The 144179-nt window shown below is 40.5% G+C and overlaps 6 protein-coding genes and 1 long non-coding RNA gene across 9 annotated transcripts; 4 read left to right on the forward strand and 3 right to left on the reverse strand.

Moving 5' to 3' along the window:
• Window positions 1-11179: 11179 nt before the first annotated feature.
• On the reverse strand, window positions 11180-32034 carry ccdc85al (coiled-coil domain containing 85A, like). 3 transcript variants are annotated; one of them, XM_044190869.1, is made up of 4 exons: window positions 31243-32000; window positions 28874-29972; window positions 14472-14529; window positions 11180-12218 (listed from the first exon to the last, which is right to left on the reverse strand). In XM_044190869.1, exons 1-4 carry the CDS (start codon window positions 31486-31488, stop codon window positions 12200-12202), a joined length of 1422 nt encoding a protein of 473 aa, XP_044046804.1. In that variant the 5' UTR covers window positions 31489-32000; the 3' UTR covers window positions 11180-12199. The 3 variants fall into 3 exon arrangements, with proteins under 3 accessions (XP_044046804.1, XP_044046808.1, XP_044046807.1); XM_044190873.1 differs by lacking the exon at window positions 31243-32000 and adding an exon at window positions 31132-31238; XM_044190872.1 differs by lacking the exon at window positions 14472-14529 and having other exon boundaries at window positions 31243-32034.
• Window positions 32035-33525: 1491 nt separating this feature from the next.
• sec23b (SEC23 homolog B, coat complex II component) lies at window positions 33526-44030 on the forward strand. The gene is made up of 19 exons (XM_044190395.1): window positions 33526-33703; window positions 35183-35408; window positions 36239-36296; window positions 36449-36535; window positions 36785-37021; window positions 37322-37404; window positions 37547-37691; window positions 38915-39073; window positions 39260-39375; window positions 39471-39594; window positions 39756-39836; window positions 39952-40041; window positions 40310-40416; window positions 40810-40963; window positions 41122-41199; window positions 41405-41566; window positions 41707-41793; window positions 41993-42214; window positions 42985-44030. The coding sequence occupies exons 2-19, from the start codon at window positions 35188-35190 to the stop codon at window positions 43072-43074; spliced, it is 2301 nt and encodes a 766-aa protein (XP_044046330.1). The 5' UTR covers window positions 33526-33703; window positions 35183-35187; the 3' UTR covers window positions 43075-44030.
• Window positions 44031-50319: 6289 nt separating this feature from the next.
• Window positions 50320-56670, forward strand: LOC122873782 (germ cell-specific gene 1-like protein). The gene is made up of 5 exons (XM_044190933.1): window positions 50320-50897; window positions 52913-52960; window positions 54185-54337; window positions 54858-54969; window positions 55515-56670. Exons 1-5 carry the CDS (start codon window positions 50609-50611, stop codon window positions 55807-55809), a joined length of 897 nt encoding a protein of 298 aa, XP_044046868.1. The 5' UTR covers window positions 50320-50608; the 3' UTR covers window positions 55810-56670.
• A 3267-nt stretch (window positions 56671-59937) lies between these two features.
• On the reverse strand, window positions 59938-71654 carry tmc5 (transmembrane channel like 5). Its single transcript, XM_044189056.1, has 21 exons — window positions 71481-71654; window positions 70787-70972; window positions 69975-70204; window positions 69664-69741; window positions 68270-68386; window positions 68030-68132; window positions 67686-67767; window positions 67299-67559; window positions 66039-66181; window positions 65729-65873; window positions 65220-65372; window positions 64693-64859; window positions 64029-64104; window positions 63818-63915; window positions 63643-63738; window positions 63424-63499; window positions 62693-62826; window positions 62305-62478; window positions 61355-61433; window positions 61101-61193; window positions 59938-61011 (listed from the first exon to the last, which is right to left on the reverse strand). Exons 2-21 carry the CDS (start codon window positions 70858-70860, stop codon window positions 60433-60435), a joined length of 2958 nt encoding a protein of 985 aa, XP_044044991.1. The 5' UTR covers window positions 70861-70972; window positions 71481-71654; the 3' UTR covers window positions 59938-60432.
• A 712-nt stretch (window positions 71655-72366) lies between these two features.
• Window positions 72367-81103, forward strand: LOC122872930 (transmembrane channel-like protein 7). The gene is made up of 16 exons (XM_044189057.1): window positions 72367-72557; window positions 73886-74150; window positions 74289-74437; window positions 74622-74777; window positions 74856-74941; window positions 75031-75176; window positions 75263-75410; window positions 75799-75981; window positions 76272-76417; window positions 78295-78409; window positions 78782-78879; window positions 79201-79384; window positions 79489-79619; window positions 79886-80041; window positions 80146-80224; window positions 80390-81103. The coding sequence occupies exons 1-16, from the start codon at window positions 72368-72370 to the stop codon at window positions 80582-80584; spliced, it is 2427 nt and encodes an 808-aa protein (XP_044044992.1). The 5' UTR covers window position 72367; the 3' UTR covers window positions 80585-81103.
• An 846-nt stretch (window positions 81104-81949) lies between these two features.
• Window positions 81950-103372, forward strand: nomo (nodal modulator). Its single transcript, XM_044189055.1, has 31 exons — window positions 81950-82194; window positions 82824-82913; window positions 83000-83045; window positions 83215-83315; window positions 83707-83813; window positions 83929-84001; window positions 85176-85328; window positions 85546-85683; window positions 86619-86708; window positions 86839-86944; window positions 87110-87260; window positions 87444-87621; window positions 88161-88302; window positions 88446-88577; window positions 89275-89411; window positions 89491-89578; window positions 89772-89835; window positions 89936-90031; window positions 90137-90358; window positions 91401-91483; window positions 91737-91896; window positions 93643-93769; window positions 94619-94732; window positions 94919-95046; window positions 95243-95384; window positions 95650-95733; window positions 99040-99150; window positions 99305-99406; window positions 99588-99707; window positions 99956-100048; window positions 101275-103372. Exons 1-31 carry the CDS (start codon window positions 82039-82041, stop codon window positions 101404-101406), a joined length of 3666 nt encoding a protein of 1221 aa, XP_044044990.1. The 5' UTR covers window positions 81950-82038; the 3' UTR covers window positions 101407-103372.
• LOC122872931 lies at window positions 85694-88559 on the reverse strand. Its single transcript, XR_006377339.1, has 3 exons — window positions 88421-88559; window positions 86316-86390; window positions 85694-86209 (listed from the first exon to the last, which is right to left on the reverse strand). It is a non-coding gene; the product is annotated as an uncharacterized LOC122872931 (long non-coding RNA).
• Window positions 103373-144179: the final 40807 nt, after the last annotated feature.

The following is a 144179-nucleotide window of genomic DNA, read 5'->3' on the forward strand; positions in this document are numbered from 1 at the left end:
GGAGCATAAGGGTCTGGTCTCTTGTTCTCACCCTTGTCTCGATGAGTCAGGCCTGGGTCTCTCTCTGATTTCAGCTCCCACCTCTGCCTGCCTCCACTGCTGTCACTGCACATCAGCATTGTGTTAATGCTAACATCTCACTTCACCATTCATGACTCTGCTCACCCACTCAGGAGACAGGAAAAAAAAGATAGAAAGAAGCAAATAATGAAAAAAAGACAGCAAGAATGCAGAAACAATGCCAGAAATGCCGTCATGAGATAAGATATTTTTAAAAGCTGTTTCTGAGGTAAGACAATACATTATTATACATCTAGTCTTGTATAATATGCTAAAAGAAAATCTACGAAGGTTCATTCAATTTGCGATGGTCATCTAGTACTTTCTCCTGTGTGCACTGACGTAAAGACGAGCTACTGTAACAAAGAGTTTCCCTACGGGGATCAATAAAGTATTTCTGATTCTGATTCTGATTTTGTGTAGGAAATTATCCACCTCCAAAAAACAGGTACAGACTGTGCAGGTATATTGGTGTGAAAGAGAAAATTTAATTAACTTTTGTTTTACAACAAAATCTCACTGACAGCAGACAGTGTGAGCACATCACAAAACGTCTCCCAGGACATTGGAAGAAAGAAGCAGTTTTCACATCAATTCCAACACTGAACTGCACCTTTTAAGCTCTCCTTCACTTGCAGAATGCACTTAGAAAGCAGGCAGCACCAGTCGCTGATTGCATAATTAGCTGCTGCCTTTAGTAAATCAGATGCTAATTACACACAGATTGCAACTGCAAATAGAATGAATGCTTTCTGGCGCACATCCATCAATCAGCTCATCTATCCATCAGTCAGCATGATTGAGTCACCAAAGCCCATAACACAAGTTAGTGTCCTGCCTCGTTGCCTCAGTATGCTTTATTGGTTGGATAGTTTTATTGAACGTCAGACAAAATTGTTCTAGTAGTTATTCTTCTTGCAGCTTGGCACCCTGAAGCGCTGCCTAGAAGACAGTAGTTTGTACTGTAAGACATGTGGAAGGTCCAGGGCAGTGCAGTTTTTTTTCTCTTTACCCAGAAACTGGGTGCAGAACTTCATTACGGCTGTTGAAATGTGGTTTTTATGTACACTGCAAGCCAAATAAACCATACAGAGCCCCCAACTGCAGAATGCACTGCATGGTGGGGCAGAATATTATATATTTTTTAGTTTTTTAGTTTAGTTTGAACTTTTGAAATGTTTGTCCAAACTAGATTCAAAACCATGTAAATAACAAAACTGAAATACAAAATGTGTAATGAAAAACTACAAATTTACAAACAGAAGTTTACTAAAACCATTCTAAAACCCAATAATTATCAAGAACTATAAAAATGACTACTAATAAAAATTCAAAAACATAATAACAACCTGGAGCTGTTAAATACTGAACACCAAAATTAAGCCGATGGCACCATGTCTTCAGAGAAAAACCGGCCTCACCATGCATCTGGTGTGGTAACGTTCGCTGTGTTTTCACTGTATATGTAAACAAAGAACTAATTATAATCTACCATTATAATTTTATGTATATATTAAAACTTTGTTTTAGGTTCAACTGTATTTCCACATTTCTTCTTTAGCCTACATTCTTATCACAGTAAGGACATCATGTTCAGTAGTTAGTTTCTTTAATTAATAGGACAATTCAAAAACTACTTCACAGATGATATGATACTGTTGAAATGAAAGGATACTGTTTCAGTCCAGAGATTGTCACCACGTAGTCATTTATGAAGCATGTCAATATCATGACACATTGACATACAGGTATTTTCACCACTTTTACTCCAAATTTCATTCGATTTTCACCTAATTTAGTGCATAATATACATTTGGAATTACATAAACAAAAATTATTCAATTGTTTTGTGATATTCAGTGCAGTTTTCTTGTAATTTGTGCCATCGTTTTCTAGGTGGTACTTGACGTAAACTGCATAACTTGTTAATGCATTGTGCAGTTGCAACCAAATTAAGGTGACAGGTGAACACGCCCCAGCAGTCATGCTAAATATGTTTGCATTATACCTATACTGTAGATGGTGGTACAGCAACATGATAAATGTAATGGCCATAAGTGGTCATGACACAGGTTATACTTACTTGACATTTTGCACAATTCATCCTTGTACAAAGTGCTAATATTACCAGCTACAGTAGGTTTTAGATGTTCTTCAGAAAACCTCGCTGCCATCATTCTATGCAGCATGACTGTTTCTTACTATGTGTATTTGATGCTGATTTGAATCTAGATTCACATTAAACTTCTTAAACATGTTCTATTAATAAAATAACAAATTTAAAAGATTGGGAAATTTTGGCAATTCCAATTTTGGAGATATATGCATAAACAGTATGTGAATGCTTTCTGGTATGACAAATGCTGATGCTTTTCCCAAATGTGAAGTACTGTTTTGTTTCAACTGTGTGAATTATATATTTACAGATTACTACCTTGAATATGGATTAAAATAATTTGCTGACTTTCCATGACAATTGCTTGCCTCTGTTACCATGCAACCCCATTGCAGTTCTGGTCACATTATCAAAAAGTGAAATTACCTCACTAGTGAAATGTGTTTTTTAATGGCACCAACACTATATGACACATTTCAATACATTGGTATTTTTTTCTAGCAGGACTAGATTATATATGTTCCCCAGCAATGAAGTGCGCATGATTGTTTAATAAGTCCTCCATTCCAGCCAAGATATTGGAAGAGTGGTAATGAGAGATCTGTTATCTCTGTTGGCCATTAGCCTTAGTGTGTGAAGTCATTAGAGGATGTAATTAACTCCTATTGTACTAGAGATGGGTCATTATCAAACGAGTCTAAGACGCATGTAGCACTGTCGTGATTTTCCTGCTTATGATGGTGACCTACATGGCGGTGAGAAGTTTGACACACCTTGTCAAAAGACTGCGAGACTGTGTTGATGCTGTGTTTACAGCAGTTTTCACAAAGGAGTTATGTTTTTACGATCACCTACAGAATGCAGATGAAGCACATTGTTTCATCACTTCATATGCAGACGCAGCATTATGAAGACATTCATCACTTTATAAAAGTGTTTGTACTGAGAAAAATAGTCCCTTTGTGAGTCACAGATATGGAAAACAATAAAATGCCTGTCCAGATCTCATGCATGTGTGCATTTATTCAAATCAGTGTAGCTTAAGGATGCTCCTCATTTCTTTCTGTCTCCAGAGAACCAACAGTTAGAGTACAGGGAGAATATTGTAAGTCACAGGTGCTGTTCCTGTACTGGCCTGTCTGACGTGGCTTACATTTTACACCAGGAAGCTCACACCCAATTACATAAATAAACAAGATTCTTTCATGTGAGGGAAATTTGAGACATTGCTATGTTACAGTAAATCAAAGGGGGATCTATTTGTTTGTTTCCGTTGTATCAAGATGATAAATCATTGATAGCCCCATTGAAATCCTCCTGCTGCGAGAATGTAATAAAACCCTGAACATCCTGGCAGATGAGCTGAGGCTCAGTATTTATACAACAAGCCACTCCTTGTCAAACAGCTCCCTGAAGCCACATCGGGCAAGAGACATAGTCAGAAGGCAAGTCACAAACTGCATTTCCCAAGGTACTCTTTGTTTGATTTATGCCCAAATTCTCACACTCTTCAATAATAGCAAAAACTGAAGAAGTGGCAAATGCATGTGTTTGTGGTAGCAATTTTTTTGTTTTTGCTGGTTTTAATACAGGTATTTCATGAGGACGATGTGTGATAGGGGTATTAAATTGACTTCTGGGATTATGAACCTATTGACATAAACCCAGTCTCAGATTGAATTGTTTAGGTGGACAAAGTCAGAATTACCCCTTTCATTTAAAGGGACAATATGTAGATTTGGCCAGAATTTTATTTTAAAACATAAAAAAATGAACTAACCTAATGAACAGAATGCAAAGAATAACAGTTCTGACGTCAATGTATAATGTTGCAGAGATATCTACTGCAATTAGCATGCTAACCTGCTACCGGCCCATCCTAAAGTTGTAATATCACTTCTGCCTCGAGAGGCGATAGTCCGAGCTGAGTTGTTATGTTACACAAGTTCTCTTACCTTTTTTAGTCTGATAAATACACAAAATAAATTCACAAAATGTCAAGAAAGAAAATATTCTTACACCTTTTTACCATATCAAACAGAAAAATACAACCATACACACTTTATTCAAACTCGGCAGAAACAAAATAAAACTCACCATCTTGGTTAGTCTTCCCACTGTTCCAACAATCACCAACTCTGGTTTGGTTGAAATACATTAGATGTGAAAAATATTCTGGCTCTACACACTGTTGCTGCCTCTCTGATGCCCGACCTCCCTCTCACTCCGCTCCCGCTTGACGCCTCTCTTGTCCCCGCCTGAATGCCCTTCGTCGTCCCTGGAGTCAGAGTCCTGGTCGGAGCTGCTGTAAATCACCTCGGTACTGTATTCCCTGTCATCAAACTGGCCTCCGTCAGTCTCGGAGGCTATGTTCAGTCCCGGTCTTGCCATGCCTGGGAGGCTGCTGATCCCGGTTCTGTTGCCCGCGCGCCTGATGCCGGTTCTGCTACCCATTCCAAATTGTGTCAGCTAATAGGACCACTAAATTAGCTGCATGGCTAACTGAGCTAACTTGCTAACGGCAGCTAGCAGCAGTTATGACCGGATATGTGATATGCTGCCCCCTATTTTTTTGGAGTATGAATTTGACAGGTGGAGAGTTGTCTCAATTCTTACATATTGCCCCTTTTTAAAGAATAATTCAAGTTTATTACAATTTTTATCATAACATTTATTACAACTCAGGTCGTATTGTCGTACTTTTGGCCATTGTTCCTATCAGCAATAATAACGTTGTACTTACCAAGTTAATTGCTGAGATCTCTGAACACAGCAACTTTGCTAAAAAGAAGTCTGACAGGGCAAGAAACATGAGCAGACACATAATCATACAGATGTTATATAACCTCCAGGTTAGCCAAACCTATTTCAAGACTAAATTAAGGTGAATGGTAAAATGAGATGTAAGCATCCAGTTTACATCACAGTTTATATACTGACTTTACATTAGATAACCTAAATTTGCAATACCTGATGTTTTTGGCCACTTGGGGGCAGCGGAAACCAGTTGTGTACTCAACATTGCTAACACGACACCATCATCTTTTAAGTTGATATGATGAACTTGTTAGCAAACAGTTGCACATCCAGCAGTTATGGAGTAACATCATCTTTAAGTGTTTTTGGCCACCTAGTGAATGTAAGTCCAATATCCACTCTCTTTTAGCTCTGTTTTTGGTCTCTATCAACTCCTGACGCAAATATCTGGCTCTTTAGCTGCTTAATGCTCCACTATGCTTGCCAGATAGTCTAACTTTTTGGTGTTGAGCAGGTAGTGTACAGTGGGTTTAAGAGCTTTTTCACTGAAAACAGCTGCCTGCTGCAGCAGAAAACGACACTATGAGAGCGGTCCTGGTGAACCAAAACAGTAAAGTTCAGCGAAGCAATGGGCTGCAACTCACTATAAAGCTCTGTAAAGCTGAGTAGTTTATGGTGATAATCTCTGTAGGTTCATCACTACAACCGACCCCTTTCACATTATCACATTGATATCACATTGTGATTTGATACATCGTTGTAAAAATATCGATTATAGCTGCTTTGATTAATCTCCATTTTGTCGCCCCTGCATAATGACAAATAACTAGAAATGACAATTTCAGCCGGTTAGATGAGGCTGAATGTCCAAAATCTATGGAATTAGCTGCGTCAGTGTAAAGTTGGATGTCTTTGGGTTGAGCGATGTAGAAGAAGTATCGTAGAAAAGGTTTCAGTCATAGTCATCTGGACACTGTTTTCAGAATCAAGACGTTTCGGCTTTCTACAATAGAACACTCCTGGACGAATGAGGGACTACACCATCTGATGTAGAAGAAGGAAATTCCATTCCAAGAAGACGGGAAGTGTTGCCAAATACACATTTCGGTTTTGCATGCATAGTCCAGGATAAATCTGTCATGGAGAGAGTGGACAGCTGCTGCTTTGGTTAGAGGGTTGGACAGGAAGGGTTTCCCTTGAGGAATTATGTGTATGGCATAACTGAGATGGCCGAAAAGAGCTAGCATCTGGCGTTTCGTGCATCCGTCTGCTAGGAGATAGTTTGACAGAAGCAGAGTGATGCACTGCATTTTCTCTTGAAAGAAATGGAATCCAGAGTGAGCCCTAAAAACTATGGAGGTGCAAGGCCCAGAGGTTTATTCTTCGGAAAGAGGAACACCGAGTTCTGAGAAAGCTTTTGTGAGAGTGGTAAACCTGAGGTGTGGAGGAGTGAAGATGAGAAAATTGTTGAGAAGATGGAGAACATAAGGGAGTCTGTAGATGTTACTAAGGATCCAACATAGGGCTTCTGAAAAGGAGTCAGAAATCTTAGGACTGCCTCTGCAGCTGAAAGTGAGGCTTACAGCAAAACTCCAAAAATTCACAAGAAGTCTGAGTGAATGGACAAGACTTTGTAAACACTGGAAATGTCCAAGCTCCATGGCCTGTCAAAAAATCCGGACAAGGAATGACGTTGTTGATGCTTGGAATGTGCAAGCTGTGAGGGGAAGATAAGTCTATTGCCTCTATTTGCCTCTTTTTGCTGGAGTATTTCCAAGTGGCAACGCCTATTGGGCTGATGTGGAAGACTGGGAAAGATGGATTGTCAAATGGGCCTATCATGAATCCCTCTTGGACCTCTTTAGCCAAGGGTGTTGACAGTGTCAGGTGTTGTAGAGCAGAGATTAGGGCGTTTACCTTAACAAGTGTACCAAGGTGCTTTGCTAGTCAGTCTGTAGGTGTGGTTATGTTGTGAGGGCAGCTATTCCTTGCATGGGTATCTCCACAGAAGGTGCAAGGGAAAAGGATAAATTAGTGAGAAATGAAGGAGAAGGCTAAGAAGAGCCGACTTGGTTACCCTGTGGTTGGGACGTGCTGGGTGGGGCTCTTGGGTTGCCATGTTAGCTGTTAGAGAAATATTGAGAGGAGCAGAAGTATTGTGCTGTATTGCAGTGTACGGCTGAGGGAAGGGTAGAGGAAGGGATGGGGGGATGAAAGGATGTGTGTGCATGGGGATTTTGTGAATACAAGGATGAAAAGAATGATGAAATGAGCTGAGAAAGGTCAAACACAGAGGGAAATATGACCAGGCCCCCGCTAGGAGGGGCTGGTGATGGTGGCTGTGGTCCTGGAGGTACTGTAACATCACGTTTGAAAATCCTGGAGGTGGATGGCTCTGGCGAGGATGTTTGTTGTTGCTGGAGTATTGATGGAGGCTGAGTAAAGTTGAAACAACATGGCTTTATTGTCTCTGCAGTTGAAGGGAATGCCTTTCCCTTTTAGAATGTATTGTAGACGGGCCATGGTCCAGTCTCTAATGTTAGGTTCAGATTATGGATATGAAGACGGCCGATGTGAGGAGGAGGGCCCGCCATGAGTGTGCCGTGGTGGACTACCGGTAACTGAGGGAGGTGGCGGATGAGGAGAGGGTTGAAGCCAGCTTTCGCGGCTATGCCTATAGTGACTGCGATTCTTTGCCCTAGAGGAGAGGAAGTCTGAGCTCGATATTGAGAGATCTCATAAGGGGAGCTTGAGTGGAGGTGCCCAAGAGGCTGAGGTATGTGCACGACAGACACAAGCGGCTCTGCCAGGAAGTTTGGCTGTGGCCTGACTGCTGCAGGAGTATCATGGCTCGAGGAGAAACACTTTTAAACACATCATCGTCTGAAGACATGGTGATTTGATTCTTTGGTGCAATCGAAGGTAGCGTTAGTCTGACTTTTTAGATGGATGCCAGTGTGTGATTGAGCATGAAGCACGGTCTATAGTCGAGAAAACTGAAACAAACAGGGCAGGATGGGTTAAGCATCTATAAGTGGCACCTGCTCCTGAACCTAAGTTAACTAGTTAACTTCATAAGTTGTCTTGTTTCAACTTTGACCGACTGCACTTGCCGCAGTTGTATGCACGAGTTTCCAATGAGGGATTATTACTGACATTTCAGTTGCGCTCACTTTTAGTTTTACCTCCAAATGAAGTGTATTAAATAATCTGGCTAAACTGTTGGCTTCTATACAACCTGTTTGATTGCCTGACTGCTCATTTCTTGCACCCTCAGACTTCATTGTTGTGATGTGTTACCCAGATCTCAGTAATTACTTTGGTGAGTACAATATTATCATGACTGATAAACAAGATGGGCAAATCTGCAAATGCAACACACAAATTGTGACTGTATTATCCTTTAATACAGCGTACATTTTCTCTCTAATGAAATCATGCATTCATTTCCACCTTTTTCATAATGCATTTTGATGATTTTTTTTTAAAACAGGAACACCCTAGTGGCAATGCATCACTCTGGGAGCATTACTCATGTTTGTGTTTGACTAATACTCATTAGCAAAAGCCATGACTGAACCCTAATTCACCTGTGTTCTCTTGTCAGATAAGTACTGGTCACCTGATTATTCATACTAACACCACTATAGACTTTATCCTCAAAGACACCTTTTTGGGGTTTTCCTCCACACATTTTTGGGAATTCTCAGGCCTTCTATACTTTCTTACTGTACAATTACTTGTATCCATGGCAGCAGAAGGCCATATTTTATTTGGGTGATTCTGCCCTTAAACTTAGATTTGTCCTTTACAGTAATCTATCAAGGAGTGTGTGTCTGTTTACTGTACGCTCATGCATTTACCATCATTGTTGTGGTGTATGCGTTTTAAAAAAAATAGTGTTTATTTCCATATTCACTACATGTTATCTCACTCAGTAACATATGAAGCAATAATATCCTTGTTCATGATAAATAGGAAATTTTTTATCATAAAGCCATGGCTCCATATGCTTGTTGACGGCTCCCATAAAAGTCCTCATCTTACAGAGACTGACAGTAAATCCTCCAGACAAACAGCTCCCAAGTCAAAGTGTCACCATATCTGACTTCAGCATTTGCATGTAGAATGTGTGTGCTGCAGTAGTTCATCTTGTGTTGATAGGTTTTCCCGGTTGATCGACCGGTCATCTGGGTAGATTACATGTCTGATCTCCGCGTTGATAGATTATTGTGACCATGCAGCCTGAGCATGGTTATCTACTGGTGTCTCGTTGCTCTAACAGCCGACAGATTTGGTGTGGTGTTTATAGATTTACCCTTGCATCGGCTGGGTATGCAGATGGGGAGGATTGACCTACTGCGACCTTGGAGAAGTGCCCTGGCGGACGACGACCTCGGGATGGGCAGGACATGCTGCAATGCAGCAGAGCAGATCAGTGGCACTGCATGCTCTCTCACACACACACACACACACACACAAACACATAAACTGCAGCTCACCAACACACTTACAGTACATAAACGCCAATAAACAGCAAAACGTGCACAGATGCACATAAATCAATGTAAGCACACACACTCTCTTTGTCTTCCTGGATAAGCAGGCAAGGGTGTGTCTTAATCAACCTGCCGCCTGGCTGGCTGAAATGCACACACCACCCACATGGCTCTGCATATTGAACAGCACATAAACACGCACATGCTCACACACATTTACTTCCACACCAATTCATAAATGCAAACATGTACACTGAAGGAGAATGTTTGTAGATGTACACACAGACACACACACACGGACTACAGAGATGTGGAAGTAACACATACTGTAAGTACATGGAAAATCTATAAACTGTCAAAATTTACAGCTTAACACATCCTGACAATAATATATACACCCATTAGATTAAATGAATCACTCTATGCACACAGTTATACACACTAAAAATAATGTTTTTTTTTTCTTTGCACTGCAACAACAGTTACAGCTTTACAGATGAGGAAATCAAAACAGTCACTAGATCCCCCAGACGCCCCAGCAGGGCATCCCATAGGAGGACAATATGTAACAGCAGTGCCAAGACATCTGATTTAAGTACCAGCACAGCACAGACCCTCATTAAAGAGATTTTCTGGGGCAAATAAGTAAACCCTAATCACTCTGAGCAATCAGATCAAACCAGATCAGCCTCATATTGCTTTCACTTGTACTATGAGTGTATTGGTAATACTTCAACCCAGTGGACGACCTAATAGACATTGTAATTGTGATGACCTTGTACTGACTTTCATTCGTTTCCTGGGGGTGTACCCATACCTAACCTTAACCATAACAAATAGAGGCCTCACCTCAATGCTAATATTAAAGGAGAAGCCTAGTGATATTCTATAGTTTTCTCATTGTCAGCAAATCTCACGAAAAGGATGGGCACTGTAGTTTATTTTGAGTCGAACCTGAATACATTATTCAGCTGCTGTAAATTCTCACAAGTATGTGTATTAATCCACAGCTGAAAATAGTTCCTAACAAATGCACTATTTACTCCTGTCTGAGTAATGTTTGCTAAAGAACTACAGATCCCAGCTGTTTCAGGGAATTATTTAGTCTTTTTTGGGGGGGCAGACAGGGTCGCGAAGTGGGAACATATGAGATGGACTAAGAGATTGGTTTTGGTCTTTTTTTGTTGACGGTAACAAATAGAGAACATCGTCAGTTTTATCTTGTAACCAAATCATAAATACGCACACACAATGGGGTCGGAAATCCTTAGTAGTGTAGCAGATGTTACAGCACAACTGGAAAGAGCTTGTTGTTCAGGATGTGAGGGAAGGTGATGGGTGCATAGGAAGGGCAACTGGCTGTTACAGTTCCAGTGACTTAACAGGAAATTCTTTCCCTATTGTCTGCCAGCTTGCAGGATGAGACAGGTCAACATGTGATGGTGTCATGTTTGACATGTGGTGGTCAGGATGTGTTTTTGCAAGTGTTTGATTACTTCATCATAATCTCTCTTTCCTTTTTTATCACACTTAACAAAATTGGTTTATTCTTTGCCATGCATATTCAAACAACTGATACACTGATCCTTTTTTGCCACTGCTGCTGTATGTGACTTATAGACTTTTTCCTAACCATATAATCAGCTTCACAACATGTCCAATGTGACCTTTAACTGCAGGGTCAAAGGTCAGCACACTCATGTCCAAGTCATTTAAGCACACTGAAATGAAACCTGAACAAGTGATGCACTTTTACATAAAGAAGTATGTTTATTATTTGATATATATCATATGCATCTTCATATAATAGTTCTAATACCAGTAAGTCAAAAATAATAATCATATTATATTTATATATATATATAGATATATAGAAAACTAATCCAATAATCTACTTTTTACTTGGACTTTACTTCCTTGTAAAAAAACAACATGGAGAAACGTATAATTTTATCCCCAGCTTCAATATAGGTGCTTTAAGGGAGCAAAGAAGTTAATACAAAAAAGAAAAATTACACCTGAACATTGCATCTTATAGAACTAGAACATCTGTCAGCAGCTAGTAACGTTGACCATCTTGGTTTAAGACACAGGAAGAGGTTGTTTTTTTTTCTTTGCTAGAACATCTTTGACAAATATGTTTTTTGTTTTGTTTTTAAATTCATTTGAAATGGCTGAAAAAGTTGAAGACGATGTCAATCATGTGATCAGCTGGATTTGGAGACTGAGAGACAGAACATTAGATTACACCAGTCTCATTACACACTTTGAAGATGATGATATTGAAGATGGAGGAGTGGAGGGAGAGAGTGGAAAAACAGGGAGGGAAATAAGAGAAAGAGGGAAGAGTGTGGGAAATAATTAAGATTACAACAGCTGGGTGTAGAAAGTTTAATTGATGTGCTTCTCCACCAGTGATCTGCATTTGTAAACAGGGAGAGTCCTAAACATCTTCTCTCACCGATCCCCAGCGTCCCTCCCTTTCTCTGGGTGCTCTCCGGGAGGTAGCCGTGTCACAGTTGGCAGGGAGAAATATCCACTCTAATTCATTTAGCTGCAGCAGTCTTCACAAGTTTTACCAACCGTACACCCCCTCCCCCAAAACTCCGGATATGTAGAAATGAAAACATGGAGGCAGGTTGTTTCAGGGCTTTGGACACGGATGAGGCCATGGACGACAGACCATCCGGAGCCGTGGAGGGTGGGTCCAGGGGCCCTCGTGTCTATCAAGGCCAGAAAAGCAGGAGCCTAGCTGGTCAAGTTGGGGTCAAGAAGAGGCATCAAAGCTGTACAGGAATAGATGAAGAACAAGAAGAAGAGATCTTATTGTTACAGTATAACTTTTGTAGGGCATTATTGATCCTTGAATGATTTAATAAGCAGGAAAGACCAAGAGTCAAATGTACTTGAGCCACTGTATGCCTGTATGTTTAATTGGAAGTGTAGGTCGTGTTCAGTTTGGCCCCTGATTTTGATTTAGTTTTGGTCTTAATCTTTTGACGACAACGTATATTAGTTTGAGTCAAATCGTTGGTGTTACTAATAACATTAACAATGGCTCCGGTCTACTCAAGTGTCCCAGTAAGCCATGGCAGTGTGACAGTGAGCCAGCATGCACAATGCCAGGACCCTGAAACTGAAGCACCTGCCTCCCATACCAACACAAATACTGAATTTAACCTTGAAGGTAATCTTTGTGAGGGTTCTGACAATAATCCATCAAGTCTGCAGTTGTAAATGTTAATAAGTTGTTAATAAATGGCAACCCAAAAGATGTTTTTGGCTTGTTGAACTATTAAGCATTAGCAAATGATTTATTAAAGTAATAATCTTGAAGATTTTCATGTAAGTAAATATCTGTTAAGTCACTATCTATCGCCGAATGAGTTAACGCAATGGTGATTGAGCCTATGGCCCACTGATGAAATTATATTAAAGTCCTTGCATTTGCAGCATTAAGAACTAGATGTCTGTGGTGACATTACCGGGGGAAAAAAGCTGTATTAAGTTACTAATGCAAACCGAACATTTCCTACAGCTGCAGCTTCACATTAAAAGCATTTAACTGGCGAAACACGAGTTGACTTTTATTATGAAGTAGTCACAGGAAATGCAATGTGTTTGTCAGTGAGCTTGACACTGACCACCATCATTCATCAAAAATGCATCTACAAAACAGACAACGGCCATTTTCAACATTTTTGACAGCGGAAATATTGCAGGGAATAATGGAACAAGAAGGAGCAGTCACAGTGAGCTGTTACTGTTACCACCAGTTACTAGGTGTCGCCAAATCAACCAGGACTGAAGACAGATAGATAGATAGATAGATAGATAGATAGATAGATAGATAGATAGATAGATAGATAGATAGATAGATAGATAGATAGATAGATAGATAGATAGATAGATAGATAGATAGATAGATAGATAGATAGATAGATAGATGGATGGATGGATGGATGGATGGATGGATGGATGGATTGATATATTTGCTGCAAAAATCCTGCAGAAGCAAATGAAAGAGACAGAGAGTTTCAGTGATTAAGATGTTCATCACTGCAGGCTTTTGTGTTGCTTATCAGTAACAGATCTTTTGTTCCCGCCTGCGTGTCTCCACCACAGCAGAGAGCCATGGGACCTGACTTCAGTCTGCATTGTTAGCGCATCTTTGTTGCTTTTCTCTGAGCTCGCAAATCATACACTGACATAAAGTACACTTTCTTCTTTTCCTCACCTGAGTCTCTGATATTTTTGTGGGAGTGGGCTGAAAAAGCACATTCATAGAAGGAATAATGAGGTGAAAAGACTAATGTGAAAGAAAATGAGGAAAGCATGTTCATCCACAGGTAGAAAAAGTCACTATGTGTGGGAGAACGACCATGAGAATATGTGCGAATTATGCCTATGATTATACATGGTTGTGTGTATGTGTGTTTGGCTAGGGAGGTGCGACTATCCTCTGAGGTATGTCTTGTCTTGCAGTCATTAAATATTAACACAGCCATCTCGCTCTCCCACTGGGGCCTGATTGAAGATGTAGGATGGCACACGGGGACAGGACAGGGTCACCTCTAACTCTGTAGTCCCACTGTAAACCCACTATGATTACACCTGGGCTAGACCAAGCATGCAAACACATCTGGAGCTGGTACACTGGACTAACTCCGACCCTACAGTGACACAGGATCACAACAGAATATAAGTCAGAGATACTGTGTTGATCACCTAATGATTAGGAAGAGAACAGAGTGAAAATATTTCATACACTCCTGACTGAGAGATTTCTGATTGTCATTCTTTTATATAAATCACAAATACCCTCCAACCCAACTGTTAAATGTAAATAGGTTTCGAGGCTCCAGCTAAACAAAGCACACTGTATGGTAAAATAGATTAATGGGAGCTAATTACAGGATTATGGGCCCTTGTGGAAAGAACACACAATGACCTTCACTTGCTGTTCTTCTTCTTTCAAAGACTCTAATTAACACAAAAGAGGTTTATGAAAAAGAAACAAGGTGGAGAGGGGTTCTTACCTGTCCCATAGCTTGACATTTCTACAATTGTTGGTGCAGCAGCCGGCTGATATCAAAGCTGTGACAAAGAAAGAGGAAGAGAGAGGGGTAAAGAGACAGAGGAAGAGATGAGTTTTAAATGTGTTGTTTTGACAAGAGAAGAGCGCCTCATTAATCTAATTATTTAGAGCTGACATCTGTCTGTTTAGACTGCCAAAACAAAGCAAAATGACTCATTGACAAAACATGGTGATGGAGTACTACCCGTTTTTGTTATCAGTGGAAATAAACATAAAAGGTGGTATTGGGAATGTTTTTTATTGTGTCTTTATGCTAAGGTAGGCTATTTGCCTCCAGGCTCTAGCTCCATACTTAATGCACAGAGATGAAAGTGGTATCAATAATCTCATCCAACTCTTGGCAAGAAAACAAATAACCGTATTTCTTTCTATTTGTACTGTGTGTCACATCGCATTAGACTATCATTTATCCTATTCTCCTATTAACTCAAAGCATTGCGTGACAAAAGAAACAATCTGCTGTAGCTGGGCAGGTAGATGAGCTTTTACAATTCACTGAAAGACTTAGTACATTCAAAAGGAGCACCAGGTCCATGACCACCACTTTATATTGTCTTGTATAGAACAGCATTTACATTTTTCACATTCCCTATCATCTGTATCAATCTCTGCTGCAATGGTGCAAGTGACAGCGAGCATAGTGACAACAACCTTCACAGGGGGGCTAAATGGAAATCATAATGTACACACACGTGCACACCTTCAGGCAGACTGTTTTATCAAGACCTTAATCTCAAATTTAAGACTAAAAGATAACGTGGAACAATAGCAGGAGACGAAGGGGCGATGACAGTAAGACATAGAAACAAGGATTTATTTTGCTTAAGGAGTGGCAGATTAAACAGCTTTGTCCACTAAACGTTCAGTCATGCTCTCTCACACTCAGCCTGACAAGTGTAAGACATCACACTATCGCACTCAACATTATTGTCCTTAAACACAAGGCAGGCTCTTGACTCCGTGCTGCTTTATTTGTGCTTGGCAGGAAAAAATGTTGCTGTAAAATAAAATGCTGTTAAAGCTCTTTTAAAGTACAGGACAAAGTATTTCCCTCACACTGTGGCTCTGTGAGCACATCTGGTAAGAACTTGGTTCGGCAAAGCAGTTGAAAAATGCCTTTGCCTTAAGCGGTCCAAGCTTAATATATTTTTTTTATCCCTCTTTACCTCCTTTGCCCTTCAAAACAATTCTTTTATCTTTGCTCCCCTGCTTGATATCTCTCTCTTTCTCTTTCTCTCTCCACCAACGGTTTCTTCCCCATGAGCCTATAATCATGTTTTCAGCACATTTCCTCTCCTTGGCGCTCTAACATCACTCATTAAAGATTCATAACGCTCTTGTGACCGCCGAGTTCTGCAAAAGATTCTAGTAGCCACATTCACGAAGTTGCCCCTTCCCTCACTCTGTTTATCTTCGGGGGGGCAAGACAGCACAGAGATATATGAAAACTCCTTTAAAGAGTCGGGGGATGCAGCGGAGGGCTGGAGGGTATTTTCATTTGGAGGTCAGGGTGTGTGGAATGGAATTGATTTCACGGCTAAAGCAGAGCTCATAGACCAGTTAGAGAGTGGCAAATACATGATCACATCTCACTTCCTCCTAACACACTAACACAAACAAAGACACAGAAAGTCTGCAGGAAGTGTAGCTGATAGCTATTTAGACGGTACATTTGAAAGCAGGACTTTGTCATGCTCTGATGAATCGATACAAATATAGAGTGGTCTAGCAATGACATCCCAGCAGTTTCTGAATGTGGTTTTGGATTGATGCCAGAAATAAAATTGGCATTTATCAATTCTAACAATGAATGAGACAATCCTTGCAAATCAGCTCTGAATTTATGCTGGTCATAGGTACAAAATGAATACTAAGCCAAGCACCCACAATGTGATTAGTTCCAGATGTGTTCCAGATGGATTTTCATAACAAACACATGGTTGGCGTTCCCTCTGTTTTCTGAGCTCGGAGCCTTGTCTGGGACGCCCAGATTCACTTGTAAGCATGCATGATACTTTCATTCACTGCAATTGAGAGCAAAGTTTGCAGTGAGCATAAGATTTACGGGGGAAATGGCTTCGCTAGGTGTGTGTTACTGCAAAGGGTGCTAGCAAGCTAATCTGCAAGCATGTTTACTTGGCTGTGTGAGCCATTAGCCAACAACGTTATCGTTGTTAAAAGACCACACTGACTGAGGGTTTGACGATGTTTGATTTATTCTAAGAATATTGGACACATTTCAGCAAGATGAGCTTCCCTGCGTTTCTCCTTTTGCTCTATGGACTTTTACTAGTTTTCCAAGGACATCTATGTTATGGTTTTGTGCTTTTTCACTGTTGTTTTTAGCATTAGGTTATTTTAAGGTACTAGTAGACACGCTAGCAAGGCTACCGAAATAGTAGCCTTCTGACGCTGTTGGCTGTCTCCATCTGTCACCTGACCTTCACCTTGCAGGTTGCAGTGGTCCGTCAAGAGTCTCCCAACAGAAACAAACACACACAAAGTGTAGCACAGGAAGTGTAGCTGATAGCTATTTAGATGGTACATTTGAATGACTGTTCATGCTCTGATGGATTCATATACACATGGAATGGTCTAGCAGTCACACCCCAGCAGTTTTTGAAAGCGTTCTGAAACAAGAATTTATTTTGGTTATATTAGTGCAAAATTAATATTAGACCCACAATACAATGTGATTAGTTCCAGATGTGTTCCAGATAATTCTTCATAATAAACACATGTCAGCAAGGCGTTGTCATCACACTGCTCTATGAAGGTTGGCGCCCCTCTATTCCTGAGCTCATTACCTTGTCTGGGACTTCCAGATCAGTTTCAAACATGCTTGATATTTTTGTCTCGTTGCATTATTTTTTATGTCAGTCTGGCCGCTCTGTACATCCCAGTAGATACACCGGTGATGCCCTACAGTTAGCTTACAGTACAGTTAGGAATCAGAGCACAAAGACAACTAGGAATGCACAGTTTAAAAAATGTCAGTAAAGAAAGACACTGCATGAAAGCCAGTGGAAACAATACAGTTTCTTGTTCAATGCATCGCGCTAACTCAGTTCTGGGTCTTAGGACTCAAACCCTGCTCAATAATAATAATTTGCTTAAATAGATTTGCTGTCTCAAGGTCGACAGTCACACACACACAGGTCACAAGATTACAAAGTGCTGTCTTGTGTTGGAGCAGTCCAGCACAGCAGGCATGTGCCCAAATCTGAGGAATCCCATTAAAGTGAACTAGATCATTGTTTAATGAAACTTGCTCTTTCTGAATTCTAACCAGCGTCTGCGACCTCCTCAAGAAGAGTTATAAAGTGAGAAAATATACATCACACTTGGACGGTATTTGTTGATTTAGTTATGGGCAGGGTGTTAAAACCAAAATTGGATTTAATGGTATGTGAGAGATGTGTAGAGGGAAAGGGGCTCTGTGGGTCAGACCAAGAGTATATAGATAATGTGATTACTCCAGAATAATGTGGGGCCTAAGCACCCTTAAATTCCACCTCTGTACACTAGAGCTTGAGTGAAAGGCTCTAAATTTCCCCACAAAGAGATCTGTGAGATTGGCTGGGGAGAAGCTGCTCCCACACTGAATAAATCACTGTTCCGGATAGGGAACCCTTCTTCCCTCTGCAGCCAGACACCAGTTATTAACTCTATATCATCATTCTTATAAGAGATTCAAGACCGTTTTTTTTTACAAGATCTCTTTTGTTTCATGAAAATTGGTGAAATAAGTTTAAAAAATGATTGGAGACTGGAATCCAAACAATAAAAATAAAGCAACTCTAAAAAAAACAAAAAAACAACAACTTCTGAATGAGTGGTGTGTCTGTATAATTTGTCAAAATAAGTAATCAAGTTGTTATTGATGTCTGAATCAAGCCAGTAAACACAAGAACCTGCTCTTCTCAGGGCTGCTCATCTCTAAATCCTCTTTGATCCATCACCCCCTTCTCCCTCCTTCTCTCAACTTACAGCATCAATGCAAGGTAATTTCACATGGCCATTCCCTCAGATCTCCTAAAAATCTGCCACATAAATTATTCAGGCTGGATGGGCAGGAAAGCCTGTGGAGATGCATGGTAGATCAGTGACCTTCCATTTAGCTAGGAGTAAGTCAGACAATCACAGAGACAGACAGACAGACAGACAGTCAGTAAGGCTGCCTGGCAGAATAGTTACTTGTCTTGACGTCCCTCAGGCAGCTCTGGAGTTCTGAATGCTTAATACAGAGATTATGTGTGGCCATAACACATAATCTCCACATAAACACCAAACAAAATGCAGGATATTTATGGAGTCAAGTCAGTGTTTGGTCAGTGGTTACAATGTCTCACAGAAAGCCCCAGTCTTGTGAGGCCAGACTTCAAGTTTATACCAATTCAGATCTGGGGATTTTCATCTCTTTGGTCATTTCTGCTGCACTCAAAGGTAGCACCAACATGCTGATTGGCTACATTAGCTGTCAGTCAGTGCTGGAGAGACCCTGGTGGCTTGTTTTTCTTATCTAAATCAATAAAACTACACTAAGGGTAAACTATATTATATCAAGGTGTAATTTACTGAGGCTGTTGTTTTCAAAATGGCTGCTTGAGGATTTCCAAAGTAAATTTTTTTTGTTACATTTTCTCCAGATTGTATAATATGCATGTGATATAATACGCCGTGCAAGTCAATACTCTATTGTGAGATTGGACAGTTTGTTACAGTAGTTAAAGTTGCAATACTGCACTGTGGTTTCAAATAGCAGTGAAAGGTAACATTTCCATTTTAATGCCCAGAAATCACTCATTGCATCACCAAATGAACAAAAAGAGACAAGAAGGTTGGTGAGTCTATTGTAGGAATGGTTCCACATTTTGGGAAAAACAGTCATTCGCCTTCTTGCCGAGAATTAGAAAAGAAGGACCACTTTAATGTCTTTGTGTTAAGTATGGAGCTGGTGCCAGGAGGCGATTAGCTTAGCTTAGCATAAAGACTGAAATCAGGGGGAAACAGGTAGCCTGGCTCTGTCCAAAGTTCACAAAGCTGCCTACTAGAACCTCTAAATAAGCACTAATAAACATTGTGTCTTGTTTGACAAACAGAAATGTAAAAAAACATGGGCAATGGTACTGCACAGACATGAGAGTGTTATCAATCTAACTCTTGGCAAGAACGTAAAAAAACATCTTTCCCAAAATGTGGAACTATTCCTTATGAGAAACAGCTGGATTCATCAACATTACAGTGCAGGTATATTGCCTTTTTGCCCATTAGGTGTCCTTACACGCGTATTTCTCAAAAAAATTTGTTTGTTTGTTACAGACTTGCAACTTCTTTATTGCTCCTCTTTGTTTGTTTTTTTAATATATATTTTAGACTGATAAAATGGGTCTATCTTTATGGAAATCCTTCCTAGTGTTGCTTTAATGACATTTTTATTATTTAAGCTCACATTTGTTGTCACATTAGACTATGCAGAGAACAAAAATACACGAATAAGGGAGCAAAAGCTGTCATGCTGCTATAATTAATGGTAAGTGTCTTCTGACTACTATGTAAGAACTGTAATGAGGTGAGTGATGGCAGCAGGTAGGAACAGCAAATAACTTGAAGCTGTGGTTTCTGCAGTTTGGCTCGCTGTGAGGCTGAAGTAGACTGTGGAGAGATGAGAACATGAAACTCACTGAAGTAGAGCAGGATAATTGGTGCCCTGTAGGCTGATTGAGCCTACAAGGGCTGTGTGTGTGTGTGTGTGTGTGTGTGTGTGTGTGTGTGTGTGTGTGTGTGTGTGTGTGTGTGTGTGTGTGTGTGTGGTTATTTTGCCTTTGTGATCTCAGGGACATACACACGTCCATATCAAAAGGGAGAGCATACTCATGCATGGAGTATAGACATCACATTTTGATTACCAGGAATTTTTGTGTTTTGTATTAATCATACACGTGCTCATTTAGCTTGATGGATGGGCGCTAAAATTTGAAATCTCGGTCTTGAAATCAACCACTTCTGTAAGATTAATATTTCAACAAAAGAGCTCAACAGAGCAGGGGGAAAAAACTGAACACTGTCAGAAAGATTTATAGAAGTGAGTGCTGTCACAACATCAGCCCATAACTCTATTTTTGTTGCTTTTGTCCTCCGTGTTCAAGCCCCCACACCATCCCTCCACATTCTACAAGGGCCCGTGTTGTCAGTCGCATTGGTGTGGTATGCATTCTGCTATGACTCTCAAAGGTAAATTAAATATTTAAGCAGACATTTGCAAGATAAACTGCTGTTGTCCTATTTTAACATGTCACCACCCATCACTCGTCAATGCTGTTGAATGATATAACAGGCTGGGTATACAGTAGCGTGTAGAAGATTGTGGTGTGTGTGTGGCTCAGATGGGTGGGGATGAGACACAATATTGGTTTTTTTTAGGCATCTGTGAATGATGTTAGATTTCAAGCATCCCAGAAGTCTTCGCTGCATCGTCTAGCACCAAGGATCTGCATTTAATAACTTCTTTCTTCTCAACTCCCACAAGCCTTCGGACCTTGATGACCCATGCCCCGAGGCTGAAACTTGCTTACACTTTTGGCTCTCCTCTCCCTAATGAAACCCACTAATCCTTCTGTTGTTGTCTCATGTTAAAAAGCCCTTTGTATTTGGATAGAAATAATGCAAGGTATTGCATCAGATATTAAAAAAAATATTTAGGCAGTTTGCTTCAGAACAATGCAATGAAATATAGAATTTAGGTAACGTTTCGTCACATAAAGCCTGAAGGATGAGCTGACATTAATGCTGGTGTACGGTGCATTCGGGGTTACATCTAGGTGTGGACAAGAAGTTACATTCTTCTGCTCTTAAAATACTGCACGTTTCACACAGCTCTTCTCACATTAAAGAAGTGAAAGTAAGACTTTTAGCAGTCTCTTTTATGGGATAAAAAGACTGCATCACATTTTTAAAAGTAGAATATTAAGAGATATCAATATAAAGCTGCATTTTTGAAATCATGGCAAAAGAAGCTAGACATTCATCAGCCTACATTTAGAGAAAGTATTAAAAAACAACCATGTAACATACCATGCACAGAAACTGACCATTTACTGCAGGTAAAAGCAACCCAAGAATTCTCTCAATTACATGTTTTACCTGCAGCTAAAGGTCTCACAAAGCCACATGAAAGAGGTAATTAAAAGTACTTTTTGCTGTAACAGTAAAGGAAATGAGCCAGTCAGTCTGGTGCAGCGGGGGATAATGAAATTGATTTCAATATCTCAGAGAGGAAATCTCACAGACCAAAAGACATCTCTGAAAGAGAAGAGATAATGATATAAATATAATGACTGCGGTGCCAATCATTTCACGTTGGTAGGATCAGCCTATCCATCTGCGGTAATGGGATCTGCATACGTGCCTTGCTGTCATTCTCATCAGGAAAAACATTACATCAGATTCACATAATGCACAATATGGACAGGAGATACATTTATGCCCCAGGAAATGGATAACTACATCCTGGGTGTTGTGTAAGGGAGGGATAATAATGTTGTCAGCTGCAGCGGTTTTGACATGTTATGTTCCTGATATGTTACCTCACTTTCTATCCCTGTTTTAACAGATGGCAGGGCTGTAAAAACCATCACAGTGATGGCAGCAGCAAAGCAGCTCATCACTGCTGCTTGATGATGATACAAATGCAGACAGGCACCACTGACAAGCCAAACGAGCATTAAAGCAAGATTATTCAACTTTTTAAAGGAGAAAACACACTCTTTCTCTTACAGATTAAAAGTTATTCATAAGCACAGAATGCGCCGTTGCTCAATTCAGTGCACTTCTGGTGGCTAATGTTAGCTAACTTTAATCCCTTTTCAGACATGGAATACGTAACATTACTGTCTTCCTCTATCTGTCATAGTAATGGATTTTTGTCATTCAGACATAGGTGTCGCTTGACCCTGGTACGCCACAGAGAGCGGTGTCAATGCCGGAGAACAGCAGTGAGTTAAAAAGTTCGAATATAAAGGAAGAAGAGTGTTCTCAGTTCTCTCACAGGTTGCATCAGTGATGGATTTTAAAAAGTACTTTCATTAATGACCATCATGAGCGCAACACTCGGCCCCCTACCAGTGAATCCCCTCATACATCTTCTCATCATTTATTAGAATTCTGCTGCCTATTTTATAATGTTAAGAGAATGGACAAGCATAGAATTACAACATATTAAATTGAGATTCTCGTTTAATTCGTATTTGCTCATATGCCGTATGTACATTTTTATGCATGGCATGTACATGGTGCACTTGGCCACGTCAGTCCAGCTCCACTCTCCTCCTTTACTCCCACCTGGTCACCTGATAACCTCGGACTGCCAGCTCTCAGCATGACACACAGCTACAGCTGAAGTAAATGTAAGATAACTAAATGTGGTTACTGCTGGTGACTTTGGGACTGTCAGAGGTTCCCTCAGGCCCAGTGCTGCCCTCATACATGGCAGCCACTCAACTTCCAGTTAATTACCTGGCCTAGCAAGCTAATTTCCTCTCAGCTCAGTGGGCCGTTCCCCATTGGCACTGCGTAAGAGGACAAAGACTGTTCTGCATTCCACTGGGTTTGCGTGTCTACCGGATGACTGGGGCTACTGTAGAACATTTGTCACATTCCTCTGGGGTTTGGGATGGAGCGACACTAGTACACGCCAAGCAGCTTCCTTCATATCTCACACAGCTACTTAGAAGCTGCTGGTGGGGGGAAATGTCTTGGAGCATTCTACAATGGCTAATTGCTCGACATGTTCATAAATAAAGATTGAATGATCTGTTTCAATCTGCTTTCACCTTTTTTGAAGAGATCAGAGTGCCAAAATGCTGTACATGCACACACTTACATGTAATATTTTAAATGTTCATCTTGGCTATATCTACAGTACATAATCATTCTCCTTGCCTCTCCCCAATTCATAATTTAGCTTGCCAAAAATAATTTTGTTCTCTTGTTGGAGACATTTCACACTCCATTTCCCATTGACATTACTGTTGAGTATTTGGCAGGAATTCCGGGTATAGGACCAAAAGAATTGTGTGCACTGTTTGAGAATCACACGGCAAAGAGGCAATATAAGGTTCTTTGCTCCATCCAGACAAAGCAAGCTTTAAAGAGACAAAGCTGACGACAGCTTGATTAAAAATGACAATGATGTGCACCAGAGGTTGATAAACAAAATGCCTAATCATGCACTCCTTGGTTAATGGCTGCTCTGATAGGCAAGGGTGTTTGGGATAATTGGTCTCAGGTGTGATTACAAATTCAAATGCCATGATAGCTTTTAAAAGTAACATTTTCCCCTTTGCGGAGTTGTGATAAAGACATCCACCTAGAGAGTTGCACGTCTCTGATGGCCTCGACTCTAACTATCTCTGGAGTTTTTAACCTGCTCTCATTCCTTTACTGTTTCAAATGATAAAACACACCAAGCAGGGTACACCTATTCAATTTTAAAATGAAAAATACTACCCTTATGTGCAGAAAAATACACTGACATAACGTTTTAAATTGAGTCTTCTGCGACAGAAACACAGGATTATGTGTCTGAACAAGTCAGTCTACACAACATCATGCCACTTTAGCAAGTTGAACTAGTAATGAAAGGTAAAGCTGGGATGGTAGCAGTACAGATGAGGAAATAATACTAATCTATTTGAGTTACAGCATGCTCCCCCAAATCCTTTCATGCCAAGCAGCTGTGACAAACATTTGAGTTTCTTCATGCTGCTTAGGCTGTGAGACTTCACAATTTGTCAAGGGGATGCTTTCCATCCATTGCCTTGGCAGTCGAGTGAGGAATAAGAGGATAGAGTGGAGTCACAGTAGAGGAAGAGAAGAAGACAGAAAAAGAGATAGAAGGAGGGGAAGAAAACAGCCAGAAATCCACTCAAATACTTCCTCAACCCTCTTTCCTCAGCTCAGCCTGGCAAACAGTACATCCTCTGGCCTTCACCAGAAAGAGGGCTCTGTAATCAGAGGTTTCTCTCTGTCCGACAGCTGGTTGTTCACACTGGCAGCTAATTAGGATGAAGGAAAAAGAAAGACAGAAAGAGGAGGAAGAGGGAGAGAGAGAGTGCCTGACTTTCTCAGTGACAGTGGAGACGGAGAACATTATCTGAAGCCAAAGCTTCAGTTATGATTTCCTGTTGCACTGACATGCAACACCACTTCTAATCAACAGCCAGAGGAGCTGGCTAGTCTCAACTGGTGCTACAATTAGAAAGATTTATAGAATCAATGAGACAGTGGGATTATCTTTGCTAATTCGATCAGATATTTTATGCTCCAGAATGGAGAACCATGCTGCCAGTGTTTGTCAGTTCTTATTAAATGGAAAGACACCAAGTGGAGTTTGACATGAGTATGCAAAAGTTCACCAGACACTTCTTTCAAAGATTCAGTTTCTGTTAAAGAAAAAAATAAATGTGTTTAATTGACTGTTCGCTAAACCCCTCCCACAAACAGTGATTGTCCAATCATAGCTTAGCCACTGTAACTAGGCCAAAACCAAAACAAGACACAAGAGTAAAAGTGTAAGGAATGGATTCAACTGTGAGTTTATCTGCTCTAACCTAAGCTGAAACTGTCAGCATGTCTGGCTAAGTAGCTTACTACCAAGGCCAAGGAGCACATCATTAGCGTTACATTATTTTTTTGGGTTCCAGGCTTTGTTAGAAAAAACCCGTTCCTGACTGGGACATCATGTGTTGTATTTCCCCACTGTGTGGGAGCCATTTCTGGATTTTACTATATCAGAGTTTATGCTTACATTAGCAGCTCTGTCCTGCTCTTTATTTGATTTTGAGTTTACAATCCAGCAGCCCCAGCCAAACTCGTTACTTGTGATAACACTACGTTTGTCAAACTTTTTCTACAGTGAGCTAAGCGTCCAAACGGGGATTATGTTAGAATGAAATAACAGTCTGATCTTACATTTTATCTTATAATACTAGGTAGATCTAATCTAGTGCTACCTTGCAATACAACAACAATGCTACTCCATTTTTTTCGATGTCTTCTACATGGATCATTAGTTAACTTGTGAGGATGCTGACTTTCTGCCTTGGACTTCACGTCTTTTAGCATCATATCATGTATGTAGCCATCAGTTGCATATTTAAGTACTTTTTACATGGTTTTCATTTTAAAACGACTCACCTAGAGACAGACCTTTCGACCAACTTACAGAGTTTTATTTAGCAAATAAAATCTGCTAACGACAGTTGTCATTTCAGGCGGCAAAATCAATGGTCGCTGGCTAGAAATAAGGAGCCTGCTTTTTTCCACCTCTGTGTGAAATAAAGTCCCCATAGTTTCAAAAATAACTAAGAAGTTGTAAACCGGCTACTGTTATCATTGTAAACTGCGTGTGTGTGGCATTCACTGGCATCACAAGGGCAGAGGTTCTCCCACACACTGTAGTGTCTTTTTTTCCCATGCGGCCTTTTTTTTCTGCTCCCGATCATCTGAGCAGCTTAAGCTAATATGCAGAACTTGTGATTGCTAAAGCAGAAAACATGATTAAGTCTCCCCTCTTTTTGAAAAAACCCTCTGCAGTCCAGAGATCCTATTGGCTTAGCGAACAGTCGCCCCTCCAGTCTGGGTCAGGAGACTACAGTGTTCATGGCTGATTATCTTTCACTAAGAGGGAATCTATCACATGGAAAGATGGACGTATTAATCTGTCACAACTGAACTGAAGGTTTTCATTGTTTATTTGTACAGCCCAATGTCACATAGGCCTACAGAGTCTTAACAGGCTTTACAGGCCCATCATTTTATATGGGAAAGACAACATGTATTGTTATTCAGGAACTTGTAAAATTCCAAAGTGACATGCAGTTATTTTATCGCTAATTTATGCACTTAGTACTCCCTGAATTCTCTAAATGCTTTTTAGTTACACAACTTAGTTATTTTCTGGATCATCTATTGTCAAGATGATAGGGTAAGCTTATGCAGGCTTGTTTTCTTCTGGCAGAAAACTAAACATCTCTGTCATTTTACAAAGCAAAACTAAGAGTGCTTCTAGTCATTCTGGGGGTCATGCCTTTCTCTCGGCTGTAAACATAACAGAATATGTGTGATAAGCCTCCCAAACGATGCAAAAGCAGAATGTATTAAAAGGCTGCAGAGGTCAGTGTTGTTTTGCTTTCATTTAGAGCTTCAGTACTGTCGAGTGGCACGTGAACATGAGACATTCATTTATCTGAATAAAAACTTACACTGCTACAGTGACACTGGATGGGACACTGTGGCACATCCACCCAAATCACACACACACACACCAGCACACACGAAAGTACATAAAAAATGAAATAATACTGTGCAAAGGGCTTAGAGGATAATCCAAGCGAGTGGAGTGTACTACATCGTCACAGGAATTAAATTCCCTCTTCGTCCAAAAAAGGACATGGCAGTATAAGGATGGGTCAGTGGATGACACACACGGACACGGACACAAAGCTGTTCTCCTTACTTCTCCTACCTCACAAATCTATTCAGTGCCCTTTCTTTTCTTCATCGCCTACATTGCAGTGTTTCTGTATTTTAATCTGTCTGCAAAATTTTGAAGCAATTAATTCATGTACATGATAGGGACACAGCCATTGTCTACAGCAACACACACACGCTCTCACACACTTAATGAAGTCTTTATGAACCTGGTTAAAGGCTGTTTGGTGCATGCATTTTACTCCGAGCTAAGTTCACAACAGTTATGCCACAGTTGGCAAACCACCAGACTCGAGGGCCAGTGAGTGCCCCGTGCACTCATAACATTTTCCAATTAAGGATTTGTGAGGCATTAATGTGGCGTGGCCTTTTGCAGACATCATATGGGTTTCAGGTTACATCAAGATTGAAATCTCTAATAGAGCTACAGAGTGCACAGAGCGCTAAAATAGAATGATGATCCAAATCAAAGTTGTGTGTGTCTTTATAATAATCCGGTGCGATCTGTCTGGTAAATACCCACGTTTTTTTCAAACTCTACGACTCCAGTTTGTAACAGAGGCTTTCTGTCGACACTCAGTCTCCAAACCCTAGCTTGATAACTAGATAACCCTGATGACATCACAATTACATCATCAGGGTTATTTTCTCAGACTTGACAAAGCCGATGACAGGGCCACAGATGACATTATACAACCGTTTTCACAGGATGAGTAGTACTCCCCGTGACCAGTAATCTGAGCTAATCTGTGGAGTGCCCCTTTAAGGTCATCTAATGTTAGCAAAGATAGCACACTCTGTAACCAGTAATTTGCATCTTTGCTTTGTCATTGGCTATTTACAATGAAACATATCAATCCAAATAATAAATTGGCATAAATCACCATTAAGCAACAATAGCACATAATCTCACGTAACTATTGACATTACTTCATGACAGGTAATTGAAATCCCTCCTGTAAGTGTTGCATTTACTCCGCTCTGTTTAGACTGTTTCTGTTGCTCTTTTCATTTCAGCCTCATATTGCAAAGTCAGGCAGATATTTCACCTTGAGGAATTTGTCCTTTAGCTTCTGCCAGCTCTGTGCCACTCAGCACTTTTTTTCCCCCGGACTCCAGAAATCATTATCAGCCACTGTGGGGTATTTAAACTGCAGCCAAGTTGGTACTTTGATATTCCTCCTTCTCTCTGACACCCTTAACTCCCACTGATCTCGCTGAGATAGACATCACTGCAGCAAAGATTTGGGGGTAATTCATCGTCTAAGAGGTGCATGTGTGTGCCTTTTTGTGTGCCAACAGTTACAACGCTACACCATGCACTGAAATCTGAGCATGGTTCATTTGAGCTGTCCAACTTAGATACAGAACATGTAAAATAAATATTTCTGAACACTTTATTTTCTTTCTCATCCACTGAGCCAACCCACATTCCTCTCGAGACGCCACAAAAATCAATAATGCTGTAAATTTTGCAACAGTCAGAATGAGGAGAGTATCTCTATTTTCTCAATCAAATAAATGCATTCCAATCACATATCACACAGCAATTCTCTTTTTTCAAATGTTTCTGCAGCCTTATACAGAGAGAAAACAATAAACTAGCAAAACCTTGAGTCTTTTGTGTTAACTTTTGGTGCTCAAGTTTGTCTGAGTGTGTGTGTGTGTGTGTGTGTGTGTGTGTGTGTGTGTGTGTGTGTTTGTGTGGCTTGAGTCTATGTGAATTTGTATGTCTTTGTGTGTAGAAGATGTTTGCAAGGGGTTGCGTGCATGGAAAAGTTAGATAATTTCAGTATTTTTTGTCTTTTCTGGGTGCACTCACACAGAAACATTGCACACACACACACCTACCATTCATGCCATTGTAGATGCTCCGATGATGTGGCGACAGTTCGTCTCCAGCCGGCCTCCTCTGCCCCTCTCTCACAGGGCTGCCAAATTTCACATGGTCAGGGCTCATACTGTACTGGTGCCTATGAGTTTCAGGACTGCCTCCCTGGACCGCGCAGCCCTTTTCATGGTGCTCAGTGCTCCCTAAATATGCCTGCCGGGGCTCTGGGCTCCCGCAGCCAGTACTGCTAATGCTGCTCCTGTGGTGCCTCTGATAGAGCTCACCACTGCCTCCCTGACCCAGGAAGTGCTGCCTCTGGCCCAGGAGGAGATCAGAGCTGTGGTGCTTGGGGTGCTGCTCCGGACTGCGTCGGCCCACGTTCCTCCCGTATTTTTCAGGGCTGAGGCCCCGCATGACTCGACTGTGGTCAGGCACCGATATGGAGCCACAGCGGGGCCGGCAGAGCTGGGGCAGGGTGTATGGGTACTCCAGGCTTGTACTCCGGTGGCGCCCAGCAGGGTGCTCAGGGCTGGACACCTCCCTATCTCCTCCACCTCCACCTCCTGTTCCACTGATGCTGCTACACCTGGGTTTGTGCACAAGCTCAGGGCTCCCTTTTTCCCCACCACTACCAACTCCACCCACCCCTGCAGCCAGGTGAGGCTGCTTATGGTGAGGGTGATCGGAGCTGTCGGCACTCCCTGCACTGGAGGTGCTGCTCCCGTCCCCCACGTCTCTCATCAGGAGCCCATGCCCGGGCACCAGCAGCAAACTATTCTGGCTGTCTATGGAGTTGCGGCAACCTCCCACCCCTACACCCCCTCCCCCTCCACTTCCTCCGCCGCCACTTACTCCACCTACCACCCCCTTCTCCTCGTCCAGCAGCAGGCAGAGCTCCTTGAGCTCCAGATTCTCCCGGATTACCTCCTCCTGTCGAAGCTCCAGCTCCTTGAGTTTCTGGAGGTAGAGGGTCACCTCTTTGCGCATGATGCTGGCGCTGTAACGTCCCAAGCGCTGCCACTCCCTGGATACACGTTTGCCTTTCTGGCGGTCGTCGTCCAGGAAGCAGCACAAGTCCCGCAGCTCACGGTTGTCCTCCTGCAGCTTCTGATTAATGTCCTGAGAGGAAGAGAAGGAAAAAACAGGAGAAAAAGAGAGATAAGTTAAACTGAGGCCTAGGAAGCATCATTAAATAAAACAATGCTGATCAGTGCAGAAAGAACACAAATGTGCTTATGATTTGGTACAGAACAATAGTTTGTCTTCTATTAATTTAACTCCCAAGTAAATCACTGCAACCATTGTCCAATTTCAATCCATTTCACTGCTCTTTTAGATATCAGTCAAACGCTGTATGCAATCATAATGAAATGAAATCCTAATCCTCTCTGTCTCTCCCATAAAAGCACTGACTCACTGTGTACCATTCAATGTGAAGTGCATAATGTAGATTAGACTGCTCTGTAGGAGAAGGAGAGGCCACACACAAAAATAAGAATGGGTTAGGGCAGTGAAATCACACACCCTGAACATTCTACACCCAGCAACGTTTACTTAAACATCCCTTCTTCACCTCCCCAAGAGCTCCTTCTTTTCTCCCCTATCCTCCCTCTCCCACTCTCCCCCTTTCTTACACCCTCCAGCTCTTTCCTGTGTAATTAAGCAGCTTGGATGGGTGGAGAGGTGAGGAGGTCTCCAAAAAAGGCAAACGATCACCATGTGCTTTATCTGAGGCTACCTCAGGCGGGGTCTCAGCTTTAACTGTAAACATTGTGGACATTGTGCCATAGTCATGTCATTAGTAGTGCAGAAAATGAAGGCAGTAGGTAAAGGTTACTTGCATGTACTTTCAAAGCAAATGCCACATTGTTCTAAAGGCAAATTGTACATACTGTAGATTTATGTGCAAGAATGTGAGGTGTGTGAAGTTAAGACAGAGATATCTGGATGCCCTCTTTCTTAGGAGGATGAATTTCTGCCTCATTGGCCTGTACTGTACTTTTACCTGTACTGTTTCATAAGCTGAGTTGTAGGGATACATTTTGTCATTGACTTTGGTCACAAGAATCCTCTCCCTTGTTAATTAAACTCTTCTTGTTTTTTAGAACCCTGAATATCCCATCGCCCTGCAAAAGTTGAATGAATATAAGCCTGCCTGAGGTTAACCATGGCCCATGAAGCCAATGTGCACACAGGGTCTACTTTCATCCATATCAGATTTTCATACAGGCCTACACAATGGCTCAATGAACTTCAGTGATACCATCTATTCTCACACCATGTTTGCAGAGGCGCTCTCTTAACAGCGGAACATCCCTCTTTGCCATGCGCGTTCTCAGGTGCGCTCCAAACCTATGATCTCATCCTTCACCAATGCGCGCCCCCTCACCTTCAGCCCCCTGATCTCGTTCAAGTGCAGCTGGAGGCTACGATTGACCTCTCGGATGAGATTCCCGTGGTCCAGAATCACGCTCATCTTGTCGGACTCGGACCGCCTCAGCCGCCGCACCAGATCCTCCTTGGTCCACTTGAGCAGCTCCTCGTCAGTCAGACCGGAGATGTCTTCCGCTGGACTTTCAGTCTTCGCTATCGACAGCTGGAGCTGAGGCTGGGGCGGCGGAGTCGCTTTCTCCATTGGCACAGCTCCTCCGGCACCGACAAAGGGCTGAAAATAGTCAGAGGCTCGTTGACAACCTCTGCTCGCATCCGCTCCCCGGTCGACTTAAGGTGGAAAACGGTCACCGGTAGAAAGTCAGTCGCATAGTTTGGCCTTTTCTGTTGCTCCCGACTCTTCCACTCTCCGCTAGAGCAACAGCTGACGATGCCGGCTCAGTGCGATACAGTGGAGAAGATGCTCTGCTGTCTATCACTGCAGCAGCATCACAGCCAGGCTGTACTGTAGGCAGCCTACTTACAGTGTGAGTTATCGTCTCGGTTCAGTATCCAAATTCGGTCCCAAACGTGATCGAAGTGAGAAACGCTTCGGCGGACAGTCGGTGCACACACCTGCCGCCTGTAGGTTCAGCACACTGAAGGAGAGAGAGGAGGGAGTCCGCTGTGCCCGGCAGAAACAGAGCCGCTCTCTCTCTCTCCTCTCTCTCTCTCTCTCTCTCTCTCTCTCTCTCTCCTGGGGTTTATGCTTCACAAAAAATAGGCCTATAGCTTGGTTACAGCGCCACTTAATGTTCAAACACAGCCTGACCAAGCTGTGTGAAATGTTGAGTTCAAAACGCAGGCTTCCTTCAGGCTTATATCTCTGATATCTCTCTATGTGTTGACATGGGCAGCATTATATTTAGCAGAAAACATAGACTGTATGGTACATAGGCTACAGTTGCATAAATAGGCTACTTTCAGAATAACTCAGTAGCACGTAAAAACGACGAGCAGTAATTTCTGTTTTTGATCATTTAAATACGCTGAAAAAAATTACAATACTTGTCATCCTCCGTGTCAGTCTGGTGTAGGCCTAGCTACCACTTATTCTCATAGGCCTACCCATTCACAGTAACCTATATTTCAGCTGGGCTAATAATAGGCCTATCACAAGCAGACCTAGGCCTATTTCAGAGTGCATTATAGTGTGGCATTTCAAGTTGACTTCATCAAATTCAGTCACTGAAATTTCAGTCGTCCATATATTTCCACAGATAGAGGCTACTAGGCCTGTACGGAGACATGTGCCAAACGTCGCAGTCTGCGAGCCTAGCCCTGAACGCAGCATGACCACGAGCAGCAGTTGGCCACAGTTTCACTCCAGCACCATGGACAGCTGCGAATGGGGAGCAACAGGGCTTGTGTGACCTTGAGATATAACACTGTATACAACATAGTGCATAGATAGGGTTACTTATTTCAAAAGGGATGTTATTAGCCTACTGTGTGCACTAGTGAGCACTAATTGGCAAGGCTGATTAGGAGTAGGCCAGCACTACTCTGCGCCTTCTGTTTATCCAAAGAAAACAAGATTGCCCCAAGCTGTAGGGAAAAAAATGGTCTGTGGATTTGAACAAAACACTGTTCATTTACTGTTATAGGCTACAACACAATGTATCATGTTTTATAAGATGACCATATGGGTGGATGGGTGGATCTAGGTTTTGTATGTAAAATGAGAATCTGCAGAGTTAAGTACAGTGCAGCTTAATTATTAATTATGGAGATTAATTATAGGTCTTTAAAAACAAAATAAATAATGATTTGCTCTTTGCCACTCAGCCATAAATGAGCCACAGTTTCCAGTAGGTGCTACAGGAAGCATCTGGTTAACTTAACTAGTGATAATTGCAATAAAGTTCCATTCTATTCTATTGTGCTAACAATAACTTTCAAATAAATGAAGTTAAGTAAAAAGCAGAGGTGCAATATTTCCCTCTAAAATCATATTATATTCATATAATATTCAACTAAAGTACCTCAAGATTGTATGTCCACTTAGTTGAATGAATGAATTTCACACTCGTCTAATCACACGTTTATCAAACTGTAACCTACAATACAGTCATTAGAAGGTAACAACTACTGCAACCCTTTGACTAATCACTGGGGCATATACCTTACACGTCGCTGTAGTCCAATACTGTAAACTTCATTTCCCAGAGTTACCCTTTTCCGTGCGTACGCAGAGTCCTAGCAACGTCATGGAAAGAAGAACCAATAGCAGACGCCTGAACTTGGAGTAACACGTCATTCTAATAAAGTCCAGAAGCCGGCTGACAGGGACTGATCCCCTCTCCGTCGTCGTTTTGTTCTGTATATCAGTCTGCTTTATCTCCAAATGCTATAATTTGTTTTGAATACAACGTACTCTTTAACGCTTGTCTAGACCTGAGGCCAACCTGATATAAAAGGTAAGCACTCAACTTAATTTTGCCCGAAAGTAAGGCCGCCCGTTTGTGCTTTCATTCATGAAGGGGCAGGAAGTGGGTTAATGCTACATTCCGTTAGCTAACACAACCAGCGATACAACATAGCGTTAGCTTGTAGAGGCTTGATTGAGAGAGCAACGTAAAGACATTTGGCAACGCTGATTGACAATGACGTTTGCTGTTATATTAATTAGGTTTCGACAACCACCATCGTTGCTATACAGAGTTTCGCGTGCCACATCACATGAGAAGACACCACGAAAACGATCGTATTTGAATGATTTTAGAGTAGAAATGCTGTTCACGACAGATACCAACCTTCACTGGTGGGTTTTATCAGTGCTGATACGTGGCCTGTAGCCTATGTTATAGTCTTAAAGGTAATCATTGTATAAATTGCTCAAAATAGTGATTTGCTGTCTATGATTAAAGAACATTTCGAGGATTCCTTGTAACTTCTAACTTTCCCACAGAGGGTGAAAAGGGAAACTCTTTCTAGCACCAAATACCCCCAAACCACCACCCACATCCCCTGCATTAGATATGGCCAGGCAAAGGTCACATTCCGTAAGAAAAACATTCGATATCGGGCAACTTACAATTACTTTTATTATCCACTAATCTAGGGAACTAGTGAATATTTGACAATTTTGTTAGAAAATGTCGTAAACAATCAATCGATTGTTTGATACAGGGCTAGATACAAATAAAGTTTCAGTGTGGATGCATTTTTGGCAGAGGTGTTTTTAGCTACTTAGAAATCAATTGTTTCTTATTTCAGACCGTGTAAATGTCACCGGCAATAATTTAATATAATATTTTTTTTAATTAAAATGATTTATTTTCTTCGAACTAATCCATAATTTGGAACAATCTAGTGTAGCACTAGAACTGAAACCTTTAGTTCATGAATTGATTAGGCTAGGTGACAGACATTATCAAGTTAGATTGCCAAATATGTTCATAATAAACTGATCACTTAGTAATGAATAAAACAAAAATGCAAAACATTTCCTTGTTGCGTCTTTTAAACTTGTAACCCTGCTGAATTACTGTTGAATTGCTCAGGGAATATGAAGTTCTTCTGATAGTGGTGAGAAAGAGGGAGAGTGTACAGTTACTACAATAGGATCCCTGGTGATGCTTTGCTAAAGGCGTCATTGATGTTTCACTAACACACCAACAAAGGTGGAGCCTAAAAATACCTCTGGGATTCCTCTACACTTGAGCTCATCAAAACATGCTGGACAGGTTTCCTGATGACACATTTGTGCGTCATGCTTTTCAATATCTACGTCTTATTTTAGCAGAGAGAAAGGAGCACCTGTATAAAGAGCAGTTCACTTCGGCTAGTGAAAAACAGCAACGGGTTTAGACTACTTGTGTCACTGGGACTATATCCAGTTCTTCTATTGGACTAACAACCTCACTGTGGTCTATTGGGTTCTTTCTCTGCTGAAGCTCTGATGGCGACCTACCAGGAGTTTATTCAACAGAACGAGGACAGGGATGGGGTGAGATTCAGCTGGAACCTCTGGCCCTCCAGCCGTCTGGAAGCCACGAGGCTAGTGGCCCCAGTATCCTGCCTCTTCACACCACTCAAGGAGAGGCCTGACCTGCCACCGGTCCAGTACGAACCAGTTCTGTGCAGCCGGGCCAACTGCAAGGCAGTGCTCAACCCACTATGGTGAGTAAAACAGAAAAATAATGCCCCTGCTTACAGATGTGTACTTTTGAATGTTTTGTTTCTGCTGCAAAGCACCAGAAAATAAGGATTTGAGTATTCAGTGTTTATTTTTTTCTTATAGTATAATTTAGCTTCTATTTGATCATTTTAACATGGGAATTGTGTTTAACCATCTGTGCAACTGTCTAGTGCCAACAATGTTCTTGACAATTCTTCATTGTAGTAAAAGAAAATGGGGATGAAAGGGAGTTGCAGGGATTTGAATTTGGTGCTGTGTTTGAATATTTTTTAACACTGAGGTTTCTAAATGCTGATGTGTTATAAGAACTAGGTGTGGTACATAAGAGCTGCAAATGACATAATTGTGCAATATTCTGTTAATACTCCTGTGCAATATACTCTTTTAAATTCCCTATTTATTGATATTGATATTTATTCATACCTCTATTACTGCTTTACAATATCTTCTGTCTCATTATAAATAAGCTACACTTAACTTGGCAGTTCTTGCACTATAACTTTATACCATATTATTATCATCAACCGGTAAACCCACTTTGTACTTCACACTTATTTTATTTTAGACTTATACCCACTTGGTACTTAATTTATTTTCTGACCTGTATTATAGGGTATTATATTTTTTTGCTTACTACTTCTATTCCTGTGTGCACTGACGTGAGCTGCTGTAGCAAAAGAGTTTCCCCTCGGGGATCAATAAAGTTTTTCTGATTCTGATTCTGAAATACACCTTGTATATCTCACTATCAGTTACAGTTGCACTCCTGCCAATTGGATGCAAACCTAAATAGTTTTGTTCCCTCTTACAGTCAAGTTGACTTCAGAGCAAAAATATGGGCGTGCAACTTCTGCTTCCAGAGAAACCCAGTAAGTAGTGACGTTCACAGCATGATTTAGTGGGATATTAATGGTTGTCATAATTGTAATAAGTCTGCATAACTTAATGTGGACAAGCTACATTCCTTTATTAGGCTGGTTAATTTGGTGGTTAATCTCTTTGTCTCTTTGTGTCTCTGCAGTTTCCTCCCTCTTATGCAGGCATATCAGAAGTGAACCAGCCAGCTGAACTCATGTCGCAGTTTTCTACCATTGAGTACATAGTACAGGTAAATACTACATACACGTGTGCACTCTGACTGTAGCCCTATGCATGGAGATTGTATGTACTGAAGATGTACTGTGCAAAGGTGAATATTAACGATTTCCGACAATGGCCTCTCTAGGTTCATTTTGCAAACATGAAAAATAAACAAATATAAACAAACAGTGCCAGCTCCTCAGTGTATGTGATAATGTGTGTGGAAAAAAAGCTTATGATTCCACCAGAGTGTAACCTTCCTCCCACCTCTTTACAGCGTGGACCCCCGACCCCTCTGATCTTCCTGTATGTAGTGGACACATGTTTGGAAGAAGAGGACCTCCAGGCCCTCAAAGAGTCCCTGCAGATGTCCCTCAGCCTGCTGCCACCCAACGCCCTGGTGGGCCTCATCACATTCGGACGCATGGTTCAGGTTCACGAGCTCAGCTGCGAGGGGATCGCCAAGAGCTACGTGTTCAGGGGCACCAAGGACCTCTCCTCCAAACAGATCCAGGTGGGTAGGGACAAAGGCATGGGGAAAGTGAGAAATGAGACAAATGAAGGAAGACTGTTTAGAAATATGGGGACATTATCAAAGTCAGATTACTAATGGTTAGGTATCATTAAGACCACACAGATGCAACTTTGTTTAGTTGGATTTAAATGACTGTGGAAACAAAAATAGTGTTTCTTCCCAGATGACGTCAAATCGTCTCCTTAAACCATATTCTCCCAGGAAATGTGTGATAAACAAAGTAGCAGGCATTAAAACTCTGTTCAAACTATGTTTGTTTTTCTTTTTTGTGTGTTTCAGGAGATGCTGGGTTTAATGAAGCCAGCAGCATCAGGACAACAAGGTCGCCCAGTGGCACCTCAGGATGCTGCAGCTTCTTGCAGGTATGGAGGCGCATTAACACTTCCCACTTGTCTTTCTCAGTTAATGGTAGCTGTTTCCAAAAGTTGAAAAATACACAATCTTTGTGATCCTACGGCAGCTAGCTTTTTTTTTTGTCTAAGGTGTGTTTGTGTATATATTCAGGTTCCTTCAGCCCGTGCATAGAGTCGATATGAACCTGACTGACTTGCTCGGTGAGCTTCAGAGAGACCCGTGGCCTGTTCCTCAGGGCAAACGGCCCCTCCGCTCCACTGGTGTTGCACTGTCTGTTGCTGTCGGTCTGCTGGAGGTACAGTACACACAGATAATATTGTACATTATGTGGATACAAATAACGCTGGACTGTGAATATGCTGTACCCTTACATGTGTGGTTTAAACCATACCTGGGTACAAAATATTATTGTCAAACACACACACCTGCTTCACAGTAACCTGAACTTTAGCCTCTTCAAGACGATTGTGCCACATGTAACTGTCCTCTGCAGAAACAGTACAGTTATGCTGGTTCCTTGTTTGCCTTCTGTCTTTTCTCTCCACCATCATTATTCTCTTTTCTCCTACTGCTAATCTGTGTGGTTATATAACTGATGCAACAGATCATTCCCCTGCTGTACTCTCCTTCAGCAGATAGGAGATGAGGCCTGATTAGAATAAATTTGGCTTGTTCAGTGACTCCAGATTCACTGATTTGTCAAGAGGCATTTGACTTGATGAATGGGTCTTTTACATATAAAGCAGAACTGCAAAAAGTGGTTAGCATCCACTATTAGCTGCCTTATTTATTTATTTATTATTTATTATTGTTCTCTGGGAATGAATACACATTGTCCCTTAAATGAATCACGTTTACACAGAACGCGATATCAAATGGTCACATTATATTAGAAGCTCCTTCCAGTGGCTTTGTGATTACGTGGCCTACTTCCAAATGTCTCCGTGTCTTGGACTTTCCCAGACTCCTGGACTATGGACTTTGTTGTAAGTGTTGGCTGTGAGCTCTGCCCTTTGCTGAAAGTGATTCACTAAAAGCTCTTATTCAGACTGTTTATACTGTTTATACAGACATTCAGTTAACCTGGATTTCTGCTTTTTGTCATATAATGTGAAAAACAACATTGTTAAAATGGAAGATTATTTCAAATGACTTGATAAAATAATTAGGAAATGCCTTTCTGTGTTATTATGATGTTTTATTTGCTAATGTGAAACCTACCTACCCATACTCCCCCTAACACAACTCTTTAAATGGCTCATTATCCCCATTCACAGTCCAAAAACAGGGATTCAGCACATGTGCTGCAGTTTATGAGCAGTGCTGAAATGCATCAGGGATATCAATATGGATATAGATGAGTGCATACTATATATTTCAATTGGCAAATATCTGTTATAACTACTATGGGATATAGTCAAATAACAAGCTTGTGATGTTAGATTGTAACTTGAGCAGAGGTGCTGTACAATGATATCCACGCTTAACAAGCCCAATTCCGCCTCTCTTTATCCTCAGGGTACATTCCCCAACACAGGGGCTCGTGTGATGCTGTTCATGGGAGGGCCCCCCACCCAGGGCCCAGGCATGGTGGTGGGAGACGAGCTGAAAACCCCCATTCGCTCCTGGCACGACATCCAGAAAGACAACGCTCGCCATTTGAAGAAAGCCACCAAGGTGAACAAATGCATGAACCCTCTACAGATCTTGGCATATGCAACTATACTTGTGTCCTTTATGACTTTCGTCCCAAAGAAACATTAAAGTCAAATACATTTTGTACACAACGTGCTGAGGGTATGTTCACTGACTGACAAAGTCGTTGTTTCATGTCTGTCTGTTTTTTTTTTTTGTGTCACACAGTACTATGAAGCCATGGCCAACCGCTCAGCAGTAAATGGCCACTGTATTGATATCTACGCCTGTGCCCTAGATCAGACTGGACTGCTGGAGATGAAATGCTTATCAAATCTCACCGGGTACGTCAACACTTACTGGTTGAGAGTGTGAGATTATATTAGTCTAACTGTTAGGGACATGTGATTCTAAACGATTTGTTGTAATGTATTAACAGGGGGCAAATTGTGATGGGAGACTCCTTCAACACCTCCCTTTTCAAGCAGACCTTCCAGAGGGTCTTTAGCAAAGACTACAATGGAGACTTCCGCATGGCCTTCGGAGGCGTCCTGGAGGTCAAGGTAAAGAAGTGATTTAGTCATTGGAGTCATAGTCGTTTGCTGATCAGGTATCAATTACTTAAATTGTGCGATTATTCTTTTCAGATAAATTTATACGTGCTAATCTGACATTAGCTGTTGCACAAGTTGAATTTATGTTGTGTTTCTTTCTGTCTGTATAGACATCAAGGGAACTAAAGGTTTGCGGGGCCATTGGACCGTGTGTTTCACTAAACTCCAAGGGTTCCTGTGTTTCAGAGAATGTGAGTCCCCACCCCAGATTCTGATTCCTTCTCACATCTCAATTGTAATTTGAGAGCTGTTTTTTTTTTTTTTCTTTGCTGGCATTCATCACAATATGCTCTCTGTCTTGTTCAGGAGATGGGTATTGGTGGCACAAGCCAGTGGAAAGTGTGCAGTCTCAACCCCTCCACTACTTTGGGCATTTATTTTGAAGTGGTGAATCAGGTAAAAAAAACACTTACTTGAACCTTAGCTTGTGAGCTCTGATGGGATCACTGTAGGCTGATGAAAGTACAGTCACTAATCACATCAAACAAGTGAATAATTGTGATGAAGGCTTTGTTTAGTAAAACTCTACAAACAATGGCTTTTTGTGTTGTTGTTTTTTCCCCCCTTATAGTAGAAGGCCGTTTGTTCTCATGGCTCATACATTGAGAGAAGTGATTGACAAAGTAGTCTTACTGTCTCTACTGTTTTGTGTGTGTGTGTGTAGCATAATGCACCAGTCCCCCAGGGTGGCCGAGGGGTGATCCAGTTTGTAACCCAGTACCAGCACTCCAACACACAGAGGAGGATACGGGTCTCCACCGTCGCCAGGAAGTAAGACTCTGGATTTATTATTGGTGCAGACACTGTTTAGTGATTTATGACAAGACTGTACCTAAAATTGTACTTTGTTCCACGTCAACCTGGAATATTATTATTATTATTATTATTATTATTATAATAAAGCTGGGTTTTTTGCAGAAAAGACTGTCCAGAGTGAATATTCACTTTATGCACCTACAAGTGTTAAGTTAGTGATAATAATGAGCCTGGCATTTTGTCAAAAAAGTGACAGCTAGAGTCAATATTAGCATCAGTAGAAAGGATGTTTACATTCTTCAGAGACCTGTGTGCGTCATTCACACCACACCCACGCTCACCTGCAGCTCTCGGCTTTCCTCCCTCCCTTCCTCTTTTTTTTCCTCTTTATCTCTGTCCCTACCAAAGCTGGGCAGATGCACAGTCCCAAATTCAGCACATTGAGTCGTCATTTGACCAGGAAGCGGCTGCAGTGCTCATGGCTCGTCTGGGAGTCTTCAGAGCCGAGTCGGAGGAGGGACCAGATGTCCTGCGTTGGCTTGACAGGCAGCTCATCCGCTTAGTGAGTGACACTCACACACCAAATACTCCCTACCTGCATAGTTGCCAGTAAAACATCATTCTGTGATTGTTCATGTATTGTGTTATTCCTGTATGATGTGCCAGGTTATGTATGATATGTTCAATGTTTAAACAATGTTTTGTCTCCCTTGGGTTCAGTGCCAGAAGTTCGGCCAGTTCAATAAAGATGATCCTACATCCTTCAAACTGTCGGAGTCTCTGTCCCTCTACCCACAGGTAAACCTGCCTCCTAGTGGAAATAACATGAATGTGAATTTTCCAATCTTTTTCAGTCTGATTGAAATGGGACTTAATCAATTCTAATTACTGTCCTCAATTTTAATTGATATGTATTAGGACTGTATGCTTTAAGTTTTTTTTTATTACATGATGCTGATTATTCATTTAAACAACTTTTTCTTCCTCTCTCCTCCACCTGCAGTTTATGTTCCACCTGCGGCGGTCGCCCTTCCTGCAGGTGTTCAACAACAGCCCAGATGAGTCGTCTTATTACAGGCACCACTTTGTCAGGCAGGACCTGACCCAGTCCCTGATCATGATCCAGCCCATCCTCTACTCATACTCCTTCTATGGACCACCAGAGGTCAGCCTCACACCCTCCGCAGCCATTATTATCAATGCTAGAGGACCATATGGTCTTTCCTAGAAGCTTCAGAATGTCTTTATAATAAATGTTTCAGTGCTTGAGATGTTTCAAACTGTGTCCTGGTCTGCTCTTCACAGCCCGTTCTCCTGGACAGCAGCAGTATCCTGCCAGATAGAATCCTGCTGATGGACACGTTCTTCCAGCTGGTTATCTACCATGGAGAGGTGAGACAGGGCACCACCGACTAGGAACGCATCTATTTATTTAGATTTCCAGCAGGACAACATTTGATTAACCCCCATTAGAGAAAATTAGCTCCAAAAATCATCTGTCGTTCATCTCCTTAATTTCTATCTAGAGGATAACAACACGTGGTGATACAGCAGGCTTTTCTTAAAGCTGTCATTTTCTCTTTATTTCCAGACCATAGCCCAGTGGCGAAAGGCAGGCTACCAGGAAATGGCAGAATACGAGAACTTCAAACAGCTGCTGCAGGCTCCACTGGATGACGCCCAGGAGATCCTACAGACGCGCTTCCCCATGCCGCGCTATGTCGACACCGAGCACGGAGGCTCACAGGCTCGCTTCCTGCTCTCCAAGGTCAACCCATCACAGACCCACAACAACCTCTACGCCTGGGGACAGGTACGGTCTTAAAAGCTACAACTTGCTGTTTCTGCTTTTCATACTTGAAAATAGATTTGCTCTTCACTCAAAGTGTAAATAGACCCTGGTTATCAAAATATATTTTTTCAGGTTGTTGTTTAGTTTAGTTCAGTTTAATTTATTGAAGGTAAATTAAGGTACATTTTCAGATTCTCAGCTCAGTTCCAATATAATTTATATATGTAAAGGTATAATATTTTCAGCAGACCATCTAAAGAAATCAGATTCAGTGGACTTTCACTCATTTGTCTTCCTCCTCATGCAGCTTCAGTGGGCTGAGGTCATGTACACCCTCCTACAGAATTTTCATAACCAGATATAAGTATAAAACAATTTAGAGAGGTTTCAGAAATTTTTAATTTCCCTCTTACATCCAAATCAAGACTTCAGAACCCCAGAATTGTCTGTGTCCTGGGTGAAAAACAATCTGTGATGACAGCAAACACATATCTTGGATTAGCAAACCTCTGATTCTAAGTGGGCAAGATTGAAAGCGGAAAATAGTATTAATCTCTTATTTCCCAAGTCAAGGAAGAGCTGAACCATAACCTGCAGTATTCAAAGTCTGTGAATACATCTGTGGCAGTCTGAAAATGAGATTATCGAGAGAACGAGGTCTTGCATAAGATAATCTTAAAGAGATCATGGGATCAGAGTTTTGTCATGTAAATATCTGTCCGAAAAGTGAGTCAATCACTCAACCACTATTTTTGTCTTCTTTTCTTTTTTTGTTTCCGGTGCATCTGCAGGAGACAGGAGCCCCGATCCTCACTGATGACGTCAGCCTGCAGGTCTTCATGGACCACTTGAAGAAACTGGCTGTTTCCAGCTCTGCGTAGACGTCTCTCTTCCATCACAAAGAGAGGAGTGATCCAACATTCCCGTTCTGATATAGGGATCCATTAACATTTCCCCTGTTTTTGTAAAGGAGCCAAACCCAGAGAGTCTACTGTATGTGCTTGCTTGATTTTACTGTGCTCTTTCTGGACTCATATGTGACATTTCCATGCTGCAAAAGGAACAGAAAAGGGGGGGGGAATAGCACATGCCTGATAAGAAAGCAAGTGACATTTGTGCTCATTTGCATTAACTTCGTATTTATGCGAAATGGTCTAGTACTCCAGAACCAGATTGTCCTCATGTAAGCAATATCAATTTCTCTTTTATAATTGATATTACCTCTGACATGCAGAATGACTAGATTAATAATTTAATTTGTTTGTTTTCTTTTCGTTCGTTCGTTTGTTTGTTGTAAAATGTGTATCTGCGGCATCAGACTTGGCTGAAGGTGCCGTTTAATAGCACGCTTATATGTGTTTGCTTTGTCTATAGCTTAAGATGCCTAGAATTAATAAATTTAAAATGGTACCTCTAATGTTAAGAAATGTTCACAGGGCTAATCTGTCTTCACATTGATGGCTTGTTAATCACAGTTTATTTGACAATACATATAAAGATAAAATCCTACGTGGATTATACCTAAAGTGTTTTCCAAGAAAATTCCCTCTGAATAATGAGGATTTATGTTCTGAGGAATGGAAGTCAATCACATCAACTTAACTGACTGTTTTCAATGACGAACATTTAGATTTATTTTTAACTTCAATTTTATAGGGCACTCCATAGTTTAGTCCTCTCATCCCATCTCGTTCACCATCTGGTATTTTGCACCCAATGACTGCCCAAGTGTCTTTGTAATCTAACTTTAATATACTGTAAGACTGTATAAAAGGGACAGTTGTGTGATTTAGATCTGGATTCTTAATGCTATCCATATAAAGGCCTGTCGACAGTATACACATTCTGTCTGGTTTCTGTCCTTGCACCAGCATGTACGTCCCATTCACAAGCCTTTTTCAGGCCATTGCACATTTGAGTGAATCCATGTTTGATGCGTACATACGACAGAAGTCCATTCTATTGAAATGCAATAGTGAGTTCCGCTGATGCGTTACAGGTGTGTGTACTGGATTTTCACATGGGCGTCACCAAGGTTACCAGAGATGCTCAATTCATACACCCAGGCATCTGTTTGGTTATGTGCAGCAGAAGGAAACCATTTGAACGATTGCGTGCGAGAGAATGCGAGGCAGCGCGTTTCTACAACAGTTGGAGACATATCCTGTGTGCAGATTGAAAGCAACATTCTCTTTAAACAATTGTCTTTTTCTCATTCGTTACTACTGTACATAAAGCCCGCACGGCACGCAATCCCAATCATAAAACCACTCACACACCATCTACTGTCTGTACTACTGTAAGCTGATTTCAGAGTCCCCAGACAGTATGATTTCGAGGATCAGTGAACAGCAGATTAAGAAGATTAATCCTTAGGGGCTATCTGTTTAGAGGCAAATTCTACTCTTAGCAGCTTTAAGCGGAAGTTGCCACTGAAATACAAATGAAGTCTGTCTATCAAGAGCTTAGGCCTTACAATGTTGCATCTGAAGCCACATATGCTCCCAAGGTATTCAAAGCCAATGAAAGATGCAATGCAATGCAATGGCTCTTAATATCTTTTGACATGGATCCTCTTGCACAATACCAAAAGCTACTTTTAATGCATGTTTCAGTTTAGATTGGGACAACTGCGTGCAATCTGATGCCATACTGTACATGGATGTGAAATTATCTCGTAAAGGGAAAATAATCATGCCATCATTTTAATCCATGTGTCTAAATGCTTGGCCATCTTGACGCATGCAAAGGCTGCAGCTGTGCATGTTCAGTGATGTTCAGAGGAACAAAAACATTAAAATTTCAAAATCTTAGCCCACTATTTTTTTTTTTTTTTGTCTTCAGTGATCATTCATGATGCTCATGTCCATGTGATTCCCAGGCTTAGGCAAAGCTGTAAGGAAACGTGTCGTCTTATTATCTCCTATCAAATCCTAACAGATACATTCTAATCAAACAGCCAGAGAAATCCATTCTGGTTTCTGTCCCAGATAACTTATGTAATATTTCTATATAGAATATGTAATAGCATGTTTATATAACTATGATTGACACAATACTGTAGTCAGATGATGCATACCATACATAGTACAGTTCTGTTCCTCTCAGTGATTTAGATTACAGGAGCTAAAACTGAAGTCTGAATGTATATTAAAAATGTGTCTGAATACATGTAAAAATAAAAATGTAATCCCAAGAAAGCTACGGCCACAAAAGTATGAGCTAATAGTCACCCCAATATGAAATTAAACTCCAAAGGGCCGTCCTCTTTAATAATAATCTTCATATTGCAGATTTCAAAGAATTGAATGCAGTTAACAATAAACATGGAGAAAAAAAGACAAGTAGAAACGTTTTAAACAAAATATACAGACATTGTTGCTAAACATTGACTAAAGAATTGCATTGTAGGGAAATTGTATATGTATCAGAAAATTCCATAAGCAAGTAAGCTAACAGGTAAAAGCACGTTTGAAAACGTTTCACAACCTCTAATCTCTGGGGAGGAACTAAATGCAGCATCACAGTGAACGTTAGTTCTGGAGTGAAGAACAAGTGGAACACAGTGATCTTTAGGGACACAAACTGTGAAGAAAACTGTGCGCAAAGTCAATTATTTAAAGCAAGACTATGTAAACTTGTGCTGACAACGTATAGCAAATACATGGTGAGAATATATGGAATATGATATAATGGAGACGTGAAAGAAGTAGCAAAAACGTTGTGCTGTTGACACCAATAGCTATGGCAGGCTACCTCCTGATAAAATTCAGTCATGAGTGATCATTGTGTGAACAGTGCTGATTTTTTTTTGGCACAGTGAACAGACTGGACTTGGAATAACTAGAAGTTGGCAACACTTTCTTGTGGTAAATAGAATGTATAAGCAGTTGTCATTAAAGGTTTAAGGTTATTAAAGATGAAGGGAATATTAGTCTGTTCTAATCTATGCTCTGTATGCAGGGCTGTCGCTAGGGGACACTAAGGTAATGTATTGGGGGGGTTAGCAACACTGGGGGTCGTTTAAATTCTACAAGTAAAAACAAATAAGTATTTATTACACTCAGTATATTTAAATCCAACTAGTTTTAGGCCAATACAGTTCGTCATCAGAATATTATTCTTGGCAGTGTGGGCTTTGAAACAGCACGTATGTTGGGAACTAACTAAATTACCTGAGAGTATTTTTAAAATGTGCTAAACATTTGCAGTAAAAAAGAGCACAAATCCTCACTGTTAGTTTGAACGTATTATAGATATTTTGTGGAAATTGGTAGAGACTACACCCATGATACACCACACGTTGACGTTGTACACTGTACACAAACACAGAAAGCAAAGTAAAGAAATATTTCATATTTCAGGTTCCCCTGTATGATCTCTCCTCTCTTTCATCTCTGTCTTCTTTGCAGTCATAAATCATTCCTCCACATTCACTGGCCTTAACTCGAGACCATCTTATGCTGGGATCACACCAGCCGCGACGCCAAATTGGTGTGTATGGTGCAATGGAACACATAACATGAGAGAAGCGAGTTTGGCAAAACAGGTGAACTGTGCCAGATTTATTCAATATGCCTAACCGTCCTCACAGGGTCAACTTTTAATCTAATTCTTAATTCTTATCTTAGTTTTGACATGTGTATGTGCTTTGCTGAAATATTCCCTGGTTTGATACAAGGATTGTACAACATTCAACATTGTTAGTCGTAAATGTAGAACGTGTCATTATTGGCAAGAGGCCAGGGGCGTAAAGTGGGGGGGCCAATGGCCTTCCCTTCCCTACGTGGTGGAATGTAACTAAGTACATTTACTCAAGTACTGTACTTAAGTACAAATTCGAGGTACTTGTGCTTTACTTGAGTGTTTCCATTTTATGCAACTTTATACTTCTACTCCACTACATCTCAGAGGCAAATATTGTACTTTTACTCCACTACAGTTGTCTGCCAGCTTTAGTTACTTTGTAGATTACAATTTTTCATATCATGTCCAATGAAAACCATGTATCTCCAAATTTGGTGATTTTGAATGTGAATGTTTGTGATAAACTGAAGGATGGAAAGTATTCCTTTATGGGTTGAGAAAATTTTCCTATACTCCTCAAGTGAAATAAACTATTTAAAGCCCCCCTTGGATTAGCTGGAAAATGCATCGTCACAAAGCTGAAAACAGGGCTGTTTTTCTGAGCTCATGAAAAGTTGACTTTTTAGAGATACGTGGTTCTCACAGAACATGATGATCTTATAGAATATGATGCATTGCTGTAGATTAAACCACCAAACAGTATATAAAGTAGTTAAAATTAGCTCAATGTTAAACATTTGCAGCAGTAAAAAACAACATACACATTAAAAATGGGGTATGCTATTCGTTACATCTGTTTATTTGTGACCATTTTCTTTTATTAAAACCTTTTCTATCTTTATCCTATAAATGTACATGCTGTATGTTTTCTTTATAGGACAGGCATAAGATACAATATATGAAAATTACAAAAAATAAAAAAGTTCTTCATTCTAAATCTAAATGTTTCAAGATTAAGCGGTTATTATTTTTAATTACAGTAACAAGAATCATGCCAATACTATCACTGCCTATCACCATCCACGTGGACGTCATAAGCAGTGTTTACCAGACTGTAGCTGAGTATTCTGACTTCCAGTATGTTGCTTACATTCAATAAGACTCTTGACAGCTGTTGGCGCGAACCACTGGGTGATTTAAGGACACGGAGCACTTTTTGAAGCTTTGAGATGTGTAGAAGGGTTTACTCACAGAGTGGGGAGTCATGACTTATCCTACAGTATTTCAGTGGGTCTTCTCCTTGAATATTTTCAACCATTACCAAAGCAGTTCATCAAATTCCATTTGTTATTTTTGTGCCTATAAGCCTGTATAATATAGAGCAAGTGGTATTTGAAGTGAGAGATTTTGTTCTGTGTAATTGCAACAGCAAATGTGCCTCTCACCCCTTGATCACCTTTACGAACTGCTGGTGATACTGTGGGTAATAACCACCACAGTATCACCAGCAGTTTGTTCAACAGTATTTGGAGCACTTTGGTGGAGAGCCTTGGCCTGATTTGTCAGTTTTCAGAGTCATGCTGAAGTGTGGCTTAGCCTCCAGGGCTGAACATGAAGGCATGCTGCTGAGGTAACATAGATGCCAGGCCTAGCTGGCCTCATTTACTCCAGGGTTGTAAACACTGCACAGAGGCTCAAACGATTTGTAATTTTAGCACATTCTCACACAGAGGAATCATGGTACTCATGGGAAATGCCTTTGAAATGCCAACTTTTTGTGTTGCCTCTGTGCTACAGCACCGTTCAGATTAGAAGACATGCACTGCAGACTCCTAGTCTTGTGGAGTAATCTCGATTTCTCACAGTGTGCAGAGCTCAACAGACCACCATCAGTTTGGTCAGTAGCAGCAGCAGCAGGTCATCATCCTCTCCATGACCTGCATGTACTTCTATACGAGAGCACAGATCAGCTTCTCTGAAAACAGAAACAACTATCGGAAGTGAAGGCAAGGATTAATAGAAAAACAACTGTTGTGAGGAATTTAACAAGGAATAGTTGGATAAAGTTGCATTTTATTACATTTAATTTATTATTTTGACTGATAAATGTGGTTTTGGAAAGCACATTTTTGGACATTCTGGACAGTTCAGAATAATAAAAGTGTCAAATGTAATGTTTTAATTTATTACCACTGACTGTTATCTTTTACTTTGTCAACCTGCGCATCATGGCGGCCTCCGTCCAGAGTGACGCTGAGATTGAAAAGTGGCTGATGGTATGCCGCTAGTGGTTCATTGACATAGCTCTAATATTAACATTAGCATTAGTAATCTGAAATCACTTTAAAGTAATTTCATATTTCCTTGCCGATGTACCCAAAGCTAATATTAGTGCTAGCCTTAGCTAACATAGCTATTGTTAGCCTAGCCACCATAGCCAGTCTGAATAATCCATAACAGAAATTTAGAGTCAACTAACCAAATAATACTTGTATTATTTTTGGCATGTTTATTGTAAGATATTAGTAGAACGCGATCACACATTACATCATATAAAACTCCACATCGCAGGCACAGGTATGGCATATTTATTATTCACCATAAATACTTTGAATGAGTAACCGGTTGCTATCAAGCCGTTTTTCATACTGAAAAAATATACATTTACAGCAGAACTTGTTTTGATTTGGTGTGACAGTCTGACAGTGGCCTATCACTTTCAAGCAGCACCTGCCGTTAGGAAACAGTGTGTGCCGGTGGAACACGAGCAGCATACCATCTTTGTGATCTCAGAGCTACTGTCTGTCCAGGGACTACAGATGGAAAATGAGCTTTTAGCTATATCTGGTATAATACGTGTATTGTGCATTGTCCCTCTTAAATAACCTAAGAACATATTGAAGTATAAACTCAAGAAAAAATTTCCCACACTCAAAGTCAGTAGAGCAGTTTATGCAGTATATAGATTGTGCCTCTTTTTCCAAGCTTTGGATTATTTATATTCACAAATATATGTCCTTAGGCCCCTGCAATGAATTGATCAAGGCTGGACTAGATCAATATTTAGCCAATTTAGCATTGCACACAGTCAGTAGCAGTTTATAATCCTAGCAAACTCTACTAACTGAATCGTACATTTAGGTATGTAGAGTTCAGTCTAGATTGACTGTTGACTTGTCCAGCTAGGGACTAAAAGTCAGGATTTCTCAGCATCTGCTGCTTCCTTTCTTTTTTCAATTGGTCTCTTGTGAGTCCCCCAGCTTTATGAAAATGTAGCCTACTAAACTGACTAAAAACAAATTGCTGGAGTAGCACTTAAAATCCATTCTACTCATTGAGCAATTTTTCTTTCATTCTTTCATTCTGCATTGAAGTCTGGCTGCAGATATTGTTAAGCTCTTGCTGTATGTTATTTAGAAATTTAATTGAAGTGGTAACTTTTGTCCTACGTATAACCAGGCTGATAATCGCCCTGCAACTGATTAGTTGTTTGTGAGTGATGGAGAGAGGAGAAGCATCCTATTGACAGAGAGACAGAGAGAGAGTGAGAGAGCGCGTCATAAGAAAACCCCACACTTGACGCAAGCGAGCGTCAAATCCTTTGGCAACGTGACATCCTATAGGCTGGAGGCTCGTGGGGCACCGCGCGTTTAAGAGAGAAAAGTCTAATGATGAAAATGTAACACTTTGGCACACAGCTGAGCTCAGTGTGGAGGTGCGGTCTGTATCCTGCGCATCAATGGAGATATTTGGTAAGTGTAGAGCGCCAAATAGAACCAGTACCTCACCAGGTGTGTTTGGAAATTAGCCGGGGCTCGTGCATCTACTCCACTTCGCGCCCATGATCTTTTCGGTCCTCGGTGCGCCGCTGCATCCTTCTCACGGACAATGAAGACGACTCGCAGATGCAGGACCCTTCTGTCGGTTAGCTTGAACTTCTTCGCCCTGTTCTTCTCAATTACCGCGTTTATAACGACTTACTGGTGCGTGGGGACCCAGAGAGTCCCCAAGCCAAAGTGCAGCAAGCTGCGGACACACCAGTGTATAGACTACGGAGTGAACGAGACAGACCCGAACAAAGTGGTGTACAGCTGGGAGACCGGGGACGACAGGTTCCTGTTCCGACAGTTCCACACCGGCATCTGGTTCTCGTGCGAGGAAAATATCCACGATGAAAGTAAGAGGAAAAGGTGTGTGTGGAGGTGTGTGTGGCTACTGAGCTAGCTTAACTTTTTACCTCACCGTCAGGCACCGTTATATTAATGACTAAAGTGAATTGTAGAATTGGAGGGACATTTGTGTCTGCTTCAGTGGACTGACCATTGAAATCGTTAAGAGGAGGAAATGATGAAAAAGAAGACTTAATGTAGAAAATGTGTATTTTCTAATTTTTTCTAATTGTTTTATTGCCCTTGTATTGATGCCATTGAGTTGAAAATCTCTTTAATAAATCAATTTGGGGCTATTATTACTATTTTTTGGAATATCTAAAATAGCATTTTTTGACTGCTTTCATTTCATCCATTCCATCTTTTGTTTTGATTGTTACAGGTTGATCATCACTGTCATGATCATCACAGTTTACTGAGCCTAGTTATTACTCACAATTCAAAACATAATACACAATATACAAATGTTCACCTCTGAAAATCTGTCATTTTAACTCCCTCATTTGTCATAATGGAGCACTCAGTTCAAATGGAGATTTGTTGCTCTTTTTGAGTTATTCCATTTCATGACAGTATCAGGATAATCACCTTCCATTCGTATCAGTGTACTTATGAAATTGGAGGGATCTGTTAAAATTGCTTAATCTGTTTTTATCTGGCATGAAATGCAGAGCAAGCGGCAGCACATGAGAGCTTCAGTCTGAATAAGTCTTCAGAAAGAAGTCTAAAGAAAAGAGAGAAAGGGGGCACTCGCACTCCAGATTCAGTATTGTACTCAGACCAGGGTTTTATATGGGTGGCTGTACAACACTTGATAGGGGCAGAATGTGATTGCTTCACAGCTTAAGCCAAATGGAAGAGAAAAAAGTGAATGATGTTTGCACGACCTTCATTTCTTCACTCAGGGAAATGGAAAAGGAATTGGATCACATCAGAGTACAGTATAGTCATTTAATAACAAGGCGCTTGAGGGGGAAGATGAGTTGCAAAGGTAAAATGTGCGTCAGAATGGGGGCCATGGTCATGAAAAGTTCAGGTCAAAGGTGTGATCAGGCCAGATTAGTCCTCTCTGGTTAGTCCACTGCAACTTGATCAGGACTCATTCCAGCATCCATCTGCAAACTCAGTAAAACCCCACCGCAGCTTATATCTGTGTTAATAATACATTTTGTCATGATGCTCAAGACTAGAAATGAACCACACATTGAGATTATTCAAGAAGGAATTGCTAGCACATGTCTATCTCATCAAGTGGCTGTACGATGGAGGGGGGGCTGAGACAGCTTGAGTTAATAAGGATTATGTAACAGGGGCCTTGATGAGTTTTTCCTCAAAACAGCTGTTGCCACCCTCCTTCTACCTGATTAAAGAGTTCCACTTACAACAAATCCACTCGACAGATGACAGAGGGAAAACATCACATCTGCAGGACCGTGCCTGTTAAATTGACAGAGGCTCTAATAACGTCTCACAGTGTGTTAAAGGTTTGACCGGCTGTTATTACAGTGCATCTTTTTATTTCTTTTCAGAATGATATCTCTATTCTATTTTATCATTGTAATTCTATGCAAGGTATCAGTAATTCAGTAGGACAAGAACCAGATGTTGAGCGGCCTTGCCAACACACCAGCTTGTGACACTGAAGCCAGAACACCTGCATTTCTGACACATCTACCTCTTATTCAACATTCTGTTTTTTTCATTTTTGAACTTATGAACTCCGTATTTGCTGTCGCTGTGTGGTCAGGTCATCGTCTGAGCCAAAGCAGTGAAACACACCTGGACAGAAACTGGGAATTAAACACGGATTAGGACTTGGGCCGAGGCTCAGTGCTAAGAGCATTTATTTATTCAGTTTTATTTGTTAATCCTAAACCAGTCCCTCTTGCCTCTTGCAAACTCTTCCATGATCATATTACTCACTTATTTCTGAAGTGCCACATAGTGAATTCAACATAAAGTACTGGCAAAAGATGCCACTGCTGCCGTGCTGTCATGACAAGATGTTGTTTTTCTGCTGCAGGTGAGAGATGCCGAAGCTTCATCGACTTGGCCCCTGCATCAGAGAAAGGTGAGTGTACACTGCTCATCAGGAGGTCCAACCATGATCAAAAGTTCGTCAACAATCCCAACGAGGACACTCACGAGACAGTTACTACCTGTTTAGTGGAGTTTAAAGTTCACAAGATTTTTTTCCCTCTTTTCCCCTACAATAAGGGAATTTATAGATAAGTATTCACAGGAAACATGAAATGATTGATGTTGTTATTGCAAACCACTTTCTGAATGAAATTCTGTCAAACCTGTTGTGCTTGAGGCCTGGTTTGAAATATCAGTAAGAAGAGAGACTGTGGTACTGTAAATCAGGTTCATTGTATTAGCGAGGCATCCTCACAGACACGGCTATGAGTAAAGAAGTGTAATGGCTGGAAGCACATCTTTCCAAATAAACTGATCATCCTTCAAAATCTTTAAGATGATCATTTAGACGATGACAGCACAGTACAATCTCCAAAGCCAGAATTGGAACTCTAGCCCTAACAGTGAAGTTAAATATACATTTTCTGAATAATTTTACCTCTTGATGAAGCTATGATATCAAACATTGACAATAAGTAAGTTTTATCCACTGAGCTACGGAGGACAATTGTTACCCTGTACTGTAAATACTTAAATAATAGGTTTGGCCAGCTTCTGTAACTTCCCAAATTCACTAAGCAATTTTCAGCGAAGGATTTTCAGCTGTGTTGACACGGCCATTTGAGAAATGCTCACTTCCTGTCACTCTGCGAAGTGACTGAATAGCAAGAAAAACGAGAGGCAGACTGCAATGGAGATGCAATTACACTTGGCTTGATTCAAAGCTGAATAAGATTTGGAGTAGACTGCTCTGACATCAGTTGAAATTCAGCATCCTACCAGTTCATGTTCACATCAGCCCCTATTAAGTGCCTGAGGAACCACTGAGATGTTTGATGAAATCTAAATCATCCACTTGTCCATTGCATGTCAGTGTCTGTTTTAAGACTGATATTAAAATAATGATTCACAGTTCAGTTGTTAATTGTTGCCCCAATCAACATCAGCCATTCTGTATAAGCATGCTGTGGTACATTTAAAAGGGCATGAAACAACGTACAATCTCTGACATGATTGCAAGCATGATGGCATTCCTTGGTTTTACATACAGCACGTTGAGTTATTGTAATATACTGTACATATGCTGTAAGTTATATCATACTACATTCAAATGTTAATATTTGATGTTATTGTAAGCAAATGTGCCCATTTGCAGGGATGCTGTGGCTGTCACTGGTTTCTGAGATGCTGTACATTGTTCTGCTGGTGGTGGGCTTCAGCCTCATGTGTTTAGAGCTGGTCCACTCCAGCAACGTCATTGATGGACTCAAGCTCAATGCCTTCGCTGCTGTCTTCACTGTTCTCTCAGGTAGTCATATTTTATATGGTATTAACTGAAAGGCTTTGAGTTTTTGTTTGTATTGCCTGTGATGCACTATAGTCAAGTGTTTGTGATTCTTTTCCTTAGTTTTTTCTGTAATGAGCAGGAATAAATACAAACTAGATTTAAAATCTATGACATAAGAGTGTGATAAATAACAGTGAGTCATGTTGACATTCGGTGAAGAAATGTTTTTTCAGTGGTTGACAAGATCCGATGGAATTGAAGAGGAAATTTGTGTTGCAGATCCTGTGCACAAAAGCTCAGAACAATTCAGAATGAACAAGCGTAAAGTATTTGGATGGAGATTTAAGGCTATCAAGATTGGCATCACATTATTTCAGTGTGTTTATATGTATGCATATTTGTGTGTACATGAAAAGGCTTTACTGTAACTCTGTACTTGTGGAAACAAATCATCCTATTTCTGAAGAAGTCTTTGTGCATATTTTTTAACCATATGTCATGCAGCCAGCTAACTAACCACATATTGTCTATATTATTTCAGGTCTTCTTGGCATGGTGGCTCATGTGATGTACACACAGGTCTTCCAGGTCACTGTCAGCCTCGGTCCACCTGATTGGAGGCCCTACAACTGGGACTACGGCTGGTCCTTCTGGTATGACGCCACAGTCACACAGCGCAACTCAAAGATCATACCAATACTATTTTTTTTAAATAGTGGGTTGTAGCTCTGCTCTCACCTCTCCCCAGCGTCACTGTCTCTAATGAAAAAAGCCCAAAGCGCTCATGTTACGCACGGATTAGACTTCGGTGTCCAAAGCCCCGATACAGGCGTGATTGGAATTGCATAAGGGGATAATATTTCACTCCTTTACAATATGCACAGTATGCTGAAAATTTGTTTTAGAGGCTAAACAATTCATGACGTTTGTAGGTACTAACCAACTTGTAAGAACAGTACATGAGACGGTGATCTGAATGTCTAATCTCACGTGGCCCAGCATGCTTGAGGGGAGCAGAAGGACTTAAAGGGATTGACACTAATCTCAACAAACAAAAATATTGAGGGAAAAATGTCAAAATGCTATTTGGATTGTGTCCCTACATGGGTGCTCACCATTTTTCATCACAAAAGCCAACAGCAGAGTCACCACGTGCTAAATTACAAAGTGAATTCCTCTTTGCTCTGTTTTCTGTCAGCATGGCCTGGGCGTCCTTCACCTGCTGCATGGGAGCATCAGTTACCACCCTCAACTCCTATACGAAGACAGTCATCGAGTTCAGGCACAAACGCAAGACCTTCGAGCAAAGCATCCGGGAGGAGCACGCACGGGAGGCTTTCGGATATTACCGGGAACGCTCCGTGCACTCCATCTCCAACTCTGTAGAGGTTTATTCCAGCCATACCCCGAAAAGTGTCAGGAAAACTCCCATACCTGCTGACTCTCTGGACCTGAGTGACATTGCAGCATCTTTGGGGGAAGAACAGTGCTGAACAGGACAGGACAGTAGGTGGTGGCATTTCTCTCAGTGTGGCAGCTTGATGGACGGAAAGCGCTGTTGTCCGTATGTGGCTGGTGTTCAGTACGGGATGAACACCTAACAGGATTTCAGGCTACATCATTAGCTCATTTAACACTGCCTTAGTTGTGGATGTGTTGTTGGCATCAGTAGTCACGGAGCTTCAAGTCACATAGGAGCTTCAAACTGGAAAAAGTGGACATGAAGTATTTGAAAGAGGTGTTTTCTCTGTTTTTGTAACCCACCGCAATGTAGATTTAAAAGAAACTGTTAAGTATACGTATATATATAAATAGAGTGAGGGTAATAGCCTTATTAAACATGTTTAAGTCAATTAAAGACACCCTGTCTTTGCATTGATTTCTTAATTGACAGTTTAACTGGTTTTCATTCATTGTGAAATCAAGCTAAAAATACTTAACTGCAAATGTGCCTATATATATAAATTGTAAATAAGTTGTGGAGTGTAAGTGTGCAGTATGTTTCTACACAGAATGGTTGTGGAAAATTGTGCGTCATTTTTCTTTTGGATGTTCACAATCAGTTACTTTTATTGTCTCACGAAGCCCGAACGTGCATTTGTAACACTTTTCGTTAGACAATGTCAGGACAACCTGCAGAGACACAGACCTCTGTAGCATCAAAGCTCATATGAACACTTATAATGGCGCGATAAGGATGATCAACAGTCTGTATAGTATCACTCATTTCCAGTACATTATGTAATTTTCATTTGATGTTTCTGCTTTGATTGGAGGAAAATAAATGCTCAATGCTGTGAAAATGTCTCTTCAGACGAATATGCTGGTTATTAAAGTCCTCCTCCACTCAAAAACTGTGTTTTGGCTATTGTTACTTCCAAAGGCAGAATTTCCACTGTCCCCCTCACTTTTCAGAATCAGATTTTGTACAGATGCATATGCTTTTCATTAAGTATAAGGCCTCTATTAACAAAAAACAAAACCAAGTGTATTAATATTACAGCAATGAACAAAGCATTTCTAATTTTTTACCTACGCCCTTGGGTACTTCACATGTTACTTCATTTGGATGTGCAGAGTTTGACACCCATCTGACGAAGGGGGAAAGCTTCTCTGTGCTCACCTTAAATTTTGAGTGTAAGAAATGCACAGGATTTTGTGACATCTCAACTAGTTTGGAAACCAGTGATGGTTCTCCCATAACTTTCAGTTTATTATCCCCTCATGCAATTCCAAATATGCTTATTTTCAGGGCCGGCCACTGACATAAACACTATGTGGTTGTTTAGGGCCACAATCGCTAAGGGGGCCCCACGTTCAGTGGGACTTTCTGTGTTGCTCGCTCCTTGCTTGACTGCCTCGCTCACTTTAAGGCAAGGCTGCCAGCCAACTCTCACACACTGACTGTGACATGAGACTCACGCAATGGACACTTTTCACATGCTCTCACACCACACATCCACTTTCTCACGCAGTGTAAAACTATTTCATAGGCTAACTGATAACGTCGCTGCGGACAAGAGGACAGCAGAGTTGCCAAGTCCACTTATAATACGCAACTTTGGGCTTCTTTTTTTTGAAGTCGCTTGAAAAAATCGCGGGTCGCAGGTTGTGGTTTTCTGGGCTTGTTTTAAAAAATATGGTTGCTTTTTAGGAAAATCTGACAAGCGACTGCTCACAGCCTCACAAATGATATTAGCGCTGTAGTGTAATTCGCCCTCCCACAAATCCCCACGTGGACCTCTTCCACCCCCTCCTCCCTCTCATTGGAGAAAAATCAATGTCATGTCAGTTATGTTTTATTGCAGTTACTGTCTAGTTACGAGTCAGATTAATGACTGTATGGTCAGATTTCATAGGTTTATAGTTTTATTTTTAGAGTGCACCATTCTTAAGAATTTTGACATTGCTCTCAGAAATATGTAGGCTAACCTTTGTAATTAAACAATACGTTAATACAATAGTTTATAGGTTGTTTATAATTAAATGTAAACACATGTCTCATTTTAGAATGAAGGCATTTTCCTGTGGTTATTTTTACATTTAATTTGTACCAAATAATATTGACTCTGATTACTCTGATTTATTCTTTTTTTATAGATGATAAAAGAAGTTAATGGAGCACATGATTCTTCTTAGTTTTCCTTTTTAAATTTAAATCAGCATTGTTACAGGCTTTTTATTTTCTGCTTATACAGACTAGATGTCATGCTTTGTGAGTAATCTAACAATCACATATTCTGTCAATGCAAATTGTAATCATTAGTGGAAAATGTTTTCCAAGTTGTCAGCATCAGCCTAAAATACAAGAGTAACCACCAAAGCTATTATAAATAAAATCTGTTTTCATTTTAATTTGTTGCAGGCTCATTTATTGAGCCTGTTTACATCGAGGCTGTAACAAGCTATATTAATACTGGGATTGTATTTGAAGCTGTGGTTATTTGTCTTGCGAGAGTTGGCAACACTGGAGGACAGCGCATAGACAGACAGGACAGAGCAGCACAGCACAACAGCAACACCGTGCAGCAGCGAGTTATTCACACCATCAGGGGGAAAGTGAGAAATTTCCACAAATCTATCATATTGTAATGTATTCCCATACATCAGAGTAATCTCTTCTGGCAGCAGTACAGCGTCTCTCCCTCTCCTCTTGCACCGTGCTCACACAGGCAGGACAGTGAGCTATATCAGCATGCCACAACCTGAGGAATGAATGAATGACCTAGACACACACACACACATTCATTAAAAAAAGTTGCAATGTTTATGTAGTTTTCACTTACTTGTATTTGTATTTTTAACTGCAAGTCAATATTTATTATTATTTTTATTACTATATTATCTTACTTATCTGTATATATTCTAATAGCACATTTTTTCTGTTTATGTTTTTATTTCACACATGCTTTGGTAATGTTAACATCTGTTTCCCATGCCTATAAAGCCCAATTGAATTGAGTTACTATGGTTACAGGAATGCTCTGTGTCTCTTTCTCATGATTCCCAATAAGAGGTTTTTAGGTTAGAATGCCTATGCAAAATCATGATTGTAATTGTACTGCAATACTGAAATCTAGTAATATAACATAAATTAACATTTTTGGTTAATATTATACAGGGTTGCCAACACACTTTCATGCTGTCTGAACAAATCTCATGTCAAATAAGAGTAAGCTTCAAAGCCACTCCCTCATGAAAACTGTAATTCTATATGTTAAATAGGCTTTCTCTGAAAATAGGACAAAGTCTGAACATCAGGTTTTTTACCAGAGCCCAAAGTATTCAGTTTGTGGGCTTTAGTTGACAGAGGCGCACACACATACCACTCCAACATCAAAAAAACACCTTTCATCTATGTAGAGTTTTGCCTCACTTTGCTCCTCAATTTTACATCTATGACAAATTGAAATGCTCATAAAATAAATAAATACAACATTTAATGGATTAAGACAGGTTGGGTTAGATTAATTAGGCTCCCCCTGGAGGTGAGTAGGCCTACTACAAATTTGAAAATCAAATCATCATCATGCGTTGGTATTTATCCCAGCTCTTATTTATTAGACAATCATTGGTTAATAGCTTCATTTAGCTGCCAAGGTGTCAGAAGATGAACTGCCTTTGTAGTCTTGTCAGTAAGTATGTGTGAAAGCACCTCTGACATAAAAAGAAAAAAATTGATAAATCCAAACAAAATAGTTCTCTCTCTCTATTTCTAGGCAGGGTTTCTAGTTTAATAAAATCTAGTTTGTTTGTTTTCAAAATGATCCTGCGGGATCCACTGTCTTTGAACAATGTGTTTTTCTCCTTCATTTACTTTTCATACAATGTTACTGTTTGTAGATGTAGCTACTTTCCAACCCTCAAATAAAATGAGAGATTTGTTAATTAATTTGTCCATCTCTATTGTGTGTGTGTGTGTGTGTGTGTGTGTGTGTGTGTGTGTGTGTGTGTGTGTGTGTTCATTCAGTTACGAGCAGTGTGTGTGTGATATGGTGGTTACACTGGCAGGATTTTGGGGCCACAAACAAAATCCTAGGGCTGGCCTTGCCTATTTTGGCATGAATAGTTTGGTTCCAAAAGCAATTTCTTACAATATAATGTAATGCAGGGGACAGTGATGAATTTATGAATTTATTTTTGACTCTTTTATTTGTATCTGGTGTTCATCTACATTTCACAGAGAATATATACAGTATTAACAACTGGTGTTTATCATACAGAAAGTACATTAGAAATGGCACAAAATCAGGCCTAGTGTATATATGTTATAGTACTTATTTGTCTTCCAAGGCTTATATACTGTCATAGAAACATACTATTAAAATATATTAATTCAAAAAGGTGCATAAAGAAGTGGACCTGCACTCTCTCCTAACCCTGCTACAGTAGCTGTCTTTGGACTGTGTTCTTTTGCATATATAGTCAGCAGGACTGAATGTATTGCAATTCTGGAGAAATCCCCCCATTTCTGGACTTATAACTGATGCTAATTCATCTATGGGTGACAACACAAATCATAACCTGACAAGTGTGATTTCGGTTATCTTCAGAAATACATTCTGTTGTTCTTTTCAGTTCTGTTCCCACGGTAAGATAGAGTCAGACCCCTTTGTTCAGTAACCGTCATCGTACTCATTCTGGGCCTGCTGCCGAGCCAACATGGCCTGTATGAGAGCGCTGGAGCCTGTGGGAGCTGGGTTTTGTGGAGGGTCAGGTACCCACTGAATCCTGTCCTCTTCCTCTGCTCTCTGCCTGGCTTGCATAACTTGCATCATAACACTTGACACAGAAGACGGCAGGTCATCTGTATCCTCTGCTCCAGCCTCCTCTGCTCTTTGTCTGGCTTGCATGGACTGTGTGACAGCACTGGATGTGTTGACAGGGTTTTTAGAAAAACCTGCTGTACTGTAGTATTCATCCCTCTCTGGAACATGAGCCCTCTGCCTGGCTTGCATGGCCTGGTCATCAGGCATCTGGTACAAATCTTCATCCTGGTCGTAAGCTCTCTGACGGGCCAACATGGCCTGAACCAGAGCACTGGAGGTGGAGATGTCGGAGGGAACGGGCACGCCGCAGCGTCTCTCCTCCTCCTCTTCCTCTTCAAGCCGCTGGCGAGCGAGTAAAGCCTGAACCATGGCGTTTGAGTTGGACTGACCGCCCAAGGAGTGGTCATCTGAACGCCGTTTGGTGTGCTGAAGGACAGAAGAAAATATGTAGTGAGGCTGACAACAAATCTTAGGGTGAAAGTTGATTAGTTGCATGAAAGAATTTAACAACAGACCTTTTTTGGATTCTTCTGTTTGGATTTTTTATTAGGCTGAGATTTTTGGAGGTTCTGGAGCTTGTCTAACAAGAAGGACTTGTCTTTCCCTTGCTGGTGAAAGAAAAGGAAAGAAAAGGAAAGGAATAATAGACATTACTGAAAAATGAATTTCAAATGCAGCCTAGGGATTAACAGGCATACGAAATGGTGTCAAATAAAGGCAAAAATAGACAAAAGCACATTTTTAAGGATCGTTTTTAAAACATACTCACATTAATAATCTGTTGTTTCAGTTGACCAATAAGCTGCTTGCGGCCCTGAGTGACTTGCCAGAAGATGTATATAATGACACTGAGAAGAAAATCATGATAACATACATGACATAATATTGTAGAAACAATTTACATAATGACACAAAGATGCAAAATTTTACATGAATAACAACCACATGCTATGTATAACATCATTACAGCCTGTACATATATTCGAGAAACAAAATATCTGATATATATAATTTACCCTTCAATTTCAACATAGGCTAGCAGCAAGGCTCTAGGGATGGCAATGTCAGTCTGTTAGCTGGTCTACTACCTTTGTCCAGACTGAAATATATTTGTAATATTTGACATTCATGGTCGATTACTTAAGTTTATGACCAAATACCTGCAAAACTAATGGCAATCAAATGAGCCTCAGCTGTACTTTATGTTTAGTGCTAAGTAGCTAATGTTAGCATGCTAACACCCTAAACTAGGACAGTGTACATGGTAAACATTATAATTGCTTAACATCAGCATGTTAGCATTGTCACTGTGAGCATGTTAGAATGCTAACATTAGCATTTAGCTCAAAGCCCTGCTGTGCCTTAGTACAGCCTCATAGAGCCACTAGCATAGCTGTATATTTAGACATTTAGCAGATGCTCTGCACATGCAAAACTCATTAAACTCTTCTACTGATGAAGATCATGTGGTATGATCGAAAGCTCCAGCACAGCTACGAAATGGACCTTGAGATGAGATGGTTTTATCAACATTAAGAGCTACTTCTGAGCAGAACATAATAAGACATAAATTGTGGTTGGTTTTTTTTCTCTTGCCAAGAATGAGTGAAAATGTGTTTTGCAAAAACTGATTCACAACTGGATTTTATCTGCATCAACACAATAGATGTATCACACACACAACATACACACAACATAGCACCTCCACTATGCACTTACATGATGATGAGTGTGATAAGAAAGTAAAAGATTTCACTTCTGATGACATTTTGGTAGATCCAGACGGCCCATTGAGAACCAGAGATCTTCTCCAGATCATGCATCCAGACTCCAACCACACTGAAGGTATTGTTGAGTCCCCGAAAAGGACCACACTGCTCTGAGGGAGTCAGTCTGCAGAGCAGGACAAGGTGGACAAAACAAGACTGAAGTTTGGTTTGGGGGAATTTATGTACTGGTAAAGAATGCAGCATGTGTCAAAGACTGGTGGGGTTTTGTTATAATTTTGTTCTGAAGGTTATGATCTTGTACAATGATTTTCTTTGACTCCAGGCTGTTAATGTGAGATAAAAGTTTATGACGGTCAAAACAAGTCATCTTCTCGTACCTCCAGGCAGTGTATGCAACAATGGACAGAGCTCCCACAAAGAAAGGGAAGAAGAGGAGGGCAATGAAGATGGTTTGCATCTGAGCTGCTCTGCCTGACCGCCGTGGAGGCTGGCAGTTCTGGGTCAGGCTGACCTGGGGAGGTGGTAAAAAAAACAAACACATGCACGTGAACAAAGACATATAAATTAAAAACACAATTTTCACTCATATATTCTAGCTATTCTTGCGATAGCTTGTATAATATTTTACAAATGTACAAAACCATGAGCTCATTTCAGCCTAAACACCATATCTATTTCACTCCATAATAGAAAACATGAAGATCTCATCAGAGCTTTGAATAGCATTGCTTCAAAGGTCATTCAGCATGTTCATGAAACATTCAACAACACCAGATCCAGCCTGGGTCAAATTACCAATCGTATTGAATTTATTTACTCTTCTGGGATTGATTGACCTTGCCTAGTTCAGTGCAACCAAAAGGTTTACTTCATAAATCCGACACCCTGCCAGTATTTTCCATAACACAATATAAAGCATGCGGTCAATGTGATGAAAGGATTTCAATTAATTATTGAACCAGGTGGATAAATAGAGTAACGTGAGCCTAAAACAGTATATGGAGCAGCTCGGGCAGCGATGGCATTGTATCTGCCTATGGCAGTGTGTCATCATGGCAGTTCAGTTTACAATTACCAAGGCCTCTAAACCTTATGAAACTGCGTTTACCTTCTTTAAGTAAAACAAGATAAAAAATTTGAGAATCTGGATGGCGGGAAGCAGAGGAGAGAAGTAGATTCCAATCCTGTGGAGAGAACATAGAGGTTAAGATAACTTTTAATAATAAATTAGCACTGAGACCGGGAGAGAAAATACACACACAAGTCCTGATTTTAATTCCATTGAGTTGATAGATCATGTAGTAAGTGCTGAATGTACTGTTCTTACCAGGCCAGAGTCTGTGCATAGATGAGTTCAAGGACATTTCTGGCTACATCAAACTCTGGAACCCCCAGACGTGGTAGTAATCTTGTCCCAATCACACTGTTATAGAGAAATGATGATTATGATTTATGTCTGAGGTAAACCTTCCTCATTTCTATGATGAAAGTGTGGAACTCACTTGCTAAGAAACTCTCCAAAGAAGGATCCCAACATCAGAAAAAGGAAATCAACAATGACCAGACGGTACAAAGCTTGTCCCACCATGGACTCCCAACACTGTGGAGAACACATTAAGTTCATGAATGGCTGTGTATACCGATGTTTACTGATGAAACTAATATTGGTGTGTTTAAAGATGGCAATTAAGGGTTAATCCCTGTCAAACATACCGAAAACTTCTTAGCCACCACATTCATCCAGTAATAACACAAGACAGCCAGAATGGATATCTTGAGTAACACATTCCTGTATGTGGGAAAAAAGAAAAAAAAGATTTCAAGCATTCTTGATGCTTAAAAGAATAGTATAACATTTTGGCAAATACCCTTATTTGCTTTCTTTCCACAAGTGAGATGAGAAGATCGAAAACACTCACATATCTGTCCGCTAAATATGAAGCTGGAGCCAGCAGCTGGTTAGCTTAGATTTACATAAAGACCAGAAACAGGGAGAAACAGCTAGCCTGGCTCTCTCCAAAGCTAACAAATTCCTCCTACTGTACCAGCACCCCTTAATCTCACTAATTAACATGTCATATGTAGTTTGTTAAATCTGTACAAACAACCATTTGTGGTTTTACAGGGGAATAGTCCAAGAAACAGTCCAGTATATAACTTTGGTTTTAGTACGGATTGAATGAGATATAACATGTTATCTAGTGATCTTTGGAGGAGCTGGTAGGTGATTTTTGTTACCTTCGGACACAGCCAAGCTAACTGTTTCCCCCTGTTTCCAGTTTTCATATTCCTTGATCTTATGTCCTTTAATTCATGTACTATATGCTCTTAACAAAAACTAGAGTTCCTGCTATCTTATACAGTCTATGTATCTAACCTGACTATCAGAGCGTAGATCTGTTTGCGCTGGCTGGAGTAGTGCTCAAACTTGTTGAAGAGGGAGTAGAAAAGCGGAACAACCAGGTTCATCAGAGACACCACAAAGGGAACCAGGAGAGTCTCTGCCTCCTGAAGCAGAGACCAGTTGGCAGCATCTGTTGCCCGCTATAAGATAACAGAGGTCAGATCAAGATAGTGCTAGATGACGAACACTGTGTGCAATGAAATTAATCCAACCCTGCGCTGCCGGTAAATGACTTGACACACTGACACTTACTATCAGTAGGTTGTAAGCTTATGACACATGCTGATATGGATTTTAAAGACCAAATACTTGTTTACCACGTTATACCATGTTTCTCTATGCGTGTATACAAAGGGATCTGCTACTGCGCAGGCAAGGACATTTTTCTGTTTCCAGAAGGAGAAGAAACCTTTTTTTCTATTCTCTGTGGTCTATATCCAACAAAAACAATTATTCCAATTTAACAACAAGAGTAATTATCTTAATCTTGACTTGTGTACCTGCTGTTCATATTGGCAGAGATAGTAGATGCTAGCTCCACATCCAGCAGCCAAGCTGGTGGAGAGGAGCCAGGAACCCAGATAAACCCCAAAGTGCTTCAGTTTTTCAGAGAGGGTTAGCAGCTCCCTCTGGGCCTTCTCTGACAAAGACTCCTGAAGGAGTGGCAAGAGAACAAACATGGTGATTAAAAATAATGAGATGTATGATGTGTCCTTAAACAGGAATTAACCTCTGAAAGCTAATTGTCTGACATTTGTTGAAAGATTGTGAAAATATCATTTGAAGCTAGAGCTGCTCCACAATGTAACTGCAAAGCTAAGAGTTGAATACAAATCAGTGGATATGTACTGTATATATTAAACATGTCATTCAGAGTTGGTTGTTTCAGATATATTTCATGCAATGTAGGTGAAATTATCCTATAATAAAACACCTCTCTCTTTCCTGACTTGGTATCTTGATTGACAAAAGTGGGTTTGTAACACAGTAATAGTCACCAAAATGTCACCTTGAGTTGGACACGTAGGTTGTTCTTGCGCTGTCTCACTGCCCTCTCATTGGTGATGCTAAAATCCCAGCTGGACAGAAGCTGCCATGCATTGTTTGAAGCTGGGTCTGCTATTACATAGTTTTTCTTGAATGAGCTGGCCATGCTGCGTGATGATAGACACAGATTAGAAAAATAGGTAACACTTTTTTGTATTCAAACCACTGTCAACCTGAAAGAAAATTATCTGGGTAACTTCAAGGAAATGTACAATAAACCCACAATATTAAAATGAGTGCTATTCCATAATTATACAGGCAACTGGACTGACCTGAAGATAAGTGCAATTCCACACAGAACCATGTAGACTGCAATGGTGAAGAAATAGGCCAACTGCATGTTGTACTCCACCAGAGCATGCAGGGTTTCATTGCTGTAGCTACCGTAGTACATGACTGTGTAGTTGAAGTAACCCTGGTGAAACCAAAACCAGTGGTTGAATGTAACTAAGTGCATCTACTCAAATACTGTACTTAAGTACAATTTTGAGGTACTTTACTTGAGTTTTATGTTACTTTATAATTCTACTCTGCTACATTTTGGAGGCAAATATTGTACTTTTCACTCCACTACATTTATTTTGACAGCTTTAGTTACTAGCTGCTTTGCAGATTCAGATGATTAATACTAAATATACTCAACTAAGTAGTAGTATTTCTACACTGTGGTAAAAGATCTGAGCACTTCTTTCACCACTGACAGAAACACATTTACTATCCAGTGGGAAACGTTCAATAATGCTGCCACTTAGTGCAGGGGGGGGAGTTCAAAAACATGCATGTTAGGTTAAGTCTCCTGTCAGTGCCCTTGACCAAGGCACTGGCTTAGAACTGGAGTAGGTCCCCGGGCACTGCACAGAGCTGCCCACTGCTCCTAATACTTAATATGGGTAACGAATTTCACTGTGCATTGTACTGTGCATGATTGTGTATGTGACAATAAAACTTGATTTGAATGTAGGTGACTGTGAAGTATTTGTACTGAGCATCTATTTATTAATTAAACCTACATTCGTTGATTTTTTTAGGCTACTTGGGAGCAGTGCGATAAGCTGTAAAACAGAACATTTGACATATCACCTTATAAGGTTGTTATGGCTACACGTTAGTTAGCAAACGGTTGCCTATTTACACATCCGGCAGACACAAGAGCAACAATAATATTCATTTGGAGTCGTGCTTCTGGCCACCTGATGAATGTAAATCCAATAATCACTCCATTTAGCACTGTTTTGGTCTCCACCAACTCCAAAGGAAAATCTCTGGCTTATTAGCTGCTAAATGCTGCATTATTTTCAGGCATCTTGAAATTATGCTAATGAAAGCGGTGAGAGTGAACCCAAACAGAAGGGTGGCAGGCCGTAACAACAAAATAACATGCTGTAAGAAGCTAAAACACTCCATAGGGCTGAGGGGAACTGCAGAGTTGCTTTGTGGGTTTGTCACTATGAGTGAGCCCTTTCAAATCATACATAGTAATTTCATCTATTGTTAAGGAAAAGGTATGTGGTGTGATAAGAGACTCCACTTACAGCTCCAGTCAGTATCTCCAGTCCTCTGAAGCTCACATTCTGAGGTATGTTGGGTGAGGGGTCGTTAACAAGCAGCGGGATGGTGATAAAGCCAAAGTTGATGAGGAAGGAGAAAATGTTGAACATGAGCAGCCACTTGAGGAACACGAAATAGGAGAGGACGCTGGTGCCAAACTTGCCACCTATCTCCTTCATGATGCCTTGCCACAGCTCCAGGGTCTGCCTGGCTGACCTTATACTGTAGCCGCACCTACGGAAAGACTGAGAGAACAGCTTGTGACGTGTATAGCATACAAGCATAGGTTATGAATCAGAGGGCTATACTTAAAATGAGTTGTTTATGTATGACATTGCAGCATATTGTTTTATTACTGATGAAAGACTCACCAGTGACACATTCTCAGAGCAATCTGCAAAACATGTGAACTGGCGAGATTGCTTAGAAGACTTGAATGCCAGTACTTGGCTCCTGTGGAGGGAGAACATAATTTAATGTGATAATGGCATTAGTACCTTAAAAATCTATATCTCCTGATGAATTAGAATTTGCCACACATTGCAACAGTCTGCAGAAAAACCTTGACTTTAGTTTCTTGTGTAATATACCTTGAAACAAGAGAGCAGTGTGTATATGTGTGTGTGTTTGCTCACATATATGTAACTTTTCCCCTAGTGCCTAGAATGACACTGACAAGGAAGCATATCACATTTACTTGTCAGTGAAAACCCACCTGATATGTTTCTTCTCCTCAAAGCTCATTGGAAGGTCCCGAATGGCCCGAATCCGGTCTCGTGTTGACAGGGCAACAAGCTCCTTGACCAGGTTCTGTTCCTCTGTCACACACAAGATGACATGATGAGCTTTCCCTGTTATCTTTACACAGGCTACCATCCAGAATGCAGATCAGGTGTCACACTTCACATCGCACATATCCACAGGAATAATCCGACACCATGTCACAGGCTCTTACCATTCTCCATCTCGTTCCTGATGGCATCCTCTGTGAAAGCTAGATGGGCAGGATCAGCGTTAGGAAACATGCTCATCCTTCTCATTGTAATTCCCCTCCATCTCATTGTCATGTTACCTGCAGGAACATACAAGGAGAGAAGAATGTGTTTTGCTGCTCAACAGTGATTGTCACAAATTTTCCTGTGAACTTGATATTTAAAGGTAAACTCACGGAGCATAGGGGAAATACAGGAGCAGGGTGACAGTCATCAAGGTTGGCATTTTTAAATGTAACACCTGCAGCTGCTCACACATTTACCCATCACAGCTTGACAGAGATTTACTTTCTTCTCTTTATATTTCCCTCATTAACTACTACACATAACCTTTTGAGATGTGTGTATTACCTACTGCAAATATACTAATTGAAGGTACAGCTGATAGCAGTGCAATATACAGTATGAGCTAATGTGGGTGCTATTATACTGCTGCCCTTACATTATCTTTACTCCTGATTAAACCTATGATCTATTTGGTCATAAACCAAAATATTAGACAATCAAATCTGATCTGATGATGGCGCTACATGGCAAGTTAAGGTATCACCAAAGTTATCCCAATTCATCCTGAGCAATACGTGATTGTTTGAACCTCATTTCATGGCAATCCACCCAACAGGTGTTGAGACATTTCACTCAAAACCACAAATGTGAACTTCATGGTGGTGCCAGATGAAAATCAGATGATTCATCCTCTGAGGCCCATGAATGTCTGTACCAAATTTCATGGCAATCCATCCAATAGTTGTTTTGTTATTTCAGTCTGGACGAAAATGGTGGGCCAACTGACAGATTGACAGACATCACCAACACTGCTAGCATGACTAAGAATGTAACAATGTCTCTTTATGTTAAAAACATAAGCTGAAAGCTAAAGATATGGTCAGTAAATTGTACAAGGATTTCATTACATTACAGCACGAAGGACACAGTGCAGGCACAAATGCCTGACAACAATAAATATCCACTCAGATTTCTTTTTCCCTTTTACAGACACATGTCCACAACCGTTAGATTATGTCCTTTGGATTAAGACAACATTTTCCAAACAATCCAATTCCCCCCGTTTCATTGCCAACTTCCTTGTCATTTGTTGTCGTGTACAGCCTCCATTAATAATTATCCAGTTGGACATTGCTTGATTCATAATCAAAGTCAACAGGTCAACATGAATGTCACATTCATTTTGAATTATTGTCTTGTAAATCACTTCACAATTTAGCGTGTGTGTGTGTGTGTGTGTGTGTGTGTGTGTGTTAGCGATACCATAGCAATAGTGTGAGAGTTTACAATAACTGTGAAGACTTTAACTGTGAAAAGAAACTATTATCTATGGAGTAAGATTAACCATTACCTGACGCTGAAGAAGGAAGTCGAATAGAAGACGATCGATCATACTGAGAGTCAGGGGGGATTTGGAATGTACTATGATCTGAATAAAAAAAGTGAGGAGGAGATAGAGTCAAAGTATCAACAGAAGTGTCACTTAGCAACACATAGAGGCACATAAAAAAAACTGTAGAGCCTAATGAACAAGTAATCAACACCAAATAATGCTTATTTCTATGACACAATGCAATATAGACATCAAAATGTATACACAGACTTCATAGTGTTCCATAGTTCAATAAATTTAGCTTGGTCACTCAGTGCTGGTCCACTCACTGAGGTCATGCTGCCATGGAGGACTCCCGGGGCGCGTTGAGATGAGGCCCATGGGGATGCTTTCTCTCCCTCTCCAGCTCTCCTCCTGCCAGCCCCCCCAGGGTACTCTGCCCACAGCATCATCACCGCTGGTCTGACCAGTTGACGAGTAAAGCACGTCTGCCCCCTCACCCCGCCAAGCCGGGTCTTCCCTGGCATAGGGGTTAGTGTGGTGGGTTTTGTTTGAAGACCTAGAGACCACACGGAACAAATACGGGAAAGTGAAAGATAAACTGCTTATCACCGAGGTCATATAGTTTGTGTTTATGGTACCTAAGAACACTGGGGGGGTCAAGAAAGGAACTGGAATTTCAAGTTATGATTACGTGTCATAGATATGACTGCTATGGACCTGATGTTTTTCTTCTGTGGGTAATTTTAAGATTAAAATATCCTACAAGGAAGTGCAGGATTAAGTTCCTGAGTAAACTTCAGAGACCAGTGGACTAATGTATTTGTCTCTAATGTAGTTTACTGTTTGTTTGTTTTTTAGAAACTTTCAGTCTTAAGACCTTAGTTCTTACCCAAAAGAAGAAAAATAAATTGATTACATCCTGGGGTATAGCCAGGATAAATATCATTTCCACACAGCTGCCTGTTCCTTGAGGACAACCTATTTATTATTTCACAGTAAAGTATGTGCACACAGCTCTCACTCAAACACATTCTTTGATAAATTAAAATAAGGGAAGCAGGTTTTTTTCAGGATAAATGATTCACTGATGCACATTTGAAGACAAAACCACAATTTATGCTATCATATTACCACAAACCTTCTATCAATTTCCAGAGTCTCGCTGTCATGGTAGGCAGGGTTGAAGAATCCTCCATTGCTGTAATTTGTCATGAGATCCTTCAAATAGATCCTTTCGCTCTTCTTTGAAAACAACGACGATCCTTCAGCTCACAGTCACTCTTCAATATGTTGTTTGTAATGTCCAGTTCCAGAAAAACTTGCTCTTTTGAACATACAATAACATAGATGATTATAATGGCGTGTCTTAAGTTATCATAAGAAAGATAAGGGTATACGCCTTCATTACGTGTTGCATTTAGGCTTCAGTTGCCAGCTAAGTCAACTTTAATATAGCAAACAAGTAGTATCACATGATGAGGCCAAGTGGCTTTCTGTGCTCAGAGTGACAGCAACATTGTCGAGGGGGGAGCATGTGTAATTTAATCTCTTGGTCCCGTCCTCATCTGTTCATCATTAATTCACACAGTAGGTTTGGTTTCTGCCACATGTAGTAGCCTAGCTCTATGGTTCTCACACAGAGCTACTGAAGGATAGCAGAGTAGGAAAATCTGAATAACAATGAACAGAAAACTACAGTCTGACAAATCAACAGTGGACATAGGAAATCATCCAGTGGGACAACACAAAGTGTATGCCACAGATTTACTATACTGTGCAGATAATGAAAAACATTGATAAACTAAACTGCTCTCTTCTTAAACCCTGCTTACCTGGTAAATGTGTTTTATGATGGTGAGAGAATATACAGAAGGAAGTCCTGACAAAATGCTGTAGAGTTGCAGAAAAATTGATGTGTAGTCTCTTTAGAAGTCCATGCAGAGGAGTAACCTGTGACTCAGCCTGAGAACTACTGTCAATGAGATAAAACGAAGGACTGTCTGGCTTCCAGGAAGTGTGGGCTTAAGCAGCCCATAAAGGTAAAAGTCCACTGCTTCTGAATAGGACATGCAAAGCCCATGTGGACACAAAAATAATTAAACCCCTAAGGCAAAAATGTAATTTGCATCCAAAGTGTGTGTCCAAGAGTCCATGTGTTATTTACTGTAGGTTGACCTGTGGTGGTGCTTACTGATTAAAGTTGTCTACAGATACAGACCAATGAATAGATAGATAGATAGATAGATAGATAGATAGATAGATAGATAGATAGATAGATAGATAGATAGATAGATAGATAGATAGATATCTAATCTGCAACCCACCAACAGTTAAGAAGTCCTTGCATATATCATTTTTGCAGGATATTTAATGCATTGTTGCTCTGTATCTTTAGAGCTTGTTTTTCTTGGTTTCTTATTTCTTCTCATACTCCATTTAGTTTTCCTTAAACATGCACTCCACTGCTACAAATGTTTAGGTTAGTTGTCATGACGAGGAGGCTCCTAGTATACAGCCTGTAAAAACAGTTGTACAATGTCTTCTTTGGAGGGAAAAGCCTTAATTTAATTAAATGTTCCTCTTTCTTTTTTTAATAATCTAGCACAATAGATGGAAGGATTAAAGGCATTAGGATAATACACATATTAAATTAGTTAAATAAGACAGAATGAAACAGGAAAACGTACAATAAAATGACATAAAACATATGATACAGCGGATGTGGGGTCAGAGCTGCTCTCGGACCAGTATCCACATTCAGGAAGTTGTGTCTGGGAAAAAATGTTGTCCACGGAGAGTCAACTCCCTGCTGACGAAGTCTCAGTCTGCTAGGTTGTTAGCTAGTAGTAATATTACCCAATACATAGCCATTTTTAATCAGAAAAAGGGAATGATGGAGGTCGACTCAGGTAAATTTAGCACCATACTTGTGTCTGCAGCTTTCCTTACTAATAAGTTATGTTAATTAAAACTTAATCCAGCATTCGCTAACCAGCTAGTCACGCTAGCCTCAAACTTAGATCATATAGCCGCTAACGACGGGCTAACAACTTTGCCCTGCTAACGTAAGTTAAGGATTTGTTAGAACGGGTCTTTGGAACAGCACTGCGTTTAGGGAGTTGTTTGGCTTAGTCTCTTTACCGTGTCGAAACTCCACTGTTGGCATTTTTACATGCTGAGTCTGCTGCTTGGTTTGCCATTGTTTTATGCTGGATAAACACAACAAGGGAGATTAAATTAGTCTCATTCGGTGTTTGTTGCTCGCATTAGAAACGTACCTTAATTGCCATAAGCAACACCTCGGCTTACTGACGTTTTAACTTGTCAACGGGTATTTCGTTCGGTACATTCGTTGTACTGAATAACACAGATATATTCAGTCCTCCTCAAGATATTAAAATGTGGGTAAATTCTCAGATTGGTAGAGAAAAAATAGAATCATCTAACTATGTTATTCATAACTGTTTTTTATTGGGAAAGTCACTTGTACACATTTTATGACAAAGTATCTTTCCAGCATGACACGATGTCCGATTAATATTTAAAGAGGAAGGGGAACCATTTTAAAACATCGTTGAAAGTTTGTGAGGGGACAAAATCAAGGTCTTGAAAGTTTTTGAAAATAGACATAAAAAGACATGGGTTATTGGAAGTGCTTGACTTTATATATTTTGTGCAAGAATAGAAATGTCTTTTTTTTTTTTTACAAGAGTAGAAATGTCTTTTTTTATACAAGAATAGAAATGTCTTTTTTATTTAAAGTAACATCACTGTAACACAGCAGCACAACAGAAAAGTGTTCACACATTCAAGCCTCTCTCTTCTTTTTAATTGTTGCTGTAAACAGTGTTTACCCTTGATCCGTGTCTCAAACTATGTTGTGTTGGGTCCTTGAATTTGAGGGAATTGGGCCTGGAAAGTCCTTTAAAGTCTTTGAATTTGATGTTTAAGAAGGTGTGGTAACCATGTGCAATGATTATCTGGCCACAGTGTATTAAACATACTATAAATATTGGATTTGAATTGCCATCACATTTGTTTTGCAGTTGTTTTTTGTCTTGTTCTCTTCTCTGTCAGGACATTTTGTAATTGACTTCAGTCCAGTGGTTTTAACCATATTGTAACTGTTGGAATTGAACATTTGGGATTGTATTGAACAGTAGCCTTGAGTACCACATTATCAAACGTATCATTAACTCTGAGAGATCTAATCATATTTATTCATATATTTATCAAGTGTTCTACACTGATCGTAGTGGAAGAGTCACCAGTAACCCACTGTTGGACCAGCTCCCTAGCTACCAGTCCCTGCTGTACCGCAGGAAGTCATCGACTGGTGGCACCAAACGAAGAAGCAGCTCTAGAGCGCGACTTGGCTCCTCTGGCAGTGGGAAATGGGCCGTGAGCACAGTCAGCAGACATGAGGAGAAACAAAAGAATCAGATGGAGCAGAGACCCATCAGGGAACTAGCCAAGACCATGGTCGAGAAACGCAGAGACAAGTAGGAAACACATTGTCATAGTGCCCCACCACCTTCCTGAAAAAATGCTCGAATATGTTCAAAATTTTTATTGTTGGCTATGTTTAAAAGTTATCATAAAGTGTAAGTTCTCAGCAAACAATCACTGTTACCTGTTAGAACACAGCGCTTGGAGGAGGCTCAAGAGCTCAGCAGTTGGAGCCAGATGAGACGAAGCACCCGCAGGTATCTGAGGAGGCTGAGGGATGAAGCCCAAGAATGGCTGAGCTCCCTGCAGCTCTGGAGAGGAGACATCCACCTGATAGAGGGTGAGAGATAAAAAATGAGATGGACTGTCAGAAAACTGCATCCTTAGCCTCAGAGCCTCTTTATTGATTTCTATTCAGGATGGCCGACATGAGTAGATATACTTTTGCTCTAACAGAAAGTGTACCAATTGTTTTGTTGTTCCAAAGTTCATTTCTCACCTCTCTTCTCCTTTACGTTCAATAGGGATGTTCGGCACAGGGATCCTATCTTACTTCTCCTTCCTGCGCTTCCTGGTCATGCTCAACTTGATCATCTTTCTGCTCATGTTCACCTTCGTCATGTTACCCATCATCATTGCCCCCCATGCTTCAGGGAATACCACCTACAACAAGAATGATGGTGAGAGGACACTTGTTTATTTCAACCCACTAAGCATCAAATAGTCTTAAGCTTATACTTTGCTGTGTTTTACTACAGGAAGTGCGTGCAGTGTGTATCCAAGCAGCGCCCGTCGAGGTCTGGTCATCTTTCATGAGCACATTACAGATCTGCTGTCTGGTGGAGTGAGTCCTCGCACTTGTCATTTTATGGTTTCTGGAAGAAAAAAGTTTGCATTTGATTTCCTCACTCACCTTTTGTGCTCAATCTACAGGGCTTTCTGGAACAGACCTATCTCTTCTATGGCTACTACAAGGTGGACAAAATACACTTTCCAAAGACCACTTACAATTTGCCGCTGGCCTACCTGCTGGTCACTATAGCCTACTTGTTTCTCAGTCTCATCTGGATTGTTAAAAGGTACTGAAAAGGCAAAAATCATGAGGACTTTATTTGAAAGATCGGTTTCTGGAAGTGCTGTTAACTTTGAATAACTTTTCTTCAAGGTCCGCCACAGGATTCAAACGTAACCTGGTTCAGGATGAGGATCGCTTTCAGAGTTTTTGCAACAAGATTTTTGCTGGCTGGGACTTCTGCATCACTAATGAGAACGCCGTGAGGCTGAAGAGAAGCAGTTTACTCTATGAGCTCAGGGTTAGTTGATAGTTTCTGTTGAACACGACGTTTTGTAGGACAGAATTTAGCAGGAGCGATAAGATTAGGGCATCAGTGTTTACATGCTTAGAGTTCAATCTGAACCTAAGTAGTAGTTTTGGTTGGTTTTTGGTGGATATGCGTAACCTTAGCAGAATAGTACAGGAACAGCAGAAAGCTACATACAATATAGAAGATCAGTGTATAACTAAGATTTCACTTTCTTTAGGATGTTTTATTTTTTAGTGCCTTTCAAAAAGCTCTTCTCAGTCATGTAGACCGATGTAGTATTTCTTGTTCATAAATGAGTTGTTTGTTGCAAATGTTTAATCTTTGTATCCATTGAATGTTTAGCTGCCTCATTCTAAAATTGTTCATATATCCCCAGACGGATTTGGAGGAGGAGAGGATCAAACAGAAAATAGCAGATCGCACCCGCAAACAGAGGTGTCGCATTTACCTCATCCGCCTCATTCTCAACGTTTTTGTCATCGCTGTACTGGCTGGTTGCTTCTACAGCATTTATGCAGCCACCATCTTCTCCCAGGATGCACAGATGGATAAAATAAAGGTAATGAAGTGAAGCTGATGTCCTTTGATGGCCTTTTATTATGATCCTTCTGTCCAAGTAACTGCTTGTCATGACTAGAAACTCCATTCCAACTTGAGACTGTCCAATGTTTTGTTTTTTCTTCTAGTTCTGTAAAGCATTTCTTAAACTTGAGCTCCTGACTCTTTAATATCCTCTTTCCATTTTAGTGAAATGTTTATCAAATGTAGACAAAAGCTTTAAACAGACGTCAGTAGGCATCAAAGGTAATTGAGGAAATGCTCTCAATGACACTTTTTGCTTGGTTGCAGGAGAATTTCATTGTGGATCTCATCTATGAGTACCTACCCTCAATTGTTATCACCTTGGCCAACTTCATCACCCCCCTCCTCTTCTCCATTATCATCAGTTTTGAGGACTACTCACCTGCCTTCGAGATCCGCTTCACTCTCATAAGGTACAGTGGACTTCCATTCACTTACTCATCCTTTCTCTTAATGGTGATGTTAACTTGAAAAGTAATTGCATTAAGAGACTATTAGGGAAAAATGTCATATTTGCCATTAAAACATGATGTAAAAAGGAGGATTTAATATATAAAGTCAGAAAAAAAGACAATTTTGGAAGTTATTAAAAGAAGTTAAAGGAAATTTATAAGCTATTTATTGTTGAATCAGAAATACTTTATTGATCCCCGAGGGGAAACTCGTTTGTTACAGTTGCTCACTATCACGTCAGTGCACACAGGAATAGAAGTACTAAGCAACTCAAAATATAATACACTATAATACAGGTAAGATAAGTACAAAGTGGATATAAGTATAAAAGCTAAAAGCTTCGGATCAGTTTGTTGAGTCTGTTAGCGTCCGCTACCCTCAGCCTCCTGCCCCGGCACGCAACAGCATACAGGATAGCACTGGCCACTGCAGACTCATAAAACATCCTCAGCATTGTCCGGCAGATGTTGAAGGACCTCAGCCTCCTCAGGAAATAGAGGCGGCTCTGGCCCTTCCTGCAAAGCGCTTGATTGTTCTTAGCCCAGTGCAGTTTATTGTCCATGTGTACTCCCAGGTACTTGTACTCCTCTACAATGTCCACACTGACCCCCTGGATGGAAACCGGGGTCACTGGTGCCTTGACCCTTCATAGATCTACAACCAGCTCCTTAGACTTTGTCACATTGAGCTGCAGATGGTTCTGCTCACACCATGAGACAAAGTTCCCCACCGCAGCCCTGTACTCGGACTCATCACCACCGCTGATACATCCCACCACAGCAGAGTCATCAGAAAACTTCTGAAGGTGGCAGGACTCTGTGTGGTAGCTGAAGTCTGTGGTGTAGATGGTGAAGAGGAAGGGAGAGAGGACAGTCCACTGAGGGGCCCCAGTGTTGCTGACCATGCTGTCCGACACACAGTGCTGCAGACGCACGTGCAGTGGTCTGCCAGTCAGGTAGTCCACAATCCAGGACACGAGGGGGGCATCCACCTGCATCGCTGCCAGCTTCTCACCCAGCAGTGCTGGCCGGATGGTGTTGAAAGCACTGGAGAAGTCAAAAAACATGATCCTCACCATGTTTGCCGGCTTGTCCAGGTGGGTGTAGATGCGGTTCAGCAGGAAGATGATGGCGTCCTCAACTCCCAGCCGGGGCTGGTAGGCGAACTGAAGGGGGTCCAGGAGGGGTCTGACTATGGGCCGCAGCTGTTCCAGCATCAGTCTCTCCGGGGTCTTCATTATGTGGGAGGTCAGTGCCACCGGTCTGTAGTCCTTGGAGCCACTGGGACTTGGCGTCTTCGGCACAGGAACGAGGCAAGATGTCTTCCACAGAACAGGGACCCTTTGAAGACTCTTGCTCAGGTTGAAGATATGTTGAAGGACTCCACACAGCTGGTGGGGACAGCCTTTTAGCACCCCGGGGCTAACGCCATCGGGGCCTGCAGCCTTGTTTGAGTGGAGTTTCATCAGCTGTCCTCTCACCTGGTCAGCAGTCAGGCACACAGCAGAGGTTACAGGCGGGGGAGGGGGGGAGTCGTCAGTCGTGAGAGGGCAGTTAGCCTGAGAGCCAGTTGAGGGGGGAGTAGGACTCTCCCAGGAAGATGGAGGAGGGCGGAGCAGTGGACTCAAGAGGAGTCTAAGGGCCGACAGCAGCTGAGTTAGAGGGGGGATGAGCAGGAGCCGGTGTGTTGAATCTGTTAAAGAACACATTAAGTCCGTTGGTCCTGTCCAAGCTGCCTTCAGCTCCTCTGCTGCCAGTTTCAAATTCTTTGAAACATGTACTCAATTACGTTCTTTCCGTCTTTATCTCTCTTTCTTTCCTCCTTCCTTTCTTCGCAGGTGTGTCTTCATGCGGTTGACCAGTATTGGGGTTTTGCTCTTCTCTCTATGGTCTCAGATCACTAAATGTGAAGGAGGGGCCTGCATCTGTGGCTATAACCATTTGCTTTACTCTGTAAGTCATTTTTCTGCATTCCAATACAATGTACAATGATTTTTTGTGATAACACACAGGTGCCAGCATAAAAGCCACTTTTATCTCTCTGTCAACATGCATACCTGTAGCTCAGCACTTAATGATTCCTCTAATCTAAGGGGTTGTAAATCATTAAGATTTATGTTTTAGAATGTTAATCATTTATATCTCTTTAAATTAACATTACGCACTGATATGTGCCCATTATTTTGGTCTTGATTAAAAATACCTCTCAGTGGTAAGTGAGCACTACATTTGTTCAGTCCTTTGTCACTCATTTGGGTTTTCATTATACAGTATCTAGGTATGTAAGTACTTTTTATTTGTCTACCTCTTTGTTGTTGTCCACAGTGTTGGGAGACGCGTGTGGGCCAGGAGATGTACAAACTCACCATCTTTGACTTCATCATCATTGTCGCAGTCACCATCTTTGTGGAGTTTCCCAGAAAGTAAGTCCTCATCTTACCAAAGTCAAAAAAACATCTTCATCGTCTCAACAGAAACTTCTTTTAGTCTAGTTTTGTGGACAAAATGTGATCATCACTTCAACAGGTATAGACATTTTACCTTTTATTGAAGTATACTGTCGCTGTTGACATATTTTACAGTATTTATTAAAGCCTTGCTCAAGTATAATATGTATTTTATTCTGTGTCACCCCAATCAGTTTCCTTGCCTTTCCTCTGGTAAAACCTTTAGGTGGAAACTTTGTCAACCTTTGTTCTTTAGTCATTTGTAACAGTGCCCTTGTGCTGCCCTGTACTACTCAGGCTGATAGTGAAGCACTCTGACTGTGGCCTGGCTAAGTGGTGGGGCCCGCAGGAGTTTGCTATTCCTCAGAATGTGCTAGAGATCGTCTACGGTCAGACCATCTGCTGGATCGGCACGTTCTACAGCCCGATGCTGCCTGCCATCTGCACTATTAAATACTTCTTTATCTTCTATATCAAAAAGGTGAGTTTTTTTCTTACATGTTTTTTTTTTTTATACATACTTACAGGTCAAAGTCAAAAGTAGGGTTTCCGATGTTCTATTACCTTTCTGCTCCTTGTTTATAGGTCTCGTTGATAAACAACTGTCGTCCAGCCACACGTCCTTTCCGAGCGTCCAGCTCCAACTTCTTCTTCCTGGGTGTGCTGCTGATAGGCCTGGCTCTGGCCTGTCTGCCTGTCACTGTTAGTGTAGCACAGTGAGTAATGCACTGTTTATGACCATGTTATGTTTTAACTTTAACTCTATTAGGTAATATCACGTATGCGTCTCTGCAGCTTGGGAGTGTTGACATCAGACGTCAATATTTATCTCAAGAATGTTACTGTTGAATATAAATGTAGACAGGACATTTGTCATTCCTGTCTGCGTTTCAGTGACTACATAAATGTAGGAGTTCTCATTGCTACTACTTACATGTTTCTCTTGGCGCATATACTCATTCACCCATCCCTTGTTACACAGAATAAACTGTTCCCAGGCCTGTGGACCATTTGTTAATTACAATACCTCCTGGGAGGTGCTGCCAACGACAGTTTCCCAGCTACCCCATGGAGTCCAAACACTCCTCTTCGCTCTCTCATCAGAGGCCTTTGCTGTCTCCTTCTTCGTCGTTACATGGTAGATGTTTCAGTCAGGTATTCCAGCATTGATGATCATTGCAAAACTGATGTTTTAACTGTGGGTGACAAGTGGTCTTTTCTCATTTTCTTTCCCCCCTGCAGTTTGGCCATGTTTTATGTGATCGCACTAGCTGGAGCTCACAAGAGAGTTATTAACCAACTAAGGGAGCAGCTAGCCATGGTAGGTTTACTCAAAAATCTATGTCTTCATTTAATCTATTTCAAGTCTATTTCACCCCTTTTCTATCCTATCTCTTTTCTAAATCATACATTGACCATGCTTGCTCATCATTTGAGTTATTACCAAAATTGGGAACTTCTATCTATGTAACATTTTGTTTCCCAGGAGGGCCGTGACAAACTTTTCCTGATCCAAAAGCTGTGCCAGGCCCAGAGGCTCTCAGCCATCAAATCCCCAGTGTCTAAATCCCAGCCCCGCAGTAGCAAAAGCAGCCCCAGCTACCACACCAGCTTCTCCAACAATTTCAATGAAGGTGTGTTCCTGGCACACCCACCTCCTGACTCCTCCACTCATGTGTGAGGCAAGGTCCTGATATTACAGAAAAAAGACTGGACAGATGAATTGGAGTTGAGAACTGTTTGAATTAATATTTTAAATGTCCTTTTATTTTTTTTTTAAACACTACAACTTGGGAGTTTCTATGGACCAGCTTACATTAATGTGTCTTGTCTTCTCCATGTTATTTTGTTGACTATCTGATTATTAAAAACTATTAAGAAGCCACAATGTTCAAGTATTTTTAAACCAGAGTAGTCGTTGCTGGTGAGATGTTTTTGTTGTGTGTTTCCCTACTGTATGTACTGTCATCTTTTCCTTCTGAGAAGGACTTGAATTAATATAACCACTGGAGTTTGAAAAACCTTTCTGAATTTTATGCACTTTAAATGTATTAACACTGGTGTTTTCTTACAACTTTTGTGTTTACAGAACTGTGTGTTCATTGTGCATCTTGTGTGTTTTTACATCTGCCATTTGTCTTATTAGTCACTCTGTTGTTGCATAATAATGCCAAGAACTAATACATTTCAAAATACTAAATTGTAATTGTGTTCTTTTTACCATTACTGTGTCTCCATTGTTTTAAAAGTCTTTATTTAGATTTCCTAATATATATAATCTACATCATATACACTTCCCACAAACAAAATATATATGTATTTTTCCAGTGTAGTAGTGTAGGAGGGTATGTGGATTTCCAGTGTTTGGGTATAAGTTTCTAAAATACATTTGATGAAAACTGCGGATACCTCACTGTATCTTGTTATATATCTTGAAATATACAAATTGATGGATTAAAATTAAATTTCACCCCCAATTTCTCCGATAACCAATATTCAATATCAAACCAAATCTTCTGAATTTTGCAACAGTCCCAAAATTCTTGATTCTTTCTGCAAGGGGGTCTATTGCTAGAGCACAAAGGAGTGGGGAAAGTGGGCAACCCTGTCTAGTACTCCTCTCTAGTGTAAATTCCCCAGACAGTAAGTTATATAAATCTTAGCTGTAGGATATTTATATAATAGTTTTACAGAATCTATCATCTCACCTGGAAGATTGAATTTTTCTTTCTAACACTAAACAAAGAAGGCCACTCAAAACTGCAGTCTATGTAACTAATTTAACTTTTGGATGGCAGGTATGTTAGTAATATAAATAAAGTTTTAGTCAGAATTTGGGAAGAAATGCTGTTTGACTTTATTATGAGCCTTGTATATGGCTGTGGATATTGCCTTTAATATTAAACTATTTACGTGGAAAATAAATATTGAAATTTCTCACAATCTTCGTTTTGGGCAGTCCTCTTTTGTCTTTTCTACCCTCACAAAAGTGTCACCACCGTCAAGTTACACCACCTCCGACCCAGCAGAGGTCGCTGCTCCTGACGCGTTGCTCGGTAGTTGACAGCAGCTCAGCTGGTACGGAACCGGAGGCAGCGTGCTGGTGCTCGGCTCAAGAGAGATCAGTCAGCCAAAATGTTGAGAATTACGATCCGGGCAGATATGGGAGCTCTTTGGGTGCTATTATGTGTCACCTATTCTCAGTTCTTGACCATATCCTCTGATGACATAGTGGTGGCATGCGGGGGATTTGTGAAATCCGATGTTGAAATCAATTACTCTCTGATCGAGGTGAGAGTGCAAACGTCCCGGCTAGCTGGCCAGTCGCTAGCCGGCTAGCTAGCTAGCAGCTAGCTGGATTATGGTAGTAAAATAGGTTAAAGGTTAGGCGGAGACTGGAGATTTGGTGGAATGACAGTTTGAATGAAAATACCACAACGAAAGTCTACTTTAACTCAAAGTTGGCTCTCTGTTATAATAACGCAATAACTTTACTTGTAATTTGACGTTAATTTAGCTATCTGCTAGTTTGCTAATTTGGATGTTTTCTGTACACAGTCAGGGTTGGCAGAAAACCCATATGTTAACTTTATATTACGTTAACGTTAATATATTTGTGTTACACAGGACTGCTCTGTCTTGAACCTAAAACCTGTCTGTTGACGAGGAAGACGTTGCATGCTAGCCATCAGTCCTAATCCCTGCTCATTCACAGGCTCCATGGGATTAGCCATTTGTTTAATTGGTGAAATTAACTAAATCCCAGATAGACTGGTCTGTTATACAAACTACTCCACCAATTTGCCATTCAATTTAGTATTTAAAGTAACAGAGACTGTACTCTCGCCATAACAGTCCTAAATTTAGGAGGCAAATTAAAATATACATTTAACGATCAGTTTCTGCCTTCTGTCTTGCAGATTAAACTGTACACGAAACAAGGTTCCTTGAAATATCAAACGGATTGTGCTCCAATCAATGGCTACTTCATGATCCCTCTCTATGACAAGGTAAGAGATTTACTCCTTTTAGTACTTTTAAATTATTTTATTCACTGATGGTGATTGTAATCTATGGACTTGTCTCTTTTACACAGGGAGACTTTGTTTTGAAGATTGAGCCTCCGCTCGGGTGGAGTTTTGGTAAGACTGTGTAACAGCTGCATCCTCACAATTCACCAAATATTACTTATGTCAGCTGTTGTCCAGGAAATGCAAAGACAGTCTCAGATGCTTTTTGCATTATCTGTGTACTCGCGTCTATGTCTTTTGGTCTCAGATTTTTTTTTTCTTGGGTTTTAACTCTCACCAGAACCGACCAGTGTCGACCTCCATGTGGATGGAGTGAGTGACATCTGTACAAAAGAAGAAGACATCAACTTTGTCTTCACTGGCTTTTCAGTCTCAGGAACGGTGAGAATTGTTAAGGATTTCCTGACTCATTAATGAAAACATTTTGCCTTGGAGACCCTAAAAGCTTATCTGCACATAAAGGGGGGGTAAAGCTTAACATTTTGAGTGAGATCCATAAGTCCTGCAGCTTTATGCATAGTGAAAAAGTACTCATGTGTGCAACAGAGTGAGGTTTAGCTCCTCAAACGTACATCAGTGCTTTTTTGTGTGTGTTTGCAGAACATTTTTCAGGTCTTCCAGTTCTTATCTATGCACCAAAGACCAGAAAAAAACTATTTTGATTGCATTATCAACCCCTCTGTAAGCCTTTTCTTAGAAAAGTATCAGTCTAGGAATTAATTTACGTCATGAAATATCTTTCTGGTTATGTAATGTACTCTGCATTGTTCAGGTTCTGAGTAAGGGCCATCTCCTGGGTCCGGCTGGAGTAGAAGTCAAACTCAGCCGAGTGGGAACAGAGGAGAAACTCCAGAGCGTCGTCACACAGCCTGGAGGAAAGTAAGTGGCTCACACCTTTCTGTTTGGAGTTTCACACAGGTGTTTCTGCAGCGAACATATGTCTTCAATTGTTTGCCATTTCATGGGCTTTTCTGTTTTGGTCTTCCTAACACAGGTATACCTTTTTAAAAGTGCTCCCTGGAAATTATGACATCACAGCTTCCCATCCCTCCTGGACTCTGGAGCAGGTTGGGTCCTTCACTTCAGTTTTCATTGGGCCATATCAACAGCACAGACTATATAGAAACATGAATGGAGCATACTGTATGTGACGTCGCCCAGACCTTTTTTTTTAAAGGAACATTTGGATTTATTTGTTCTTCTTTCTGCCTATATCATTTACTGGAGCTGGAAAGTCCAAATTTGATCAGTGGGGTGGAGCTGCGGAGTGATAAGCTAGCAAACAAATCTCTCATTTTAAGCCTTGGTAAAACTTTTTTTTTTTTATTTCCACCAGGGGACACTTCAGAAGAAGTTGAAGTAGCTTTTGGGACCCAAACATATTGAGGAAAATATGTATTAACTCTGTATTGTAAGAGAGAATTAAGATCACTACGATTTATTTCCATTGGCCTCACTACAATGAGAGATTTCCTGTTGTCATTATAAGAACTGCATCGTAAGACACTTTAGCTCTGGCTTCAACATTTAGCCCAGCCGACTGCTACTTGATCAAGAGCAAATGACTTGATCATGATGTTGTTGTCATAGTCAAATCTTTCTTTACTGTGATTCCTCTAAAATGTTACTCCCATTTTCTAACAGATAGTTAAGTTAGTTATTTATTCAGAAAATCCCATTTAGTTCAAACAATTTCATTTGCAAGAGAGACCTGAGAACAAACTATCTGTATAGACTAAATCACATACACAGGCACTGTTAAAAACTGAAGAATGTAGAGTAGCAGATACCCATTTAGCTCAGAATATGAATAGAGTACTCCACAATGATGATTGGAAAAAGATGGATTAAGGCTTTTGGAACACAGTTGGGACAGATCAGCAGGTTTGTAACTAATAATTTCAAGCAGCATTCAGATTAGACCCTTTGTTTGACATCATTTTCTTTCCCATACCCAGGTATTAACACACTGCTGGGTACCACAGTATGGCCGTTCTCCATCTGAGTAGTGTCATTAATACGGTGGAGAATACATGATCTCAGAGGTCTTTTTAATTCTGTATCACTTGAGTGTAGAAAATGTCATTATTCACCTACTTGCTCAGCTGATAAGGTTCCCTGTCAGGTTAGCAGGTTGATAACTAATGATCTCCAGCAGTAATCACACTGCTCCTGACAGGACCATTATTCCGATCCTCAGTGTAACTTATGTGGTGACCTTTGCCGTCTCCCTTTTTGTAGAGTACTACCTCAGTCTATGTCTCCAATGCCAATGCCCCGGCCGCCGACCATCTGGTAGTTGGAGGCTACGATGTCTCGGGGGAGGTCCGCAGTGATGGAGAGCCCATGAAAGAGGTCACCTTCCTACTGTACTCAGCCACAGTCAACAGAGAGGTAAACCAACATTATTTTACATTTTTAGGAACAGTAAGGAAGTAGATCATGATTTCACAGGGCTTGTCTAATCTATCATGCTTTATTTGATGAAAGTCAGTATACTATGCTGTAGCTTTAATTTTAGCAGTATTTCTGCAGCATTTCTGAAAATTTTGTATGGATTATAACCACAAAACTGAGTTGCATCGCTCCATATTTGTTTGTGTGTTTTCAGGACGTCGGTGGCTGTAACACATCCCCAGTGGAGGGGGCAGATTCTGGGGACAGCTCCCTGGTCTACCTGTGCAGCGCTCTATCCAGAGAAGATGGGACCTTCGTCTTCCCCTCACTGGCCAGCGGCGAGTACGCTGTGGTAAGCTTACTGTAGAAACCAAAAGAAGGCTGTCGCCATTTCTAATCTCACTTAAAGTTGTAGTCCTAAAGATTTCAGTCTTGCTTGATTTGGCAACACCTGTGATTGGTGACTTCTTCACAATAAAAGCCACCCTAAAAGCCACCCCGTGTTTTGCCAGTTAAACGCTTTTATTGTGAAGCAGCAGTAACTTAAATACAGCTCTTATACGGTGTAAAGAGAGCAAACAGTAAACAGTGAGGCTGATATCAATGAGATAAAATTACGCTAGATTGCGTGCATGTCTTGTTTCCTGTGAATCCCTCATGCTTAGGTAGGAAATTTGTTTGCTTTTTGCGAATGTTTTTTTAATTGAGTTTTCACATGAGTATATCCACAGATTGATGCATAACAGTTCACTTGAATATTTATTTATTGGTTTATTTAACAGGGATAGTGCACATTAATAAACATTGCTGTAAATGCGCCACAGTTAGCGAAGAGGGTTTTTTTCATCTGTAGTCCCTGCACAGATGTTTTAGTCACCCTAAAAACAGAATATAAGATAAAAATTTTGACGATATACCACATAAGCATGTTGAAGGACTGTATTACATCATGCTGTAACCACAACTGCGGAATGTTTGTCTTACCTGTTCCCCAACCCATCCCATGTTTAGGTAGGCAGTTCGAATCCAGTGCGGGAATGGCGGACTCCGCCACTACCACTAAAAAATATAGTGAGAGATAATTACTGAATGTAAATGCATTGAATGGCTATTGCAGAAAAATGCTGACCATAATTGGTCTCAAAAATGGGTTTTGATTTCATGACATTGTAACTTTGACCTGCACACTGTATTGAAAATGAATCTGCCTCTGTCACATACTCTCTCTCTCTGGTAAATATAATTATTTCTGCCTCTAATTTGGTTTTGTGAAATCCTTCACTTCAGGTGCCTTTCTACAGGGGAGAAAGGATCACGTTTGATGTCGCTCCTTCTAGGATGAATTTCAAGGTGGAACACAACAGTTTGAAACTAGAGGTAAAGAGTCAAATTATATCAATTTTTCAGTATTTGTTGTAATGTTTGTCTTTTCTTACAAATATGAATACATTTTATGCATGGTACCACATTTTGACATTTAATGGTGTTTCTGTTGCTTTGCATGTAGCCCATCTTTCGTGTCATGGGCTTCTCTGTGACAGGCCGAGTTCTCAACAGTGTCGGTGGGGAGGGCGTCCCTGATGCCACAGTGTCCCTCAACAATCAGATCAAAGGTAACCATACTAGAAGACTCCATGCTTTAGTTGTTGTGTCTTAAAAGCAACAAAAAACTAAACAAACATCCAAACAATTGTGGAAATGCTCAATTTGTGCATTCAGTGGTTCTCATATTTACACATTTTCACACTGTAGCTTACTTTGCTATTCTGTCCTCACAGTCGTAAGCAAGGAGGATGGTTCTTTCCGGTTGGAGAACATGACGGCTGGTACCTACACCATCCGTGTCAACAAGGAGCTCATGTTCTTTGAGCCAATCACAGTGAAGATCGCCCCCAACACACCTCAACTTCCTGACATCATCACAGCAGGGTACGTCTGGCTTGTCAACTTACTGCTTGAGCTGCATACATTTTCACGAAGATGTCAAATTCCTACATTATACATGTTTTGAATTTAATTACAAAAATTCAGCTTCAGTGCTCTCAGCTTGGCTTTCCACATTACCACATTGCTAACTAGCTTGATTTAAGTTCTTATGTTGGTCCCACACAGGTTCAGTGTGTGCGGTCAGATCTCCATCAGCCGCCTGCCTGAGGGCATGAAGCAGCAGGGCCGCTACAAGGTCACTCTGACACACCAGGACCAAGACAAGACCTCCAGCAGGACCATCGACTCTGACCCTCAAGGGGCCTTCTGCTTTCAGGCCAAACCTGGAGACTACAGTGTCCATGTAAGACTAGCAGCATCTTTTTATACTTCTTATACTAGACTTTATCTGCATGGTTTAATCTGCATGGGCTCTTAAATAATTTAAAGGGAAAATGCACAGCTGACAAGATGTCTAATCCACAGACGGTAAACATGGATTTTTACTGAGATAATAGGACATTTGCAGAATCACAGCTGGAAGTCAAACATTCAAATTCAGTCATTTGACTGGAATATCTCAAAACCAAAATTGTATTATCCCACAGTTTCAGTCACTAATTAATGGACAATAAGCTGATTCTTGATTCTCGGATTTCCAACATTTGTCTATTTAAACCATAACATATAAGATAATTGTCTTATCAAAAACTAAGGAAAACCCAACTCATTAACAAATCTCAACTTCACGAGTATTCAGAAACAGTCCAGAATAAGTCAATACTATTATACTATTAGATTTTGAGACGTATTGCCAGAGATATGTTTCACTACTTATATAGTAGTGTGATTAAAAACTTTGCTTTCTACCAGATAACTTTGGTTGTATTTGCACATGTTCAGGTGTCTCTCCCTGAGGCAGAGGTGAAAGCAGGCCTGGCTCTGCAGCCTCAGGCCCTGGAGGTCTCCCTTGTGGACCGGCCCCTCACAGACCTACTTTTCACCCAATTCATGGCTTCTGTCTCTGGAAAAGTCTACTGTTTAGGTAAGGGCTTGGTACTTTACACTAATTCGTTTTTAGAATACAGACTGTCTTTGTCTGAAATGCAACTTCAACCCATAAAAATCTTTGTGTGGTTGTTCATATTTTCACATAAACTGACCTTGTGTCCTCTGGTTGACCTCTAGCATCCTGCGATGATCTGTCAGTAACCCTGCAACCAGTGAGTCGGCAGGGAGAGAGAAGGGCGGTGGCTCTGTCTGGCAGCAGTGACATCCTCAGCTTCTCCTTTGAAAATGTTTTACCTGGGAAATACAAAGGTCAGAACTCACTACCAATAACACTTTACATTCTTCATAATAGTGATAATAATAATTGGGATATTTATTCTTTCATTCATTTGGGGTTGATTGGAGCTATTACAAATTATAAGTGGTCGTCATTAGTTGCAGTTCTGTAAATCAACATTTAAGAGGAGCACAAATGCAAAGTCAGCATGCAAGTTTTGACTGGAAGTCATCAAGCCAACCAACTGTATATAAACTGACTCCATCCATTTGTATTCAGAAATCACACAAACCTTTCTCTAACGATTGTGGGGAAATCAATTAGTAATTACCAGCTTTCGATCATAATTAGCATTTAGTATCAGCTTTCAGGAACACGCATTATTCAGCCAGTGTTTCTGTACCTTCTGGTGCTGCATTCATCTCACTCACTGTTCAATGCACACAATCTGTTTTGTGTGCCTGCAAGCTATCTGCACACACAGCATCTTCGAAGCATGTTTACTCAGCTTGTAGTGTTGCCAGGCCAGAGTAGTGCAAGAAGTTTACTTTCTTAAACATTTGTTTAAAGATGAGATAATTATAAGATCGTCTGTGGGAAAGCCTCGACCTTCCTCCTTGGCTGGTGTTGCAAATTTAATCATTTTCAACATTCACATCTCTGTTTTTCTGTTACTTTTAGTCTATTTGTTAATTATTTGTTATTCCCTCCCATCTCTAAACCCATCAGTGAGTATTTCTCATGAGGAGTGGTGCTGGAAGCATAAGTCTGTGGAAGTGGAGGTTCTGGACTCCGACGTCTTGGGGGTGGAGTTCAGACAGATTGGCTACATCCTGCGCTGCTCCCTCTCCCATGCCATCACTTTGGTCAGTAATCAGTAACTCTCTACAGTAGCCACGCCTGGTGTGTGTTGTAGCCGATAGCTGAATGCGTTTTTCTGTGCAGGAGTTCTTCCAAGATGGCAGCAAACCTGAGAATGTCGGCGTGTACAACCTCTCTAAGGGAGTCAACCGCTTCTGCCTCTCCAAGCCTGGTGAAGTTCATTCTGCTGACCTCTCATTAGCTAAACATAGTATGAATTAGCATATCTAGGAAAATATCTGTGTACCAACTGTTCCCTTGTGCATAGTTAGAGTACAGTGTTTTGAGTCGAAAGGTCTGTGTCAGACTTACCTAAATATAAAACTGGACCAAAGTAATTAATCAACTAAAAATGTCTTGTCCAGGTGTTTACAAAGTCACCCCTCGCTCCTGCCACCAGTTTGAGCAGGACTTCTACACCTACGATACGTAAGTAATGACATGCTGAGTCCATTTATTTCTGGGTTAAAAGACTGTTCTCCCTCTATACAGTTCAACAAAGTGACTGTCGTTAACCTGTGTCCAACAGCTCGGCCCCAAGTATCCTGACCCTCACTGCAGTGCGGCATCACATGACCGGGCTCATCACCACCGACAAGATCCTAGACGTCACAGTTACTATCAAGTAAGACTTAGCGTGACTATGCTCAATTTCCGTGTGCTAATATTAGCTGCTGTGCATCCTTCTGCAAATGTCCATCTTAAATTGTTTTGTTGTTTGTTGGGTCAGATCATCTATTGAGAGTGAGCCGGCGCTGGTGCTGGGTCCCCTGCGGAGCCTGGAGGAACAGAGGCAGGAGCAGCAGCTGCAAGAGATTCAACTGCGCCGTCAGGAACGAGAGCGCCGTGCCGCGGAAGAAGACGGAGGTGCCAGGGATGATAGCCCTCCTATCCAAGAGAAGGCTGATGAACTGACAGGCCCCTTCCACTATGAGTTCGCCTACTGGGCCAGGTCGGTTGCACTGCATGTTCACTGCAATTTTCAGTTTATACTCTTTGCTCTTAACAATATAACAAAGTAAGGATTGCAATTGTGTGAAGACGACCTCTTGCACATACTAGTGCTCTATGCATAATGGTGGGATGAGCTGTTTTGTTTGTTGAAGCAATTTTCCCGGGAGCGTATCTATATTCCCAGTGTCCGAAGTTTTCTAACCCTAGAACTTGGGAACATAGGACCCTTTGTCATGTTCCTATTATGTGCCATATTAATCTAGGGAACAAAGAATAAATCGGGGGGAACATAGGACCCTGGGAACATAGGAATGACCCCGCTTTACCCACTAAATTTAGTGGTAAGTAAGTCGTTACTTTACTTTGAATGATATCCACAGTGTTTCTAAACACAGAAACAGGAATCTCCCAGATAATGTAACGATCCTACAGGTTTATGTTATGGCCATCAGTTTTAATAATTTAATTTGATTCTGGGTAGCATCTGTTTGGAATAGTGGATGGCTCTAAATACAACGCTGCCCGTGAGCCTCAGCCAACGTTGCTATTGGTCAGACTGTTGCTATTTGGTTAGCAAATTCAAAATTCTTGAAAAAACACGGCACCATATCATCATCATCATCATCATCATCATCATCATCAACTTCCACTTGGCTTTAGCTGCACCCCTTACAGAATATTAAGCTCAGTGTTTGGATGTTTCTTAATGAAATGCATCTTGGGGAGTTGTAGTAAACTTCTCTGTTAATGTTTTGATGCCCGTAGGCTTGTTGCTTTTTTACTTTTTATTGAAGAACTAGATATTTTCTAATGCAGTTGCTCATTTTTTGTACTGATGATTTAACCAGGAGAGTCCAAGCTTTAGAAGTGCTCCAACTGTGTGTCACCTAAAATTGTCTATGGTGAAAATGAACTTGGAACCCCAAATAACACCTATCACTTTGCAACTTCCACTAATATTTAAGCACCAAGTCTAAGAATCTTGTTCAGTCTTGACGCCATGTGATGATGCAGTGAGTGAATATGGTATGACTGTACAGGGCTGGAGAGAAGATCACAGTGACACCCTCATCCAAGGAACTGCTGTTCTACCCTCCTGAAGTAGAGGCCACTATCACTGGAGGTAAGTTCCTTCACACACAGTCCTCTAACAAACCCACTATGTCTATTCATATCCTTGCTATAGCTGCTTCTTAAGTCTTTTATTCTTTAAGAAAGTGTATACCTGAGTGCCTATAATATTTTAGCGCCAACTTCCAAATGTAACTCATTGTTTGCATGAACAAAGAGGAAAAAAACAACATCCTCTAAATTCTGTAGCATGCAACACCAACAAGCTGCCTAATAAGCTATAACCTATTAAACTCTCCCGACAGAGTTGTGTCCAGGTCGGCTGGTGGATATCATGGGGCGTGCAGGGCTCTTCCTGGAGGGCAAGGTGTCACCAGAGCTACAGGGTGTGGAGATCTCCATTACTGAAAGAGGAGCTGCTGCACCACTTATTACTGTGGCCACTAATGAGATGGGATCATACAGGTACAGTATGAAAACGCAGCACTTTACATGAGAGATAAAGATAAAGTTCATTAGAGGGAGGATGTTACAGAGCCTGCGACACAAGATCTTATGATTCTGCTACAAGTTTATGTGCATAACAGGTCATTAATGTAACACGGGGCCAGTCCATGAATACATTTAAACCACAAAAGAATTGTTGAAACAGCAGCAATGTGTGGGGGTTAGTTAAAACTCTGGCAATAACATAATTTGCTGTTCAAGCCCAGAGATTTAAAAAAACAACAATCCTTGTTAGTTCTGGTCAATCAGACAGACAATTAAATCACAATGTGTGCCTGAGAGACCAACCAGTTTGTGCAGTCTGTTTATAAGGACCTAAGGTTAAACGCTTTCAAAAGCTGCACACAATGCGAGTGCCAGGGCTGTCTTTTGCATGAAAACCTTATCGAAACATTTAACTTGCCCTGTTTGTTGAAGCTTGCTCAGTTTTTCTTCTCCAGTGGTCATACAGATTTTTTTTTTTTACATGCAGATCAGCAGTTTGTAGAGAGTAGTTTTTAGCCATGCTAGCGGTAATAACTCAAATCTGAACACACAGACAAGGTACATATTTTTGATTCAGTGGGACTTAACACTTTCCAATGCTATCACTATCGCCGATGTCCACCGCGAATAAACATCCATAAATCCTCTTAGATATTATAGGAAAGAAGAGGCTACTTGTAACTCCAGAACTTGCCTGAAAATGTACGTTATAACTGGGTTGGAGCCACTGCATCGAGGTCCAGGCCAACTCATTCGGGAGCCGGCCTCAGCTGTCAATCATGTCATGAAACTCCCTTTTTATAGCATCAAATAACTAATTAGAACCAAACTTATCAGAAAAATGAACACTTGAACATACGTGATAAGAACTACCTAAAATCCTAACATGGAGGGGGCGGGGTTTATGACCTATACTGTCAGCCACCGGGGGGCAATCAAGATGTTTTGACTTCACTTTTGGGGAGCTGTCATTCCGTCCATCTTTATATACACTCTATGGTACAGACATGGGTACATCCCAAACAGGAACTGCTAAAAGCTACTTCAGCAATATGCAAACAAGTATAGGCTAAAAAAAAAAAAAAAAAAACGGGGCTCAAGTTGTAGCCCACAGCATAACTCACTGAATCCATAGCAACATTATACTTCCTGTTTACATCACAAAGCATTATGGGACCTGTAATTCCAAAACGTAGAGCATGATTATCTACTAAATCTCAATTTTTTTACTTGCATTAGAAATATTACTGTTGCCCACATTACAGTTTGTATAGGTGCAATTTTAGATGTCAAAATGGATCTGCAGTTCTGGATCTGGAAGATCCTCTGAAGGTGCTGGGTCTCTCGAGAAGGTCGTCAGCAGTTGCCTTGAGCCCTGAACAAAAAATAGTTCTTTGCAGGCAGGAACACAGTAGAAATCGTTTTAGGTTGACTTTAAAATGTCAGTGTCAAAAGTGAAGATGTCATTTTTGCTAAATTATCCAATTAATGTGTAGTAATGTCCTGTTTGAGTAGCATTTTCTCTTGTTTCACTATTAGAGGTTTAATGATTCCAAATTATTATTTTTTAAGTTGGATGGAATTCTGTACTATTATATGCATATGCATGTTATTTTGTCTTGTATGTGGGCTTGTATTGTAATCGCATGACACATAGTATAAAATATGCATCCTGGAGACATGCAGTCCTAACCACCTTTTTGCTCCTCTTTCCTTCAGTGTGGGTCCACTCCACAGCGACCGGCAGTATGACATCAATGCTAGTAAAGAAGGCTTCGTCCTGAGTCCTGTGGAGGGAACCCAGGGAGATTTCAAGGCGTTCGCTCTGGCTGGTGTCACCTTCAAGGTACATGTGACCATCCTCACTTGCATACATATTACATGCCAGTAATCACCAGCCACTTTCACTTCTGCTTATTATTATTATTATTATTATTATTATGTGTTACTATTATCTGACTCTTTCATCCAGAGTATCTTACAATTATAACTCTTTGTTCAAATTTTCTACTTTCACTGATGATGTGCTTTAAATTGAATATGAAGTGACATGATGAAAAGCTGTTGTTAGTTCCTGCTGTATGTTTTCGCAACATATGATTAAAAGAAAAGATCACTGGTGATAGCTAAATCAGTTTTCTGCTTTGCTGTGTGTTGCCAGTGTGTCGCCTTTGTACTGCCTTCGTTAAAAGGGTCTGCAATTATCTACAGTGACCATGAGATCCTGGCACAAATGATCAGTGTTAGTTTCCCTTTCAGACTGTGTCATAAATTGCTTTTAAAATATTTTGTACAGTGTCAACACTGGGTTTTGTGTCCTTATTTATCCTTCTTTTGTAAATCCTCTCTGAAATAGAATATTAGACACTAAACTCACCTGTCATCCTCATTATACCCACAATTTCACAATTTGGATCTCACAATTTGAGCCATGACCGAGTGATTTCAAGATTTCTCCGTGCTAGTTTGGCATCATTACAATGGCATCATTTAGTCCACATGATCTGAAGAAGTTCATCCACAGCTATAACATTTTAAGTATTTTGAATATGTTCAATTTCTATTATTCATATTTACACAAATCTGGCACACTCATGTAGTATAATATAAAGTGCGAAAACAGTTAGTCAATTAATCTATTAGTTAAGTGACATGACATGAGATCTATAATCTGTACTCTCCCTCTGTGCTGTAGATCATATCGGAGGATGGTCATCCCCTGTCAGGTGTCCTCCTGTCTCTTAGTGGAGGACAGTTTCGCTCCAACCTGTTGACCCAGGACACTGGCCTGCTCACCTTTAATAACCTGGTAGGGATCCAGCAATTCTTTCATTTGCTTTCACCATTGTAATTTTCTTTCTGTGGTGTAAGATATCACTCTGCCAAGCTGTAAAGCTGATTGCAGGGACGCTTTGAATTGTATTGTGCTCTAGCTAATGTATATATTTTCTGCTTTCCACATTTCCTAATATAATCACTGCTCTTCTCTCCTCAGAGTCCTGGTCAGTACTACTTCAAGCCCATGATGAAGGAGTTCCGCTTTGAGCCGGCATCTCAGATGATCACAGTGGAGGAGGGTCAAAACCTCAGCATTGATATAACTGGCATTAAGACTGCTTATAGGTATAACAATGTACCTTGTACAGTAAGGCCCTGTTTAGCTTAGCATACAAGAATAGAAATTCCTGTTTCAACATCTACAGCATGACACTCAAATTTACCTTTTGATGCTGTTTGTAGTTAGAAAAGAAGAGGGTCTAGCTCCAAAAATGTCCACATAAGTCTGATCAATGTCATGGTTTTGTACTGTTGTTCTCAGCTGCTATGGAGCGGTGCAGTCTCTGAGTGGAGATGCAGAAAGGGATGTGGCCGTGGAGGCGGTGGGACAGGGAGAGTGTAGCCTCTACAGCGAGGACACCGTCACAGATGAGGACGGTCGCTTCAGACTCAGGGGTCTGCTGGTGAGTATGCTAGGAACATGTTAAAATCAGACTGAAGGGTTTTAAACTAAAATGAACTGTCTTAGATCACAAGGAAAAGTAGTGACTTGACCTTCTAAAACACATTGTGTAAGCAGCATTTTAAGCAGGCATAACAGACTGTATACGATTGTACACAGCAAGCATATTGGTTCTGTCAAATGCTATACTTCTACTGTATCTTCTAAGCGTTTTTACTGTACTCCTTACATGACTTAATGAATGCATGTTGAATGTTTCCTTGCAGCCGAATTGCAAATATCGAATTCAGCTGCGAGCTGAAGGCAACGACCACATAGAGAGGGCCTTACCACAACACAGAACTGTAGAGGTGAGAAGTAAACTTATTAAAGGCTTCCCTTGGTCCACAGGGCTTTTTTGGAAAAGCAAAAAAATTACTGTAAATTCTCATATTCTTTGTTTTACCTAACTGCAGAGGGTACCAGGCCTTTATTTGAAGCAGGCTTATATTAGAGACAGGCCTTTATTTTTAATTCCCTCTGTTTGATGAGTATATTTGTTTATTATTTTAGAATGATCTGCTGTGTTTGGCCCTGTTAAATTTTTGTTACCGCATTATGCTGTTAATACAAACTGCAACACTTCCTGTATCCGTTTCAAATTAAAAGCCCTTTAGTGTTTCAGTGGACAGAATCCCTTCATTTCCTAACAAGGCTTTTATTGTGAAACATTAGCAACACTGTTTTGTGGAAAATTCAGTGACTTGCATGGTTCATATATGGCACTTCAAATGTAGCTATTGCCATCTTGTGGCACTTGTACGTTACTAGAAAATACAGTTTGGCTGGGACATTAACACACATACATCCACAGGACGGTGTAGTCCCTCATTCGTCCAGGAGTGTTCTATCGTAGAAAAGGTTTCAGTCGTAGTCATCTGGACACTGTTTTCAGAATCAAGACATTTCGGCTCCCATCCGGAAATCATTCTCAATTGTGAAAAAATGGGACGGGAACTAGAAATTTAAGCTACTCTGTGTTACATAACCCCTGCCCTCAGGAAGGAATCTGCCTGAGTATCTGTTAATAGCTAGTTTCACCTGAAACTGACCTAATAGTTTCCAAGATGGCCCAGTAATCAATAATCAGGCCTATTGTTTTCTGGCTGCACCTACTTCATCACTGTTAAGTACCTGATTAGCATGTGATTGGCGTGACCAAGGTAATAATACACTGTGATAGACTTTGGGCAGATTGAATCTCAGACCACCATTTCTGTTCAAAGAGGGGTGCTGATAAAGACTTTATCAGCACAGACGACACGCTAACTCAGGATTACAGAGCGCCGTGCATTTGCATCTAAAAGCTACAAACCACACATTTGAAGACAGCGAGGTGAAGATTCTAAGTAGAGAGAAGAGTTGGTTTGAGCGGGCGTCAAGGAAGCCATTTTTGTGAAAAAGAGAACCCCTCTTTGAACAGAAATGGTGGTCTGAGATTCAATCTGCCCAAAGTCTATCACAGTGTATTATCACCTTGGTCACGCCAATCACATGCTAATCAGGTACTTAACAGTGATGAAGTAGATGCAGCCAGAAAACAATAGGCCTGATTATTGATTACTGGGCCATGTTGGAAACTATTTGGTCAGTTTCAGGTGAAACTAGCTATTAACAGATACTCAGGCAGATTCCTTCCTGAGGGCAGGGCTTATGTAACACAGAGTAGCTTAAATTTCTAGATCCCGTCCCATTTTTTCACAATTGAGAATGACTTCGAGGTGGGAGCCGAAACGTCTTGATTCTGAAAACAGTGTCCAGATGACTACGACTGAAACCTTTTCTACGACATACATCCACAGTGACTGAAATGCGAAAATAATACTAAAGATGAGTAATCCAGAAAAACAAAGTGTTGAAAATAGCCTGATTATATTGTTGACTTTATTAAATTGTGATTAAAAGTGATGGAAATGTACATTATGCTTTGTTGGCATGCACATTATATAACAGGCACCAGGAGTTTATCCACCCTTTTCTTTCCTTGGCCTGTATTTGGGGCTGGCCTTTATTTGTTTGTGGCGACCACGCCCCTTAGCCATAATTTAAATATTAGAGGAATCATTTGAATAAGTGTCACAAAAATAAGAGCGCCATAAAATGTAACTGGTCAGACTTTAACACAGTTTGAGTCAGTTTTACACTATTCTAACCTCACTGTTTCAATATGCAAATATAACACTAACATTTATTGCTAGCTAACTAGAGAGCAGGTTTAAGATTCTATGTTGTTAAAAGAGTATTGAGACAACACAGGGGGCTGCGTTGGTAGGGGTGTGTTGTTTAAGGTACGGTGAGACATGAAATACAGTCCAGGAAGTCCATTTGGAGTAACAGATTAATGTCTTCATGAGATGCCAAAACACTGCACAATGGATTGTAATAATCACAGACAGGATTTTACAACTCTGAAAAGTTATCACTGCTGTAACTATTTTATCTTTCATCACACTGAGGTAAAAAATAGAAATATTCGGTTCACATTACAAAAGAATTAACCAGGAATGTGTGCTTGCATGTATGTGATTGGCCAACACAGCACTGTGACATCACTTGAGGACATTTACCAGACTTCACACAGCTCCCTCTGGAGCCACAAAAGGCTTTATATAACTTTTTCACATATGCAGTGGTACTCCCCAGGACCTGTAAACACGTGTAAAACCAGTGGAGTTCCACTTTAAGTAAGCAAGGTAAATTGCTAATGTTACAGGTATCTTTATTCAGGCAGTGGTATGTCTTCTCAGTGTTCAGTTTTATTTCAGTATTTTGCCCAAAAACTAAAATGTGTAGTTTGGAATCACATCTGTGCAAATTAAATATGAATGCATGTTGTACAAGGTAAACCATAGAGGCACATTGGTTCACAACTTTATTTTTAAAAGTACTAAACTGTTGTTGAGAAAACAACCCCACCACAAGGTCAATTTAGTAGCTGTTCTGGGGCTTTCAGTCATATTACATGCACTTCATCATGAGATGAATTTGGCCTACTTGCCACCAAATTGTAGATGTTTAAGTTTCCATTTTGTGAGCACTCCTCATCTTCTCATCCATGTTGCTAAAAAGCTGAGCCTTGAAGTTCATTCTTGATAATGACAATGGGGCATCTCCATCTGCTGATGAATATCATGGCATGTGATCAAAATCTCCAGAACAGCTACTAAATGGACCTTGTTGTGAAACCTCTACTATGCCATGTCTTGATCCTCCAGTCCAGACAGAAATTTCAATGTCATAGTGTTTTTTAAAGGTCCCTTTATGCATGGAACTGAAAACTAGATAGGAGGGTATGGAAACTTTTGTAATTGAATTGTTAAAATAACTGTGGGAACCCTGTGATTGTGACTTATCAGCAGCCTTATCACATGGGTTCTTTCTATACGCAGAACAAAAGCAACGATAATCCCGTTGCAAGTTTAAACCCCTCGGTTCATAATTTTAGCTTGTCTGAAAAGTGCAGCCCTCCTAATCTCTCTGGCAAGGAAATGCCTTAATTCCACTTAATTCTCTATTATTATCACACCGTGTGACTTGTACAAAGCTTTATCCACAGTTCACATTTGCCGTTTTGTCCAAGGTTGTATCTGTACATTAAGCCCTGTGTTCCCTCTCAGGTTGGCAGTAGTGACATTGAAGGGGTCAACATCATCGCCTTCAGGCAAATCAATCAGTTTGACCTCAGTGGAAACGTCCACACATCCCCTGAACATCTCCCAACACTATCGGTAGGACTGCTTGGCTTATATTGTCCCTGCATTTTGGTCCTTTTTATTGAACTTGCATACATTTCTGCAACTCCCCTGCAGTGCTCACATAGCAGGAATGTGCAGACTTAACAGTGTTGAAGTTTTACTACTTTTTTTCCCTGTCTTTGTCCAGGTGAAGCTTTACAAGAGTGACAATCTGGACAACCCAATCAACAGTGTTTCTCTAGGACAGTCCCTCTTCTTCCACTTCCCTCCTCTGGATAGAGATGGAGAGGTATCCAAAAAAAAAAAAAAAAAAAAAGTTTAGTTTACATTATTCAGTGGTTATAAGTCTCCTTAATGACACGCTTGTATATTTCACTAAATTTATAAATTTATAGACGGCTTTAAAGTTGAGCCGTGATCCAGGACATGCTGTTGTTGGATCTAAAGTCGCCTTTCTCTTTCTTCTCCAGAGCTATGTGCTGATGCTGTACTCCACGCTGTCCCGCTCCCAGTATGACTACACTCTGCCTCAGGTCACCTTCACCTCCAGCGGCTACCACAAACATGTCACACTCACCTTCAACCCCACTGTAAGACACAGATGCTTTTTTATTTATTTTTTTTACCCAAGTTTTAACCTACAGAATATTTCAATGAGCGTTTTCTGTGTGAAAATATCATTTCTTTTTTACTGCCAAGAACTACAGGATTCCTGACTTATAGTGAGGTATACTGTGCAGGTTGTCGTAGGTTTTGTATCAAAACAGTATTGATTGGGCTGCTTCTGTTGGAGTTGTCTCATCTCAGAGTGTGTGTGTTTGTGTGTGCTTTCCCACAGCGTAAAGTGCTTGACCAGGATATTGCCCAGGGCTCCTACATAGCTCTGCCTCTCACTCTGCTGCTCCTGTTAGCAGCGTACAACCATGAGAAGGTACATAACCACCTCCACCTGCTCCAGACAATATCATGGTGTCCGCGGGGTCTTAAAAAGTATTAGTAGTAGTAGTTGATAAAATATCAATTTAGGTACTATTAAGGCCTGTAAAAAGTATTAAAAAGACCTGAAAATGTGACCGCCTTGAATCCGTAAAAAAATATTTTATGGTCTCGCTAGCTTAATCTTAATTTGCCACAAATCTTAAAATTTGACAAATTCTTGTAAACTTAGCTACTGGCTGAGATGGCAGCCCCCCCTCCAAACCAGCCCCTCCTCTCTCTACAAGCAGTACCTGCAGGCAGTGAATCACAACAGCAGCAGAGGGAGGAGGACAGAGGACAGGAGCTCCTCCACTATCAGTCCTTCCTCCTTCTGACTGATGTCTGTGTTCTTAATGAGTGAAGTTTAGAAAAAAATTTTTGATTTCATGAATATTAGGTTATTTATTTTACTGACATTTTAGATGTGTGATTATTAGTTTTTATTGGACACAATGCAATCACTCATAAAAATATGAAGGATTATTTCAGGACATTGTGCTTAGGCCTACTTCATCAGCATCAGTGAGCATATTTGTTTCACTTTTTTTCTTGCTAATGTCTGAGTGTAATGTGGAAAAACTACATGTTTTAAATAAAAAAAATATATAGTAATGATAATTGTCTAAAATTATATAAAAATGCATAGTTTTTAGTCAAATAACACAACTCCCCAACCGCAACCACAGCATCGTGCTGTGCTCTGTATATTTTCCTGCATTTTTGTCCTTTGCCAATCACATGCCTGATTACTGATATTACTCATATTACTCTAATAAACCTTGCATTGGGTTAGTCACTCAATTCATTCAACTCGAAGTGGCGATTAAGTCTTAAAATGTATGGAAAAACATATTAAATTATTATTATTAAATTTAACTTCAGGATTCCTGCATATACCCTGAATATGTTCAAAGAGCTTTTCTTGCTCGACTGTTGCATTTCTGAATCTAACCTCAGTGGAATTTGGCCTTATCATGGCCAAGCCTTAAATTTGGAATGACATCAAGAAGAATGTCCTACTTCCTACTTATAATTTTCATGTTTTATAATCAGTTCATATGCATGCATTCATTCCTGTTAATCACATAGTTTTTTTCAGGGATTTTCTTAATATTTCAAGTAAGAAACTGTTAATCCAAAAAGTATTTGTTTAATACTGTTTGCGGGCCTGTTTTGCAGGTAATCCCCCTCCTGTTACAGGTGGTGAATCGTATCCAGGGAGTGAGGAGCATGGCCCAAGCCAGCGGGGACAGCGCTGCTCTGGATGAAGCCAAACGTCAGGCCAAGAGACAGAAGGCCAGGCGCACATGAGGACACAATCACGGTTCAGCTCAGACTACATCTTTGTACACTAAATAGCACACTTGCACCCATGGTTACAGCCTCAGAGCGCTCTGTGGGTTAGCTCATAGAGTAGATGCCAGTTCACTAAATAAACCTCTTAACGTTTGGATTGGCTGTGGCTAATTGTGGGTGCTAGTGAACTATTTTGCTCACAAAGATGTGATTTGGCCCCAAGTGAAGCCCAACATGAACCACTCGCCGCGCATTACCACCACCTCATCAGCCATTCAGATTCAGTGGACTGATCGCTGACATTTTACAAGTTGTTTTGTCTTCTGTTTTTTTAGAACTTCTTTTTTTCCAGAACACTCATTGTCGTAGAAAATTGTTAATATTTGTGATAGAATATGAGCCATTTTTTTATATCTTTGTAATTTATCTAGGTCAACTAAAATCTTTTGCTTGTGTTTTGAAAGCACTTGAATGCTTTTGATATCAGTCCTAACGTAGTTTAGGACTATGAGGCACCGTGGGTAATCATGTGTCTCACTTACCAGCATTGGGATCAATTCAGACAATACACAACAGGGATTTTCTTCAGAATGTGGCTCTAATCAGAACTACCAGTATTAACTTAAGGATATTTAAAATTTACAGTTTAAATTGAATTCTATGGGATCAAATAAGGGTCATTAAGATTTTGAGCTATCACCCTTGTAAACCTGGGGAAAAAAACTCAATTCACGTTTGTGAATGTGTAGAAAAGATCTTTAGTTGTACAAAATGTGAGAATGTCCAAATGAAATTTGTGCTAAAAATGTTTTCACCAGTGAGGTTACACAAAGATTCTGAACTGTTGTTCACTGTTTTGTGAACATCTGAGCAGTTTCAAAGCTGAAAACTGCATGTGAAACTCAAATCTGAACACATTGTGTCCAAAATGTGTCCTCAGAGTTTTCATGTAACCTCATCGTTGACATAATTAGTGCACAAGTTTTATTTAGACACTCTGAACTACAAATCTTTTCTAAATATTCACATTTTAACAGGTGATAAACAAATTTTTTGACCCTTATTTGAGCCCATAGATTTTATATTAAACTGAATCAGCCTCAGACTCCTGTAATGCCATTACAAATTGGGGGGGTTCTGAAACTAAACTATGCTTGAATGACAGCCAAAGACGTTGACAAGCTAATAAATGCTTATGCCGTTGTCAGTCATGTCATATCACTAAAATGTAAAACACCCTTGAGTTGCTGTAAAGCACTCCACTTCTGATGGTATTTTATAAACTGTTAAGTGTGATGCAAGATTGACTTTATGTCAGTTTCTCCAGTCGCTCAGGAAAGTTGTGGTTGATGGGATGCTGGAAATTTGGGTTTGAATACTGTGTGAGGAGAAATTTTAGTTTTTTGCGGGATGGGGATGGGGACAGTTGATTAATTTATTAATGTGTCTAATCAGATGTGAATGCTAACCTAGTTTGTATGCTGGGAAATGGCTTACAGTAGTGTGGTTGTTTTTTGAATGATATTCTACCAGATGAAGTGTGTGGCAAGCTATTTTAAAGAGCAGCATTACATTTAAGAAGACTCACATCCACGGAAATGAAAATGAATGAGAATATCTACAAAAGGGACTGTCATGACCTTGAAAGTTAAAAAGATATGGCAGAATTGTAATTTCATGAGCTCATTGTCTTACCACTGAGCTGTGTAATGCACTGAAAACTATGGATCCCAATTATTTTTCTGTATTTAATTCATCTGCTCTCAATTGTGGCTGACTTTTGCTGAAAGATGAAAAGACCACTGACTATTTACTGAGTTTAAATATATTCAAATTAGTCCACATTTTAGGGGGAGTTGATTAGTTTGGTTGGGGTCGTGGCGGGAGGATGAGGGGGGTGGGGTGTATTTGTCATTTGGTCAGAATCTGTAAAAAAAAATAAATTGAGATAATGAATAAAGTTTGAATGGAAGGAAATTAACTTGACTGTTTTGTGGTTTTGCCTCTAGGGGGCAGTGTAACTTTAGGCATGAATATTTTCATAAAGATGGCAAGAATTGTAGATCTCATCTCAAGTGTTAGTGTACAGAACTTATACTATATAGGTTCTTGATAAAAGAATATATGGACTACCCCTAGAAAACAAATAAATATCAGACTGACTTATTGTTAGGGTATAGCCAGGATAATAACTGAACAAAAATGAAATTCCTCATGAAGTGGGATTGTTTCTTTCCTTGACTGGTACATTGTCCATCATTTGCAGGCATCAGCAGCCAAATTAAATGGAATGCTTTTAGCTATACCCTATTGGATAGGTTAAAAGGCTCTAATAGTAGCGCTGTCCATAAAGAACCACGTTACTGATTTTCAGCCTAAATCTTACTGTTGTAATGTGGAAAGGAAGTGTAAGTATGAAACACGAATTCCCTCTGCACTCTGCCCTGAAAGCTTTGCCCCACTGCCTCTCTCTGCTGTCCACTAGATAATGTAAAATGTGTCAGAACCCTGACAGCAAAGATCTTAATGAACTACAGTAGACCCAACTCCAAGAGAGGCTGGGAGGGAAGAGGACTTCCAAAAATCTTCCTACCACTTTGTTAGGTCAGTAGTGCTAGAAGATGGCATTCCTCAAAGACAAAGGGATATATACAGCATCAGATGAATACCAGAGCTTAACTTCTTTGACTAAACCAAACTATGGCCAGTCTGTGTGGTTTGAAAGTGTGTGTTTAAAAAAAAAAAAAAAAAAAAGAACAATTTCTATTTCCTGACTGGCTTCCATTGTCAGCTAATAATAGGCTAGATTTATTAACAGTATGACCACAGGAAATTACTCCGCAGCTTGACACAAATCTGGTGTTGGGATGCAAAAATATTAGCCACACTCACGTGTTTGTGTTCCAGCTGGAATGTGGCTGGGTGGTGTCATGGTTTGGGTTGGAGCTCAGAAGGTAGTGTTTGCCATAAATAGTATTGCAGTAACAATTCCTGACCATAGACTGTATACATTTGTTGGGTGTCTTTGAAAGTTTTTGTTTTCATAAAAAGATGCAACTGGCCTTTTCACAACAAACATTCTGGCATGTTGTAGCAGTAAAAGCACAGGTGGAACTAATAACATTAACGATGGCTTCAGTTCATTCCACTTAGGTGTGCCACCTCCAGGGCCCTGGTAATGCGCTGGCCTACTAGCATGGCGTACTGGGACACTTGAATGGAATGGAACTTCATTAATGCTAGTACTTATATCTGTCTTTCCTGCTATGACATGTCAAAATGTCTGCAGTGAAAAAGGTATAAGTTTGACCTCAAGGGGCAGATATACTGCAACATACACTCACAGAAACAAATCCCTGATACACCATTAGCTTTTGAAGTTGTTGCTAACATGTCAGCAAATACTTGCCTACTTACACACCCAGAGAGAGAGAGCACCATAAATATCTGGGTAATTGAAGGGACTTTTCACCATCCAGTCATTTACTTCCACTCTCTACCAATTTGCGCTGGCAAATTAGCTACCCTGAGCTTGTCTGAACTAGTTTGATAGCAATATAAAGGATGGAGTTGGGAGTGCGTTTATATGCTAGCTCCAAAAACCAAAACAATGAGATAAAAATGTCTTAAAGCTGCATAGAACTGAGCTGTGTGTTGTTAGCTAACTCTCAGTGGTGTTGGCAATAGGAGACACCTCTTTGCAGTACACGGACACTTTTGAGTGAATGCTGATGTCAAAACAAAGACGTGCAAGCATGGGGGCTAAAGTTGCCCAAGACACTACCCATCTGCCCTCTTTCGCTGTGGTGCCTCTCTGGTCCAAATAAATAAACAGCATATTTTACTATAATATCAATTGTATTAGGCTTATTGCTGCTGCTGAAATTCTGCCCCCTGTCTTTGCTTGCCTCTGTTCCACAGGCTTCTTCTATTCCTGGGGTTTTAAGCTATATAATGGATAGTAAAATTTATGCACTTGGCATTTTAACAAAGAAAAAAAAGCAAGACAATTTTGTTAGCATTCAACAGCAACACCTCCCATGAGGCTTTGAAGGTGTGACAATAGCTAATACTCATGGGGCATGATGATATTGTTTACTGCTGGTGAACACACTCTCGTGCATGAGGGCCAGTGAATGTGAAATAATTCATAATGACAATAGCTAATGTGAAATACAGTAGTTACACAACAAGAAGCTAATATCATATTCACATTCAGTTAGTCGGCCTATACAAACTATATGATGCAACATCTTTTATTTGGAACATATACTGTTTCCTCTAATCAGTTTGGAGATACAGAACTAATGTGCAACGGTGTTGTGCATGTTAGTGTGTGTGTATGTGTGTGTGAACACGTGCGTACACGACGTGATAAAGATAAGATAAATGTGTGTGTTTTATCAAGTATATCACGCCAAATTCAGGAGTGGGGGCAGTTGTGAGAGGGCGAAGGGAATGGAATCAAAAATATCACTGAATATGACTTACCTGAAGATTCTTAATGAGAGAACCACAAGAAGATTTCTGTCTTCTAATCTGGAAATCTGGAAGTCTTTTCTGCTTTTCTCTGTTCATTATTCTCATTTTTGTTCTTTCCAGTTTGAGCTTTAAAAAGTGAACTGGTGGTTCTTTTTTGCCCATCATTATTTCTTATATCTCTCCTCAGCATTGTTAGCGTTGGCCTTTATCCCCTTCGTCCGACACAGACACATTTGAGACAGTGCTTGTCGCATAATGCACAGCCTTTTGATGGTAGCTGAGACACTGCACTGGGCTCATCTGCTGGCATTTTGTCTTGATGAGATGCAGCCAATTAGTGTGAGCCACTCAGCGTCTGTCTGAAGCAACCTGAGGAATGAAAAGAAGCAACAACAACACCCACCAGGGTCAGCAGTTCGATCGGATAACCTTGTCACTCAAGTTCATAACACACGGCAGCCTATATATTATATTTCTTGAGAAAACTGTTGGGTATTTTTTTCTGTTGCAGCCATTTTCCCCCGCAGGAATAATTATGATTCAGTTTGCTGACATTCTAGTATGATTTCATGAAATCAGCTGTTTCACGACATGTATCACACACTGTCATTACCAACGCTTTCAAAGCACTTTCTGTGTGCTTTTCATAGCCTCTAAGTAGCTCCCACATTGTACTTCAGAGATCCTTGAGGGCTTATAAGAAGTCCCCAAAATACGGATTAGTGGGAGCTTTTTAAATCAGATAATGGGTAGTATTTGTTGTCTCATGAGAAGTTTCCACACCTACAATAAAACAGCTAAAACCTTATCACACAACCTTTTAAATGAAGGTTTGTTGTCTTACAGCAAGTGAATTTGTTTAGAGTTTCTTAAATGCAAATAATTCCAAAGTCTTATCTACAATCCATACAGCATCATGACCGGTCCTGCATCTGCTGCATTTGCATCAGTGTGTCACCTAACATAACCCCTCTCCATTCATGTCACCCCACACTCTAGTGGCTTGCTGCCCAGGCTGAGTCACCCCTACCAGTCATAATGCATTGGCCGGGACACAAGTCATTGTAGAGCAGGGGAGGGAGGAGGCGGAGAGGGGTGCAGCACACCGTCTGTGGCACATTAATACCAGACGTTTGATGAGAAGGCCAGAGAGGGGGAGAGGAATTGAATATTCATAGGGCATGATGACAAGATGGGCAGTGGTGAGGGTGATTTGTAATAGTATATACTGGCTGCTTTTTGTGGGAGCTGATGTCTGTGTGTGTGGAGACATGACCCAGACGGACTCTAAGTGCCAGTTTCTATCAGAACAAGAGGTGTGTCATGTCGCCCTTTTATGAAACCTAATGCCTACTTACTGTATGCCAGATATGATGATAGCTGAGGTGGCTGTGTCCCCACTAATGTAATCAGAGAGATCAAGAGTGCATAGAAGACATTAAAAGTCTCACATCATTTATACATACTATGACTCAGAATAAGAATATTACTGCACTCTTAGGGCTTAGTCACACCAGCCTTTATAACAGCTACATTTCAAAATCAGTCTATTCCTTATTATTATTAATATTTTAAACCTGCAGTGTGGGACTTTTGTCTCCCCCTTCTGGCAGTGTGAGTAATTACACAAACACTGTCGACGCATGCTCATGACATTTGCCTACAGTGAGCTCGCCCCAGGCTCCTGTTCAGAAATAGTTACAAAAATACAGAGAAATTGCCACAGTTCCAAGACAATAATCCATTATTTAGGTAGAGTAAATGTAATAGCTACATAGCCTACTCCAAATATTTTACAAATACCAACCTGTCCAAGAGCATTAACGCGACATCAGTGTCTGCCTTCAGTCCCTTCTCTTCTTTCAGCGCTCTACAACGACAAAAAGCTACATCAAGGGTTATCTGTGTTTGTCCTTGCTTTTTTTGACTGTAAATCCTCCTCTGAACACCGAGTTTCTTTTTTATCTGGGCATCAGAAACTTTTCTTGGCTGCTTCTTAGGTTTTTCCACCATACTCCTAGTTGCTGTAGCCTACTCTGTCGCTACGGTTGCTCCCCCTTTCAGCTCTTGCTGGTTGACGTAAAACGCATCATTACCGGTGCGCCAGCGTAGGAATGTCGCCACAGACACCAGATTTAAAAACTGGTATACTGCGAAATACAGAGAGATTTTCCTGGCGGTGATTTATCTATGGCATAATCAGCATTGTGTGAACTCGTTTGGCAAGGGCTTGAATGCAACAAATTGCTTTAATTATTAAATCGCCACGATCATTGCATTTGCTCGTAGAGGCAAAGTAAATCTACTCAATGCTTAGAGCCAACACATACAATCAACATTGGTGAACTTTGACATGAAAATTTGCACTGTTGATCAATTGCAAACAGTCTTGACAGAGCTGACCTTTGAGGAAATGGAAAGCCAGAGAGCCCAAAATGAAGGAAGGTATCATATTAGCTGCATTGCACATTCACTTTTATATAACCCTGCTCTGGCGAAGGAGTGGATGCTACAAATATGTTCCCTTGAATTAACTGTGCAAACTTAAAGCCGCAGTTATCGATATTTTTATATCAACAATGGATCACTTGACTTACTTGTATGTGAAAGCTATTGATGTTAATGAACCCACAGAGAGCTATCACCGGACTCTGTATCCCCTCAGCTCTACTACAGAACTTTATAACGTCTTTCAGCTCATTGTTTGGTTTTCTGGCCCGCAACTCTAATGTTTTGGTTCACTCTCACTGCTCTCATCAGTATCATTTCCAGTAGCAGCTGGCAGCTGTTTTCATCAATAAAAGATCTAAAAACCCACTGTACACTACCTCCCCAGCACCAAACAGCAGACAGAAAAGGTTAGCGAATAGCTGGTGAACATATTTAGTAGCTAAAGATTAATAGAAGATATTTCCCTCAGGAGTTTGTTCTGTTTTTTGGAGACCAAAAACTATCTATCTATCTATCTATCTATCTATCTATCTATCTATCTATCTATCTATCTATCTATCTATCTATCTATCTATCTATCTATCTATCTATCTATCTATGTCTTTCGCGAGGACTCATGAATGAATTTTGCTGTGCCACTTTCAGTGGGGCCTAGGAACTTTATAGCAGCTCCTCTATATCAATAATAAAATCAATAATCAATTTGTATCTGTGATCATAGTAAGTAAATAAAGCAAAATTTGAATTTATATCATAACACTCCTGTAAGGCGTACAGTTCTCTCCAACACTTTTAATCCATTATGTTAAACAATGTAGATTAAAGGCCAGACGTTAGAGAGGTCAGTTTAATTTGAAGATGTTTGAGATTCATCCACATCTTTCTTTTTTTTTTGTTTCTCTCCCTGCCACACTTTCTCCCTTTGTCTGAAGAGTCAGTCATTTTTACCCAGACACATGACTACTTCTCTGTCTGAGCCTCAGTGCCTCTTTCCCAGCAGTTCACAGTGGTGAGCCACGTACGAACACTGTCTTCTAATCCTCTGCCTGTCCACAAATCTCTCCTTGAACACATGTGTGACACTGACCACCGCTGCTGGCTGTCCTCAACATGGCGTCTGTACCCCTTCCCTCTGTTCTGCACAAGGTCAACAAGGTGAACCCTCCTCCCTCCAGCGCAGGCTCACTGTGCCTCGCCTGCAATACTCAAATGCCTTGCGGATCAAAATAAGCACCTAGTCCTGCTCGCTATTCAGCAAGGTCTCCATAGCTGCCGCCCCATTGGCTAAAAGAGATTTTTGTGTGGCAGGCATGGTAATAAAAGCACAGACATTATGGAAATAAAAAGGCTGCCATGCTCTGGGAAGGACTGACTCTCTTTCTCTCTCTCTCTTACTCTATCCATCTTGTTTTGTCTCATATCTCCTCTCCCTTCCCTCATCGCTCTCCTCAGCTCTTGGTTCCGATACACTGGTGCCATAGTCTATACTGTCATCTGTACGGTCAACGGAGCCTGACGGAAGGGGAGGAGGAGTGGCGCAAAGAGAGACAGAGGGATGTCTGGAGTGTGTATATACGGGAGAGAAGTTGATCAGACTGGAGTTGTAGAAGTCCTTGAGCAAAGTCATGTTGAAGAGGAGGACAAAAGAGGTGGGCATGGCTGCTGACACCCTGAAGGACCAAAAGACTTCCATATACTAAGACCTTTCCTTAGTACATCAGTGAGATGAGCTTTGAATGTTAAATATTTAACATCAGCTTGCAGCGTTACCAGTATCGATTAATGCCCAGCCAGTCATTAAAGCTGCCCTTCCAGGCCAGGGGTGGGCCTGACTTAATTCAAATACAGAATAGTGACGGGTGAAATGTGTGGTTTTAAATCAACCTTTTGCGTAATTTATGAGCAAAATTATTGATTATGTTCAACTGCGGTGCATGTCTCGCATGGATTCCCAAAAATGTCCTGTGAAATGTGTGCCCTGCCTTGGTTATCTGTGTTCTACACAGCCAGCGAATGTGAAAACACTATTCTAATGAGGCTTTTATTTGTTAGCTTCATGCCACAGCTACAGGCACACATTAAACAAACAAACAAGCCAGTCTCAAAGCAATTTATGCATCTGCCAGCACCGTCTGATCAAAACAAGCTATGGACTCTATAGCTATAGTGTCAGGCTTTGGAAAATGTCATGTTTCAGTATGATTGAGGATAATGAAAGAAGGAGGAAAACCAGAATTAAAGTTTCATCGTCCTCACGTCTCACCCTTCACACTTTGCTGAGCAGGGGAGGATACTGATGATGCTGCCAGATTCCACACACATGTTTTGATTAGGCAGATATACCTTTTCTGATTAATTGGATTAATTAAGTGGGTGAATAGTCAGCCAATTGATAGCATAAGAGGGTTTTGTGTGCAAATTTAATTTGATAGGTGTGCAGTGCATACAATTAGGAGAGCTGTGTAGATGTAGGGAGGCCGTTAGAGGCATTGAGTGAGATTTTTTTAAAAATAAAAGAGGTAGATAGTGTGTATGTGTGTGTGTGTGTGTGTGTGTGTGTGTGTGTGTGTGTGTGTGTGTGTGTGTGTGTGTGTGTGTGTGTGTGCGTGTGTGAGGAGAGAGACAGTGTGAAATCCTCACTGAACTCCACTGTTGGTTAGCCTGAGGATGAAGAGATGACACAGTGGGAATGGGTAAGCTAGTGTGGGCGGTCTTTGGTGCAAGAGGGAAGACACATGGATGTAACACTGACAGAATTTAAATGCGCTGTGTGCATATTTTACCATCAAAAAATCATTAGCACATTAATGTATTTGGTAGTATCTTCAAGCCACTGTGCTGCATTGTTAAATAATGCCCTTCTGTGCTGAAATCTCTGTAAAAACAGAAATAAAGCACTGTCCATCCAGTGGGAATAGAGGTAAAGCTTCTAGAGCTGTTTGTGATTGCAGATAGTGGAAAACAATGGAAAATCCTTGTCAACAGAAGTTCAATAAAGAGAGATCAGTTAGAAACGTATAGCAAGATGTATTGAGACAGGAACGATATGAAGATCATGGTGGTGATTGGGAGGTGGTGGTTTCCGCAGGAGTAGGTCTCAAAGAGCAGAATGACAGCATCTTGTGGCTCAAGCAACACAGGCGGAAAGATGATTTACCAGACATGATGATGTAAGAATGTTTGTATGAGAGAAACTCTGAGATTAATGGAAAATCAATGGTATCCTCATGTCTGTGCACTAAATATGCAGATTATTTTTTACCTTGGAGCAGAGCAAAGGCTAGCGTTTTCCTCATGCCTTTGTTAGCTTTAACTGAACCCTCCTGGCTACTTGTTTAGCATACAGACATGAGTGGTATCGAACTTCTCATGTAACTCTCAGAAAGAAAGCAAATATACATGTACTATCGCTATAAAAAGCTATAGGTACCATCTTAAACCTGCAATAACAGATTTTTGGCCACTTGGGGGCAGTGGAAACAAGCTGTGAATACACCCCTGACATATCATCACCTTTTAAGTTGATATGGAGGACTTGTTAGCAAACATCCAGCTGATACAGAGGAACATTAGCATTCATTTGTCGAATGTTCTTTAGCTAAATGCTCCACTGTGTTTACCAGCTAGTGTACAGTGGGGTGTTTTTTTGCAGAAAATAGTTGCCTGCTGTGGCCGAAAATAATGCTATGAGAGCAGAAAGAGTGACCTAAAGCAGTTGCAGGTTGGACAGCCAAACAATGAGCTGAAACTTGCTATAAAGCTCTGTAGAGCAAGAGGGGAGCTGCAGAGTTGCGTAATAATTCTCTTCTAATTCTTTAATGTCATCCATTGTTAATATAAAAATATTGTTTATAGCCGCTTTAAAAGCAAACTGTCAGCCTTGTGTATAAGAATATAGAGGTAGAAAGGGAGTTTGTGGTCATATTCTTGTATCTGTGCATGTTTTCCATGAAGTCTAAGGTTTCCAAAGAAAAAAGAAACCCCACAATCATAGGAACATTTACTGTCAAGCTCTGTGGTCTCTACCACTGTGCTATTAAAATCATGTTTATGCAGGACTTAGTTCGAGCCAGCACAAGAGCAGGTGATTTCACTGATTAGTTCCTCCCCTCTGAATGAAGGTGTGCTAATCAGTGAAATCAAACGCTCAAGTGTTTGCTACAGACGCGTGTCACTCAACAGCACACAGTTTGTTCTACCACCAAGTGATCTTCATCTCACTTTTGATCTTATTGCTTAATGTCTATCTGTCCCTCCATCAGTTTATCTCTTTCTCACACGTTCCTGTCCCCCAAGTGCTGTCATCCTCACATCTCTCTGCCTGCTAGTGTTCCTTGCTTCCTCTCTTCCAATCCCTCATGCTGAGGTGCACCCCTTGTCTTCCTATGTGAATAATACATGGCCTCTGAGGATTCGGATGTGAAGAGAGAATAAGACACCTGGCTTGGGCTGTTTTTCTGTCTGCTCACCTCCTGGGACCCTCACGCTCACAGCGTCTGGCCAGCTGCTGAGAGGAATACTGAGTGACCTCCTACAACACACACATAGTCACATCATTATAGGCAGGTCACCCTAGTATATGCAGAAACACATATGCAAACCTTTATGTATGCTCTGTGTGTGCATGAGGGTGAGACCAGAATGCGAATAAAATGAACTTCATGATCCGTCGCATGGTTATGATACAGTTTTATCTTTCTCAGGATAATGGCCCATCATCACTTGTAGTCTTGTCTGGATAATTTATTGTGCAAATCCTGAAACCTTCTTTGCATTAGAAACATCTGCTCACAACAAAACAGCCCATAATGGAACTCCGGCTTCTGCATCCTTTAATGAAATGACAATTACAAATTCACAACTAGCTTCCCTTCCACCGAAGCCCTTTTGAAAACACGACATCATAACAGGGATAAATGAGAGCAAGTCTCCCTCTAATTGATAACCTCATTACCTATGTCTACCAAGCAATTAACATCCCCCTGCTCTGTAGCGCCCGGGTCACTGGGTCACCACTGGGACTCGCATATGAGAGCAGCCAGCATTAAATTGGTACAAGCTGGCCAGGCCTCTGTGTGCTACACTAGCTGTCTGCTGTCAAATGGCTCCGCCGGACAGACACACACTCAGCGGGGCACCGCCTGCCACCAGCTGCTCTTTGATGATACAAACAGAGAAAGGGACACACAGGAACGTTGGACGGAGGGATCTGGCAATGGAGGTGTCAGGTGTCTGAGATTGTTATCACCAAAGCTGACAATGCCTCTGTACTTCCACTTTGTGAGATGTCTAGACGTGCTTCAGGAGAAGTGTTTGAAGAAAAATACTCAATAAATCATACAACTTTATGTCCCATATGTCTCTATAGGTAGACTACTGATGTTGGATGACAACGTCTGACCTGGTGCTTTTGTGAGTTCAGCTTCTGAGCTTTGTTAGTATTTTAGTGCGAGGTTAAAATGTGTTTGCTTAACAGCTTAATGGGCTCTGTGTAAGGCTGCCAATAAACAAACCTAATATCAGATTTGGTAGGTTCACAGACTCCAGGCACTAGTACAGGTACACACATTTGTGACTCAAGTGGTACTTCCCCCATCAATCACAAAAAATATTTGTTTTCACTTCATTTCGATATGTCAACAATTAACAAAAAACTTAGCTGGGTTGAACCTACATTCATTGATTTTTTTGGCCACTTGGGGGCAGCGCAACAAGCTCTACAACTTTGACATATTATCACCTTTTAAAGTTTATTTCACTAATGTGTTAACAAGCAGTTGCTTATTTACACATTCCGCAGACACAGAGCAACATTGGCATTCATTTGGAGTCGTGAGTCTGACTACCTAGCAAATGTCCAATATTCACTCTTCTTTTAGCTCTGTTTTTGGTCTTGGAGCTAAAAGATGCTAAATAGCTCAGCTATAAGCTGAGGAGAACAGCATGATAATATGCGCTGATTGTGTGGGTCCATCACTACAAGCTACACCTTTCACATACAACATAGTCATTTGATCCATTGTTGATATAAAAATGGCTCACTCCTCCTTAACTGATGCAGCGATCTTGAATTTGGTAAATAATGGCCCTCTACTTCCTGCATTACACTGATAATCCACTAGAGGGTAGTTAACATGTGCCAGATTCAATACATTGGGTGTGTCAGGTAATTATTCATCTCGTTGATAATGGTGAGGCCTCACAAAATCATGTATCAAATATGATACAAATGGCATTTCAGATGGCATAAGTGACTTATGTGAAACAAGTAATTCTAACATACGCTAAACTTTTATTATTAAATGAATCTAGCAATCATATGTGGCTTGAAATGTAATATACAACAGTTGGTTTAGTTTGACTTAACTGTATTTTAATTACACAAACTAAACTTACCTACATTAGCCTTGCAACACTTGTTTGGTTTTCTTTTACGTTTCTTCATAACTCAGTTTCCATTTTGATAGCATTTACTACATTTGGTTATGTCAACAATTAAATAAATAAATTTGACAAAAAATATCGAATACTGTAAAATAAGCTTTTATTAAGAGTAATACAAGATGTAATATTTAGAAGTACTTTGATATTTCCTATTTGTGCCACACATGCCTGCCTTTTTTGAGCCATTATATCAATTATTAATGCAGTTGGAAATTGACAACTCAGTTGCCTTCTTGGTGATTATTTTGTAAACTTCATAGAACTGCAGTATGAGCTCTTTTGTCCAGGAAGGCAACATTTTCTAGTATTTTTTTTTACATTGCTGTGCATTTCTCTACTCAGCTGGCACAAATTATGTGAGCACACATAACAACCCACTTCATTAACCCTTACTTGAGAAGTCACAAGTCAATTTAGTGAAATCGATCTAAGCCGTAGTACAAAGTCACACTTAATGAAGCATGACTTTCATCAATAGTTCTTGGTTTTCTAAGCAGACAACTAGCACGATCCTAAGAACTAACATCCATCCAACCATGAATTTCCTTAACATACTTTATTTTTCCTAAAATAGACAAAATTTTTATTGAAGTAAATCAGAAATACTTTATACTTTATTGATCCCCGAAGGGAAACTCTTTGGAAGTTTCTCAAGTAAAATTAAATATCCAATTGCCAATGGCATTACATTGTAAGGCACAATGTGCATTAGAGGTTTTGAATGAGACATGTGAGATGTTGGACCAGCCATCCTGCAAACACTGCAGTGATCAAAGCTAAATTTGAAGCTTTTTGAGTCATAAAGCCTGAATTTCCAAAATATTAGGTAGCCTAGTATTCTTCCTGATCTTGAGTATTATTATTTAGCATTATTAGACATCTATAAAAGCTGTCTAAAAGCTTAAAACTGTTTATCTAACTCAACTGATTCTATTTACATCTCCTTGTGATTGGAACAGATTTAACAAGATATTTTTGTCCATATCTGGATTCAACTATTTGCCTCCCACAATCAACCAACAACACCTCAGAATATTCATATGCAGCTCCCCCTGTCTGACAGCTGTCCAATCAGGCTCAATCACTAGTTCTGGCAGTTTACTGGTTCTGCTCAAACACCTTAAGATACCAGAACTCATGGGGATTCGTCAAAGCCAGTGCTGTCCTTAGTGATGAGCTGTTTCTGAGCTGATTGTTTCTCCTACTACACTAAAACTTTTACTCTTCTAAGGATCTAAGTGTTATTTTAACACTTGTGCTGACAGACAGCATTTCGTCAAAGATTAAATAAATTGTTGTATCTTGAAATGCTGTTGACAGGAACTGTGGGGATCCCAGTTTTGGATTTGTACAAAAAGAATAAAGAATGAGTGCAACAAAAAAATATTACAGTTGGTGTTCTGCAGATGTGTCTCAACAAACATTAAAGCTGCACTAATCAACATTTTTATAGTAACAATTGATCAAATGAATGTAATGTGAAAGGGATCGCTCATGATGACGAACCAACTCTGCCTTTCCTCTCTGCTCTACCGAGAATTTTAGTCAATTTTGGATCATTGTTTTGGTTTTCTGGCTCACAACTCTACCCTCATATTCCTGCCCAGCACCAAATACCACAGACAAAGTTAGCTACTAGGTGAACATAGTGGAGATATTTTTGGTGGTGGAGACCAAAAGAGAGCTAAAGGAGAGTTAATATAGGACTTACATTCATCACGTGTTCAAGAACAGGGCTGCAAATGAATGTTAATGTTGCTCCGTGTCAGCCGGATGTGTAAATAGGAAACTGTTTCCGTTTTTATAACAACTTCATGTGTCTACATATAGTCTACTTTCCTAGGAAGTACGCAATCATATCTAAATTATTACCAACCTAAACTGGACACAACTACACGGTACTTAGTTGAGTTGATGGGTGATAGTGGAGTAGTTTCTAGTTTTCGAGTATTTCAGCTGTAGTTTCTCTGTATTTACCTACTTATTTACAAGTGGTAATTACCCAACAATATACTATAATTTACCATATATTTACCGGGTAAATAGTGATTAGGGGACTGTAAAAGGAAGGGTTACCAATTTGGTGTATGGTTAGGTAGCTAGCTAGCTATGTAGGAAGATGACGGCCCCGTTTTAATCCTACCAAGCTCTGATTGGTGGGATATGTTTTTCAGCTAGGGGTCAGTTGGCACAACATCAAACCCATATGAATCACTGAACAAATTGGAAGTGTGGGCTGTGATTCAGAGGTCTGAACCCAGGCTATGCTAGTATATAGTATAGCATAAAGTTAGCCATTGGGAAAACATAAATATACATCCATTAATATGTTGAGAAACTGGGAAGAACTTGATTGTCCCTTTGACATGCAGTCAGATTTGGACGTGAATGGCAATGTTGGATATATACAAATAAGATCAACAGGATGCTTAGCAAGTGCTTCCTGATGGACGCCCACAGGAAGGTGGACTTGAGTGGCAGCTTGGCAGCCAGTAGTGAAGAGATCCATCATGTCATGACAGGAAGGAGAGGGCTCTGACGTCTTGGCCTGCCCTGAGGGGCCAGCGCCTGTCAGCTTAATGAGGCTCCCACTGACAGGTGATGTGGTTGTTAGATTTTGTGTGTATGTGTGTGTGTGTGTGTGTGTGTGTGAACGTGCGTGTGTGGGTGTGGATTTTCACAGAGGTTGAACAAGTGCCTCGTTAGCATGACTTCCACAGCTGAAAGGTCTGTTGTTCTATCTAGCACATCTCCAACGGCCTTATGTTCCTCTTTGATTTGTTTCTCAGAAAAATCACAGATGCTTTTGTCTCCATTTACATGTATATCTCTTAGACTTGGGAGATAACTGGGGGTTTGTTTTCCTCTGCAGTTCAGCACGGGTCACAAGTGATATTTGTGCAGCCACTGTATCACACCGGCATCTAAATCTAGAAAACTCTAAACTTCCCCAAAGTTGTTCTAACCTGACTAAGTTACTCCAACCTGTGTGAGTGGCCCAAAAAACTTTGCGTATAAATAACTCTTTCACCTCTCCATCTCTAACTTCCTTTTTCCCCTCCAGTGTGCCCCCCTGCTTCTGTAACTCCCTCACCTATTCCCCTCAAACCACCCACTCATCTTCCTTTCCCCATGTGAGGGTATTAGGTTCAAACAGTAGAATACAGATGAATCCAGCATGGACACCTCTATTGATTTCTCCCACACCGCAGACACCGGGGATAATGAAAGGGTTTTCCTTGCTTCCCCCCAAGTAGCCTTGCGTCATATTTCTTCAGGAGGTCTGGAAGTGGAAGACAAATTGAAGAACAGGACTCGATACCAGTGATGCGGTAGACTGTGTTTGTTGGATATGTTCAGTATAAGGTGTGTAGCTTGCACTGTTAACAACAAAAGGGGAACAGATGATGAAAACATTTTTAAAAATTGTTTTCTATTAATTGACTGTTCGCTAAACACCGTCCCCTCAGTTACTGTTGCTACGCCTGTCAGTCTTTTGTTTTTGCATAGCAAATAGGCTATGCAGTTTACAATGATAATGGTAATAATTTCCCACCTAAAAGTCTTAGTAAGTTTTGAAATAACGGGTGCTTGATTTTGGACAGAGGTAGTCAAAAGCAGGCTTATCATTTCTAGCTGGTGACTGTCAATTTTTCCAGCTGAAATGACAACTGCTAATTATGCTAACAGTAGCTCCTTGAGTTGGTTTAAAACACTGTCTCCTTTTTAATGTTTCCAGCTGAGCCATATTAAAACACTGTAAAACTTCTGGCTACATAGGCTACATGATATCACGTTAAAAAACCGAGGCTAAAGCTGCATGTTCCAGGCAAAAAGTCAGTATCCATGTACCCATGTACTTTTAAAGACATGGAAATAAAGGAGAAGCATTGTTCTTCTTGTAAGATCAGACTCTTAGCTTACATACTTTTTTGTATGTTCACACAGCATGTTTTCACTTTTAACGTTACAAGAGAAAAAGCTTTTCGGATGAGGACTAACTGTGTTTGGCAAATGTAGCATTATCTCGGGTAACATTGGCTAGAGTTGCTGGAGTGTAAACTTCCCCAAATCCAAAAAAGAGCAGGACAGACCTGCTAACATTAGCCTAAATTCTGATAGTATCCAGGACCGGCCACACATTGGGGAAATACTACACAGTGGAAGTCCCAGTCGTGAACGTTTTATCTATTTTTTTTACTTAAACCCACAAATGAATGTAGTTAGTTTATGATATGCTTACTCTTGGCTTTGGAAGTAATACTATAGTATTACTTCCATTACTACCGACTAGTTTACTACCTACAGTATTAACTTATAAGTTAATACTGTAGGTAGTAAACTAGTCGGTAGTAAACCTTTAGGTCAGAGAAGCGAGTTTGTGACCAGAAGGACCGGCAGGATAAATCTGGGTGGGGAAAGTGAAAAAGCAGCACTTGCCCCTCCCTCATTACCACCACTGAGGTGCCCTTGAGCAAGGCCCTTAAGCCCAACCGCTCCAGCAGAGCTGCTCAGATAAACACACTGTTTAATCCAGAGCCCCATGGTTGCTATTGGAGGAGAGCGAACAGTCAGTTCTGGATCATGAGATTTCTTATGTGTATAGAGGTAACATTATCTGAACTCAGAGCATCTGTTCTTAAGCTAGATGTTGCCAAGAAAGTGATAGCACCAAAAAGTTAATTATTGTTGTCATATTTTTACAAGCAATTTATCATCCCACAAAATATACCCAAAAGACAACTACACACATTTCCTGAAAAGCTTTGAGACAATATTTTTTGTGAATGGCTTGCTGTAAATACACTTATATGACTGTTGTTAAGCAGCCAGCTGGGAAGTTTATGTCACTTTCATACTGATTGGAGGGTGATTCAAGTCGTACATTGTAGAGTGATGGACTGCCCGAAGCAATGGTGGCCATTTGGGAGCAGCGAGGAGCTGATTTCTCTTCTTTTAATCTGGTCACATTGGGCTGGGTGTGTCCTCATTTGGTAATTCGTGGGCTCTAATGGCTGCAACACTCTGGAGGACTTAATTACTACCCGAGCAGCGCTCAGAGATAGACTTGGAATGTTAAAGCCACTTGCCTTATAATTGCTTCCATTTCTTCCCCTCTAAGAAAAGAAGCCTCTCTTTTGTCTCCGTGTGAACGGAGTTTGGAGAGGGGCAGAGTAGAAAAGATACACTCAGACAAAGACAAAAATAAACAATGTTACAATAAAGCAAAGACCTGTGGGCACATTTTAATTTAGATATTTGCTAGATGTTGTGTAAGAGTCTATTAGATCGTGGAATTGAGTGAGAGACATCACTTGGAATTTTCCTTGTACAGTGTCAAATAGCGTATGTGCTTAAATATGTTGTGTCTTTATTGATTTTTTCATGAAGCTCAGCTCAGATAGAATATTGAGCTATTCAGCTTGAGCCGGCACAGATTGCCCTCCCTCTGACTTTCTGTTTCTCTGCACCCAGAGGGGCACCTGGTTTCACCAGCCCTGAAGGAAGGAGGAAAAGACTCTCTTATCACGGGAACATGACAAGCAGGTGCTCGCGAGTGATTGGCGTCGGTGCCTGCTGGCTTGAACTCTTGGCCTTTTCTGCATCAAACGTGCAGGCGAGAGCTGATCAGCCTATGAGGAGCAATCTCAGGTTAACACTGATGAGCTGAGATTAAATGGGGAGATACACTTTAAAGCAGTTAATCACACGGTTAACAGGTTTAGTTTTGGTGCAACAGAGGTAAAGAAAACCAAAGGCATGTAAAAGACAAGGAGTGAGGTGAAAACCATTTCCTGCTTAGTTTCAGCTGAAAACACTGCATTTCAAGGGTACATGAAACTCTTCCTGCACATTTAAAAATAACATAAACTGTCCATGTAACCTCATTGAAGCACTTCTCCAGGGGCTTTGAAATCATGAAATGATTTATCAGAGTTGACACATCAATTTCTTTGCACTCACAAATTTTGCTGCATATGCTCACTGCATATGCTTTTGGTCATGAGATTATTTTCTTATGAACGCTGTCACAGATGTAAATTTTGACAACTTCTTTTTCTCCCACAGTAAAATGCTGTCACTTTTAATCAAACTAGCACATTTATATAATAGAACTTTGAATAAAAATCCAGCCTTATCTATTACTATACATCATTTTCATCTGTATATTATTATTCAGTGGAGCACAGTGAATCTATCATTCAGCCCCTTTTTTAAAATATAACACTGTTCAGACTGCTACTAATGCAATTATTTCAATTTAATTATATGACGGCTGCACACTCTCGAGATGGAGGGCTGACACATATGCGACAAGCGACATATATATACATATATGTACACAGAACTTTCATATCCACTGCGTTATGAAATACAGTATATGTATTTCAGAGGAACCTAATGTTTTATGGCGATATGTGAGCGAATATAGTACACTCAGTCCTCTCTCTGTCTCTCACCTCTCGTATCACTGTCTACTTCCTTTTGTCTGTCGGTTGTTTCTCAGGTCAATTTAAAAGAAGTTTGGAAGACGAGAGGACGGTAGTCGGGGTTTAATTCCTCCATGGCTTTTGGTCAGCTAACAACCCTCATTGTTAAAACCAGAGTGGGCCACCTTTCACATTTTACAAATCCCCTCCATAATGTCAGGACTGCTGTTCCAGGAATATGCGATTTTGCTGGGAAGTTCCACTGGCATTTTCTTTAAAGGTCATCTGAGCCATTCACTGTTGACTTTTAGAGTATGCTTTTTCACTGATATGGTCGATAGTATTGGCACCTTATAGGTGGACTGAGTCCTTAACTATTATAGACACTGATTGCAGAGGAACAAGTTCAGCTGGTATCTGTACAGTATGTGTGGCATTTTAAAACTGCTGAGCTGGCACTGACCAAAAATGGTTTGAATATTCTCATCAGTGATGATTAGATTGTTGTCTGTGAGGTTCGGTGCATTCTACGATTTAGTTTGGGATTTTTAAATTCACCTTTTTGGTGCGCTTTGTTTTCCTCTAAACTAGTGAATGAATTTCTACATTTCCAAGAAAGCTTTTGGATAATACCTTGAACACAAGCAGAAGTTAAATGTTTATTGTGTCCAGAGTCCAATATATATGTGACAACACTAAAAGGAACTTAATGTTGGATATTCTGTGGGTATTCATTTTACAACACAAACTAATAAATCAGATTACTGTAATTACTGGGGGAGGAAGATTATAATCCCTGTTGTCTGATTAGTAATTTGTTTTTTTGAGAAACTATGCAACCCCAACTATACAGAATATACAGTATATATATTTCTGAGAATAAAACTTATAACTAACTAATTTGTATACATTAGAAATGTTTCTAAATCCATTTATTCTTTTAAGATGAATATTGTAATCGGCTGGTCTGACTGCAAACCTATAGCACCAGACAACAGCGCGATATTGGACAATTCTGCAAAACCCCGGATGACATTCAGTGACAACGTTTTTTCACGTCCAGTGCCAATGTTTTTAGAATTCTTCTTTTCTGAAATATCTGCGCATTGCAACTACTATATTTAAATTGGGGGGGGGGGGTAAATTAAACTGACAAAGCCCTCTAGTGTCGGTAGTAATTATGACAGGAGCAAAGGAAGAAGTGAGGTGACGGTATTAAAGTTCGAAGAGGGGTGGATGGATGAGCCAACAAAACATTGGACTTTAGCGCGGGAGACTGTTTCCCTTTTGCCACCCAACAGGTAACAGTGTTTTTTTTTAAGATCATCATTGTTCCATAACCTTAACCACGTGTTTATTTTTGTAAAGACGGCCTCTTTTATGTTAAAGTGTTATAAGTTAAGTGTTTGATGCAGACCATATACAGTCTATTCTGTAGACAACAGCATAGAGTAACTTGAAACATAACCCTGCAGTGCTGCAGAGATGTTTTTTGCAAAAGCCACATTGAAACTTCTCAAGCTGACAATGCTTAGATGGTGTGGTCTGTGTGAGCATATTTGCATTCCAACAATCTCATGCATGAGAACTTTCCACAAGAGAGATATGGTGAGATTTCCTGGATGAAAATTATTATTTTGCCATGCGCATACAGTAACATTCAGATAGCCCAGTGTGTTTGCATTCATATAATCTGCAAGGAATTATGTATTCTTTCATTATAGCTAAGAGACAGAGAGCTGTCCTTGGCTTTAACAAGTCAAGAAGGTGTTATTTCAATTTGACTCCCATAGATAGTATGCCTGGTAAAATCTTTTGGTAATGACGCTGTCTGGGTCTCACTCTTTTCTTAAATACCAGGCCTTTTACCCTTCAACAAACTTTTAGTAATTGGCAGACTCAGAGCTCAGAGTACGTGCACAGAGATGTTTTGTTGATCGTCTGTGTGAGTGAGAGACTACTGCAAGTCTATTCATGATGCAAGTGTGTGCATTTCTTTCTTCTTTTTTTTGAGCTGAATGTGAATATGTGTGATTGGAAACACAAATGTGAACGTGTGTGCACATAAATGATGCGCTCAGAAGTAATTGGTTCGGTCCGCAGACTCACCAGTGGAACAGCAGAGGAGAGGAGAGAGAGGGAAGAGAGAGGATGCTTTGCTTCAGCTCATTAACCAGCGCCTGTTAGCTTGGAAATAAATTGGGTAAGATTCCACCACTGGAGAGGCTGATTAGTTCATTTTTCTCCTCCCACCGACTGATCCGTTGTAGGTGTAGTGAGGCAAGGCCAAGCACGCATGCACTCAGATCAGTGGCCCATAGGTCCTGGAGCAGATGTGAATGAGACAGGTGTCAGATGACTTGCAGCCTGCCACAGCTCAAAGGTCACCTAGACCTACAATATCTCTGTCTGGCTTTGCTCGCAGTCAGTGGTCGGGGCTCCATCCAGTGGGACCGATGGCTGACAGAAAACTTCAAGAAGCAGGCAGAGTGATGGGGATTGCTTAGAGCACTAGGAGGAAAACAACACAAAAACTTTCCTCTGTGATGCCGGTGGCTCTGCAAAGACACGGAGTGCTTTGCCAGCGATGGTTTTGATCTACTGATCACTCCTAACATATGATTCTGAGATATCATCTAGCCTTCCCTGGCAATACGGCGACAGTGGAAAATGCCTTTTCTGCAATGATGCAGGCATCCTATCTGAATGGAATCGAATCATATCTTGTCATATAAAAAAAACAACTGCTATGTGGTTAACATTATCAGCATGCTGTTCAAAACACCGGCTGAACGAGCCATTGTCATCCTTAATGAAAGCACCTCAATTTAGCAAGAAGTGCATTACAGAATGGAATTATTTTTTTCAAACGTTTACAAAAGTATTTCCTGCTGTGATTGACTTGATTATGTGTTTACCTGAGAAATTACCTCACAGCAGTGGAAAAACACCAAAGCTCTTCACCGTCAGGCTACTTCACACTGCTGTTTCGATGAACTTGTCAATGCACACTGTACATGCATGTTCACTCCCTCATATCCACTTACACACAGCTCATCAGAAGCAATGCATTAATAGACATCAATAGACATACTGCATGCATGAATGCTCCAGTGAGCACAAATCCGTGATCAGGTGCATATTCAAATGTAAATTCTCTGTACTGACACATGTGGCAGATTGGACTTGTTCATAACTAACACACACACACACACACACACACACACACACACACACACACACACACACGTTAATGGTCAATCACAGAATGGACTGTCATCTTTTTCCCCCACTGCTCCTCCCTCCTTAATAACATCATTAATCAGGAGTGTCAGCGCTGAGATATGGGTCGATAAACAATTTGGTGCAACATGCCTAATGGAAACCGGAGTCATTTAATATATTCACCTGCTTATAAATCCTACAGATTAGAGCCTGCTTTCACCAAAGGTATTATGCAATACTTCTCTAACATGGGGAAACATTTAAAGGATTTAAAGAAATCTGTACCAAGCACTCATTATGTCCTCTGTAGGGTTGTATCGCTCTGTATACCTGACCTAAACACCTGTTACACACCTGAAAGTCTTGGAAGGGGGTTGCCTCTCTGGGGGGCATTTTCCATGGTTGATTGCTGTCTTTAATTCAAGTTTGATTTGAATGGTCGAATTACCAATACAACTGGTTGGAAACAAATGAGTTCTCTCTGTCTAAATGTTAATAAAAATTTCATAAAAAATCTAGTTTTTTAACAAACACTGTGTCATGCAGTTATTAACGTAGCACATGGGCAGGAAGGCGATAATCTCAGTATTGCCCAATAGGCCTCATTAATTGTGATAATGAAATTATTACACAAATCTTTTCATATGAAGTTCTTCCAGATAAACTCAAATAATATTGATCATAAATAATATAATTAAACAAATCTTTGATTAATGGACTTACAATAAGTCTTAATAGGTCAAATCCGAACTTGGAAAGACTGATTTTAGTTTCGCTACTCCAAAAAAGAGAAGGAAATGCAGCAAAGGGCCGCGGGCTGGATTAAAACCCAAGATGCTGCGGTAAGGACTCATATATGGGGGATGCACTCTATCAGGTGAGCTACCAGGTCTTCTGGGATTTGAGAATAGTGACTGTATTGCAAGCCACTTTGTTTTTATAAGGTTTCACCTGACTATTCATAATTATATTTTAAATATCTACAAATGCTTTTTGATGAATCATAATTACACTGTGACCTGTCAGAATTATAATGAACCAAAATTGCAATCTGACATGTGAAAATGATAATTTATGATATCTCCAAATGTCTTTACGAGTCAGAATTCTTAAGACATAACTATGACACAGATATCATTAAGCCATTTTATTATTTAATGGATATACCAGATTCACATTGCAGATATCTATAGTTTATTTATGACTAGTCAAACCATTAACTGAAGATATCTTTAATTACATTTTGACTAGTACAATTAAAGTTATTTTTACTGCCAATAGCTTGTATGAAGCCTTCAATTAACTTTTTAGTTTAGATCTGAAATGTGAATTTATGTCTGACTCGTCGTCATCGTAAATTTCTCACTGTTTTTATAGATAATGCATTAGTAGATTTCTTAAACTGGAGGTATAAGCAGTCAAAACATAATGGAGATATCTTGAATTTGAGTAAATACTACAGCACAGTATTAATAAATACTGTATAAATTATTTATTGATACAATTATAGTTTCATTTGTTAAAAAAATAAACACAGAAAAGTTTCAGAATTTTGATCAACTATTTCGGCAGCATCTGTGGTTGATAATTCATTTCAGACACAGGCAGCAGCCCTGATGGAAATCACACTTTTTATTTGCCCACATCACACCGTTGAAAATGAATGCACAAAGTTGTGCGCATAAACCACCATGGGTTGAAACAGGCCAAACTGGATGCTATCTCCATTGTAAAAAGCCAACATCACACACACACATGCACACACACACACACACACACAAGCAGAGCATCCAACTTTGTGTTTTACTAGAAGACACACTCATGCCAGACTGTTGGGGGAGTGTTAACTGGATTAGTCATGCATACACAGTTTCATCTGTGTGTGTGTGTGTGTATGGTTTTGTGTCCATACATACACACATTCATGACTGCTGCCACAGCATCAGCACAGCCTGCTGGTCTGTGAGGCTGCCACGTACAGTACCTTCATGTTTGATAAAAGCTGTAAAATATTTCCCTCCTCAGAAGCTTGATGATGCTCACTGTCATCTTGTTATTATCTTGTTGCCTGGTTATATCTACCGGAATGGTCTTCACCAGCGTCTGTTATGAAGAAGGTACAGATAAATGCATGCAGGTACACATTAACACTTGAGTAAGAAGTGCTGTATTCCTGACTGAGCTGATCTGGAGGTGGTCGCCTCTCTCTCGTCTTTCTGTGTCAGCCCCCCGAGTGACATGCAGTCTGAGTGGACATGGCACCGTCATTTGACTGGGACCAAATGAGCCATGAGTAACGGCAGGGGACACCCAACCCATTGGCTAATTGTCCTGAATAATGAGCCTGGTTCTCCTCTCTGATTGGTGTTGGAGGTGGGAGGTTGGCAGTTGGCAGATCCAGCCACAGTATACAGTGCAGTGTCACTAAAATGGATTTGTCGGATGACTGCTGTGGCAGGAGTCGAACCTCCATTCTCCATCCACCCACTGCAACATACACTCTATGTGAGGAATAAGCCCTCGTAGTCTGCTGCTCGGCTACTCTGCAGAACAAGAATATCCCTCAAAACAAGCTTTTGTTTCAGGTTTGGCTCCAGTGGACTTACATTCTGAGGTGTAGCTATTTCACAGAGCTGAGACAATTTGATTCAAAGCTTCTCTGGGCTGTTGTCAGCAATAGTTTATTCCCACATAAAGAATTGCATGTACCTGTACCTATTTTTCAGATGCTTTGCGGCCCAATCCTGCGCTAAAGCACAAAAATAAATGGTTTCACCAGTACTACAGAAATAGGGGAGGTACTGTAGTTGCTTTATGTTACACAAGGCTTGATTGTAGGTTTACTAACTGCTACTGGTTTCCTGCTGGTGCTCTTGATTGGGCTGTCAGAATGCAGCCGGCCGCTGTGTGACATGCAGAACACAGACCTGATTGCACTGGGAACCAGCGCTGACAAAAGTCGGGGCGGGGGGTTGGGAGTGAAAGAAACGTGATAGGGACTTCAGGAGTTCAAAGATCTGAATTCATTTGTATTTCACGAATGTCTTATATGAAATTGTGATCTGAGACTGTCATGCTCCATAGTGGGATATATCAGGGAAAAAAGCAATAAACACAGGAATATTGAAATGAAAGATTGAACTCAAGTCCACAGAAACAAAGAAAGAAAAACAACATTGCATTGCATGGAGGAATTAGAATGACTGAAGAGAATGAAAACATATAGACTTATTATAATTTATTTTTAGACATAAAAAAAGTATGTTGGGTTTTTACAGTTGCACTTGTTGAAACTGACTCATCATAAGGAACAAACTGGGGGTTGCGTGTAATGACCAACCATCAAAGAGAATTCTCAACCTACTCAGAAGTTCCCTTTAGCTCTACAGAGCTTTTTTAGCATCTTTCAGTTCATTGATTTGGTTTAATAGCATACAACTTTCCTGTTTTGGGTCGCACTTTATTTTACGTACACTAATAAGACATAATAAGCCGTACTTTGTATCAAATTAAGCCGAAACTAGAAATAATAATTTAACAGTAAATGAACAGTTATACCCTAATTAGACACCATACACCTAAATCATGCTGTAATTAGAAACCACATATAATGCCATATTAGACCCAAAATATATTATACTTAGACACTATTATACCAAATTATACTCTAATTAGAAACCAAATAGGATATCTACATCCCTCAGCACTAAAAGTTGCTGAGGGATGTAAATCGTGAGGTGCAGAATAGTCTAATGATTGTAATTCTGAATATTGCGGGTTTTTACACACACCTATTTAAACTGACTTATTACGAAAAACAAATGACACAGTTAAAAAACAAATATATAAAGGAGAAGGCAACCTGTCATCTAGCTATAAAACTCGGCATGATGTCTAATACTTTTAATGTATACCTTTCCCTTCCATTTGTGTCAAGCTCAAGCTAGGCCCCTGAAAGATTTATATGACAGATTTTGGTAAACAGATGCAGAACTGGAGACAGCTGTCTCTGTTCTGCTTTTTGTGGTTGGTAATGGTTTGGGCCTTTTATGGTAAAATAAAGCCTCAATGTCATATAGGCTTGGCACAGTATTTTAACATAAATATGAATTCTCTCAAACCAAAATATCACGTCATGTCACGTGACAAATGTATCAGTTAGGTGCTGTCATACTAGATGTCTTTTATGTCATTCAGCTGATTTTGGCTTCTGTTATCCTTTTCGTGGTTTTTACATTTACATCCCTCAGCAACGTTTAGTGCCAAAGCAGGAAATGGTATGCACTTTATTTAGCAAGGAATCTAAGGCTATGGAGGTCAGGGTGGTGGATGGGCATGTAACCTGACTTGGATGTGCGTGACCAGGGTTCTTGACCTGTCGCAGATCTGCAATTAATGTCCTAACCCTAACCCAAGTGTTTATTTGCCTAACCTTAATCATAACTTAACCATAGTTTATTTGCCATGGCTTCCCCACCCCCACCCCCTTCTCACCCCCTCTGTGCTGAGGCTTGCTGGGACTTCACACGGCCCACTCAGAGTCTGCTCATCAAGTCCGCTACAGACACACACACACACACACACACACATACATATTCATGCACCTCGCCATTCCACGGCACCTTGCAGCACAGCAGGTCGCCTTCGCCTGTCTGTCAGCGCCTCCCCCAAAACATACCCAGAGCAGCAGTAGTATTACTCTATCAGCAGCCGGGCTGAGGCTGGTGAGCTCTGCTCTCGACCCCCCTGCTGAGCCAACCCACTGGAGCGTGACCACACCAGGTGGGAGACGGCCACATAGTGCCAACTCTGAAAGGAAGTGGTTTGACTCATTCATAAGTCTATATTTATGGATTTTTGTCTTAAAATGTCTAAAGATTGTTACAGACACCAGGGTTCAAGTTCAACTGATATGCATTTTCCCTTTTAGTTTGTGTGAAATCCGATCTCATTTGAAACACAAGTCAGGTTTGCAAGTCTGTGTGTGAATATGAGTGCGACTGTGTTAGCTTTGTGATCTTGCAGTGCCAGACTTACCTCTAATTTTGCACTGAAGGGTTCACATTATGTGACAGGTGAAAATAATGTAATTTAGCCAAATTTAACACAAATCACATATACTTTACGTCACAGTTAACCATTTTGCATTTCATACTGCTGGGTTTTGAAAGTCTTTTTTGAGGTGTTCCAGGCATCCGTTGGTTTTCTTTCACAATATAAAAATTATTAAAGAGGTAATCTAGCAATTTAGTATTGTACTTCCATAAAGTTGGAATCACAAAAGACAGATTAAAAAAAGAACAGTCCAAATCGAAGCAGCAGAGGCAGAGATATCCTGAATTTTATACCATAGTATGTGTTAAGCTCAAACAACTCTGGATCCTGTATATATCCATAATGCACCCAGATACCTTCTTTAAAGTCACAGAAGACATTATTGTCAACAGTTTTTTACAAGAGTACGGAGTAGTCTTGTGACAAGTATACTGAATTTAATGTGGAAAATTGGTGGATACCCCTTTAACACACTCTTGAAACTTGCTGGAGCTGTGTAATCCATCACAGTGACCACCAAGTCTGCATTAATTTTTGTCAAAGCTACACTATCATTATGCAGTGCAGACGTTTCAAATCAATCTGCATAACCATGCAATGATCATGTAACTGAAAAAAAAATTAATGCAGACTTGATGTTCACTGTGATGGATTACAGAACTCAAGCAGGTTTCAAGAGCTAATTGATTTTCATGCTGTAAGGAAATGGCTGCCCAGAATTGGAGGAAATATACATCCAAAGAGCTGAAATCTGCATTTGAAAATCGTCAGCAAATATTCTAAATATACATGACTTATAGTTAAACCTGCATTCATTTATTTTTTGGTGCAACAAGCTGTAAACACAACTTGCATACTAACTGGGGCAGCTGTGGCTTAGTGGTAGAGCAGGTCGTCCAGCCGTTCGATCCCAGCTTCCCCCAGCCCACATGTCGAAGTGTCCTTGAGCAAGATACTGAACCCAAAATTACCCCCGAGGGCTGTGCCTTTGGTATGTGAGTGTGTACATGAATGATTAGTTTATTTGGACTGATGAGTGCATCAGTCCATCAATGGGGTGAATGTGATATGTAGTGTGCGCTTTGAGTTGTTGGAAGACTAGAAAGGTGCTATACAAGTACAGTCCATTTAACATATTATCAAGTATGGCGAACATGTTAGCAAACAGTCGCTTATTTATTTATACAGCAGACACGGAGCAACATTGGCATTTATTTGGAGTTGTGTTTGTGCCCAAAAATTTGCTAAAAAAGCTGTAGAGCATTTATCATATTGTAGTGTAATTATCAGTGGCTTTGTCACTGTGAGCGACACCTTACATGTTACACATAGTCATTTGAGCCATTGTTACTGTAAAAAGAATATCTTGTCTTTGCTGAGATCCAGTGGTTTAATTTTCCCCTTGCTGCAGTGAAGTATAGGTGGACTCCAGGACCATATGACATCACTGTTGGGCGTGGTTACAGGTTCAATATAGCACATTTCTAACGACACCTAATTACACCTAGCAGTGATGCTGGGTGTGGTCAGAGGTGAAACAGGCATGAAACTTTCAACCAGAGAGGACAGCGAAACACTGCTTTTCAGCCTGATGTTAAGTTACGCTTTAACTGCGCTTATCTCACCACTGATGAGGGTGTTTGTGACACATGCTGACAAAAGTTTGCCGCAACCTGTAAGCAAACATGCAATAATATCCCTTTTTAAAAGCAAATTTTCTAATCGTGATCTCTTGATTCAATCCACAAGTTGAGCCAGTCAGTCTGGCCTTACCGCTGTCCAAAACTTTGTCCGTGTGCTCCATCATTAGCCTACAGCTTGTTAGCTCGAGTCCTAGTAGTTGTTGCATAGACTTTGACAGTGGCAACATGGGGACACTGAAAGGTAACAAAATATGGTCAGCCAATGGGAGGCTTATTAAGCAGTCTTCATCCAATGAGATCCTGTAATAGAGTGGAAACCTGTCCAGGCTATTTCCTTACCTTCCACTCAGTGTACATTAATTTCTGACCCTTGGTGGCTCTAATTAGCAACAAGTGGGTAAAGCCAATTGATTAATTCATTCTTAGTGATAAAGTGAGAGTGGGGAGACCACCCCTCAAGTGGAGGACCCACAATGCTTTGCCATCAGCCTGTATCTCTTTGTGTATCTTTGGGTTTCCCAGTCTGTGCGTCTGGGTCACCTCCATGCCCAGCTCTACTTGTCTGGTTAATTAGCTGCCCAGCCCTCGCTGCCAGACTGTGCACCCCATGGATTTATGATGGTGATGGCTGGCCTGGTCTTGGGAGGGATGGTGTGTGTTTGTGTGTGGGTATGTGCCAGTGAGGCCAAGGGAGACATGGCTGTCCTACTAATGAAGGGACACAAGTTTATTTACGGCAGGCCGGACTAGTGTCATGGATATGGAGATAAGGCAATACCTGGGTAATAAATCATTAAGAATATGTGAGAGTTTGGAGGTGTGTGTGTGTTAGTCCAAACACTGCAATCATCCCAGATGGGTGTGCTTTTCAGTATCAGCCTCTTTCTCACACTTCTACTGCAAGGACAAGAGATGCTTCATCTTTATGATTCACTTTCTCTCCTCTTTACTTATTCAAACACTTATATTCAGTAGAAAAAATATATCTGTCACAGGCATTTCTTTATATTATGTATCACACTTTTTATTTGCTTTGCTATGAACAAAACTGAAAAGCTCTCTCTCCTCCCCTGAAGTGATTCATCTCTTCTTCATTTTCAGTGCATTAAAGTGTGATTCAGAGCTGAAACTAAATGTCCATTGGCTGCAGGTCAATGGCAGACAGGTGCTGTGATGAATACAGCTTGCTTTTTAAAATTTTGTCTCTGTATCATTTATGTAAACATGTACACTGCTTGCATCAGAGCAGCTATTAGTGTGGTTCTTTTTCTTTTTTGTTGCAAATGGGAAACAGAGGCATTTCAACGATGTAAGCATCGTCAGCATGCAAGGGTAGCGTGAATGGTTGACAGTGTAAACCAGAAGCAAAGACCACTTTACTCTGATCTATGGTCATGAAATGTACTCAAGTTTTAAAAAAACAGAAGCCATCCAAAAAAAAACTGCTGTCTTCAAAGAGCACTTTAAAAATTAAAAGTTCTCTGTTAGACAACTCATCGAGTGTCTCTGTCCAGACAAGCTTGACCTGTCTGACCCGTTCGCTGTCTGTTTAAAACGCCAATATCATTGAAAAGATTTCAAATTGCCTCTTTGTACAATATGTGCCTTTTACTGTGTGGATATTTTTTTTCTCTCTCTCTCTCAAAAAAAAAAGAATACATTTTAAAATGAAGCTCTGACAATTTTCCGTAGCCAGTGATTTGACCTTTGGGTAGGCGTCTTTTATTAAAGTGGAGTGCGTGTCTGGCTGTGGATTGGCTGCACTGTCGGGTCTGCCTTCTGTTGACCTTGTTAACCAGAGAGCTGACCTGCGTCCTCACCTCGCTCTTTTCCTGCTTCAAGCCAAATTTGTCCTCCAGCAGAAATGCAGACCTTTGAGCCCGTGTGCTTTTGTAATTTATGTTTTTTTTTTTCAGTCCGACTGTTTTGCCGTGGTGTTTTTGTTTCATGTTACAGAGCTTTTTTCTCCTAGTGTCAGACGCCCACAAGGAAAAATCCCTTTGTCAGAGCTAACATAATACAGTAAGTATTTAACACTCCATTTGTATCTTACTGACCACCTATATTTCCTATTTCTTTTGTACTTGACAGTCCATACTGTCAGACCTCATTAGGTGTATCATACAACACTTGCTTTCATTAGATCTCTTACATTTGTGGGCTTGTAGAGAGGCCCATCACCTTCTTAAAATGCACTCTTTTATATTATTCAACTTAATGTTACAGCAGGTATATTCAAGGCTTCTTCAAGAGCTTTGTCAGACAATCTCAGGCAGATCAAGGACACATGGATATAAAATCACACTCTTCCCTAACAGCACTTTACAAGCATTTCACTTTTCTTCATCTGTAAACTGTAAATAGAAGGAAAGTGCAGAACCTGTTCAGGCACATCAACACCCACCAGCAGAGTAGACAAGCAAAGAGAGAGTGAGTGGGTGAAAAGTTTGTGGATCCATTATGTGCCGAAGCCACATCAAGGTGATCACGACAACCACGAGCACCTCTCGTCTGCTGCCCTTCTACAAAAGTCAGTCTCTTAGCCAGCTGACACTCTGTAGCAGCCATTCGGTACATCACATTCATAATGTAACAAAACATACACTGTAGATAGATGTTGGGATTTAAAGCGAGACAATACTAAATTGGTGGAATACCCCTTTAACTGTAAATTGATAACCATCTCAAGTACTGAAGAGTCTTCTGCTGCTGATGGAAACACAAGGAGCTGCAGTACGCCATTGAAACATGGAGCATTTAAATTATTTAGCCTGGTCTGTGGCTTGAGGCAATATATGGTCTGTCTGGGCATGAGGAGGCGATACAGTTCACCTTAAATTAAAACTGGATGGCCTTTCAAAACACTCTTGTGTGTCTACACAGAAGAATTAAATGTGAATACGATAACCTTCTTTAACTGTTGATCATAGTTCTACTGTGTAAGTGTAAGCTGTGTACTATGTTCATGCACAGATAACATCAAAAGCTTGCCGTCAAGCCCAGACATATTTGTGCTATAGTTTCATTCTTTTCAGAAGTGCACTTCCAAGTTGCTCCAGGCACACGATCACGTCAAACATCACATGAAGAGAGAGCTGCACACCCTCACTGAAAGACCAAGACAGTTTAGCATGTAACCTCTTGGGTCTGCATCAGGTAATTCCCTCAACATACTCTGTCAGATTTCTTCAAAGCTCTTCGAAGAAGTCAAATACGATGAAAACAAAAAAATAAATCTGATGGAGTGTTGGCAGAAATCAAGGCAACCACTTGAGGTTTCAGCTTGAAACAGGCATGATACTGTTTTTTATTCTTCTTCATACAACAGAGACCTGTGTTTAAAGAAGAAAAAAGCCAAAGTTGGGGCTGATACAAGCAGCTGAACATCAATATGAATGTGACACTGTCAAAGAGCTTCATTTCTGGGCCACTAAATATTCCCGTATGGCATCTGTTAGCTCCATTTTACGTAGATATCATTTTGAATGGCTCAGTGGGAAAATGCAATGTCAATGAATTACATCACATTATCTTAGCCACCTAACTTTGTCATTCAGTTGATGGGGCTGTCGCCTGTATATGCCTGGACAACTCTGGCTGTTTGCCAGCATGTCCTGTTGATGTAGCCAACTTTATCTCCTTTGCCAGTGAGCTGTGACTAATATGAAAACACATCTGACATCTGGCTTACTCAATCTGCTGCTTTTAAATAGATGTTGGCTCTGTAAAGCATTCATTCGCTCTTTTCTTTAAGGGGGTAGACATCTGCCTGAACAGTGTCTGGGGAAAATGCAAGAAAAGCTTCTCAGATGGTGGTATTTGCACTGAAAGTAAGCACATACAGATGCTGTTTTAAATTTGTGTTACTAAGGGGATAATGTGTACATATGGACATGCTTCTTTCAGTATCACAGCAGCCATTTGTGTCCTTACTTTTACAAGTCCTTTTTTGTTTTGGTATATAAAAGCATGGACAAATTAATAGAAACAATGGAAAGGGATGTAAAAAGCGAGGTGGCATTGTGTAGAATGATGTCCTTGTTGCTGCACCTGGCTGGTCACGTCACCTTGGTTCTGAGCCTTTATATGCCTTTCTGGTGGAACTCCTCGCTGTCAAATGAAAATGAAAAATCTGGTGACTTCATGTGTGTCAGAGCAAACACACTTTACACCAGTGGTTCCCAACCTTTTTGGCTTGTGAACCCTTTAAAAGAAGCCAAGTCTATTTGCGACCCCTCGTCACAGGTCATGGCATCAGTTTGGACATGAGTTATGAGCAGTTCAACCAAACAGTGATTTTTTCCCCCTTTTTCAGATTGTTTCATTTAAAGGATTTTAAGTCTCGAAGAAATCAAGGTGTCACATATTTCACAAGAAAAGAGCAAATATTAGACAAAAGTCAGAAAAATAAACATACACAACATCGTATTACATAACTGTTTGACTTATTCCTTTCATCCTACATTGACCCCTCAGATTTATCTTTGGACCACTTGTGGGGTCTACACCCTCCCCAGGCCAACAGAGGGCATTAGCAGTGACAAAGTTGGGCTTATGCGTAGGAATGCAGAAGTTCTATGGTTAGTGCCAAAGAAAAAGGCTGTCTGACATCGAGGTAAAGCGATGAAAATATTGTTAATATAGCGTACACTTAAATTGGGCCTTTTTATGTGGCTAAAATACGTTTTTTTGCTGACCCTGTCCACAGCAGTGCTTTGCTCTGCTTCTGTGCCGGGACTCCTGTCTACTTCTCCAAACTGGGGGCGAGCTGACCGCCCTCTACTGTAGGTAATACTGACTATAGATAAGTACCTCATACAACCTCACTTCAAAATACCCAAACTATCCCTTTAAGGGGTTGATAACAGGGACTGACTGATGTGACAGAAAGAACAGCACAGAAAGAATGTTTTTTAATGGCTTGAAAGCCAGTCTGTGTGAGAGTATTGTAAACCTCTGTATAGTATTTTGGTGTCTGATAAACTCATGGATTTGTTCCTCAAACTAGACTTCCTGGATATATTTTCATGTCTCACTGGTACAACACACCTCTGCCTTTCTTGAATATAACGGAACTAGATGGCATTCGCCTTGTGTTGCTCAAAGTACCAAAAAATATATAATTAAAAAACTCAACAGCAATGTTTCCTGAGTTCTCTTTCCAGAAATCATGACCCAGTTTCCCAAGATAATCCAGACGTTGTTGTGAGCAGTTTCATGTAGGAACGGTAGAAAGAAAAAAGTTCCTATATACCTATTCCTATAAACTACTCACAACAAGGTCTGTGGATTATCTCGAGAAACCGATATCTCCAAAACTCTCCAACTCACACCAGAACAGATGGATAAATAGCACTACAGATAAGAGGAAAAATATGTATTTTTGATTTGGGGTGAACTGTCCCTTTAAGTTCTTCTCAGCTCCGCAAGCGTCTTTCAGCTTATTGTTTTGGTTTTCCGGCCTGCAACTTTACAGTTTTGATCCACTCTCACAGCTCTTATAGCGTCGTTTTTGGCTGCAACAGGCAGCTGTTTTCAGTAAAAAAGCTCTGAACCAACTGTCTGCTACCTGCTCAGCACCAAACGGCAGGCAGACAAAGTAGAGACTAGCTGGTGAACATGGTGGAGCATTTAGCAGCTAAATAGCCAGATATTTCCATCACGAATTAGTGAAGACCCAAAGGACTTAAAGGAGAGTGAATATTGTGTAAATAGGCAAGTGTTTGCTAACAAGTTCACCCTAACAACTTTATAAGGTATCGTGTTTACAGCTTGTTTCTGCTGCCCCTAAGTGGCGAAATCAGTTAATGGAGATTTAAGGAATGGCCTATATCCTGCCTGTTTGTAACTTAAACTGTAGACTATATTCATAAGGATCTGAAAATGATTCCCTGCTAATGATTTAGCTGATTTAGTCTCACCCATCACCATCAGCACCACGTCTTACATTATTTGCAGTTCAATCTGTGGAGCTCAGTCAGCGAACAGGAAAACTGTTGAATAAAATAGGATATCGAGGCAAGGTGATGGGTCGATGCATGTTCACTGTGCTGTAAAAGATTCCTTGCTCTTAGTGTCTAATTATCCCTCCACGTTCTGCTTTTCCCCCCCTCTGTCTTTTTTCTTTGACCTCAGGAAAAGCAATGAAAAGAAATCAACTGCTCAGTATCCCTTTGTTCCACTTGCCTTTTTTTTTTTTTTTTTTAGAATAAAGAGCTAATTCATCAAATGACTCACAGTTTCCCTGTCCTCTGGCTCCCTGACATTAGGAGAACCTTTTGTTTTCGTTCTCCCAGTTATTCACACTGAATCTACACTCTGGGGGGGTTAGCTTAGGGAAAAGTAAATATGTACCTCTGTACTGTCAATTGGGCAAAACCTGAATATTATCAACTGCTTTAACAAACATTAGCCAGAGCACATTATGGTGTTAATATTAAAATAAAAGATTCACAGCACTGCCATACTTATCCAGTCAAGAATTGGAGGTTAAACTCAGGTACCATTCTTTCCATACTGGTGTCATGTATCTATAACCCATCATAGATTAATAATTAATTGACCGTTAACTGAAGCAGTTGGTAATTAGTGCACAGTCATTGTACATCCCTGGCCTCAGGTTACTCCTCTGAAGACATCCTGCAGTGCCAGCTAAGGACAAAGCAACGGTCTGTTGCTACATTTTACAAATTCACGCTTCAGTCTGCAGAAGCAGCTGTGGTGCATTTAAGGACTTTTTTCTTCAAGATTGTGTAATAGCAAAGTGCACTTTAAGTACAGTGTAACATTCCTTCATAACTTATGCACTGTTTGAGTTTTCATGATTCAGAAATCTGTCTCGCACATTCCTTGGTGTTAAAGGTACATGTCCCACATACTGTACCTCAAGACCTTTTGATTGTAGTCTCTCATTTCTAAAATTATCTTCTACCAAAACTTACTTTGTACAGGAAATTGAAGGTCTTCTAAATATTGGTAATTCATTAAATGTTAAATAAAAAATTAAATTAAATGTTTCCTAGATATTAATGAAAAGCCTTCATGTACTAACAGGTACCATGTACTTCTGCCTGTATCGCCCATTAGGCCCATCTAAATTGCTACATTTTGGTTTGTTCTGTCCTCACATGATGGGAGTACTGGGGCTATACTCAGGTTCAAAGTATCATCAAAAACACTTTGTTCTTATTAGTACCGAAAAAGACCTCAGTACTCTAACTTCAGCTCTATGTATTTTCAACAAAAACAATGGCTAGTGTATGGTGATATGCATAAACAATAACAAAAAACAATTACATAATAAGAAGTGCTTTTAACTTTGAATTTTAGTGCAGGAGCATGCAGTAAACATGAAATATGTATCAGACAGCCCCCTAGGTGAGAAGATGTGAAAATGAAGAGTTTCTTTCCTGAAAAGCACTGTTGATAGTTTAAAATGATAGTCAGCCCAGGAGAAAGAACAAACTACAAACTCTTTAAAGCCACTTTTCAAGCCTGCATAGGGTATTTCATACTCAAAAGACGCAGATGTCACTTTACATTAACAAGTACTTGATAAATTATCCTGTTACTTAGCTTGTTGGCAAACAGGTTTTATTGCCTGCATACAACATAGACGTGCATGACCATGGGTCACACAACAGCAAACATTTTCATGTATCCTATTTTTCATTTTAAAGGGACTAATGTGATATTCATTTGCTTTCTCAATTCAGCCACTGTGTTTCTTTTTCGGTTTCAGTCTATTGTGGTTGTTGCGTGGCAGAAAGCTGTTTTGTCCATATCCGCTTTCAGCCTTTGTTGTCGACTAAGACACAATGATCTTTGTTCTTCATTCTCCAAAGATTTAAGCAAAAGCTGTACATGGCTCCAGTCTGCAACAAATGCAATATTCACAATCTTTGTTGTCATGGTTGTATAACATCCTCAAATGCCTCCACAGCCAATGATTTTTGTGTCTGTCTCGTTGCCTGGGGTTGCAGCTTGTTCTTACCTTCTTTACAAAATCTATAAAAGTGTTGTTGGGTTTTGCTTGTAGTGACAAAATACTGTCATTTATGAAGGTTTTACAATGACATCCCATTCTACAGAACTAAGTCAGCTTTTGGAAAACAGTTCTTTGTTAAATTTCCTGAGTTTGACCTTAGAATGGACATTCATCAAACCTACAAAGAAACTGACTACACATACTATATCTAACCCTGACCCAAACACGATCCTGCAAACTGATCTAACTGTTAAGATATACACATTATCTACAGTAGGTAGCACTCATAGAGTGCATGCCTTGACCAATTCTTTAGTATTAACTAACTTAATTAAAAAGTTTTTAAAGCAATAGTTTGATATTTTGGAAAATATGCTTATATGCTTATATGCTTTTGTGCCGAGAGTTAGATGTTTCAGTTAAATATGACGCTACAGCCAGCAGTCATTTAGCATAAAGACTGGAAACAGAGGGAAACAGCTAGGCTGGCTCGGTCCAAACAAAAACCAAAGTGTACGTTGCTTTGAGAGAGTTGGTTGGTATCAAATTAATAAATTAGTGATACGAGATTGAGCTATGTCTGCTATCTCTATTGCTATCAATAACAAGCATATAATAATCTTTAAACAGACTCTCGCTGTGAGCTGCCACTTGTTTCCATTTACGTAAACTCACCAAACGTATCTAAGACCAATAAAGTATATAAGACCAATACATCTCATCTCGAGAGACACTGTAGACGACATTGCCAGATGATTTAAGTTGGTTTTCAATAATGCTTATTCACTTTTTAAAGTTGTATTTATCTATTTACTTCTCTTGATTTCTGTATTATGTATCTTTTTACGTCTTACAATTATATTTCTGCTTGTGTTACAAATAACAATACTCCCTGTATTGCTATTTGTATTGTAGTAGTGTATTTGTATAATATTGTGTTGTTAATTAAGTTAAAAAAAAACTCACTGGCTGCCGTCAAGTACAATGTTCACACATGTGTGGTACAAATCGAGCAGGAATAATTACGCTCATGTGCAGAATAGATTGGGCAGCCAGCACGGATCGGCTACTGACTGGTTATGGGCCAGACTACTTCTTGGCCCAGCATATGAATCCAGATCTACACCAAAAACTAAACATTTGTCAATTGCACATTCCACCACATTTCACTAATGCTGTTCACTTTTTTAAATATCCTGCTAACAAGTCAAACATGACTGAAAACATAATCTCCTTGACAGAGCAAATACTCACTACATTAAATAGAATGTACTTGATTTTTTAAGATAAAGATGAATGAATAAAACAATTATTATAATTTAATGCAATAAGATTATGTGCCAAGACAGCACCAACAATATGGTACACAAGTAATAAGCAGGGTTTCAAATAAATAAATATATATACTGTATATCCTAGGCAATAGCTGCCATCTGAAAGAAATAAAAGGAAAAAGGGAGGAAGCATGAAAAGTAGGAGGGGAAGGTGGAGGGGAAGAAGAATGGATGGGGATGCAGAAAAAGAAGCCAGTGTAGTGATCTTTCATCATAATCCTGTTACTGTTGAATAATTTAAGTATCTCCTTGCAGACATTAATTTCCTATCATCTACTTTGGCTCTAATTCACTGGGAGAATTAATGAGGATTGACATGGCTGCTCTTTCTTGTGCCGTGAAAGCCAACATGGAGCTGTTGATAAGCGGGACGTGGTGGTGAAACAATGGGCAGCTGGTTATAGCCTAATCGTTTATTTTACATTTCATCCGAGCTTTCATTAGCTTCTCAGAAAAAAGGGCATGAAAATATATGAAATAATGTTAATTATCGACACTAAAAATGATTATCACAATTATCAAAGTACTACAGATATGTTGCATTTCCATTAAGCACCTACCATCATCTTTAGTGTGCATTATCTTTGAAAGGTCACCTCTTTGCATTGTAGAAGACATGTCGAGGACAAAGCCATGCAACTGATAGGCCATCTGTTTCAAAGATTGATAGCTCACTGCTGCTATCAATGATACACCCATGTGCCTCTTAGCATTCTGTAGATCTTCATTGTTTTTCTTCAAGGACATCAGGGTTATACAAGACCATATAAATTGAAGTTTCTGAATAATAGAAAGGAACATGCAGGCGAAAGAGTGGGAGAAATAAAGTGAAGATAGTCCAAAAAATACATCCACTGTCAACAATGTTACCACAATGGGTTTGAAATACAGTGCTGTAACATCGCACAGCTCTTAGAGCTAGTCATTTTAGACTGGAAGGAGAGGAACATCGCTGGGAAGAGTGGGGGTGAGACTTCAAAGATGTGTCATGTTCCAGGCCCACTTTAGTGGCTGAGCGGGAGACAGCGCTGCAGTGACATTCACATTGTAGAAATCCAGAGGAATTTTGTAAAAGACAAAAAACTAAGGATGTCTAGATGTAGAATGGTGATGGGGAATTACCCTTCATTTTTATTTAATATGTTTTTGTGAATTGACACAAGCTAGGGTGACAATCACCCTAGCTGTTGCTGTCTTTCTTATGTGTAGACGATTCTCTTCTGATAGCAGCCATCTTTTTACTGTCAACTTAATCTTGAGACAGTTTCTGGCACTTCTATCCTCTCCTGCTTTAGTTGGGAACATTTCCTACACTTTTCGAATTCAAATCCTTCAGATTGAAAAAAAATCTGTGCAAGATATGAAGTCAACAATACTCTTGGCACTTGTGATAGCAATTTAATTGAAATGTCAGATGAGAAACAGGGACTCTGAATCCACAGAATCTGTGTTTTTGTCTCTCCGGTGTCCTCATCTCTTTCTCTTCTCTTCTCTTCTGTCTCTTTCTCTGTTCTGAGTTACAGCTTCATCTTTCAGCCATAGCAGAGGACAGGGGGTGAGCCATGCATCAGGTGACGCACTCAATGCTGCACTCATTTGACCCATCACCCCGACAATGGAGGCTGACCCTGAGCTGCTCTTCCAATTAATCACCTAACCTTCCCTTCACGCCACCAGCCGCCCTCCCTCCCACTTCTCTCTCCATCCCACCCTCCGATCCCAGTTGACCCAAGGCGGCCGAAAACCTCCGCCGCTTCCCCTGCCTACGACGGTCGAAGACAGTCGTCCACCATTCCGCATGACTGGCAGCATAAATCTGACGGAAGTAATTACCCATCACCCTCTGGGGGCCATGAGCAGGCTTCCCGCCCCCTCTTCAACTTCAACATAGTTGGACCTTATTATACTCAGCTGGGAGGAGAATTGCAGTGCATGAGCGGAGAGAGTCGTATTTAGAGTTAATTGCCTCTGGCAGGTGAGGACATCAGTTCCACCGTGTGCCCAGGCAGATGGCTCACTGGAGGCAGGTTCAATCAACTAATCGTAAAGTTCTGATAGGGCTTCGGGGAGGCGTTGACCTAGAGCTGAGGTTGAGGGACATGAAACAGACTGAGCGGCTTAAGGTCTGCACGGGGCGGAGTTTATTTTGCATTCTTCCAAATTTTGTGCATGTGCTAAATCACCCTTGTAGACGTCACTGCACCCTTAAACATCACATAAGGACTTTTTGGAATTCACAACACACACATACCACACGAAAGTATGCATAAACACATGCAGGTATAAAGCGAGGCCTCGCTCAAGCACATGTCCTTGCAGTTGCCTTGAGCTGCGGTCTTTATTGCTGAGGGAATTGGGAGAGATGTAAATAAAGTTGTAGGCTGAGGTGAAATGACTTTGCTGGCAAAAACAAAAGTTAAGGAAGCCAATACAGAGAGAGGCCAAAGAAAGAGAGAAGCCAGAGGTGATAGTCAACCAATCAACACCCACAACTGTCAGATGCCACACGTGTTAAAAAATAAAAGCTGCATTTCCATTTCCTTTTAAAATTGATTTGTGAGGTTTTATTTATTTTTGCACAGCTTATCCAGTCATTATTTAAAAGATAAAGGTACAAAACCTACCAAAGGTAACTGTATAAAACAACCCAGAGTCAGACATTTGGACAAGCTGTGAAACAAGATAAAGTAGGAGGAAGAGACGGAGAGGGGTGAGATGAGATGGATGGAGCGTACTTCAGAGAGCAGAGGGAGAGTAAAGACAGGTCAGGTATGCCCATGGGGCTTGTGTCAGTGAATGATCTTCACATTAGCGTTGACTCATTTAAATAATATGGATCACTTGAACAGATACAATGTTGCTTCCCGGAATATTAAAACAAAGTTATCTTTGCAAATAAAACCACACTAGGGTTGATGTTTTGGGTGTTTAATTGTCTAAATACAATAGCATGCTAAACCTGACATGCTATGGTCAACTCAGTGAATATTTACTGATTTGTTTTGGGGGTTTTTAGGTGTCCAGGTCCCATATGTCCATTCTTTCAACCACATTTAACTACTACATTTCTGCATTTAGTTAAGATCAACTTTGCTTCAACTTTGACATATAGTAATAATATAGTAGTATACCTAATTGAAGTTTCAGTCTAGACTTCTAGACTTATTTTGACCAAATCACCAAAAGCATGCTTAGTGGGATTCTATGCTCAAAATTCTCCAATTGAAATACTGTATTGGTGAAATCATAAAAACATGGCAACTTGGATATGAATAAGTAAAGGCAAAGACACAAAAAATGTCCAAAAAATAAAGGGTTGCCCCCCTGCCAAACGCTATGGCTGCTGTCACATGTTGATCACCAGCTTATTTCTCAGAAAACATCCACCTCTGATTTAGCCTGCTTAAAGACCTCTGAAACACCGGCCACATCTCGGATTTGTCCATCAATTCAAGGTTTTTTGCTCATACAAGGCTGTTTCCCATGGCTGGAGAAACAGTTGACCAATCAGAGCGTAGAAGGCAAAATTTATATCAGGGTCCTAAAATAGCCACACATAACAACTGAAATAACAATTCTTAACATACTTGTGGGATGGATTCGTCATCACTACCAGTGTTGGGCAAGTGACTTGAAAACTGTAATTACAACAATTACTCATTACACACTCCAAATCCTCCACACCCACATTTGACACATCCTGTCCTGACACTGAGGTTTAACAAGCAGCCAGCTT

The sequence above is a fragment of the Siniperca chuatsi genome, linkage group LG3 (assembly GCF_020085105.1).
Source record: "Siniperca chuatsi isolate FFG_IHB_CAS linkage group LG3, ASM2008510v1, whole genome shotgun sequence".
NCBI classification, from domain to species: Eukaryota; Metazoa; Chordata; class Actinopteri; order Centrarchiformes; family Sinipercidae; genus Siniperca; species Siniperca chuatsi.

Bases quoted from the DNA above. Each gene is read 5' to 3' on its own strand.
- ccdc85al (XM_044190869.1), bottom strand. From the start codon at position 31,488: ATGGAGAAAGCGACTCCGCCGCCCCAGCCTCAGCTCCAGCTGTCGATA. The intron at 29,973-31,242 runs GTGAGGGGGCGC...TCTTCCTCTCAG, and splicing joins ACGAGATCAGGGGGCTGAAG to GACATTAATCAGAAGCTGCA. The intron at 14,530-28,873 runs GTAGGTGTGTGT...TCTTTGTCACAG, and splicing joins CATCTACAATGGCATGAATG to CTTTGATATCAGCCGGCTGC.
- sec23b (XM_044190395.1), top strand. From the start codon at position 35,188: ATGGCGACCTACCAGGAGTTTATTCAACAGAACGAGGACAGGGATGGG. The intron at 36,297-36,448 runs GTAAGTAGTGAC...GTGTCTCTGCAG, and splicing joins TCTGCTTCCAGAGAAACCCA to TTTCCTCCCTCTTATGCAGG. The intron at 37,405-37,546 runs GTATGGAGGCGC...GTATATATTCAG, and splicing joins GATGCTGCAGCTTCTTGCAG to GTTCCTTCAGCCCGTGCATA.
- LOC122873782 (XM_044190933.1), top strand. From the start codon at position 50,609: ATGAAGACGACTCGCAGATGCAGGACCCTTCTGTCGGTTAGCTTGAAC. The intron at 52,961-54,184 runs GTGAGTGTACAC...GCCCATTTGCAG, and splicing joins GGCCCCTGCATCAGAGAAAG to GGATGCTGTGGCTGTCACTG. The intron at 54,338-54,857 runs GTAGTCATATTT...ATATTATTTCAG, and splicing joins TGTCTTCACTGTTCTCTCAG to GTCTTCTTGGCATGGTGGCT.
- tmc5 (XM_044189056.1), bottom strand. From the start codon at position 70,860: ATGACAAATTACAGCAATGGAGGATTCTTCAACCCTGCCTACCATGAC. The intron at 66,182-67,298 runs GTAAGTGGAGTC...TGGTTTCACCAG, and splicing joins TGGAGATACTGACTGGAGCT to GGTTACTTCAACTACACAGT. The intron at 63,739-63,817 runs GTGAGTTCCACA...TCTCTATAACAG, and splicing joins TTTGGAGAGTTTCTTAGCAA to TGTGATTGGGACAAGATTAC.
- LOC122872930 (XM_044189057.1), top strand. From the start codon at position 72,368: ATGTGGGGTCAGAGCTGCTCTCGGACCAGTATCCACATTCAGGAAGTT. The intron at 72,558-73,885 runs GTAAATTTAGCA...ATATTTATCAAG, and splicing joins AATGATGGAGGTCGACTCAG to TGTTCTACACTGATCGTAGT. The intron at 80,042-80,145 runs GTAGATGTTTCA...TCCCCCCTGCAG, and splicing joins TCCTTCTTCGTCGTTACATG to TTTGGCCATGTTTTATGTGA.
- nomo (XM_044189055.1), top strand. From the start codon at position 82,039: ATGTTGAGAATTACGATCCGGGCAGATATGGGAGCTCTTTGGGTGCTA. The intron at 85,684-86,618 runs GTAAGCTTACTG...CCTTCACTTCAG, and splicing joins CCAGCGGCGAGTACGCTGTG to GTGCCTTTCTACAGGGGAGA. The intron at 87,622-88,160 runs GTAAGACTAGCA...GCACATGTTCAG, and splicing joins CTGGAGACTACAGTGTCCAT to GTGTCTCTCCCTGAGGCAGA.